The sequence below is a fragment of the Gasterosteus aculeatus genome, chromosome 9 (genome assembly GCF_964276395.1).
Source record: "Gasterosteus aculeatus chromosome 9, fGasAcu3.hap1.1, whole genome shotgun sequence".
Lineage (NCBI taxonomy): Eukaryota > Metazoa > Chordata > Actinopteri > Perciformes > Gasterosteidae > Gasterosteus > Gasterosteus aculeatus.
The window spans coordinates 23,038,477-23,153,274 of record NC_135696.1 but is presented as its reverse complement, the minus strand read 5'-3'; the positions used below and the strand labels follow the sequence as shown (position 1 = coordinate 23,153,274).

At 45.8% G+C, this 114,798-nt stretch overlaps 4 protein-coding genes and 2 long non-coding RNA genes across 13 annotated transcripts; all 6 read right to left on the bottom strand.

Moving 5' to 3' along the window:
- Positions 1-47,735: 47,735 nt before the first annotated feature.
- On the bottom strand, positions 47,736-51,417 carry LOC144383141 (uncharacterized). Its single transcript, XR_013450573.1, has 3 exons — positions 51,283-51,417; positions 50,985-51,052; positions 47,736-47,861 (listed from the first exon to the last, which is right to left on the bottom strand). It is a non-coding gene; the product is annotated as an uncharacterized LOC144383141 (long non-coding RNA).
- Positions 51,418-52,034: 617 nt separating this feature from the next.
- Positions 52,035-55,447, bottom strand: LOC120824668 (uncharacterized). The gene is made up of 9 exons (XR_005713016.2): positions 55,401-55,447; positions 54,496-54,611; positions 54,389-54,410; positions 54,203-54,265; positions 53,595-53,719; positions 53,239-53,348; positions 52,867-52,926; positions 52,733-52,790; positions 52,035-52,650 (listed from the first exon to the last, which is right to left on the bottom strand). It is a non-coding gene; the product is annotated as an uncharacterized LOC120824668 (long non-coding RNA).
- Positions 55,448-56,958: 1,511 nt separating this feature from the next.
- LOC120824615 (equilibrative nucleoside transporter 1) lies at positions 56,959-73,059 on the bottom strand. Of its 2 annotated transcripts, none has more exons than XM_040185536.2 (13): positions 72,721-73,059; positions 68,692-68,755; positions 68,108-68,189; positions 67,290-67,462; positions 66,262-66,401; positions 65,657-65,791; positions 65,242-65,339; positions 64,772-64,850; positions 64,534-64,592; positions 64,182-64,290; positions 60,882-60,967; positions 60,525-60,724; positions 56,959-60,250 (listed from the first exon to the last, which is right to left on the bottom strand). In XM_040185536.2, exons 2-13 carry the CDS (start codon positions 68,715-68,717, stop codon positions 60,139-60,141), a joined length of 1,299 nt encoding a protein of 432 aa, XP_040041470.2. In that variant the 5' UTR covers positions 68,718-68,755; positions 72,721-73,059; the 3' UTR covers positions 56,959-60,138. The 2 variants fall into 2 exon arrangements, with proteins under 2 accessions (XP_040041470.2, XP_040041471.2); XM_040185537.2 differs by having other exon boundaries at positions 72,853-72,990.
- On the bottom strand, positions 72,982-80,096 carry LOC120824643 (reticulon-3-B). Of its 5 annotated transcripts, XM_040185576.2 has the most exons (9): positions 79,904-80,096; positions 77,984-78,134; positions 75,557-75,613; positions 74,868-75,006; positions 74,672-74,741; positions 74,547-74,593; positions 73,959-74,017; positions 73,376-73,469; positions 72,982-73,221 (listed from the first exon to the last, which is right to left on the bottom strand). In XM_040185576.2, exons 1-8 carry the CDS (start codon positions 79,992-79,994, stop codon positions 73,421-73,423), a joined length of 663 nt encoding a protein of 220 aa, XP_040041510.2. In that variant the 5' UTR covers positions 79,995-80,096; the 3' UTR covers positions 72,982-73,221; positions 73,376-73,420. The 5 variants fall into 5 exon arrangements, 3 of the variants coding, with proteins under 3 accessions (XP_040041510.2, XP_077936115.1, XP_040041511.2); XR_005713007.2 differs by lacking the exon at positions 73,959-74,017; XR_013450572.1 differs by lacking the exon at positions 72,982-73,221 and having other exon boundaries at positions 73,328-73,585; positions 73,707-74,017.
- Positions 80,097-80,923: 827 nt separating this feature from the next.
- Positions 80,924-103,428, bottom strand: sos1 (son of sevenless homolog 1 (Drosophila)). The gene is made up of 22 exons (XM_040185457.2): positions 101,745-103,428; positions 101,023-101,148; positions 100,681-100,812; positions 96,903-97,067; positions 96,350-96,559; positions 96,135-96,278; positions 95,112-95,222; positions 94,913-95,011; positions 93,375-93,502; positions 90,076-90,737; positions 89,263-89,344; positions 87,300-87,416; positions 86,576-86,679; positions 86,209-86,431; positions 85,837-85,956; positions 85,552-85,714; positions 85,071-85,188; positions 84,191-84,363; positions 83,988-84,104; positions 83,472-83,745; positions 81,987-82,108; positions 80,924-81,877 (listed from the first exon to the last, which is right to left on the bottom strand). The coding sequence occupies exons 1-22, from the start codon at positions 101,829-101,831 to the stop codon at positions 81,404-81,406; spliced, it is 3,951 nt and encodes a 1,316-aa protein (XP_040041391.2). The 5' UTR covers positions 101,832-103,428; the 3' UTR covers positions 80,924-81,403.
- Positions 103,429-104,326: 898 nt separating this feature from the next.
- soul4 (heme-binding protein soul4) lies at positions 104,327-112,127 on the bottom strand. Of its 3 annotated transcripts, none has more exons than XM_040185570.2 (6): positions 112,022-112,127; positions 110,526-110,714; positions 110,317-110,402; positions 107,612-107,753; positions 105,310-105,493; positions 104,327-105,090 (listed from the first exon to the last, which is right to left on the bottom strand). In XM_040185570.2, exons 2-6 carry the CDS (start codon positions 110,683-110,685, stop codon positions 104,916-104,918), a joined length of 747 nt encoding a protein of 248 aa, XP_040041504.1. In that variant the 5' UTR covers positions 110,686-110,714; positions 112,022-112,127; the 3' UTR covers positions 104,327-104,915. The 3 variants fall into 3 exon arrangements, with proteins under 3 accessions (XP_040041504.1, XP_040041505.1, XP_077936114.1); XM_040185571.2 differs by having other exon boundaries at positions 110,526-111,440; positions 112,022-112,111; XM_078079988.1 differs by having other exon boundaries at positions 110,526-111,480; positions 112,022-112,110.
- Between the last annotated feature and the right edge of the window lie 2,671 nt (positions 112,128-114,798).

Here is a 114,798-nt window from a genome sequence, read left to right as displayed (position 1 = left end):
GACATAAAAGAAGGCATGCAGGCCGTTAAGAATTCATTTCGGAAACACCCCGACAAAAAGCGACCAGAAAAAGAATTATTACAGTTACTGGAGATCAATCTGACCCAAAATGATTTTGAATTTAATGGGGAATTTTTCCTTCAAATCAAGGGTACAGCGATGGGGAAGAAGTTTGCTCCTGCATACGCTAACATTTTTATGGCTGAGTGGGAGGAATCAGTCCTGAAAATATGTCCTAAAAAGCCACTGCATTATTATAGATATTTGGACGACATCTGGGGTGTGTGGCCCCACTCGAGGGAGGATTTTGAAGTGTTTCTGTGCACCCTCAACAATCACAATCAGTCTATTAAAATTAAATCCACCGACAACTTGACTTCTGTTGATTTTCTGGACACCACAACGTTTAAAAGTAACACAATTAAGGAAACCCACACATTGGACATTAAGGTATTTTTTAAGGAGACAGACACACATGCTCTGCTCTTCAAGACCAGCTTCCACCCAAAGCACACATATGCTGGCTTAATCAAATCCCAACTGTTGAGGTTTCACAGAATATGCAGCAGAGAGGAGGATTTCCGTGTTGCAGTCGGGGTGCTCTTTCACGCTTTGTCCACCAGGGGGTACTCTAGGACCTTTCTTAGAAAATGCCAGAGGTCATTTCTAGAGAAGAAGCCTATTACTGTGGGCTCCAGTCTCCCCTTTGTCACCACGTATTCACCTTCCACCATGGCATTGGTCAGAGGATGCAGAAGGAGATTCCTCTCCCACACCACAGGGTCTTCTGTCCTGCAGGACCACAGGATCATCCCGGCCTACAGGAGAAACAAGAATTTACTGGACTATCTGGTAAAGGCCAAATTAAAACCTCTGCACAGCATTAAGGGGAGAGGTCAGAGTGATGCCTTTTATAAACACAGAAAATGGCTGCAAAGCCACAGCACGGGAGACGTTTTCCTGAACTCAGCCAGGGGAAACACCAAGTCTAAGAACTGTGTTTACCTCATCACGTGTGTACAATGTGGATTACAATATGTGGGGGAGACGGGGAACACCATCGCGACCCGCTTCACACAACACAAACACAACATCATTAAAAAGAAAAAAACACTGACGCCACTTGTGGCACATTTTATTTCGCACGGTTGGAAATCTGTGTCTGTGTGTGTGATCCAGATGAACCCCGGATGGAGCGCTCCCCAGAGGAGGAGAGCGGAGAGGGGCTGGATCAATAAATTAAAAACCAGGTATCCTAAGGGCTTAAATGAGGACTAAGAGCTGCGGGCTGTGAGGCAGTGCTGGACAGTGCACAGATGGTCCTGCTCGCAGGTCCATCCAAAACTATTTATTCCCTAACCGGCCCGTGCCGCCTGCTGAGCAGCCTGCGGTCTCTACGGTTCTCTCATACAGCCCACCCTGTTATTTTGTCCTAAACACAACCACTTCATAACCCATGCCTAAACCTAATCCTTTACAGCCTACCCGGTTATTTTATCCTAAACACAACCACTCCATAACCTATGCCTAATCTTAACCCTTCATCATGTGTGGTGGCACTGTAAATATTTCTGCTTATTGAAAAAAATGTGTGTATTATTCATATTCATTACTGTTTCTAATTTTAATAATTCAATGTATGATGTTTGCTGATGTTATTATCATGTTTATGCGTTATTACTAAGTGATTCATGTTTCTGGTTTCGACGATGCTGGTATTTCGGATTGTGAGACGGGTGCATTGAACGTCTCACTGTATGCGATGCACCTAGAGATTCGTAGTTCAGCGCAGCTATTGGTCAGCTACACCGGGGAGGGGAAAGGTCACGGCCGCCATATTGGCGACGCCCTAGCCGGACCGTCATATCACCGAGCTGACCAGAGCGACAACAACAGCGCGCATCTTTAGCTCACACTTTTTACAAGTTTTATAGCCTGAGGAAGGATATTCTTTATATCCGAAACGTTGCTAAACTGTTTAAACTTGTTCCGTTTATTGTTTTATTTTTGTTGCTATTGTTCCAGTTAATAAAAGGTAAAAAGAACAACTTTTCCTTCGCCTTTTTTTCGTGGCTAGTGAACACGAGGCTTCACTAGCTAGCGACATGTACGGGCGTGGCCGGGAGGATGAAGGCGAGTGGACGCTGGTGCAGTACGGCAGACGCGGTAGGCGCCGCAATCAGCACGCTCCGCCACAGGACCAGCGCCGAGCCCCGCAACAGTTCCAGCCGCAACAGCCCCGCTTTCAGCAGAACGCACCGCCACGTTTCCAGCGACAGCAGCCCCGCTATCCACGCGACACCTACGCGAACGCTGTCCGGAGACCCGTGGATCGGGGAGGCGCCCCGCGGTGGCGCTATGATGGCGGCCAGGATGACAGGTACACGGGACGTCCCGCTAACCGCGGTCCCCGTCCAAGACCCGCACAGCCCCGGTCCTTCGACTCCCGCTTTCAACGCCCTCCCTATAGTAATAATAGCAATAACAATAGCAACGTAAATAGCAATAACACACGGTACCAGCGAAACCAGAACCAGAACAATGAGGGCGCTCAGAATAGGCCCAGATCTGACGACCCACTTTTCACTGTTAAATGCCGGATCCTTCATAAGATCATTAAAGCGGCACATCATTTTTCTAACATTGTTATAACACATCCACCGGTCACGATCGCTAGAATGACCCAGCAGTTAGCCGCATTCATTAAGCCGGCTATTCCCAACACGGCCACGCAGATGCTTATTGAAGGCAACGCCAAGAACTGGGAGCACACTGCGTTGGTCATTTTACAGGACCACTATGAGTCTGTGATAATGGAGGAAATCCGGAACCTTCACAGACTCAATAGTCCAGAGTGGAGTGACCCGTTCGAGGTGGCGGCAGCCTGGGCCAAAAGGCAGTTTGGCCGCAGACTCGGCCCGGACACATTAAAAGAGGCCAGAGAGACAATTGTGGACTGGATGGCCGGTCTGGCGGTAGATGAGCCAATACAGGCCCCTGCAGCGGCGGCGCCGGCGACAACAGCAGCACCAGCGGCCCAGACTGACCCGGCGAGTCATCCCCTGAGGCGAGTGAGACCTGTGGCCAGAGCGGAACCGGTAAACGCACCGCCCACACACACTATCGAGGCCCAGAGACGCCCAGACTCACCTCAGCCCGCCGCAGCAGCAGCAGCACCTGTGGCACCTGTCATCACCACGACGGCGGCCCAGGTCCACGCGGGGCCGCATGCTCCAGCGGCGGCGCTGGTGACGCCCTCCTCACCAGTGACGGCAGAACGGCGGCCCAGCACTCCTCCACTGATCCAGAACCTGTTAGACTTCCCGATCGAGGTTAGTTTCAACTCTGACACCCTCTCCCCCGACACGCCACAGTCGGCAGGGGGCTCACAGCAGGTGGTTTCACCCACTCCGTCTTCCCAGCTGCCCCGGCCACAGAGACTGAACTTTCGTAGACCACAGTTCACGATAGAACTTTCACCCAGCTCGTCGTCAGTGGCTTCAGCAGAGGCAGCAGCAGCAGCAGAGACGGAGGCGGAGGAGGCAGCAGCAACAGCGCCATCATCAGCAGCGACATCACCGCCGACACCTCCACCGGCGGCAGCGACGCCCTCAATATCTGCTGTATGGTCCTTCGCACCGCGTAATCCGTGTGTGGCCCCGAACACGGACGAGGTGGAGTTCTCCCAGAGGAACCTGGAGGAGCTGGTGCAGCAGGAGGCGAGAGAGCCGTGGTCCCAGATGCAGAGGGACGTGAGGCACGTTCCCTTAACGCCCATCAGCACCACCAGGTTGAGGACAGCGGTGCAGACCCAGCTGATCCGGCCGGTGGCCACTCCCACTTCCGGCCTGCAGACACCGCAGGGAGCTCAGCGACCATGCAGACACCAGTCCACCGCGCGGAAGGCACAGGATTGGAGTCTCCATGTGACCAGGAAGTGGCTCATCATTGGAGACTCCAATGTGTACAAACTGCCAGCCCACAACATCGAGGATCTGCAGGTGGATGCTTTTCCAGGGGGCACCTTCAGGAACGCAGATCTCCTGATGAACAAGACGACCTCTGAGGTCACGGTGCAGAAGGTCATTTTGGCCTTCGGCATCAACAACCGTGTCCAAAAAACGCAGGAGACGGCCATCAAACAGCTGCAGAGGGCCCTCCGAAGCGTTAGACTGACTTTTCCATCTGCTGACGTTTTTGTGCCACAGGTCAACTTCTCCGGAGATCTTCCCCCGAAGGAGAAACTGCGCCTCACACATCTGAACACTGCTATTGCGAGAATGTGTGAGTACATCCCAGCGCTGCCAGCAGGTCTCTTTCACACAGGTCCGGATCACATCCACTGGACCCGAGCCACAGCTGCCCGCATATTTGACAATTGGGTTCACTACTTAAACTAATTGTCCCCATAAACCTGCCTACTCAGGAGGGGGATAAGTTAGTCATCAACCTCACTAAGAACTTTAAACTCACTGAAGCACAGCGCACTCTCCTTGGCAGGGGGTTAAATTTCATTCCCACAAAGGGAACTAATAAACAGATTGTAGAGCAGAGCCGCTTTGATCTACAGCAGTATCACAGGAGGTTAAAGCTGGCGGCTTATTTTGAAAACTCGAGAGAGTGTGAACGACTCCCGTTCATTTATAAATCGTCCTGGGCTCCTGTACAGGCACAAATACCACACACCATAACTGCTCTAATACAATCAGACATTCGGTATTTTAACACACGCTTCAAAATTCATCACGTGCCGCCTAACCTCAGTAGGGAGGAAGTGCGGGCACTTGATGAACTAGTTAATAACAAACACATAGTTATTAAACCAGCAGATAAGGGCAGCTCTATAGTGATCTTGGACAGGGAGCAATATTTATGGGAAGGCTACAGACAGCTTAATGATCCCAAATACTACACCAAATTGACCCACCCCATTTATCCAAACACTGTCCCGATTGTAAATAAAATCATCCTAACTCTACATGAGAAGAAGTTTATTAATCTGAAACAAAAGCATTATTTAATGGGTGACGCTGTACCTAGAGCCAGATTATTCTATATGCTGCCCAAAATACACAAGGACCCTGCCAAGTGGAGTAAACCACATGAAATCCCTCCCGGCAGGCCCATCGTGTCTGACTGCAGCAGTGAGACTTATCACACTGCAGAGTACCTCGACCACTTTTTGAATCCTCTGTCGACCACACACCCGAGTTACATAAAGGACACGTACCACTTTGTAGAGATAATTAAAAGACTCCGCATTCCGGACAACTCAATTTTATTCACCATAGATATTGATAGTCTCTATACAAACATTGACATAAAAGAAGGCATGCAGGCCGTTAAGAATTCATTTCGGAAACACCCCGACAAAAAGCGACCAGAAAAAGAATTATTACAGTTACTGGAGATCAATCTGACCCAAAATGATTTTGAATTTAATGGGGAATTTTTCCTTCAAATCAAGGGTACAGCGATGGGGAAGAAGTTTGCTCCTGCATACGCTAACATTTTTATGGCTGAGTGGGAGGAATCAGTCCTGAAAATATGTCCTAAAAAGCCACTGCATTATTATAGATATTTGGACGACATCTGGGGTGTGTGGCCCCACTCGAGGGAGGATTTTGAAGTGTTTCTGTGCACCCTCAACAATCACAATCAGTCTATTAAAATTAAATCCACCGACAACTTGACTTCTGTTGATTTTCTGGACACCACAACGTTTAAAAGTAACACAATTAAGGAAACCCACACATTGGACATTAAGGTATTTTTTAAGGAGACAGACACACATGCTCTGCTCTTCAAGACCAGCTTCCACCCAAAGCACACATATGCTGGCTTAATCAAATCCCAACTGTTGAGGTTTCACAGAATATGCAGCAGAGAGGAGGATTTCCGTGTTGCAGTCGGGGTGCTCTTTCACGCTTTGTCCACCAGGGGGTACTCTAGGACCTTTCTTAGAAAATGCCAGAGGTCATTTCTAGAGAAGAAGCCTATTACTGTGGGCTCCAGTCTCCCCTTTGTCACCACGTATTCACCTTCCACCATGGCATTGGTCAGAGGATGCAGAAGGAGATTCCTCTCCCACACCACAGGGTCTTCTGTCCTGCAGGACCACAGGATCATCCCGGCCTACAGGAGAAACAAGAATTTACTGGACTATCTGGTAAAGGCCAAATTAAAACCTCTGCACAGCATTAAGGGGAGAGGTCAGAGTGATGCCTTTTATAAACACAGAAAATGGCTGCAAAGCCACAGCACGGGAGACGTTTTCCTGAACTCAGCCAGGGGAAACACCAAGTCTAAGAACTGTGTTTACCTCATCACGTGTGTACAATGTGGATTACAATATGTGGGGGAGACGGGGAACACCATCGCGACCCGCTTCACACAACACAAACACAACATCATTAAAAAGAAAAAAACACTGACGCCACTTGTGGCACATTTTATTTCGCACGGTTGGAAATCTGTGTCTGTGTGTGTGATCCAGATGAACCCCGGATGGAGCGCTCCCCAGAGGAGGAGAGCGGAGAGGGGCTGGATCAATAAATTAAAAACCAGGTATCCTAAGGGCTTAAATGAGGACTAAGAGCTGCGGGCTGTGAGGCAGTGCTGGACAGTGCACAGATGGTCCTGCTCGCAGGTCCATCCAAAACTATTTATTCCCTAACCGGCCCGTGCCGCCTGCTGAGCAGCCTGCGGTCTCTACGGTTCTCTCATACAGCCCACCCTGTTATTTTGTCCTAAACACAACCACTTCATAACCCATGCCTAAACCTAATCCTTTACAGCCTACCCGGTTATTTTATCCTAAACACAACCACTCCATAACCTATGCCTAATCTTAACCCTTCATCATGTGTGGTGGCACTGTAAATATTTCTGCTTATTGAAAAAAATGTGTGTATTATTCATATTCATTACTGTTTCTAATTTTAATAATTCAATGTATGATGTTTGCTGATGTTATTATCATGTTTATGCGTTATTACTAAGTGATTCATGTTTCTGGTTTCGACGATGCTGGTATTTCGGATTGTGAGACGGGTGCATTGAACGTCTCACTGTATGCGATGCACCTAGAGATTCGTAGTTCAGCGCAGCTATTGGTCAGCTACACCGGGGAGGGGAAAGGTCACGGCCGCCATATTGGCGACGCCCTAGCCGGACCGTCATATCACCGAGCTGACCAGAGCGACAACAACAGCGCGCATCTTTAGCTCACACTTTTTACAAGTTTTATAGCCTGAGGAAGGATATTCTTTATATCCGAAACGTTGCTAAACTGTTTAAACTTGTTCCGTTTATTGTTTTATTTTTGTTGCTATTGTTCCAGTTAATAAAAGGTAAAAAGAACAACTTTTCCTTCGCCTTTTTTTCGTGGCTAGTGAACACGAGGCTTCACTAGCTAGCGACATGTACGGGCGTGGCCGGGAGGATGAAGGCGAGTGGACGCTGGTGCAGTACGGCAGACGCGGTAGGCGCCGCAATCAGCACGCTCCGCCACAGGACCAGCGCCGAGCCCCGCAACAGTTCCAGCCGCAACAGCCCCGCTTTCAGCAGAACGCACCGCCACGTTTCCAGCGACAGCAGCCCCGCTATCCACGCGACACCTACGCGAACGCTGTCCGGAGACCCGTGGATCGGGGAGGCGCCCCGCGGTGGCGCTATGATGGCGGCCAGGATGACAGGTACACGGGACGTCCCGCTAACCGCGGTCCCCGTCCAAGACCCGCACAGCCCCGGTCCTTCGACTCCCGCTTTCAACGCCCTCCCTATAGTAATAATAGCAATAACAATAGCAACGTAAATAGCAATAACACACGGTACCAGCGAAACCAGAACCAGAACAATGAGGGCGCTCAGAATAGGCCCAGATCTGACGACCCACTTTTCACTGTTAAATGCCGGATCCTTCATAAGATCATTAAAGCGGCACATCATTTTTCTAACATTGTTATAACACATCCACCGGTCACGATCGCTAGAATGACCCAGCAGTTAGCCGCATTCATTAAGCCGGCTATTCCCAACACGGCCACGCAGATGCTTATTGAAGGCAACGCCAAGAACTGGGAGCACACTGCGTTGGTCATTTTACAGGACCACTATGAGTCTGTGATAATGGAGGAAATCCGGAACCTTCACAGACTCAATAGTCCAGAGTGGAGTGACCCGTTCGAGGTGGCGGCAGCCTGGGCCAAAAGGCAGTTTGGCCGCAGACTCGGCCCGGACACATTAAAAGAGGCCAGAGAGACAATTGTGGACTGGATGGCCGGTCTGGCGGTAGATGAGCCAATACAGGCCCCTGCAGCGGCGGCGCCGGCGACAACAGCAGCACCAGCGGCCCAGACTGACCCGGCGAGTCATCCCCTGAGGCGAGTGAGACCTGTGGCCAGAGCGGAACCGGTAAACGCACCGCCCACACACACTATCGAGGCCCAGAGACGCCCAGACTCACCTCAGCCCGCCGCAGCAGCAGCAGCACCTGTGGCACCTGTCATCACCACGACGGCGGCCCAGGTCCACGCGGGGCCGCATGCTCCAGCGGCGGCGCTGGTGACGCCCTCCTCACCAGTGACGGCAGAACGGCGGCCCAGCACTCCTCCACTGATCCAGAACCTGTTAGACTTCCCGATCGAGGTTAGTTTCAACTCTGACACCCTCTCCCCCGACACGCCACAGTCGGCAGGGGGCTCACAGCAGGTGGTTTCACCCACTCCGTCTTCCCAGCTGCCCCGGCCACAGAGACTGAACTTTCGTAGACCACAGTTCACGATAGAACTTTCACCCAGCTCGTCGTCAGTGGCTTCAGCAGAGGCAGCAGCAGCAGCAGAGACGGAGGCGGAGGAGGCAGCAGCAACAGCGCCATCATCAGCAGCGACATCACCGCCGACACCTCCACCGGCGGCAGCGACGCCCTCAATATCTGCTGTATGGTCCTTCGCACCGCGTAATCCGTGTGTGGCCCCGAACACGGACGAGGTGGAGTTCTCCCAGAGGAACCTGGAGGAGCTGGTGCAGCAGGAGGCGAGAGAGCCGTGGTCCCAGATGCAGAGGGACGTGAGGCACGTTCCCTTAACGCCCATCAGCACCACCAGGTTGAGGACAGCGGTGCAGACCCAGCTGATCCGGCCGGTGGCCACTCCCACTTCCGGCCTGCAGACACCGCAGGGAGCTCAGCGACCATGCAGACACCAGTCCACCGCGCGGAAGGCACAGGATTGGAGTCTCCATGTGACCAGGAAGTGGCTCATCATTGGAGACTCCAATGTGTACAAACTGCCAGCCCACAACATCGAGGATCTGCAGGTGGATGCTTTTCCAGGGGGCACCTTCAGGAACGCAGATCTCCTGATGAACAAGACGACCTCTGAGGTCACGGTGCAGAAGGTCATTTTGGCCTTCGGCATCAACAACCGTGTCCAAAAAACGCAGGAGACGGCCATCAAACAGCTGCAGAGGGCCCTCCGAAGCGTTAGACTGACTTTTCCATCTGCTGACGTTTTTGTGCCACAGGTCAACTTCTCCGGAGATCTTCCCCCGAAGGAGAAACTGCGCCTCACACATCTGAACACTGCTATTGCGAGAATGTGTGAGTACATCCCAGCGCTGCCAGCAGGTCTCTTTCACACAGGTCCGGATCACATCCACTGGACCCGAGCCACAGCTGCCCGCATATTTGACAATTGGGTTCACTACTTAAACTAATTGTCCCCATAAACCTGCCTACTCAGGAGGGGGATAAGTTAGTCATCAACCTCACTAAGAACTTTAAACTCACTGAAGCACAGCGCACTCTCCTTGGCAGGGGGTTAAATTTCATTCCCACAAAGGGAACTAATAAACAGATTGTAGAGCAGAGCCGCTTTGATCTACAGCAGTATCACAGGAGGTTAAAGCTGGCGGCTTATTTTGAAAACTCGAGAGAGTGTGAACGACTCCCGTTCATTTATAAATCGTCCTGGGCTCCTGTACAGGCACAAATACCACACACCATAACTGCTCTAATACAATCAGACATTCGGTATTTTAACACACGCTTCAAAATTCATCACGTGCCGCCTAACCTCAGTAGGGAGGAAGTGCGGGCACTTGATGAACTAGTTAATAACAAACACATAGTTATTAAACCAGCAGATAAGGGCAGCTCTATAGTGATCTTGGACAGGGAGCAATATTTATGGGAAGGCTACAGACAGCTTAATGATCCCAAATACTACACCAAATTGACCCACCCCATTTATCCAAACACTGTCCCGATTGTAAATAAAATCATCCTAACTCTACATGAGAAGAAGTTTATTAATCTGAAACAAAAGCATTATTTAATGGGTGACGCTGTACCTAGAGCCAGATTATTCTATATGCTGCCCAAAATACACAAGGACCCTGCCAAGTGGAGTAAACCACATGAAATCCCTCCCGGCAGGCCCATCGTGTCTGACTGCAGCAGTGAGACTTATCACACTGCAGAGTACCTCGACCACTTTTTGAATCCTCTGTCGACCACACACCCGAGTTACATAAAGGACACGTACCACTTTGTAGAGATAATTAAAAGACTCCGCATTCCGGACAACTCAATTTTATTCACCATAGATATTGATAGTCTCTATACAAACATTGACATAAAAGAAGGCATGCAGGCCGTTAAGAATTCATTTCGGAAACACCCCGACAAAAAGCGACCAGAAAAAGAATTATTACAGTTACTGGAGATCAATCTGACCCAAAATGATTTTGAATTTAATGGGGAATTTTTCCTTCAAATCAAGGGTACAGCGATGGGGAAGAAGTTTGCTCCTGCATACGCTAACATTTTTATGGCTGAGTGGGAGGAATCAGTCCTGAAAATATGTCCTAAAAAGCCACTGCATTATTATAGATATTTGGACGACATCTGGGGTGTGTGGCCCCACTCGAGGGAGGATTTTGAAGTGTTTCTGTGCACCCTCAACAATCACAATCAGTCTATTAAAATTAAATCCACCGACAACTTGACTTCTGTTGATTTTCTGGACACCACAACGTTTAAAAGTAACACAATTAAGGAAACCCACACATTGGACATTAAGGTATTTTTTAAGGAGACAGACACACATGCTCTGCTCTTCAAGACCAGCTTCCACCCAAAGCACACATATGCTGGCTTAATCAAATCCCAACTGTTGAGGTTTCACAGAATATGCAGCAGAGAGGAGGATTTCCGTGTTGCAGTCGGGGTGCTCTTTCACGCTTTGTCCACCAGGGGGTACTCTAGGACCTTTCTTAGAAAATGCCAGAGGTCATTTCTAGAGAAGAAGCCTATTACTGTGGGCTCCAGTCTCCCCTTTGTCACCACGTATTCACCTTCCACCATGGCATTGGTCAGAGGATGCAGAAGGAGATTCCTCTCCCACACCACAGGGTCTTCTGTCCTGCAGGACCACAGGATCATCCCGGCCTACAGGAGAAACAAGAATTTACTGGACTATCTGGTAAAGGCCAAATTAAAACCTCTGCACAGCATTAAGGGGAGAGGTCAGAGTGATGCCTTTTATAAACACAGAAAATGGCTGCAAAGCCACAGCACGGGAGACGTTTTCCTGAACTCAGCCAGGGGAAACACCAAGTCTAAGAACTGTGTTTACCTCATCACGTGTGTACAATGTGGATTACAATATGTGGGGGAGACGGGGAACACCATCGCGACCCGCTTCACACAACACAAACACAACATCATTAAAAAGAAAAAAACACTGACGCCACTTGTGGCACATTTTATTTCGCACGGTTGGAAATCTGTGTCTGTGTGTGTGATCCAGATGAACCCCGGATGGAGCGCTCCCCAGAGGAGGAGAGCGGAGAGGGGCTGGATCAATAAATTAAAAACCAGGTATCCTAAGGGCTTAAATGAGGACTAAGAGCTGCGGGCTGTGAGGCAGTGCTGGACAGTGCACAGATGGTCCTGCTCGCAGGTCCATCCAAAACTATTTATTCCCTAACCGGCCCGTGCCGCCTGCTGAGCAGCCTGCGGTCTCTACGGTTCTCTCATACAGCCCACCCTGTTATTTTGTCCTAAACACAACCACTTCATAACCCATGCCTAAACCTAATCCTTTACAGCCTACCCGGTTATTTTATCCTAAACACAACCACTCCATAACCTATGCCTAATCTTAACCCTTCATCATGTGTGGTGGCACTGTAAATATTTCTGCTTATTGAAAAAAATGTGTGTATTATTCATATTCATTACTGTTTCTAATTTTAATAATTCAATGTATGATGTTTGCTGATGTTATTATCATGTTTATGCGTTATTACTAAGTGATTCATGTTTCTGGTTTCGACGATGCTGGTATTTCGGATTGTGAGACGGGTGCATTGAACGTCTCACTGTATGCGATGCACCTAGAGATTCGTAGTTCAGCGCAGCTATTGGTCAGCTACACCGGGGAGGGGAAAGGTCACGGCCGCCATATTGGCGACGCCCTAGCCGGACCGTCATATCACCGAGCTGACCAGAGCGACAACAACAGCGCGCATCTTTAGCTCACACTTTTTACAAGTTTTATAGCCTGAGGAAGGATATTCTTTATATCCGAAACGTTGCTAAACTGTTTAAACTTGTTCCGTTTATTGTTTTATTTTTGTTGCTATTGTTCCAGTTAATAAAAGGTAAAAAGAACAACTTTTCCTTCGCCTTTTTTTCGTGGCTAGTGAACACGAGGCTTCACTAGCTAGCGACATGTACGGGCGTGGCCGGGAGGATGAAGGCGAGTGGACGCTGGTGCAGTACGGCAGACGCGGTAGGCGCCGCAATCAGCACGCTCCGCCACAGGACCAGCGCCGAGCCCCGCAACAGTTCCAGCCGCAACAGCCCCGCTTTCAGCAGAACGCACCGCCACGTTTCCAGCGACAGCAGCCCCGCTATCCACGCGACACCTACGCGAACGCTGTCCGGAGACCCGTGGATCGGGGAGGCGCCCCGCGGTGGCGCTATGATGGCGGCCAGGATGACAGGTACACGGGACGTCCCGCTAACCGCGGTCCCCGTCCAAGACCCGCACAGCCCCGGTCCTTCGACTCCCGCTTTCAACGCCCTCCCTATAGTAATAATAGCAATAACAATAGCAACGTAAATAGCAATAACACACGGTACCAGCGAAACCAGAACCAGAACAATGAGGGCGCTCAGAATAGGCCCAGATCTGACGACCCACTTTTCACTGTTAAATGCCGGATCCTTCATAAGATCATTAAAGCGGCACATCATTTTTCTAACATTGTTATAACACATCCACCGGTCACGATCGCTAGAATGACCCAGCAGTTAGCCGCATTCATTAAGCCGGCTATTCCCAACACGGCCACGCAGATGCTTATTGAAGGCAACGCCAAGAACTGGGAGCACACTGCGTTGGTCATTTTACAGGACCACTATGAGTCTGTGATAATGGAGGAAATCCGGAACCTTCACAGACTCAATAGTCCAGAGTGGAGTGACCCGTTCGAGGTGGCGGCAGCCTGGGCCAAAAGGCAGTTTGGCCGCAGACTCGGCCCGGACACATTAAAAGAGGCCAGAGAGACAATTGTGGACTGGATGGCCGGTCTGGCGGTAGATGAGCCAATACAGGCCCCTGCAGCGGCGGCGCCGGCGACAACAGCAGCACCAGCGGCCCAGACTGACCCGGCGAGTCATCCCCTGAGGCGAGTGAGACCTGTGGCCAGAGCGGAACCGGTAAACGCACCGCCCACACACACTATCGAGGCCCAGAGACGCCCAGACTCACCTCAGCCCGCCGCAGCAGCAGCAGCACCTGTGGCACCTGTCATCACCACGACGGCGGCCCAGGTCCACGCGGGGCCGCATGCTCCAGCGGCGGCGCTGGTGACGCCCTCCTCACCAGTGACGGCAGAACGGCGGCCCAGCACTCCTCCACTGATCCAGAACCTGTTAGACTTCCCGATCGAGGTTAGTTTCAACTCTGACACCCTCTCCCCCGACACGCCACAGTCGGCAGGGGGCTCACAGCAGGTGGTTTCACCCACTCCGTCTTCCCAGCTGCCCCGGCCACAGAGACTGAACTTTCGTAGACCACAGTTCACGATAGAACTTTCACCCAGCTCGTCGTCAGTGGCTTCAGCAGAGGCAGCAGCAGCAGCAGAGACGGAGGCGGAGGAGGCAGCAGCAACAGCGCCATCATCAGCAGCGACATCACCGCCGACACCTCCACCGGCGGCAGCGACGCCCTCAATATCTGCTGTATGGTCCTTCGCACCGCGTAATCCGTGTGTGGCCCCGAACACGGACGAGGTGGAGTTCTCCCAGAGGAACCTGGAGGAGCTGGTGCAGCAGGAGGCGAGAGAGCCGTGGTCCCAGATGCAGAGGGACGTGAGGCACGTTCCCTTAACGCCCATCAGCACCACCAGGTTGAGGACAGCGGTGCAGACCCAGCTGATCCGGCCGGTGGCCACTCCCACTTCCGGCCTGCAGACACCGCAGGGAGCTCAGCGACCATGCAGACACCAGTCCACCGCGCGGAAGGCACAGGATTGGAGTCTCCATGTGACCAGGAAGTGGCTCATCATTGGAGACTCCAATGTGTACAAACTGCCAGCCCACAACATCGAGGATCTGCAGGTGGATGCTTTTCCAGGGGGCACCTTCAGGAACGCAGATCTCCTGATGAACAAGACGACCTCTGAGGTCACGGTGCAGAAGGTCATTTTGGCCTTCGGCATCAACAACCGTGTCCAAAAAACGCAGGAGACGGCCATCAAACAGCTGCAGAGGGCCCTCCGAAGCGTTAGACTGACTTTTCCATCTGCTGACGTTTTTGTGCCACAGGTCAACTTCTCCGGAGATCTTCCCCCGAAGGAGAAACTGCGCCTCACACATCTGAACACTGCTATTGCGAGAATGTGTGAGTACATCCCAGCGCTGCCAGCAGGTCTCTTTCACACAGGTCCGGATCACATCCACTGGACCCGAGCCACAGCTGCCCGCATATTTGACAATTGGGTTCACTACTTAAACTAATTGTCCCCATAAACCTGCCTACTCAGGAGGGGGATAAGTTAGTCATCAACCTCACTAAGAACTTTAAACTCACTGAAGCACAGCGCACTCTCCTTGGCAGGGGGTTAAATTTCATTCCCACAAAGGGAACTAATAAACAGATTGTAGAGCAGAGCCGCTTTGATCTACAGCAGTATCACAGGAGGTTAAAGCTGGCGGCTTATTTTGAAAACTCGAGAGAGTGTGAACGACTCCCGTTCATTTATAAATCGTCCTGGGCTCCTGTACAGGCACAAATACCACACACCATAACTGCTCTAATACAATCAGACATTCGGTATTTTAACACACGCTTCAAAATTCATCACGTGCCGCCTAACCTCAGTAGGGAGGAAGTGCGGGCACTTGATGAACTAGTTAATAACAAACACATAGTTATTAAACCAGCAGATAAGGGCAGCTCTATAGTGATCTTGGACAGGGAGCAATATTTATGGGAAGGCTACAGACAGCTTAATGATCCCAAATACTACACCAAATTGACCCACCCCATTTATCCAAACACTGTCCCGATTGTAAATAAAATCATCCTAACTCTACATGAGAAGAAGTTTATTAATCTGAAACAAAAGCATTATTTAATGGGTGACGCTGTACCTAGAGCCAGATTATTCTATATGCTGCCCAAAATACACAAGGACCCTGCCAAGTGGAGTAAACCACATGAAATCCCTCCCGGCAGGCCCATCGTGTCTGACTGCAGCAGTGAGACTTATCACACTGCAGAGTACCTCGACCACTTTTTGAATCCTCTGTCGACCACACACCCGAGTTACATAAAGGACACGTACCACTTTGTAGAGATAATTAAAAGACTCCGCATTCCGGACAACTCAATTTTATTCACCATAGATATTGATAGTCTCTATACAAACATTGACATAAAAGAAGGCATGCAGGCCGTTAAGAATTCATTTCGGAAACACCCCGACAAAAAGCGACCAGAAAAAGAATTATTACAGTTACTGGAGATCAATCTGACCCAAAATGATTTTGAATTTAATGGGGAATTTTTCCTTCAAATCAAGGGTACAGCGATGGGGAAGAAGTTTGCTCCTGCATACGCTAACATTTTTATGGCTGAGTGGGAGGAATCAGTCCTGAAAATATGTCCTAAAAAGCCACTGCATTATTATAGATATTTGGACGACATCTGGGGTGTGTGGCCCCACTCGAGGGAGGATTTTGAAGTGTTTCTGTGCACCCTCAACAATCACAATCAGTCTATTAAAATTAAATCCACCGACAACTTGACTTCTGTTGATTTTCTGGACACCACAACGTTTAAAAGTAACACAATTAAGGAAACCCACACATTGGACATTAAGGTATTTTTTAAGGAGACAGACACACATGCTCTGCTCTTCAAGACCAGCTTCCACCCAAAGCACACATATGCTGGCTTAATCAAATCCCAACTGTTGAGGTTTCACAGAATATGCAGCAGAGAGGAGGATTTCCGTGTTGCAGTCGGGGTGCTCTTTCACGCTTTGTCCACCAGGGGGTACTCTAGGACCTTTCTTAGAAAATGCCAGAGGTCATTTCTAGAGAAGAAGCCTATTACTGTGGGCTCCAGTCTCCCCTTTGTCACCACGTATTCACCTTCCACCATGGCATTGGTCAGAGGATGCAGAAGGAGATTCCTCTCCCACACCACAGGGTCTTCTGTCCTGCAGGACCACAGGATCATCCCGGCCTACAGGAGAAACAAGAATTTACTGGACTATCTGGTAAAGGCCAAATTAAAACCTCTGCACAGCATTAAGGGGAGAGGTCAGAGTGATGCCTTTTATAAACACAGAAAATGGCTGCAAAGCCACAGCACGGGAGACGTTTTCCTGAACTCAGCCAGGGGAAACACCAAGTCTAAGAACTGTGTTTACCTCATCACGTGTGTACAATGTGGATTACAATATGTGGGGGAGACGGGGAACACCATCGCGACCCGCTTCACACAACACAAACACAACATCATTAAAAAGAAAAAAACACTGACGCCACTTGTGGCACATTTTATTTCGCACGGTTGGAAATCTGTGTCTGTGTGTGTGATCCAGATGAACCCCGGATGGAGCGCTCCCCAGAGGAGGAGAGCGGAGAGGGGCTGGATCAATAAATTAAAAACCAGGTATCCTAAGGGCTTAAATGAGGACTAAGAGCTGCGGGCTGTGAGGCAGTGCTGGACAGTGCACAGATGGTCCTGCTCGCAGGTCCATCCAAAACTATTTATTCCCTAACCGGCCCGTGCCGCCTGCTGAGCAGCCTGCGGTCTCTACGGTTCTCTCATACAGCCCACCCTGTTATTTTGTCCTAAACACAACCACTTCATAACCCATGCCTAAACCTAATCCTTTACAGCCTACCCGGTTATTTTATCCTAAACACAACCACTCCATAACCTATGCCTAATCTTAACCCTTCATCATGTGTGGTGGCACTGTAAATATTTCTGCTTATTGAAAAAAATGTGTGTATTATTCATATTCATTACTGTTTCTAATTTTAATAATTCAATGTATGATGTTTGCTGATGTTATTATCATGTTTATGCGTTATTACTAAGTGATTCATGTTTCTGGTTTCGACGATGCTGGTATTTCGGATTGTGAGACGGGTGCATTGAACGTCTCACTGTATGCGATGCACCTAGAGATTCGTAGTTCAGCGCAGCTATTGGTCAGCTACACCGGGGAGGGGAAAGGTCACGGCCGCCATATTGGCGACGCCCTAGCCGGACCGTCATATCACCGAGCTGACCAGAGCGACAACAACAGCGCGCATCTTTAGCTCACACTTTTTACAAGTTTTATAGCCTGAGGAAGGATATTCTTTATATCCGAAACGTTGCTAAACTGTTTAAACTTGTTCCGTTTATTGTTTTATTTTTGTTGCTATTGTTCCAGTTAATAAAAGGTAAAAAGAACAACTTTTCCTTCGCCTTTTTTTCGTGGCTAGTGAACACGAGGCTTCACTAGCTAGCGACATGTACGGGCGTGGCCGGGAGGATGAAGGCGAGTGGACGCTGGTGCAGTACGGCAGACGCGGTAGGCGCCGCAATCAGCACGCTCCGCCACAGGACCAGCGCCGAGCCCCGCAACAGTTCCAGCCGCAACAGCCCCGCTTTCAGCAGAACGCACCGCCACGTTTCCAGCGACAGCAGCCCCGCTATCCACGCGACACCTACGCGAACGCTGTCCGGAGACCCGTGGATCGGGGAGGCGCCCCGCGGTGGCGCTATGATGGCGGCCAGGATGACAGGTACACGGGACGTCCCGCTAACCGCGGTCCCCGTCCAAGACCCGCACAGCCCCGGTCCTTCGACTCCCGCTTTCAACGCCCTCCCTATAGTAATAATAGCAATAACAATAGCAACGTAAATAGCAATAACACACGGTACCAGCGAAACCAGAACCAGAACAATGAGGGCGCTCAGAATAGGCCCAGATCTGACGACCCACTTTTCACTGTTAAATGCCGGATCCTTCATAAGATCATTAAAGCGGCACATCATTTTTCTAACATTGTTATAACACATCCACCGGTCACGATCGCTAGAATGACCCAGCAGTTAGCCGCATTCATTAAGCCGGCTATTCCCAACACGGCCACGCAGATGCTTATTGAAGGCAACGCCAAGAACTGGGAGCACACTGCGTTGGTCATTTTACAGGACCACTATGAGTCTGTGATAATGGAGGAAATCCGGAACCTTCACAGACTCAATAGTCCAGAGTGGAGTGACCCGTTCGAGGTGGCGGCAGCCTGGGCCAAAAGGCAGTTTGGCCGCAGACTCGGCCCGGACACATTAAAAGAGGCCAGAGAGACAATTGTGGACTGGATGGCCGGTCTGGCGGTAGATGAGCCAATACAGGCCCCTGCAGCGGCGGCGCCGGCGACAACAGCAGCACCAGCGGCCCAGACTGACCCGGCGAGTCATCCCCTGAGGCGAGTGAGACCTGTGGCCAGAGCGGAACCGGTAAACGCACCGCCCACACACACTATCGAGGCCCAGAGACGCCCAGACTCACCTCAGCCCGCCGCAGCAGCAGCAGCACCTGTGGCACCTGTCATCACCACGACGGCGGCCCAGGTCCACGCGGGGCCGCATGCTCCAGCGGCGGCGCTGGTGACGCCCTCCTCACCAGTGACGGCAGAACGGCGGCCCAGCACTCCTCCACTGATCCAGAACCTGTTAGACTTCCCGATCGAGGTTAGTTTCAACTCTGACACCCTCTCCCCCGACACGCCACAGTCGGCAGGGGGCTCACAGCAGGTGGTTTCACCCACTCCGTCTTCCCAGCTGCCCCGGCCACAGAGACTGAACTTTCGTAGACCACAGTTCACGATAGAACTTTCACCCAGCTCGTCGTCAGTGGCTTCAGCAGAGGCAGCAGCAGCAGCAGAGACGGAGGCGGAGGAGGCAGCAGCAACAGCGCCATCATCAGCAGCGACATCACCGCCGACACCTCCACCGGCGGCAGCGACGCCCTCAATATCTGCTGTATGGTCCTTCGCACCGCGTAATCCGTGTGTGGCCCCGAACACGGACGAGGTGGAGTTCTCCCAGAGGAACCTGGAGGAGCTGGTGCAGCAGGAGGCGAGAGAGCCGTGGTCCCAGATGCAGAGGGACGTGAGGCACGTTCCCTTAACGCCCATCAGCACCACCAGGTTGAGGACAGCGGTGCAGACCCAGCTGATCCGGCCGGTGGCCACTCCCACTTCCGGCCTGCAGACACCGCAGGGAGCTCAGCGACCATGCAGACACCAGTCCACCGCGCGGAAGGCACAGGATTGGAGTCTCCATGTGACCAGGAAGTGGCTCATCATTGGAGACTCCAATGTGTACAAACTGCCAGCCCACAACATCGAGGATCTGCAGGTGGATGCTTTTCCAGGGGGCACCTTCAGGAACGCAGATCTCCTGATGAACAAGACGACCTCTGAGGTCACGGTGCAGAAGGTCATTTTGGCCTTCGGCATCAACAACCGTGTCCAAAAAACGCAGGAGACGGCCATCAAACAGCTGCAGAGGGCCCTCCGAAGCGTTAGACTGACTTTTCCATCTGCTGACGTTTTTGTGCCACAGGTCAACTTCTCCGGAGATCTTCCCCCGAAGGAGAAACTGCGCCTCACACATCTGAACACTGCTATTGCGAGAATGTGTGAGTACATCCCAGCGCTGCCAGCAGGTCTCTTTCACACAGGTCCGGATCACATCCACTGGACCCGAGCCACAGCTGCCCGCATATTTGACAATTGGGTTCACTACTTAAACTAATTGTCCCCATAAACCTGCCTACTCAGGAGGGGGATAAGTTAGTCATCAACCTCACTAAGAACTTTAAACTCACTGAAGCACAGCGCACTCTCCTTGGCAGGGGGTTAAATTTCATTCCCACAAAGGGAACTAATAAACAGATTGTAGAGCAGAGCCGCTTTGATCTACAGCAGTATCACAGGAGGTTAAAGCTGGCGGCTTATTTTGAAAACTCGAGAGAGTGTGAACGACTCCCGTTCATTTATAAATCGTCCTGGGCTCCTGTACAGGCACAAATACCACACACCATAACTGCTCTAATACAATCAGACATTCGGTATTTTAACACACGCTTCAAAATTCATCACGTGCCGCCTAACCTCAGTAGGGAGGAAGTGCGGGCACTTGATGAACTAGTTAATAACAAACACATAGTTATTAAACCAGCAGATAAGGGCAGCTCTATAGTGATCTTGGACAGGGAGCAATATTTATGGGAAGGCTACAGACAGCTTAATGATCCCAAATACTACACCAAATTGACCCACCCCATTTATCCAAACACTGTCCCGATTGTAAATAAAATCATCCTAACTCTACATGAGAAGAAGTTTATTAATCTGAAACAAAAGCATTATTTAATGGGTGACGCTGTACCTAGAGCCAGATTATTCTATATGCTGCCCAAAATACACAAGGACCCTGCCAAGTGGAGTAAACCACATGAAATCCCTCCCGGCAGGCCCATCGTGTCTGACTGCAGCAGTGAGACTTATCACACTGCAGAGTACCTCGACCACTTTTTGAATCCTCTGTCGACCACACACCCGAGTTACATAAAGGACACGTACCACTTTGTAGAGATAATTAAAAGACTCCGCATTCCGGACAACTCAATTTTATTCACCATAGATATTGATAGTCTCTATACAAACATTGACATAAAAGAAGGCATGCAGGCCGTTAAGAATTCATTTCGGAAACACCCCGACAAAAAGCGACCAGAAAAAGAATTATTACAGTTACTGGAGATCAATCTGACCCAAAATGATTTTGAATTTAATGGGGAATTTTTCCTTCAAATCAAGGGTACAGCGATGGGGAAGAAGTTTGCTCCTGCATACGCTAACATTTTTATGGCTGAGTGGGAGGAATCAGTCCTGAAAATATGTCCTAAAAAGCCACTGCATTATTATAGATATTTGGACGACATCTGGGGTGTGTGGCCCCACTCGAGGGAGGATTTTGAAGTGTTTCTGTGCACCCTCAACAATCACAATCAGTCTATTAAAATTAAATCCACCGACAACTTGACTTCTGTTGATTTTCTGGACACCACAACGTTTAAAAGTAACACAATTAAGGAAACCCACACATTGGACATTAAGGTATTTTTTAAGGAGACAGACACACATGCTCTGCTCTTCAAGACCAGCTTCCACCCAAAGCACACATATGCTGGCTTAATCAAATCCCAACTGTTGAGGTTTCACAGAATATGCAGCAGAGAGGAGGATTTCCGTGTTGCAGTCGGGGTGCTCTTTCACGCTTTGTCCACCAGGGGGTACTCTAGGACCTTTCTTAGAAAATGCCAGAGGTCATTTCTAGAGAAGAAGCCTATTACTGTGGGCTCCAGTCTCCCCTTTGTCACCACGTATTCACCTTCCACCATGGCATTGGTCAGAGGATGCAGAAGGAGATTCCTCTCCCACACCACAGGGTCTTCTGTCCTGCAGGACCACAGGATCATCCCGGCCTACAGGAGAAACAAGAATTTACTGGACTATCTGGTAAAGGCCAAATTAAAACCTCTGCACAGCATTAAGGGGAGAGGTCAGAGTGATGCCTTTTATAAACACAGAAAATGGCTGCAAAGCCACAGCACGGGAGACGTTTTCCTGAACTCAGCCAGGGGAAACACCAAGTCTAAGAACTGTGTTTACCTCATCACGTGTGTACAATGTGGATTACAATATGTGGGGGAGACGGGGAACACCATCGCGACCCGCTTCACACAACACAAACACAACATCATTAAAAAGAAAAAAACACTGACGCCACTTGTGGCACATTTTATTTCGCACGGTTGGAAATCTGTGTCTGTGTGTGTGATCCAGATGAACCCCGGATGGAGCGCTCCCCAGAGGAGGAGAGCGGAGAGGGGCTGGATCAATAAATTAAAAACCAGGTATCCTAAGGGCTTAAATGAGGACTAAGAGCTGCGGGCTGTGAGGCAGTGCTGGACAGTGCACAGATGGTCCTGCTCGCAGGTCCATCCAAAACTATTTATTCCCTAACCGGCCCGTGCCGCCTGCTGAGCAGCCTGCGGTCTCTACGGTTCTCTCATACAGCCCACCCTGTTATTTTGTCCTAAACACAACCACTTCATAACCCATGCCTAAACCTAATCCTTTACAGCCTACCCGGTTATTTTATCCTAAACACAACCACTCCATAACCTATGCCTAATCTTAACCCTTCATCATGTGTGGTGGCACTGTAAATATTTCTGCTTATTGAAAAAAATGTGTGTATTATTCATATTCATTACTGTTTCTAATTTTAATAATTCAATGTATGATGTTTGCTGATGTTATTATCATGTTTATGCGTTATTACTAAGTGATTCATGTTTCTGGTTTCGACGATGCTGGTATTTCGGATTGTGAGACGGGTGCATTGAACGTCTCACTGTATGCGATGCACCTAGAGATTCGTAGTTCAGCGCAGCTATTGGTCAGCTACACCGGGGAGGGGAAAGGTCACGGCCGCCATATTGGCGACGCCCTAGCCGGACCGTCATATCACCGAGCTGACCAGAGCGACAACAACAGCGCGCATCTTTAGCTCACACTTTTTACAAGTTTTATAGCCTGAGGAAGGATATTCTTTATATCCGAAACGTTGCTAAACTGTTTAAACTTGTTCCGTTTATTGTTTTATTTTTGTTGCTATTGTTCCAGTTAATAAAAGGTAAAAAGAACAACTTTTCCTTCGCCTTTTTTTCGTGGCTAGTGAACACGAGGCTTCACTAGCTAGCGACATGTACGGGCGTGGCCGGGAGGATGAAGGCGAGTGGACGCTGGTGCAGTACGGCAGACGCGGTAGGCGCCGCAATCAGCACGCTCCGCCACAGGACCAGCGCCGAGCCCCGCAACAGTTCCAGCCGCAACAGCCCCGCTTTCAGCAGAACGCACCGCCACGTTTCCAGCGACAGCAGCCCCGCTATCCACGCGACACCTACGCGAACGCTGTCCGGAGACCCGTGGATCGGGGAGGCGCCCCGCGGTGGCGCTATGATGGCGGCCAGGATGACAGGTACACGGGACGTCCCGCTAACCGCGGTCCCCGTCCAAGACCCGCACAGCCCCGGTCCTTCGACTCCCGCTTTCAACGCCCTCCCTATAGTAATAATAGCAATAACAATAGCAACGTAAATAGCAATAACACACGGTACCAGCGAAACCAGAACCAGAACAATGAGGGCGCTCAGAATAGGCCCAGATCTGACGACCCACTTTTCACTGTTAAATGCCGGATCCTTCATAAGATCATTAAAGCGGCACATCATTTTTCTAACATTGTTATAACACATCCACCGGTCACGATCGCTAGAATGACCCAGCAGTTAGCCGCATTCATTAAGCCGGCTATTCCCAACACGGCCACGCAGATGCTTATTGAAGGCAACGCCAAGAACTGGGAGCACACTGCGTTGGTCATTTTACAGGACCACTATGAGTCTGTGATAATGGAGGAAATCCGGAACCTTCACAGACTCAATAGTCCAGAGTGGAGTGACCCGTTCGAGGTGGCGGCAGCCTGGGCCAAAAGGCAGTTTGGCCGCAGACTCGGCCCGGACACATTAAAAGAGGCCAGAGAGACAATTGTGGACTGGATGGCCGGTCTGGCGGTAGATGAGCCAATACAGGCCCCTGCAGCGGCGGCGCCGGCGACAACAGCAGCACCAGCGGCCCAGACTGACCCGGCGAGTCATCCCCTGAGGCGAGTGAGACCTGTGGCCAGAGCGGAACCGGTAAACGCACCGCCCACACACACTATCGAGGCCCAGAGACGCCCAGACTCACCTCAGCCCGCCGCAGCAGCAGCAGCACCTGTGGCACCTGTCATCACCACGACGGCGGCCCAGGTCCACGCGGGGCCGCATGCTCCAGCGGCGGCGCTGGTGACGCCCTCCTCACCAGTGACGGCAGAACGGCGGCCCAGCACTCCTCCACTGATCCAGAACCTGTTAGACTTCCCGATCGAGGTTAGTTTCAACTCTGACACCCTCTCCCCCGACACGCCACAGTCGGCAGGGGGCTCACAGCAGGTGGTTTCACCCACTCCGTCTTCCCAGCTGCCCCGGCCACAGAGACTGAACTTTCGTAGACCACAGTTCACGATAGAACTTTCACCCAGCTCGTCGTCAGTGGCTTCAGCAGAGGCAGCAGCAGCAGCAGAGACGGAGGCGGAGGAGGCAGCAGCAACAGCGCCATCATCAGCAGCGACATCACCGCCGACACCTCCACCGGCGGCAGCGACGCCCTCAATATCTGCTGTATGGTCCTTCGCACCGCGTAATCCGTGTGTGGCCCCGAACACGGACGAGGTGGAGTTCTCCCAGAGGAACCTGGAGGAGCTGGTGCAGCAGGAGGCGAGAGAGCCGTGGTCCCAGATGCAGAGGGACGTGAGGCACGTTCCCTTAACGCCCATCAGCACCACCAGGTTGAGGACAGCGGTGCAGACCCAGCTGATCCGGCCGGTGGCCACTCCCACTTCCGGCCTGCAGACACCGCAGGGAGCTCAGCGACCATGCAGACACCAGTCCACCGCGCGGAAGGCACAGGATTGGAGTCTCCATGTGACCAGGAAGTGGCTCATCATTGGAGACTCCAATGTGTACAAACTGCCAGCCCACAACATCGAGGATCTGCAGGTGGATGCTTTTCCAGGGGGCACCTTCAGGAACGCAGATCTCCTGATGAACAAGACGACCTCTGAGGTCACGGTGCAGAAGGTCATTTTGGCCTTCGGCATCAACAACCGTGTCCAAAAAACGCAGGAGACGGCCATCAAACAGCTGCAGAGGGCCCTCCGAAGCGTTAGACTGACTTTTCCATCTGCTGACGTTTTTGTGCCACAGGTCAACTTCTCCGGAGATCTTCCCCCGAAGGAGAAACTGCGCCTCACACATCTGAACACTGCTATTGCGAGAATGTGTGAGTACATCCCAGCGCTGCCAGCAGGTCTCTTTCACACAGGTCCGGATCACATCCACTGGACCCGAGCCACAGCTGCCCGCATATTTGACAATTGGGTTCACTACTTAAACTAATTGTCCCCATAAACCTGCCTACTCAGGAGGGGGATAAGTTAGTCATCAACCTCACTAAGAACTTTAAACTCACTGAAGCACAGCGCACTCTCCTTGGCAGGGGGTTAAATTTCATTCCCACAAAGGGAACTAATAAACAGATTGTAGAGCAGAGCCGCTTTGATCTACAGCAGTATCACAGGAGGTTAAAGCTGGCGGCTTATTTTGAAAACTCGAGAGAGTGTGAACGACTCCCGTTCATTTATAAATCGTCCTGGGCTCCTGTACAGGCACAAATACCACACACCATAACTGCTCTAATACAATCAGACATTCGGTATTTTAACACACGCTTCAAAATTCATCACGTGCCGCCTAACCTCAGTAGGGAGGAAGTGCGGGCACTTGATGAACTAGTTAATAACAAACACATAGTTATTAAACCAGCAGATAAGGGCAGCTCTATAGTGATCTTGGACAGGGAGCAATATTTATGGGAAGGCTACAGACAGCTTAATGATCCCAAATACTACACCAAATTGACCCACCCCATTTATCCAAACACTGTCCCGATTGTAAATAAAATCATCCTAACTCTACATGAGAAGAAGTTTATTAATCTGAAACAAAAGCATTATTTAATGGGTGACGCTGTACCTAGAGCCAGATTATTCTATATGCTGCCCAAAATACACAAGGACCCTGCCAAGTGGAGTAAACCACATGAAATCCCTCCCGGCAGGCCCATCGTGTCTGACTGCAGCAGTGAGACTTATCACACTGCAGAGTACCTCGACCACTTTTTGAATCCTCTGTCGACCACACACCCGAGTTACATAAAGGACACGTACCACTTTGTAGAGATAATTAAAAGACTCCGCATTCCGGACAACTCAATTTTATTCACCATAGATATTGATAGTCTCTATACAAACATTGACATAAAAGAAGGCATGCAGGCCGTTAAGAATTCATTTCGGAAACACCCCGACAAAAAGCGACCAGAAAAAGAATTATTACAGTTACTGGAGATCAATCTGACCCAAAATGATTTTGAATTTAATGGGGAATTTTTCCTTCAAATCAAGGGTACAGCGATGGGGAAGAAGTTTGCTCCTGCATACGCTAACATTTTTATGGCTGAGTGGGAGGAATCAGTCCTGAAAATATGTCCTAAAAAGCCACTGCATTATTATAGATATTTGGACGACATCTGGGGTGTGTGGCCCCACTCGAGGGAGGATTTTGAAGTGTTTCTGTGCACCCTCAACAATCACAATCAGTCTATTAAAATTAAATCCACCGACAACTTGACTTCTGTTGATTTTCTGGACACCACAACGTTTAAAAGTAACACAATTAAGGAAACCCACACATTGGACATTAAGGTATTTTTTAAGGAGACAGACACACATGCTCTGCTCTTCAAGACCAGCTTCCACCCAAAGCACACATATGCTGGCTTAATCAAATCCCAACTGTTGAGGTTTCACAGAATATGCAGCAGAGAGGAGGATTTCCGTGTTGCAGTCGGGGTGCTCTTTCACGCTTTGTCCACCAGGGGGTACTCTAGGACCTTTCTTAGAAAATGCCAGAGGTCATTTCTAGAGAAGAAGCCTATTACTGTGGGCTCCAGTCTCCCCTTTGTCACCACGTATTCACCTTCCACCATGGCATTGGTCAGAGGATGCAGAAGGAGATTCCTCTCCCACACCACAGGGTCTTCTGTCCTGCAGGACCACAGGATCATCCCGGCCTACAGGAGAAACAAGAATTTACTGGACTATCTGGTAAAGGCCAAATTAAAACCTCTGCACAGCATTAAGGGGAGAGGTCAGAGTGATGCCTTTTATAAACACAGAAAATGGCTGCAAAGCCACAGCACGGGAGACGTTTTCCTGAACTCAGCCAGGGGAAACACCAAGTCTAAGAACTGTGTTTACCTCATCACGTGTGTACAATGTGGATTACAATATGTGGGGGAGACGGGGAACACCATCGCGACCCGCTTCACACAACACAAACACAACATCATTAAAAAGAAAAAAACACTGACGCCACTTGTGGCACATTTTATTTCGCACGGTTGGAAATCTGTGTCTGTGTGTGTGATCCAGATGAACCCCGGATGGAGCGCTCCCCAGAGGAGGAGAGCGGAGAGGGGCTGGATCAATAAATTAAAAACCAGGTATCCTAAGGGCTTAAATGAGGACTAAGAGCTGCGGGCTGTGAGGCAGTGCTGGACAGTGCACAGATGGTCCTGCTCGCAGGTCCATCCAAAACTATTTATTCCCTAACCGGCCCGTGCCGCCTGCTGAGCAGCCTGCGGTCTCTACGGTTCTCTCATACAGCCCACCCTGTTATTTTGTCCTAAACACAACCACTTCATAACCCATGCCTAAACCTAATCCTTTACAGCCTACCCGGTTATTTTATCCTAAACACAACCACTCCATAACCTATGCCTAATCTTAACCCTTCATCATGTGTGGTGGCACTGTAAATATTTCTGCTTATTGAAAAAAATGTGTGTATTATTCATATTCATTACTGTTTCTAATTTTAATAATTCAATGTATGATGTTTGCTGATGTTATTATCATGTTTATGCGTTATTACTAAGTGATTCATGTTTCTGGTTTCGACGATGCTGGTATTTCGGATTGTGAGACGGGTGCATTGAACGTCTCACTGTATGCGATGCACCTAGAGATTCGTAGTTCAGCGCAGCTATTGGTCAGCTACACCGGGGAGGGGAAAGGTCACGGCCGCCATATTGGCGACGCCCTAGCCGGACCGTCATATCACCGAGCTGACCAGAGCGACAACAACAGCGCGCATCTTTAGCTCACACTTTTTACAAGTTTTATAGCCTGAGGAAGGATATTCTTTATATCCGAAACGTTGCTAAACTGTTTAAACTTGTTCCGTTTATTGTTTTATTTTTGTTGCTATTGTTCCAGTTAATAAAAGGTAAAAAGAACAACTTTTCCTTCGCCTTTTTTTCGTGGCTAGTGAACACGAGGCTTCACTAGCTAGCGACATGTACGGGCGTGGCCGGGAGGATGAAGGCGAGTGGACGCTGGTGCAGTACGGCAGACGCGGTAGGCGCCGCAATCAGCACGCTCCGCCACAGGACCAGCGCCGAGCCCCGCAACAGTTCCAGCCGCAACAGCCCCGCTTTCAGCAGAACGCACCGCCACGTTTCCAGCGACAGCAGCCCCGCTATCCACGCGACACCTACGCGAACGCTGTCCGGAGACCCGTGGATCGGGGAGGCGCCCCGCGGTGGCGCTATGATGGCGGCCAGGATGACAGGTACACGGGACGTCCCGCTAACCGCGGTCCCCGTCCAAGACCCGCACAGCCCCGGTCCTTCGACTCCCGCTTTCAACGCCCTCCCTATAGTAATAATAGCAATAACAATAGCAACGTAAATAGCAATAACACACGGTACCAGCGAAACCAGAACCAGAACAATGAGGGCGCTCAGAATAGGCCCAGATCTGACGACCCACTTTTCACTGTTAAATGCCGGATCCTTCATAAGATCATTAAAGCGGCACATCATTTTTCTAACATTGTTATAACACATCCACCGGTCACGATCGCTAGAATGACCCAGCAGTTAGCCGCATTCATTAAGCCGGCTATTCCCAACACGGCCACGCAGATGCTTATTGAAGGCAACGCCAAGAACTGGGAGCACACTGCGTTGGTCATTTTACAGGACCACTATGAGTCTGTGATAATGGAGGAAATCCGGAACCTTCACAGACTCAATAGTCCAGAGTGGAGTGACCCGTTCGAGGTGGCGGCAGCCTGGGCCAAAAGGCAGTTTGGCCGCAGACTCGGCCCGGACACATTAAAAGAGGCCAGAGAGACAATTGTGGACTGGATGGCCGGTCTGGCGGTAGATGAGCCAATACAGGCCCCTGCAGCGGCGGCGCCGGCGACAACAGCAGCACCAGCGGCCCAGACTGACCCGGCGAGTCATCCCCTGAGGCGAGTGAGACCTGTGGCCAGAGCGGAACCGGTAAACGCACCGCCCACACACACTATCGAGGCCCAGAGACGCCCAGACTCACCTCAGCCCGCCGCAGCAGCAGCAGCACCTGTGGCACCTGTCATCACCACGACGGCGGCCCAGGTCCACGCGGGGCCGCATGCTCCAGCGGCGGCGCTGGTGACGCCCTCCTCACCAGTGACGGCAGAACGGCGGCCCAGCACTCCTCCACTGATCCAGAACCTGTTAGACTTCCCGATCGAGGTTAGTTTCAACTCTGACACCCTCTCCCCCGACACGCCACAGTCGGCAGGGGGCTCACAGCAGGTGGTTTCACCCACTCCGTCTTCCCAGCTGCCCCGGCCACAGAGACTGAACTTTCGTAGACCACAGTTCACGATAGAACTTTCACCCAGCTCGTCGTCAGTGGCTTCAGCAGAGGCAGCAGCAGCAGCAGAGACGGAGGCGGAGGAGGCAGCAGCAACAGCGCCATCATCAGCAGCGACATCACCGCCGACACCTCCACCGGCGGCAGCGACGCCCTCAATATCTGCTGTATGGTCCTTCGCACCGCGTAATCCGTGTGTGGCCCCGAACACGGACGAGGTGGAGTTCTCCCAGAGGAACCTGGAGGAGCTGGTGCAGCAGGAGGCGAGAGAGCCGTGGTCCCAGATGCAGAGGGACGTGAGGCACGTTCCCTTAACGCCCATCAGCACCACCAGGTTGAGGACAGCGGTGCAGACCCAGCTGATCCGGCCGGTGGCCACTCCCACTTCCGGCCTGCAGACACCGCAGGGAGCTCAGCGACCATGCAGACACCAGTCCACCGCGCGGAAGGCACAGGATTGGAGTCTCCATGTGACCAGGAAGTGGCTCATCATTGGAGACTCCAATGTGTACAAACTGCCAGCCCACAACATCGAGGATCTGCAGGTGGATGCTTTTCCAGGGGGCACCTTCAGGAACGCAGATCTCCTGATGAACAAGACGACCTCTGAGGTCACGGTGCAGAAGGTCATTTTGGCCTTCGGCATCAACAACCGTGTCCAAAAAACGCAGGAGACGGCCATCAAACAGCTGCAGAGGGCCCTCCGAAGCGTTAGACTGACTTTTCCATCTGCTGACGTTTTTGTGCCACAGGTCAACTTCTCCGGAGATCTTCCCCCGAAGGAGAAACTGCGCCTCACACATCTGAACACTGCTATTGCGAGAATGTGTGAGTACATCCCAGCGCTGCCAGCAGGTCTCTTTCACACAGGTCCGGATCACATCCACTGGACCCGAGCCACAGCTGCCCGCATATTTGACAATTGGGTTCACTACTTAAACTAATTGTCCCCATAAACCTGCCTACTCAGGAGGGGGATAAGTTAGTCATCAACCTCACTAAGAACTTTAAACTCACTGAAGCACAGCGCACTCTCCTTGGCAGGGGGTTAAATTTCATTCCCACAAAGGGAACTAATAAACAGATTGTAGAGCAGAGCCGCTTTGATCTACAGCAGTATCACAGGAGGTTAAAGCTGGCGGCTTATTTTGAAAACTCGAGAGAGTGTGAACGACTCCCGTTCATTTATAAATCGTCCTGGGCTCCTGTACAGGCACAAATACCACACACCATAACTGCTCTAATACAATCAGACATTCGGTATTTTAACACACGCTTCAAAATTCATCACGTGCCGCCTAACCTCAGTAGGGAGGAAGTGCGGGCACTTGATGAACTAGTTAATAACAAACACATAGTTATTAAACCAGCAGATAAGGGCAGCTCTATAGTGATCTTGGACAGGGAGCAATATTTATGGGAAGGCTACAGACAGCTTAATGATCCCAAATACTACACCAAATTGACCCACCCCATTTATCCAAACACTGTCCCGATTGTAAATAAAATCATCCTAACTCTACATGAGAAGAAGTTTATTAATCTGAAACAAAAGCATTATTTAATGGGTGACGCTGTACCTAGAGCCAGATTATTCTATATGCTGCCCAAAATACACAAGGACCCTGCCAAGTGGAGTAAACCACATGAAATCCCTCCCGGCAGGCCCATCGTGTCTGACTGCAGCAGTGAGACTTATCACACTGCAGAGTACCTCGACCACTTTTTGAATCCTCTGTCGACCACACACCCGAGTTACATAAAGGACACGTACCACTTTGTAGAGATAATTAAAAGACTCCGCATTCCGGACAACTCAATTTTATTCACCATAGATATTGATAGTCTCTATACAAACATTGACATAAAAGAAGGCATGCAGGCCGTTAAGAATTCATTTCGGAAACACCCCGACAAAAAGCGACCAGAAAAAGAATTATTACAGTTACTGGAGATCAATCTGACCCAAAATGATTTTGAATTTAATGGGGAATTTTTCCTTCAAATCAAGGGTACAGCGATGGGGAAGAAGTTTGCTCCTGCATACGCTAACATTTTTATGGCTGAGTGGGAGGAATCAGTCCTGAAAATATGTCCTAAAAAGCCACTGCATTATTATAGATATTTGGACGACATCTGGGGTGTGTGGCCCCACTCGAGGGAGGATTTTGAAGTGTTTCTGTGCACCCTCAACAATCACAATCAGTCTATTAAAATTAAATCCACCGACAACTTGACTTCTGTTGATTTTCTGGACACCACAACGTTTAAAAGTAACACAATTAAGGAAACCCACACATTGGACATTAAGGTATTTTTTAAGGAGACAGACACACATGCTCTGCTCTTCAAGACCAGCTTCCACCCAAAGCACACATATGCTGGCTTAATCAAATCCCAACTGTTGAGGTTTCACAGAATATGCAGCAGAGAGGAGGATTTCCGTGTTGCAGTCGGGGTGCTCTTTCACGCTTTGTCCACCAGGGGGTACTCTAGGACCTTTCTTAGAAAATGCCAGAGGTCATTTCTAGAGAAGAAGCCTATTACTGTGGGCTCCAGTCTCCCCTTTGTCACCACGTATTCACCTTCCACCATGGCATTGGTCAGAGGATGCAGAAGGAGATTCCTCTCCCACACCACAGGGTCTTCTGTCCTGCAGGACCACAGGATCATCCCGGCCTACAGGAGAAACAAGAATTTACTGGACTATCTGGTAAAGGCCAAATTAAAACCTCTGCACAGCATTAAGGGGAGAGGTCAGAGTGATGCCTTTTATAAACACAGAAAATGGCTGCAAAGCCACAGCACGGGAGACGTTTTCCTGAACTCAGCCAGGGGAAACACCAAGTCTAAGAACTGTGTTTACCTCATCACGTGTGTACAATGTGGATTACAATATGTGGGGGAGACGGGGAACACCATCGCGACCCGCTTCACACAACACAAACACAACATCATTAAAAAGAAAAAAACACTGACGCCACTTGTGGCACATTTTATTTCGCACGGTTGGAAATCTGTGTCTGTGTGTGTGATCCAGATGAACCCCGGATGGAGCGCTCCCCAGAGGAGGAGAGCGGAGAGGGGCTGGATCAATAAATTAAAAACCAGGTATCCTAAGGGCTTAAATGAGGACTAAGAGCTGCGGGCTGTGAGGCAGTGCTGGACAGTGCACAGATGGTCCTGCTCGCAGGTCCATCCAAAACTATTTATTCCCTAACCCTAACCCTAACCCTAACCCTAACCCTAACCCTAACCCTAACCCTAACCCTAACCCTAACCCTAACCCTAACCCTAACCCTAACCCTAACCCTAACCCTAACCCTAACCCTAACCCTAACCCTAACCCTAACCCTAACCCTTTTATTAAACCTGCATGGCCCAACCCAGAGACTGTGACTTTAATTGAAGAGAATGCAAAAAATTGGGCTCACACAACAGTCACCATCCTGTGTAATCACTATGACAGCGCAATAGGGAAGGACGTAGAGGACCTTTCCAAGCTGTCAGATGCAGATTGGCGTCCCCCATTTAAAGTGGCCTCTACCTGGGCCAGGAGAAACCTGGGCCGCAGATTGCTACTGGGGACTCTGACGGAAGCAATGGCGGTTGTCGTCAATGGATTGGAGCGGGCCCGGGGTCTTGCGAACCCAACGGCACCACAACAACCGGTCCGACAGGACGACACATCGGGGGACAGGCCACTGCGCAGACGACCAAACCAGCGCCTCAACACAACTGCAGCAGCGGCCCGGGACACAGCACAACGACAGGCTGCAGCAGAGACTCCTCTCAGAACGGGGCGGAGCGCTCCAGCCTCATCTTCAGTGGTGGCACAGGTGCACGCTACAGCCGCAGGTAACTCCCCAGCACTACTAAGAACACCTGACACACCTCAACGCACCACACAGGAGGAGGAAGAGGAGGATGAGGAGCAGGAAGACGTGGTGGAGATTGAAGAGGAGGAGGAGGAGTTGGAAGAAGTAGAGGAGGAGGAGGAAATGGAAGAAGAAGAGGAGGAGGAGGAAGAGGTGGAGTCGGACGCCTCACCGGAGAGACATAATTGGTCACCGGACGTCGGGATAAACTGGGAAGAGTCCCGGAACGTGGTTCGAGAGCAACCACGGGAGCAGAGAACCCCACAGAGGCGACTTTCCTCGGGCCAGGGCAACACGAGCCAGTCACCTACCACCCGCACAACCCTCCTTGATGAGGAACTCAGGGTGAGCGGTGGCCAACCACGGCGTGAGGGTCCAATCATCCTGACCCCGAGGGCGAACACTAGAGTGGCCCCCTTGTTCTCCGCCTTAACAAAAGGTATTTCTCGACCGACGGGGCATGCCGATACGACCAGAAAACGGGGTTCACTGGACGTCAGAGACGGCTAAGGCCATGTTTGAACACTGGAAGGTTTATTTAAATTAAATGTCCCCAGAAGCCTGCTTACGCAGGAGGGGAATAAATCAGTTATTAATTAAAAGTAAAGCAGCCCAAATTCGGTAGATTTTTTGAACACAACAACGTTTAAGGAAAAGGGTTTTATAAAATCAGTTTTCATCCGTGACATAATATTCACAAAGTGGTGTAAACTCACAACTATTCAGATTCCTCACAACTATTCAGATTCCACCGACAATGCTTCAAACTATGGGATTTTGACAAAACAGTTAAAACGTCATATTACACTTTAGCCACTAGAGGGAGCTCCAGGTCTTTCTATGGGGGGATCCTCAAATCCCTTGTGTTTATTTAATATCCTGTGAGTGGTGGGACATGCAGTGTGTTGGGGAGACTGGGAATGCACTCTCCATCAGATTTACACAACACAAACGCAACATCCTCAACCACAAGAAAACATACACACCATTAATAAAGCATTTTATTGAACACAAGTGGAGGTTATGGTTAATAATTATTGTTGAATCTTGAGCCAGGTGGACCATAATCCAGAGACGAACTGCAGAGAGGAAATGGATCGCGAAGCTTGACACCAAGCAGCCACATGGGCTGAACGAACATTGAGGGTCCTGGAGTTGGGCCTAGCGATGGACAGTACACTGGGAGCGGTGTTGCCCTGGCAACACGGCTGCCCCAAACCCCTTTTCACCCTATCCAGTCCGTGCCTCCTGGGCCTGACTTTGGGGTCCCTTGATGTTTGTTTTCACCCTCACAAATATGTACACAATAATGAGATCATACAGGATAACTGTTTCATATGTTTAAACACGGTACTGTGAGTCTTACTGTGGGCGTCAGTGGGATCTTTGCCTAACCACAACCTGTTGTAAATAGTTGTAAACCTAATCTGGTATTCTTTCCTAAACCTAACAATACTCCTGATATTCTAAATACCAGGATGATCTTTTCCTAACCACAACCTGTTGTAAATATTTGTAAACCTAATCTGGTATTCTTTCCTAAACCTAACAATACTCCTGATATTCTCAATACCAGGATGATCTTTTCCTAACCACAACCTGTTGTAAATATTTGTAAACCTAATCTGGTATTCTTTCCTAAACCTAACAATACTCCTGATATTCTAAATACCAGGATGATCTTTTCCTAACCACAACCTGTTGTAAATATTTGTAAACCTAATCTGGTATTCTTTCCTAAACCTAACAATATTCCTGATGCCCTAAATATCGGGATAATCTTTGCCTAACCACAACCCAGAGTTAACATTTGTATACCAACCCGATAACCCTATTCCTTAACTTAATAATATTATTCTTTTTTATATTTCATTAATAATTGTTTGGAATGTGTTATTAATTGTAAATATGTTCTGTGAATGTATTTTTCAGTGTACTGAATTGAGATGTTTATGAACCTAAGTGTTAGGTCATGTGTAATAACGGTTTTATAATTCATATTCATGTGTTTAAGGACTTTATAATTGCATTGTTCCATGCAGTCCTATTCTTTTTGGATTTGGGAGGTGGAAAAGGAGGACGAATAGATTTGCAGCATACTGTATAGAGTTAAGCTCCTCTGATTGGTTGAGTGACAGGTGACCCCAAGACTATTGTATATCCGGCTTACGGGGCTCCCCCTCTTCCTTTTTCCAACGTGCTGAGATGAAGAGCAGGTTCACCTTAGCGCGCTCCATGTGGTAATTGCATTTATTTTGTTTTATTTCCTGCTTATAGCCTGAAGAAGAGTCAATATAACTCGAAACGTTGCTATCTTTCATTTCGCTATTTTTGTTTTCAACATTTTGTCTTTTTTGCCTTAATAAAAAGTCAAAAGGAGCTAGAGACTCGGAAAACTTTTTTGGGGCGTAAAAAAGCAGTGCACGCTAATTAAACGGATTTAGCATGACGCGGTGGGACCGAGCCGACGACGACGGGTGGGTCTTGGTGTCCAGGGGCAGACGTCGTCGGAGACCGGACCGCAGCCCGGTATGGTACGTCAAACCCACTTCCCCACGGAGAGGTAGGGAAGTTTCCCGAAAGCACCGGAGAAATGAGTCCGACCGCTGGGCGCGCGCACCGGACGACGGCCGGGAAACTAGTTATCCGTCTTGCTGGCACCGCACCCCGTCTTACGACGGGCGCCGTACGTACGCCTCGGTAACCAGGGGCTACCGTACGGACGATGATTATGATGACATCACCCGAGCTAGAACTTTTTACCGGGACCGCGATGCATCGGACCAGCGGCGCGCGCCCGAGTGGGGAATCAGACCCAGAGAGGAGGATGACCGCGCACCTCGGCGCGCCGCACCGCAGCAGCGGGACCAAAGAGGGGAACCGGACGCGGACCACGGTCAGTGTCCTCCAGATCGCCGTGATAACGTGGAGGGGAATAGAAGGCGCGCGCCACAGAGCTTCGCGGAGAGATCGCAGCACCGCGGACGCGCGCCTCCACAACAGCAGCGCGTGGAGCAGCGCAGAGACACACGGCGCGTGGACGACAACAGACCGGGGGACCGCGGACGCGCACCACCGCAACAGAGACCCGTTCCTCAACGTGATGAAAGACGGGGAGAGAATGACGGCGGACAGAGGGGAAGGTTCCAAAACTTCCCGGACAGGACGCGCACTCGACCGGAAGTGAGCGAGGAGCACACCAGACTCAGGTCAGACGACCCTGATTTTGCTCGCAAATGCCACATTTTGCATAGAATTATTAAGTCGGTCCACCACTTCATAAATGTGAGCTCCAACAAAATACCCCTGACTATTCACCGTATGATGAAACAATTAATGACTTTTATTAAACCTGCATGGCCCAACCCAGAGACTGTGACTTTAATTGAAGAGAATGCAAAAAATTGGGCTCACACAACAGTCACCATCCTGTGTAATCACTATGACAGCGCAATAGGGAAGGACGTAGAGGACCTTTCCAAGCTGTCAGATGCAGATTGGCGTCCCCCATTTAAAGTGGCCTCTACCTGGGCCAGGAGAAACCTGGGCCGCAGATTGCTACTGGGGACTCTGACGGAAGCAATGGCGGTTGTCGTCAATGGATTGGAGCGGGCCCGGGGTCTTGCGAACCCAACGGCACCACAACAACCGGTCCGACAGGACGACACATCGGGGGACAGGCCACTGCGCAGACGACCAAACCAGCGCCTCAACACAACTGCAGCAGCGGCCCGGGACACAGCACAACGACAGGCTGCAGCAGAGACTCCTCTCAGAACGGGGCGGAGCGCTCCAGCCTCATCTTCAGTGGTGGCACAGGTGCACGCTACAGCCGCAGGTAACTCCCCAGCACTACTAAGAACACCTGACACACCTCAACGCACCACACAGGAGGAGGAAGAGGAGGATGAGGAGCAGGAAGACGTGGTGGAGATTGAAGAGGAGGAGGAGGAGTTGGAAGAAGTAGAGGAGGAGGAGGAAATGGAAGAAGAAGAGGAGGAGGAGGAAGAGGTGGAGTCGGACGCCTCACCGGAGAGACATAATTGGTCACCGGACGTCGGGATAAACTGGGAAGAGTCCCGGAACGTGGTTCGAGAGCAACCACGGGAGCAGAGAACCCCACAGAGGCGACTTTCCTCGGGCCAGGGCAACACGAGCCAGTCACCTACCACCCGCACAACCCTCCTTGATGAGGAACTCAGGGTGAGCGGTGGCCAACCACGGCGTGAGGGTCCAATCATCCTGACCCCGAGGGCGAACACTAGAGTGGCCCCCTTGTTCTCCGCCTTAACAAAAGGTATTTCTCGACCGACGGGGCATGCCGATACGACCAGAAAACGGGGTTCACTGGACGTCAGAGACGGCTAAGGCCATGTTTGAACACTGGAAGGTTTATTTAAATTAAATGTCCCCAGAAGCCTGCTTACGCAGGAGGGGAATAAATCAGTTATTAATTAAAAGTAAAGCAGCCCAAATTCGGTAGATTTTTTGAACACAACAACGTTTAAGGAAAAGGGTTTTATAAAATCAGTTTTCATCCGTGACATAATATTCACAAAGTGGTGTAAACTCACAACTATTCAGATTCCACCGACAATGCTTCAAACTATGGGATTTTGACAAAACAGTTAAAACGTCATATTACACTTTAGCCACTAGAGGGAGCTCCAGGTCTTTCTATGGGGGGATCCTCAAATCCCTTGTGTTTATTTAATATCCTGTGAGTGGTGGGACATGCAGTGTGTTGGGGAGACTGGGAATGCACTCTCCATCAGATTTACACAACACAAACGCAACATCCTCAACCACAAGAAAACATACACACCATTAATAAAGCATTTTATTGAACACAAGTGGAGGTTATGGTTAATAATTATTGTTGAATCTTGAGCCAGGTGGACCATAATCCAGAGACGAACTGCAGAGAGGAAATGGATCGCGAAGCTTGACACCAAGCAGCCACATGGGCTGAACGAACATTGAGGGTCCTGGAGTTGGGCCTAGCGATGGACAGTACACTGGGAGCGGTGTTGCCCTGGCAACACGGCTGCCCCAAACCCCTTTTCACCCTATCCAGTCCGTGCCTCCTGGGCCTGACTTTGGGGTCCCTTGATGTTTGTTTTCACCCTCACAAATATGTACACAATAATGAGATCATACAGGATAACTGTTTCATATGTTTAAACACGGTACTGTGAGTCTTACTGTGGGCGTCAGTGGGATCTTTGCCTAACCACAACCTGTTGTAAATAGTTGTAAACCTAATCTGGTATTCTTTCCTAAACCTAACAATACTCCTGATATTCTAAATACCAGGATGATCTTTTCCTAACCACAACCTGTTGTAAATATTTGTAAACCTAATCTGGTATTCTTTCCTAAACCTAACAATACTCCTGATATTCTCAATACCAGGATGATCTTTTCCTAACCACAACCTGTTGTAAATATTTGTAAACCTAATCTGGTATTCTTTCCTAAACCTAACAATACTCCTGATATTCTAAATACCAGGATGATCTTTTCCTAACCACAACCTGTTGTAAATATTTGTAAACCTAATCTGGTATTCTTTCCTAAACCTAACAATATTCCTGATGCCCTAAATATCGGGATAATCTTTGCCTAACCACAACCCAGAGTTAACATTTGTATACCAACCCGATAACCCTATTCCTTAACTTAATAATATTATTCTTTTTTATATTTCATTAATAATTGTTTGGAATGTGTTATTAATTGTAAATATGTTCTGTGAATGTATTTTTCAGTGTACTGAATTGAGATGTTTATGAACCTAAGTGTTAGGTCATGTGTAATAACGGTTTTATAATTCATATTCATGTGTTTAAGGACTTTATAATTGCATTGTTCCATGCAGTCCTATTCTTTTTGGATTTGGGAGGTGGAAAAGGAGGACGAATAGATTTGCAGCATACTGTATAGAGTTAAGCTCCTCTGATTGGTTGAGTGACAGGTGACCCCAAGACTATTGTATATCCGGCTTACGGGGCTCCCCCTCTTCCTTTTTCCAACGTGCTGAGATGAAGAGCAGGTTCACCTTAGCGCGCTCCATGTGGTAATTGCATTTATTTTGTTTTATTTCCTGCTTATAGCCTGAAGAAGAGTCAATATAACTCGAAACGTTGCTATCTTTCATTTCGCTATTTTTGTTTTCAACATTTTGTCTTTTTTGCCTTAATAAAAAGTCAAAAGGAGCTAGAGACTCGGAAAACTTTTTTGGGGCGTAAAAAAGCAGTGCACGCTAATTAAACGGATTTAGCATGACGCGGTGGGACCGAGCCGACGACGACGGGTGGGTCTTGGTGTCCAGGGGCAGACGTCGTCGGAGACCGGACCGCAGCCCGGTATGGTACGTCAAACCCACTTCCCCACGGAGAGGTAGGGAAGTTTCCCGAAAGCACCGGAGAAATGAGTCCGACCGCTGGGCGCGCGCACCGGACGACGGCCGGGAAACTAGTTATCCGTCTTGCTGGCACCGCACCCCGTCTTACGACGGGCGCCGTACGTACGCCTCGGTAACCAGGGGCTACCGTACGGACGATGATTATGATGACATCACCCGAGCTAGAACTTTTTACCGGGACCGCGATGCATCGGACCAGCGGCGCGCGCCCGAGTGGGGAATCAGACCCAGAGAGGAGGATGACCGCGCACCTCGGCGCGCCGCACCGCAGCAGCGGGACCAAAGAGGGGAACCGGACGCGGACCACGGTCAGTGTCCTCCAGATCGCCGTGATAACGTGGAGGGGAATAGAAGGCGCGCGCCACAGAGCTTCGCGGAGAGATCGCAGCACCGCGGACGCGCGCCTCCACAACAGCAGCGCGTGGAGCAGCGCAGAGACACACGGCGCGTGGACGACAACAGACCGGGGGACCGCGGACGCGCACCACCGCAACAGAGACCCGTTCCTCAACGTGATGAAAGACGGGGAGAGAATGACGGCGGACAGAGGGGAAGGTTCCAAAACTTCCCGGACAGGACGCGCACTCGACCGGAAGTGAGCGAGGAGCACACCAGACTCAGGTCAGACGACCCTGATTTTGCTCGCAAATGCCACATTTTGCATAGAATTATTAAGTCGGTCCACCACTTCATAAATGTGAGCTCCAACAAAATACCCCTGACTATTCACCGTATGATGAAACAATTAATGACTTTTATTAAACCTGCATGGCCCAACCCAGAGACTGTGACTTTAATTGAAGAGAATGCAAAAAATTGGGCTCACACAACAGTCACCATCCTGTGTAATCACTATGACAGCGCAATAGGGAAGGACGTAGAGGACCTTTCCAAGCTGTCAGATGCAGATTGGCGTCCCCCATTTAAAGTGGCCTCTACCTGGGCCAGGAGAAACCTGGGCCGCAGATTGCTACTGGGGACTCTGACGGAAGCAATGGCGGTTGTCGTCAATGGATTGGAGCGGGCCCGGGGTCTTGCGAACCCAACGGCACCACAACAACCGGTCCGACAGGACGACACATCGGGGGACAGGCCACTGCGCAGACGACCAAACCAGCGCCTCAACACAACTGCAGCAGCGGCCCGGGACACAGCACAACGACAGGCTGCAGCAGAGACTCCTCTCAGAACGGGGCGGAGCGCTCCAGCCTCATCTTCAGTGGTGGCACAGGTGCACGCTACAGCCGCAGGTAACTCCCCAGCACTACTAAGAACACCTGACACACCTCAACGCACCACACAGGAGGAGGAAGAGGAGGATGAGGAGCAGGAAGACGTGGTGGAGATTGAAGAGGAGGAGGAGGAGTTGGAAGAAGTAGAGGAGGAGGAGGAAATGGAAGAAGAAGAGGAGGAGGAGGAAGAGGTGGAGTCGGACGCCTCACCGGAGAGACATAATTGGTCACCGGACGTCGGGATAAACTGGGAAGAGTCCCGGAACGTGGTTCGAGAGCAACCACGGGAGCAGAGAACCCCACAGAGGCGACTTTCCTCGGGCCAGGGCAACACGAGCCAGTCACCTACCACCCGCACAACCCTCCTTGATGAGGAACTCAGGGTGAGCGGTGGCCAACCACGGCGTGAGGGTCCAATCATCCTGACCCCGAGGGCGAACACTAGAGTGGCCCCCTTGTTCTCCGCCTTAACAAAAGGTATTTCTCGACCGACGGGGCATGCCGATACGACCAGAAAACGGGGTTCACTGGACGTCAGAGACGGCTAAGGCCATGTTTGAACACTGGAAGGTTTATTTAAATTAAATGTCCCCAGAAGCCTGCTTACGCAGGAGGGGAATAAATCAGTTATTAATTAAAAGTAAAGCAGCCCAAATTCGGTAGATTTTTTGAACACAACAACGTTTAAGGAAAAGGGTTTTATAAAATCAGTTTTCATCCGTGACATAATATTCACAAAGTGGTGTAAACTCACAACTATTCAGATTCCACCGACAATGCTTCAAACTATGGGATTTTGACAAAACAGTTAAAACGTCATATTACACTTTAGCCACTAGAGGGAGCTCCAGGTCTTTCTATGGGGGGATCCTCAAATCCCTTGTGTTTATTTAATATCCTGTGAGTGGTGGGACATGCAGTGTGTTGGGGAGACTGGGAATGCACTCTCCATCAGATTTACACAACACAAACGCAACATCCTCAACCACAAGAAAACATACACACCATTAATAAAGCATTTTATTGAACACAAGTGGAGGTTATGGTTAATAATTATTGTTGAATCTTGAGCCAGGTGGACCATAATCCAGAGACGAACTGCAGAGAGGAAATGGATCGCGAAGCTTGACACCAAGCAGCCACATGGGCTGAACGAACATTGAGGGTCCTGGAGTTGGGCCTAGCGATGGACAGTACACTGGGAGCGGTGTTGCCCTGGCAACACGGCTGCCCCAAACCCCTTTTCACCCTAACCCTAACCCTAACCCTAACCCTAACCCTAACCCTAACCCTAACCCTAACCCTAACCCCCCTAACCCTAACCCTAACCCTAACCCTAACCCTAACCCTAACCCTAACCCTAACCCCTAACCCTAACCCTAACCCTAACCCTAACCCTAACCCTAACCCCCTAACCCTAACCCTAACCCTAACCCTAACCCTAACCCTAACCCTAACCCTAACCCTAACCCTAACCCTAACCCTAACCCTAACCCTAACCCTATGCCTAAACCCAACCCTTCATCATCCATGATCCTGCCACTGTACCACTTACAGGTTGAAGTTTAAATAAAAGGCCAATTGGCCCTTTAACTGTTGTGTTATTTCACAGTTGGATGTATGAAAAAGGGTTTTATTCACTTGTTTGGGAATGTGGTTACGTTGTAAATATTTCTAATATTTCTGCTTTTTGACAAAAATGTGTGTTTTATTCCATGTTCCATCACTGTTTCTATTTTTAATAATTATACGTGTGATGTTTACTGGTGTTATTATCATGTTTATGCCTTATTACTATGTGATTCATGTTTCTGGTTTTGACGATGCTGGTATTTCGGATTGTGAGACGGGTGCATTGAACGTCTCACTGTATGCGATGCACCCAGAGATTCGTAGTTCAGCGCAGCTATTAGTCAGCTAAACCGGGGAGGGGAAAGGTCACGGCCGCCATATTGGCGACGCCCTAGCCGGACCGTCATTTCACCGAGCTGACCAGAGCGACAACAACAGCGCGCATCTTTAGCTCACACTTTTTTACAAGTTTTATAGCCTGAGGAAGGATATTCTTTATATCCGAAACGTTGCTAATCTGTTTAAACTTGTTCCGTTTATTGCTTTATTTTTGTTGTTATTGTTCCGGTCAATAAAAGGTAAAAAGAACCACTTTTCCTTCGCCTTTTTTTCGTGGCTAGTGAACACGAGGCTTCACTAGCTAGCGACATGTACGGGCGTGGCCGGGAGGATGAAGGCGAGTGGACGCTGGTGCAGTACGGCAGACGCGGTAGGCGCCGCAATCAGCACGCTCCGCCACAGGACCAGCGCCGAGCCCCACAACAGTTCCAGCCGCAACAGCCCCGCTTTCAGCAGAACGCACCGCCACGTTTCCAGCGACAGCAGCCCCGCTATCCACGCGACACCTACGCGAACGCTGTCCGGAGACCCGTGGATCGGGGAGGCGCCCCGCGGTGGCGCTATGATCGCGGCCAGGATGACAGGTACACGGGACGTCCCGCTAACCGCGGTCCCCGTCCAAGACCCGCACAGCCCCGGTCCTTTGACTCCCGCTTTCAACGCCCCCCCTATAATAATAATAGCAATAACAATAGCAACGTAAATAGCAATAACACACGGTACCAGCGAAACCAGAACCAGAACAATGAGGGCGCTCAGAATAGGCCCAGATCTGACGACCCACTTTTCACTGTTAAATGCCGGATCCTCCATAAGATCATTAAAGCGGCACATCATTTTTCCAACATTGTTATAACACATCCACCGGTCACGATCTCTAGAATGACCCAGCAGTTAGCCGCATTCATTAAGCCGGCTATTCCCAACACGGCCACGCAGATGCTTATTGACGGCAACGCTAAGAACTGGGAGCACACTGCGTTGGTCATTTTACAGGACCACTATGAGTCTGTGATAAAGGAGGAAATCCGGAACCTTCACAGACTCAATAGTCCAGAGTGGAGTGACCCGTTCGAGGTGGCGGCAGCCTGGGCCAAAAGGCAGTTTGGCCGCAGACTCGGCCCGGACACATTAAAAGAGGCCAGAGAGACAATTGTGGACTGGATGGCCGGTCTGGCGGTAGATGAGCCAATACAGGCCCCTGCAGCGGCGGCGCCGGCGACAACAGCAGCACCAGCGGCCCAGACCGACCCGGCGAGTCATCCCCTGAGGCGAGTGAGACCTGTGACCAGAGCGGAACCGGTAAACGCACCGCCCACACACACTATCGAGGCCCAGAGACGCCCAGACTCACCTCAGCCCGCCGCAGCAGCAGCAGCACCTGTGGCACCTGTCATCACCACGACGGCGGCCCAGGTCCACGCGGGACCGCATGCTCCAGCGGCGGCGCTGGTGACGCCCTCCTCACCAGTGACGGCAGAACGGCGGCCCAGCACTCCTCCACTGATCCAGAACCTCTTAGACTTCCCGATCGAGGTTAGTTTCAACTCTGACACCCTCTCCCCCGACACGCCACAGTCGGCAGGGGGCTCACAGCAGGTGGTTTCACCCACTCCGTCTTCCCAGCTGCCCCGGCCACAGAGACTGAACTTTCGTAGACCACAGTTCACGATAGAACTTTCACCCAGCTCGTCGTCAGTGGCTTCAGCAGAGGCAGCAGCAGCAGCAGAGACGGAGGCGGAGGAGGCAGCAGCAGCAGCAGAGACGGAGGCGGAGGAGGCAGCAGCAACAGCGCCATCATCAGCAGCGACATCACCGCCGACACCTCCACCGGCGGCAGCGACGCCCTCAATATCTGCTGTATGGTCCTTCGCACCGCGTAATCCGTGTGTGGCCCCGAACACGGACGAGGTGGAGTTCTCCCAGAGGAACCTGGAGGAGCTGGTGCAGCAGGAGGCGAGAGAGCCGTGGTCCCGGATGCAGAGGGACGTGAGGCACGTTCCCTTAACGCCCATCAGCACCACCAGGTTGAGGACAGCGGTGCAGACCCAGCTGATCCGGCCGGTGGCCACTCCCACTTCCGGCCTGCAGACACCGCAGGGAGCTCAGCGACCATGCAGACACCAGTCCACCGCGCGGAAGGCACAGGATTGGAGTCTCCATGTGACCAGGAAGTGGCTCATCATTGGAGACTCCAATGTGTACAAACTGCCAGCCCACAACATCGAGGATCTGCAGGTGGATGCTTTTCCAGGGGGCACCTTCAGGAACGCAGATCTCCTGATGAACAAGACGACCTCTGAGGTCACGGTGCAGAAGGTCATTTTGGCCTTCGGCATTAACAACCGTGTCCAAAAAACGCAGGAGACGGCCATCAAACAGCTGCAGAGGGCCCTCCGAAGCGTTAGACTGACTTTTCCATCTGCTGACGTTTTTGTGCCACAGGTCAACTTCTCCGGAGATCTTCCCCCGAAGGAGAAACTGCGCCTCACACATCTGAACACTGCTATTGCGAGAATGTGTGAGTACATCCCAGCGCTGCCAGCAGGTCTCTTTCACACAGGTCCGGATCACATCCACTGGACCCGAGCCACAGCTGCCCGCATATTTGACAATTGGGTTCACTACTTAAACTAATTGTCCCCATAAACCTGCCTACTCAGGAGGGGGATAAGTTAGTCATCAACCTCACTAAGAACTTTAAACTCACTGAAGCACAGCGCACTCTCCTTGGCAGGGGGTTAAATTTCATTCCCACTAAGGGAACTAATAAACAGATTGTAGAGCAGAGCCGCTTTGATCTACAGCAGTATCACAGGAGGTTAAAGCTGGCGGCTTATTTTGAAAACTCGAGAGAGTGTGAACGACTCCCGTTCATTTATAAATCGTCCTGGGCTCCTGTACAGGCACAAATACCACACACCATAACTGCTCTAATACAATCAGACATTCGGTATTTTAACACACGCTTCAAAATTCATCACGTGCCTCCTAACCTCAGTAGGGAGGAAGTGCGGGCACTTGATGAACTAGTTAATAACAAACACATAGTTATTAAACCAGCAGATAAGGGCAGCTCTATAGTGATCTTGGACAGGGAGCAATATTTATGGGAAGGCTACAGACAGCTTAATGATCCCAAATACTACACCAAATTGACCCACCCCATTTATCCAAACACTGTCCCGATTGTAAATAAAATCATCCTAACTCTACATGAGAAGAAGTTTATTAATCTGAAACAAAAGCATTATTTAATGGGTGACGCTGTACCTAGAGCCAGATTATTCTATATGCTGCCCAAAATACACAAGGACCCTGCCAAGTGGAGTAAACCACATGAAATCCCTCCCGGCAGGCCCATCGTGTCTGACTGCAGCAGTGAGACTTATCACACTGCAGAGTACCTCGACCACTTTTTGAATCCTCTGTCGACCACACACCCGAGTTACATAAAGGACACGTACCACTTTGTAGAGATAATTAAAAGACTCCGCATTCCGGACAACTCAATTTTATTCACCATAGATATTGATAGTCTCTATACAAACATTGACATTAAAGAAGGCATGCAGGCCGTTAAGAATTCATTTCGGAAACACCCCGACAAAAAGCGACCAGAAAAAGAATTATTACAGTTACTGGAGATCAATCTGACCCAAAATGATTTTGAATTTAATGGGGAATTTTTCCTTCAAATCAAGGGTACAGCGATGGGGAAGAAGTTTGCTCCTGCATACGCTAACATTTTTATGGCTGAGTGGGAGGAATCAGTCCTGAAAATATGTCCTAAAAAGCCACTGCATTATTATAGATATTTGGACGACATCTGGGGTGTGTGGCCCCACTCGAGGGAGGATTTTGAAGTGTTTCTGTGCACCCTCAACAATCACAATCAGTCTATTAAAATTAAATCCACCGACAATTTGACTTCTGTTGACTTTCTGGACACCACAACGTTTAAAAGTAACACATTTAAGGAAACCCACACATTGGACATTAAGGTATTTTTTAAGGAGACAGACACACATGCTCTGCTCTTCAAGACCAGCTTCCACCCAAAGCACACATATGCTGGCTTAATCAAATCCCAACTGTTGAGGTTTCACAGAATATGCAGCAGAGAGGAGGATTTCCGTGTTGCAGTCGGGGTGCTCTTTCACGCTTTGTCCACCAGGGGGTACTCTAGGACCTTTCTTAGAAAATGCCAGAGGTCATTTCTAGAGAAGAAGCCTATTACTGTGGGCTCCAGTCTCCCCTTTGTCACCACATATTCACCTTCTACTATGGCATTGGTCAGAGGATGCAGAAGGAGATTCCTCTCCCACACCACAGGGTCTTCTGTCCTGCAGGACCACAGGATCATCCCGGCCTACAGGAGAAACAAGAATCTACTGGATTATCTGGTAAAGGCCAAATTAAAACCTCTGCACAGCACTAAGGGGAGAGGTCAGAGTGATGTCTTTTTTAAACACAGAAAATGGCTGCAAAGCCACAGCACGGGAGACGTTTTCCTGAACTCAGCCAGGGGAAACACCAAGTCTAAGAACTGTGTTTACCTCATCACGTGTGCACAATGTGGATTACAATATGTGGGGGAGACGGGGAACACCATCGCGACCCGCTTCACACAACACAAACACAACATCATTAAAAAGAAAAAAACACTGACGCCACTTGTGGCACATTTTATTTCGCACAGTTGGAAATCTGTTTCTGTGTGTGTGATCCAGATGAACCCCGGATGGAGCGCTCCCCAGAGGAGGAGAGCGGAGAGGGGCTGGATCAATAAATTAAACACCAGGTTCCCTAAGGGCTTAAATGAGGACTAAGAGCTGCGGGCTGTGAGGCAGTGCTGGACAGTGCACAGATGGTCCTGCTCGCAGGTCCATCCAAAACTATTTATTCCCTAACCCTAACCCCTAACCCAACCCCTAACACTTAGCGCAACCCCTAACACTTAGCGCAACACTTAGCGCAACCCCTAACACTTAGCGCAACACTTAGCGCAACCCCTAACACTTAGCGCAACCCCTAACACTTAGCGCAACCCCTAACACTTAGCGCAACCCCTAACACTTAGCGCAACCCCTAACACTTAGCGCAACCCCTAACACTTAGCGCAACCCCTAACACTTAGCGCAACCCCTAACACTTAGCGCAACCCCTAACACTTAGCGCAACCCCTAACACTTAGCGCAACCCCTAACACTTAGCGCAACCCCTAACACTTAGCGCAACCCCTAACACTTAGCGCAACCCCTAACACTTAGCGCAACCCCTAACACTTAGCGCAACCCCTAACACTTAGCGCAACCCCTAACACTTAGCGCAACCCCTAACACTTAGCGCAACCCCTAACACTTAGCGCAACCCCTAACACTTAGCGCAACCCCTAACACTTAGCGCAACCCCTAACACTTAGCGCAACCCCTAACACTTAGCGCAACCCCTAACACTTAGCGCAACCCCTAACACTTAGCGCAACCCCTAACACTTAGCGCAACCCCTAACACTTAGCGCAACCCCTAACACTTAGCGCAACCCCTAACACTTAGCGCAACCCCTAACACTTAGCGCAACCCCTAACACTTAGCGCAACCCCTAACACTTAGCGCAACCCCTAACACTTAGCGCAACCCCTAACACTTAGCGCAACCCCTAACACTTAGCGCAACCCCTAACACTTAGCGCAACCCCTAACACTTAGCGCAACCCCTAACACTTAGCGCAACCCCTAACACTTAGCGCAACCCCTAACACTTAGCGCAACCCCTAACACTTAGCGCAACCCCTAACACTTAGCGCAACCCCTAACACTTAGCGCAACCCCTAACACTTAGCGCAACCCCTAACACTTAGCGCAACCCCTAACACTTAGCGCAACCCCTAACACTTAGCGCAACCCCTAACACTTAGCGCAACCCCTAACACTTAGCGCAACCCCTAACACTTAGCGCAACCCCTAACACTTAGCGCAACCCCTAACACTTAGCGCAACCCCTAACACTTAGCGCAACCCCTAACACTTAGCGCAACCCCTAACACTTAGCGCAACCCCTAACACTTAGCGCAACCCCTAACACTTAGCGCAACCCCTAACACTTAGCGCAACCCCTAACACTTAGCGCAACCCCTAACACTTAGCGCAACCCCTAACACTTAGCGCAACCCCTAACACTTAGCGCAACCCCTAACACTTAGCGCAACCCCTAACACTTAGCGCAACCCCTAACACTTAGCGCAACCCCTAACACTTAGCGCAACCCCTAACACTTAGCGCAACCCCTAACACTTAGCGCAACCCCTAACACTTAGCGCAACCCCTAACACTTAGCGCAACCCCTAACACTTAGCGCAACCCCTAACACTTAGCGCAACCCCTAACACTTAGCGCAACCCCTAACACTTAGCGCAACCCCTAACACTTAGCGCAACCCCTAACACTTAGCGCAACCCCTAACACTTAGCGCAACCCCTAACACTTAGCGCAACCCCTAACACTTAGCGCAACCCCTAACACTTAGCGCAACCCCTAACACTTAGCGCAACCCCTAACACTTAGCGCAACCCCTAACACTTAGCGCAACCCCTAACACTTAGCGCAACCCCTAACACTTAGCGCAACCCCTAACACTTAGCGCAACCCCTAACACTTAGCGCAACCCCTAACACTTAGCGCAACCCCTAACACTTAGCGCAACCCCTAACACTTAGCGCAACCCCTAACACTTAGCGCAACCCCTAACACTTAGCGCAACCCCTAACACTTAGCGCAACCCCTAACACTTAGCGCAACCCCTAACACTTAGCGCAACCCCTAACACTTAGCGCAACCCCTAACACTTAGCGCAACCCCTAACACTTAGCGCAACCCCTAACACTTAGCGCAACCCCTAACACTTAGCGCAACCCCTAACACTTAGCGCAACCCCTAACACTTAGCGCAACCCCTAACACTTAGCGCAACCCCTAACACTTAGCGCAACCCCTAACACTTAGCGCAACCCCTAACACTTAGCGCAACCCCTAACACTTAGCGCAACCCCTAACACTTAGCGCAACCCCTAACACTTAGCGCAACCCCTAACACTTAGCGCAACCCCTAACACTTAGCGCAACCCCTAACACTTAGCGCAACCCCTAACACTTAGCGCAACCCCTAACACTTAGCGCAACCCCTAACACTTAGCGCAACCCCTAACACTTAGCGCAACCCCTAACACTTAGCGCAACCCCTAACACTTAGCGCAACCCCTAACACTTAGCGCAACCCCTAACACTTAGCGCAACCCCTAACACTTAGCGCAACCCCTAACACTTAGCGCAACCCCTAACACTTAGCGCAACCCCTAACACTTAGCGCAACCCCTAACACTTAGCGCAACCCCTAACACTTAGCGCAACCCCTAACACTTAGCGCAACCCCTAACACTTAGCGCAACCCCTAACACTTAGCGCAACCCCTAACACTTAGCGCAACCCCTGGTCTTACCTTCCGCCAAATCCTGTCAGCTGTCCATTATGTCAGGAAAGTCTTGAACCAGTTGGCTTCCACTTTCCCTAAAGAAAGAACATTACTCAAATCATCCCGAAAAGTCTAACAAGACATCTTGCACCTACAGGTTTACATTTAGCAATACAAACAGTCCTAAAATATTGGCCAGTGGAAAATAGTTAAGGACATACAAACCAAGATAAGCAAAGCAACATTCTGCAACAGTCAATTTTAAACAACATTTTCTAGACCTGTCACACAGCCCGCATAACCAATACTGGGGAAAAAAGCTCACCTGTTGCTCGAATCGCTAAGTTGGCAGGAGAATTTCACAGGAGGGGTAAAGCTGCTTGACCACTTTTTGGAAGACTTGAGGCAGGAGCCAATTGTGTTCCGAATTTTTCTGCGTAGTAGTACAACAGTACTTTAGCCAACCAGAAATAGTTACACACACACACACACACACACACTTAGTTCAGTAGATATTTATAAGCAGATGCATAAGCAAAACAGTCAGGCCTTCTAAACAGTATTAGACCCGTCACACAGCCTGCATGACATAACAAAATCAGTACTGGAGAAAAGGTCTTACCTCTCACTCAAATCCATAAGTCAGCTGGCAATTTTCACAGCATACTGAAGTTGCTGGGCCACTTCTAAAACTACTTTACCCAACGCAACCGGAATTTTTCCCGAACAATGATGGCAGCTTTTTGCACATACAGGGAAATTGCAAATATTAAATGAAGCAGCTAAAGAGGGCGGCATATTTCAGGACATACAACATATTAGAAGCAGATTCATTTAATACATTATGCACCAGTCAGGCTCTTGACAGTTAGGTCTAATAACATGTTCTGTTTTTCCTGTCACACAGCCTGCATGACAAGCATTATGTGGCGAGTGGAACTCTTTTGGTGTGGAGCGCCTTTTTGGCCCGCTCAACACTGATGACACTGGCAACGCCACCCGGGGAATTTCACCCCGAGAATAGGATTTTACTAAAGCACACAGATTTGATTCATGCATGAAGCCAGAGACATAGTTCCGTTACAACAATGATTTTATTTAATACAATTACTAAAACAAATATAAAATACCATTTAAAATACCAGACCTACTAAATAGGGAAAGTAAGTGCTGAGGTCTTACCGGTGGAGGGACAGGGTCAATGGGGTCTCAGAGAAGGATCACCCCAATCACACTGCAGCAAACGACTCAAATTAAACCAAACGGGGAAAACACAGCACACTGGAGAGAGACACCACCACCTTCGGCACCACTAGAGCCTACCAACTAAAATAACCAAAACAGATAATAGAATTCCAACCAAAATTAGTCTTATCGAAACTTAGAAATATAAACCAACATCACTTAAATCATAATTTGACAAATAAACCCCAATCTCCATACACATAGTAGCAAGCACGGGCAAACCAAAAAAAGGCAAACTATCAACCGGGTTGCAATCAGACAGCCCTGTCACTTTAAGCAACAGATCCGGGCGCTGTGAGGCGCTCAACGCCTGGAGGAAGATACAGTTGTGTAGCTGCAACCCGTTGAACGTAGTTTAAACCCAAAGTCAGCGGCGACAAAACAGCAGCGTGGCAGGGAAGGGAGGGGCTGGTGCAGATACCAGCGCACGCGAAGCAATTTTACAACCCTGGCGTGCACAAACAAACCAAATTCAATGACGGTTTATGATTTAAGAACATACACGCGATGCCACTGATATACATACATACCCGTCAGGGAGCTTCGCACCAATACACCTGCAGTGCCGATCGTACAGCTACACAGAGCCTACAATAAAACGGCAGATTACTTAACCACTCATTCATTAAAATATTCACAGAGGAGAAAGATTTGTCCAACCTACCAGCAGCAACACTCAACCCGATTCCGTTAAAGGAAAGATCGGGTTTGTAACAGGGAGACACTGCAAAAGACAATACACGCTGTAATGGCCATCCCAACACAACCAAGGCCTTTAGGTAACAAACACTTAAGCACACTACATTACCCGTTGCACAACCGTGACTGCGGCACGAACGCGAGAGGACCCAGAGCGGAAATGTACCTCCAGCAACAAAGTAACGGGGTCAAGATGTCAACCCCCCCGCCTATATAGCATGCAGTTACTTCCTGATTGGTCCAGAGAGTGAAGTGATTGAAACCACCTGCGACAAGTCAACCTGCTACAATCACATATCAAAAACCACTGGGGGGGGAAATAAAAATAAAGTCTTACCGTTCACTCAAATCACTCAAGACTGCTGGTAATTTCCACTCTCACAAGAGGCTGAAACTGCTTGACCACTTCTGGCGATCAAGGCAGGAGCCTGTTTTCTCTGGACAGTCCTGCGTGGAATCACAACTCTGTCTGAAAAATCTTTGAAACACTGACAAGATGGCATCTTCTTGCACACACAGGCTAACGTTATTTAGCAATACCAACACATTGGCCAACAGCAAATAGTTAAACAGCAGATTAAGGATCCAAATTGTTCGTCAGGACAGGCCACAACCCTCAGGCATTCTTTACAGTTAGAAAGACATTTTATCAGAGCCATTACACAGCCTGCATGACAAGCATTACATTAATACCTTGATTAAGAGCTCAGGCCTCGCCCATCTTCTCCCCAAGATCCATGAGCCTCCTTTGACCTGGACAGGTCTGTCAGTTTAGGTCGACCGCCCATAATCAGCAATTGCAGTTGTGTCCTACAAGACTAGAATACATTGACATTTTATTAATCCACTGTCAAAATTACATTCCAGGTAAACATAAGGTCTTAACCTACAGTGTTGGGTGTTGCAATGAATTTTGTTACATTGAGGTTTACTTACAGTTCTATTTTTTATGTCCAGCAAACAGTTTAAAACGTTTTTGCAGGAGAAATATATAAGCAACTATTTCAAATAAACATTTAGAAAACTCCCATTTGTAATGTATTGTACAAAAAAAAACTCACTTTCAGTTAATGATAGTTTTAATTAGTCAGAAATGTGTATTTACAGTGCATTGTTACAGGGTATTAATTACTGTCAGAAATGTGCATTTACAGTGCATTGTTACAGGGTACACATACAAGTCACTTACACTATAGAACATCACAATCACCAAGCAATTCAAACATTTAAAACATTGTGAAAAATGTTTTCAGTTAAACTTATGAGCGGTCTCTGTGGTACTGTAGTTAAGTCAGTCATACCTTTTTTGTATTCATGGCACTACGGTCTCCACCAGGTTTCTTGCCCATCGCATATTGAACCAACTGAAATTAGTAAATGACAATACAATGAAAAACAAATTAAATTATCTGCAACAAGTGATAAGTTACTCAATTTCTCACGGGCATTCCACAAAGGGAGGTCAAACATTTTACACATCAACTAACCTGTTTGGCCTCCTACTTGTCCCTGAAATTCAGTGGTAGAATTTAGATTAAATAAGTAATTGGCAAAATCTTGATCCATGTATTGAAGTCAGAGGTTGCCCTTTAACCTAAAGGTTGTCTTCATCTTGCAGTGAAGATATCTAGAGACTCTGGCAAGCATTTGGAAGTGTTAGTTTTTCAATGTTAATCTGGATTCTGCAGGTGTGGAACCAGCCATAGCAGTCTGAGAAGAGATCACAAGCAATTAGTAATGTTCATCATGAGAGTAAATCCCCTCTAGGGGGTACCATTGGTCAATTTTTATTTGGGCTGTCTACTTCGCTGATAGAAGAGAATGAGGGAGAGAGTTGTCGGGCGGTTGTATTAGAATGCATTAGCTGATGCATAGTGTGTAGATCAAATCACGAGAAGTTGAGCAACTGGAAGAAAGACATTGGGAACCACTGGTAGCACAGGGTTAAGTAGTGCCTCATAAATAATTTAACAACGGATCTACAGATCACTGAAGTCAGAGTGAGGCAATAAAATTCCCCTGATTTCAACATTTACTTAAAATATAGTGTTCATACAAAACAATTAAATTTCCATCAGCTGTAGGAATAACCAAATGCGCCTCTACAAACAAATTGAGTGCTACTGGTGACAGATGGTGACTAGGCCGCAGCGGGTAACGGGGGGGGGCATGCCCCTCACCGGCTGTAATGCGCCACACACACACACAATTACTGAAGATATACGTAAGAAAAAAAAAAACAACAGAGAATATGAGGAGCAGGTGAGAGGCCCAGCCACCACCATCTGTGAAGCCACACTGTTGAGCCTCAAGCACCCAAAAAAGAACCAAAGAATCAAATCGAACAAAAAGTAACCTTCTGGATACTAAAGGTAATTAATACTACCAAAATAAAGAAAGACAAAATAAAGAAAACAGTGGTGGCTTCCAATCCCAGCCTTTGGACTCCAAGCCTCCTCTACCTGGGTCTACCGAAGAACTGAGAATAAAAACACCTACCAGCTCACTAGATTGTCCAACCAGACTCCAACACAGAAAGGGACAAGCATACTGACAGCTGCTTCATAATGTGCAGCTTTTATACCCTGTCAAACCACAAAGTAGGAGGTACCGAGGCCTGCCTGAGCCTACAGTAGCTCAGGAGGGACATTTCCTCACTGGTTACACAATGAAAAAGAATATTTATTATTCAAATCATTCATTTCTAATTTTACAGGCTGAGCTTCTACACAATGAAGATGAACTTGTCTTGCAGTATCACCATTTATATGATTTTATCAAACTGGCCGTGTATCCAGTAAGCCATTGATCAAAATCATCACACATCTATAGTTTAGTCCATTATACGCCACACTTTTGGCCAAGCTGGCGGTGTCCTCAGTTGAATTCAGAGAATTTGAGATATCCTTGTTAGGAACATCAATGTAAAGAGTGGAAATATTTATTATGTCCAATAGAGGTCTGCTGAAGCCACATGCGTGTCAATGATTTGCAATCTGTAAGAAAGGGGAAGAAGCACGTTTGCAGAATGCTGAATTCGAAGCAAATACTTTAACATTCAAATATATTGGAATGCCATACGGGCAGCACGGTGGTGTCATGGTTAGCACTGTGGCCTCACAGCAAGAAGGTCCTGGGTTCGACTTCTCCCTGTGGCCTTTCTGTGTGCGGTCTGCATATTCTCCCCCTGTCTGCGTGGGTTCTCTCCGGGTCCTCTGGCTTCCTCCCACAGTCTAAAGACATGCTCTGGGGATCAGGTTAATTGGTGGCTCTAAATTGCCCGTAGGTGTGTGGATGTGAGTTTGAATGTTAGTTTGTCTCTGTGTTAGTCCTGCAATTGGCTGGCAACCAATCCAAGGTGTGCCCTGTCTCTCGCCCAAAATTGGCTGGGATTGACTGCAGCCCCCCACAACCCTGTCTGCACGATAAGTGTTTTAATGATGGATGGATGGAATTACTTACTATTCTTTTGGTGGAGTATATATTCTACTGGTTCCACTACATTAAAGTGGGCCCTCCAAGCACTGGAAAGTCTAACATTGTATTAGACACAAGAAAGATTTTCTTATTTAAGCAGAACGAAAGCAATTTTAGCCTCAACATCCTTCCAACATCCCAAGTTTTGAGAACTCCTGTTGTAATAAAAAAAAATTAAATAACATTGATCGCTATACTTTCCCCATCTGAAATAGTACTGGCAACATTGGCATAAGATCATGTATCTCAGGCTTAAAGATTTTTCCTGTTTTCTATAGTTCTCATAGATTTTGGTTTACTATTCAAAATTTTGGACCACACATGTTATCTTATTATCTACTCTTTTTTTTTAATGGTGAAGGATGAGTTGATTATGACCACAAGTATTGCAGTTGAACATGGATATGCTTGGTGTGGGATTTCGGCGGTCCAACAAACATTTTATTGATGGGAAAATACACAGGTGTCATGAATGGACCGGGTTAACGTAGTACATGAGTCGGTGCGACCTCAGCAGGCCAAGTGATGTCACAATCACGCCTCATATCGAGGGGAGAAAAGGAACAAGTGTCTCACATGATGGTGATAAAAATATGAATTCAAATTTATTTCACATAAAAGGCATAGATACATCATATGATGAGAACAACAATGATCCCAATTATAATTATATTTCTTCAATAATAATAAATAACTAATTGTTGACCTTGCCCTGTAAAAGCCTTCATTTCTGTGAGGAAACTGAAAAAAAAATTAATATCTACAGACTCACAATAAATGAGAGCAAAAGATATTCATTACTCGACACCAAGATCAAAGTTCTATGTTCATCACCTGTCCACTGATGAGGAAGTTTGTTGATGATTCAGATAACATATTATGATAATATTATTAAAAATAATAATAATAATAGTTTATGTTACTGGAATTCAAAAAGTGATATTTTCATTACAATTGTAAACATTTTGCTAACGCACTGACATGTTCTGTGAGCGAGGTTTCACATTTACTGAGTTTATAAGGTCAGTGAATGGCTCACGAGGGGATATAAATCATCTTAGTGCAGCCTATGGGAATGTGCTGTTGTGATGTTTAGGGGTGAGTTGGAGTAACGGAACGCGGGAGCATGGTTGGAATTCTGGTGATTAAAACTGATGGTCTGCTTTTCAGCGCAGGCTACGGCCCACAGTAGCTTGTTTTCCTGGTTCATAATAAAACCCTAAGAAGAACGCGTGTCCAGAGCTTCATTAGCGAGAGTCCAATATAATGGACTATTTCCACTGTATTGCACTTCTAGTTGAACGCAGTTGTGAAAACTGTCAACATAATTCAGGCACGAAGGCTTTACCACAGAAAGTTCCTCTCTGATGTGGAGGCTGAATACGGGGAGCTAGTCTACATTCTGAGGTGCGCTGGCTCAGTCGCAGCTCCGTGCTGCAGCGGTACTATTCCCTGGGATCAAATATCAACACGTTTTTGAATGAAAAGGGTAGACCTCTCCGTGAGATCACTGACCTTTTATGGTTGGCTTTTTTAGTTGATCTCACTGACCATCTCAACACCCTCAATAAGAGACTACAAGGCAAAAAGGAGCTGGTACTGCAGCTGTATGCGCACATGAAAGCATTGTGTGCGTGGCGCTGTCTCTTCCGAGTCACACCTGCGAAACTTCAATGTAGCGCACTTCCCCACACTGACCACAATACAATGCGTGATTCCAAATGCCCAGCTCTCTGATAAAATGGGAGAAAATGTGTCTGCGATCACATCTCTCATGAAAGAATTCTGTCAGCGCTTCCGAGATTGAACAAAAGCAGACCGAGAAGCACAATGACCGACAGCTTCTCCGTGACGTTCTCCGCATCTCAACCACCAAACTTACTCCTGACCTGCCAGCTTTCCTTTGGACCAAAGCGCAGCATCACTGCTTCCACTGAGCGCAACAGTCAGTCCATTACAGGGGATTTAAAAATATACGCAGTGGTCATTTGTCATAAGCCCAATTACTTATAAATTCAGTCAATTAAAGTTTATGACAATTTTTAAGCAAACGTTATTTGCTGTGTTAACAATCCCAATAATTTGTGTAATAAGCTAAAAATATCCTGTAATGAAGAGGGATCAGCACCCTAAGAACCAATCTCACTCACTGAGAGAATGACCTGCCAACCTTTTTGTAAAAAATAAAATGAAAATCTACTAATGGAGAGCTATGATGGAGGCTTTTTTTCATCAAACATGTTCAATTATCAAACATAATTTACCTGCATTTGATTGCAATATTCCAATATTAGAGGATTAGTGGCCCAGTCCTTTATGTATTTTTCTGTATGTGGACCTCGAGAAAGAAAGTTTGGACACTCCTGCCTTACATTGAAATGCTCCTGGGTTCGGCTCCACCCAACGGCCTCTGTGTTGAGTTAACTCAATGCTGGCTGGGATTTCCTCCACTGATGGCATCTTCTGTCTGTGACCTCCAACTCTCACTGGAACGGTGCGCAGCAGAGCGTGAAGCGGTTGAGATGTGGATAAGCACCTCTAAATCCGAGGCCATGGCTCTCAGCAGGAAACCAATGGAGTACCTTGGGGTCTTGTTCACGAGTTAGGGTAAGATGGAGTGTGAGTTTGGCCGGAGAATCGGACCAGCGGGGCGGTATTGCACTCGCTTTACTGCACCGTTTCAAGAAAAAGAGAGCAGAGCCAGAAGGCAATGCTCCCCTGCTGGACCTTTTGCCCCTAACCCTAACCCTTTGCCCCTAACTGGAAAGCCTCGGCCTGGATCTGGACCCAGAAGGTGGCCCGTCCAGACATGGACGTAAAGCTTAAACAGACGGTTGTGATTTAAAACCTGACGGGGCACTTCTATTTCAAACGTCGCAGCTTTGGTTGTCTTTACAGTAGTGACCAACTGCATAACTGCCTTCTGCCTGAGTTAAGCCATCCCAAGGCGTACAAATCGACCAATTGAGCCTGTGCATTCCCGGCAGGATGATATCTGCTCTACAGTGCAGACATTATTGCAATGCTGGATGAAAAAGACCGGTAGCTCTGAATCTTTTTATAATATACTTTGCGTTGACGATAGAAATCCGCGCCGACGATTTTTCATAATCAACATTGTCGATTACGGCGACTAATCGTTGCAGCTCTAGTTTATATGCCTTGGGGTATATTGACTGACATGCCTGGCCTTAGCTCTCTATCCAACCTACAACCTAAATCGTTGCACAACACGAGGAGATCTATGGGATTACGTTCCAAACCTAACCCTCCGACCCTAACCCACAAAATGTAAACCACACTGGTTTTTCAATTTTTCCTCTTTACTTTTTTAATTTCATGAGAATTTTTAATCTTTAATAATCTAAATCTTCTTTAATCTAAAGAAGGAAAAATTGAGAGAATGTGACAAAGAAAAGAAAGAGATATACATCCCCTCCCATCACAGCCTCATTTCAGTCTTTCCCGGGACAGAACTTTATTGTGAAAGATCAGGTTCCCAAAGAAGTTCCTGTAGCTCCACCTTCACCCTGTTAACTTTGGTCTGATGAGGAGTGTGAAACTAGCGTTGAACTTGTTCTATTTCAAATCTGTTCTTAAACTTTGTTGGTAGTTTTTCGTATGAAGATGGAAATACTAATGTTTGAATGAAAAGATTTGCTCAGTCAGACCCCAAAAAAACGGTTGCTGTTCCTCTGAGTTAATCCAGTGGTAAACTGGTGGTTTTATGGTAATCCAGTAAGAAGTAACTGGTTTCAAGTTAAACCAGTGCTCTTAGGAGAAAGGAGAGAGCAGCACCTAAGGCCAAACCCAGTGAGAGAAAGAAAGCCATGATGGACCCAGCTGTTTCTGCTTCATGAGGTAGAACATTTCTGAAACAACAAGTAATATGTATTAGTTGGTCACTCCAGTGCAAAACACACTTTACAACTCCACTATTTCTGACTTGATTCTTTGAATGAAAAGTATCAAATTAAGTTGACATGTATAAGAACACATAATTTACTGAGGAAGGTATGGTAATGTAAGAGTTTCTTTTGGGTTTAATGGCATGGCACCATTGCTGGTTAATGTTATTAAAGAAAGCACTCAACATGTGGTCATGGAACTAGTGTTAAACTTCTGAAACCATTCCTTTTTACTTACTTTGGACCATAGCACATGCAGAGGCTGGCTAGGTATCCATTACTGAACGCAAAGAAGATCATGAAGAATATGAACCAGCCATCGTGATGGAAGAAGATGGGCAGGTGAAGACGAGGCTGAACGTTGCACAGCATGAAAAGAGGGATGAAGATGAGACGACACACAATGGAAACTGGAAGAACTACGCTGTCCTTCCTCGGCTGAAAACAGAGATAAAAAATTGTTAGATTCATCAGACGTTAAAACATTTATACACAGCATTAAACAATACAGAAAGAGGTCCCTGTACGAACAGGATGTATGAGCCGGGTGGAGACAGAAGACATGTGGGGGTTTAATGCTTGATATGAAACTCACCCACATCCAGACTGCGGTTAAGCTGCGCCCAGCCCAGTCACACATGTTAAAGAGCAGGAAACAGCTGACTGGGATAAAAAACTGTTCTGTGAAAAAAAGAAAGAAAGAAAGACTCAAACACCAAGTTAATCTGTAAAGTGATACATCACTAATATATATATACAACTGTCACTAGGACTGCAACAACGAATCGATGAAATCGATAAAATTTGATTATTAAAAGCGTTGCCAACGGATTTCATCATCAATTTGTTGTGTCGATTTATACGTCACTCAATGTTTGAGTTGAGATGCGCGGAGCAAAAATAAAAATAAAAGCGCTGAGCCGACGTAGAGGAAAGAGCTGCCAGCTGCGCCGGCAGTTGTTGTGAGTCACATGACGCAGGGACGTCTGTTCGACTAGTCGTCCAATGTGTGCGAGCATTGGGGGTGACACGGTACGGGAGCACCACGTTGTCCTGTTTTGACGTGAGGAACGTAATGAGCCTCCTGTTCACTCGTCATCCGAGAGAGGGCTAGCGCAAATCGTGGCACCGGCAACTCGCTGAGGCAGTTTCCGTTAATTTTAGTATTCATATGTATGCAACGTGACAGTATAATACAGTTTAAGTACGACTGTTATCTGTGGGTTGAGTTGCCGTGGCGAGTCGTGGCAGCGGCCACAACTTCACGACAGCTGCCTCGACTTTGCGGCAATGATGCCTCGACTGTTGCAGTTTTCTTTTCATTTCTTTTTGACAAAATGGGACAATACTATCCTGTACTCTGTCCTTAAGAGTACGAGTGTTGTTGGTTGTAATTGGTTTAGTCATAAAACGCCGATAAGTGATGCAATAGCTTCCCGTTTAAGTTCAGCTAAGCCAATATGGGCTAACACCACTCGTTGCCTTGGTTACAATAACCACCATGGTTACGCACATTTATTTCTGCATTAAAAAACAAAGCAGAGATTATTTTATTTCACCCACTAGTAATATTATATATTTTTGTTAAGAGTACTAGGCTTAAAACAAAAGTGTTAATTTTTTACGGACTTATCTACTCAAACGCAACACTTGATGGCAGATATCATTCAGCGTATTCACAAAAGAACAGAACTTGATTTATGCATTGCATTCATGCACAGTAAAAACAATGGACGTGAAAAAACACCATATAGATGAATCTAGTGATTCTTTAATAAAATACTTTTTAAGAAATACATGTTTGTCTCCCTAGTAAACAATAAAAGACTTGTTCTCCGCCAGAGCATTACCTGTGCACCCGACGTACCTGAGCTCGCTGTCCTGTATCGCCTGCCTTGTTGTGTCCTGACGGTTCGTGCTCAACAATTTTTGTCCCGTTGCTAACCTCTGCTTTACCCAGCCTCCTGTTTGACGTGAGCTGCCTGCTGTCTGGTGCGCTCTCCCTCGGCCTGGACCATGTTCTGTTCACTGGGATTCACTGTTGCCGGCCAAACGCCCGTATTCTTCTGTTTGTCTTTGTGTTCATTAAAACACTTTACGTTCCCTTGCGTTTGGGTGGTCGCTTCTTCACAAGCACAACAGATATAGTCAAAAGGAAATAAATATAATTTAAAGAATGTCATTTTTCCTTTTACGTAACATCCATCATGAAGGTACTGTCTGTTGCCTGATCATGAAAAAATATAGAATAAGGTTAATACTTTAATCCAGCAGCTTTTGTGCAATCACTGGATATCTAAAAACAGTCATGCACACAATCAAGCTCAGGCAAAGTCTTTTGTCAACAATTGTAGTCAACATTAATTTAAATGAACATACTGGTAACTCCTATTATATACTGACATTCAATTTTAGACACGTCTTGATGGCACCCACCCAGTGTTATCGTTTGTTCATATAATGACATACCCATTGATTAGTTCTAGAAATAGAGATTATAACCAGGGCGGCAAGTGATCTTAGTCCATATTCGTTTAGCTGCACTAAAATGGGAAGCCGTTGTATCACTTATTGGCTTTTTATTACTAAAATAATAACTACCAACACTAGTACTTTTAAAGGCAGTATTGTATTGTCACATATTGGCAAATTATAAAACAAACATATCATGTCTCGACTTCGTGGCAACTGCCTCGTGAAATCGTGGCAACTGCCTCGTGAAATCGTGGCAACTGCCTCTAAGTCGTGGCAACTGTCTCGTCGAAGTCGTGGCAACTGCCTCGTGAAATCGTGGCAACTGTCTCGACACTGCGGCATTCGCCGCGGCACCCCAACCTGCAACAGGAAGTGCCTCGGCGGGTTGCCTGTGCCACAATTTGCGCTAGCTCCTACTGGGTCATCCAGCTGATCAAGGGTTAGCGTTAGCTCGCTAATAACAGCAGTAAAGCAGTTTGCAAGACTAAGACACATTTTTATTTACATGCCTCTTTTGGACCATTCATCTTTCAATCTGTTGTCTTGTATATATTTCATGCTTTGTCCCATATCGGTTATTGTTGACAAATACATTTGTGTGTGTTGTACTTCTTAATGCTGTCATGTACGGTAGTCCAGTGCGTGTGCGCATATACTGTGGGTTATACGGTAGTTGATGTTATGCCTGTAAAGGGAGACACACTGTGATCCATTAAATCAACTAAGAAGCCGCTAATTTATTTACAAATGCCATTTTAAATTCATCTCATAGCACTTGGTTGTTTTTTAGCTCTATGCATTTACTTAACTTGCATTACAAGGATGGTAATAGTTTAATGAATACGCTTCAAGTGAACATGGGGGTGTGTTTGTGAGTGTGAGCGTTTGTGTGTAGTCTAGTTCTGACGTTAAAACCAATCCTGTTACATTTTCTGATTTGTATTTTTCTTTTTTAGAAATTATTATGTTCAAGGAGCAACCTGTACTTTCTGAAGTATTTTTGCAATGTGAATTTGCAGTTCTGTTTTAGGAATCAGGAGGAAACATTTAGAATAAAGAATTGGAAATTAAAGCTTTTAATGCCGTTTTTTTAATCCAATTCATCGATTAATCGAATAAATAATAGACTGATTAATCAATTATCAAAATAATCGTTAGTTGCAGCCCTAACTGTTACAAACACACACATACTGTATAGGTTAAATAGATGTAAGAAATCCTTTTTCTTCTCCACTCTAATCCCTTCCATGTTTTGATCTATTGTAACCTATGTAACTACTGATCCTGCAAATGGTCAAAATGCTAATAAATATAGATAAAAACAACACACGCCAACTGAACACCAAAAGGACCTGTCCAGTCAGGAACTCCTTCAAATGAGCTCTTTATATCGTTATCACTACAGAAGAACAAACTTTACCCCAAGAGCCTCCGTCGGCAATAGTGGATTTGGTGTCAACAGTGATGGCAGGAAAGGTTCCGATGGTGACGGTGAAGGTGAAACACACCAACAGAGCAAGCTGCCAGATCTGAAGGGTGATGGTCAAACATATGAAATAAATTTACTAAGTAAAAACAATATTGTATTATGGTAAAAGGATCCTGTTAAACCCATCTGCTTCTTCAAATATATTGTCGTTGACTTTTAATTAACTACACTCACCGAAAAACTAACCATCAATTACGAGCTGAAGTCAGTCAATTAAATTCAAAAAAACTTCAACGATCCAAATGATGATCCATGAAAATTTTGAGCTCCTTTTTTCTCTCACCTTCTTAAAGATGTTTATCATGGAGATGTTCTGTTTCATGTCCTGGTCAGCAGCTTTACCTTTACTCAGAAAAGAGGGAGGGAGAGAAAGAAAAAACAAAGCGAGAACAGGGAGAAGAAGGAGATGAAGAAAAAGAAGAACAGGGAGAAGAGGGAAAAAAAAACAAGACGAGCTTGCCAAACATAACTCAGCTTATAGTACAAGTATATCAATTTGTGTTAACGTGTTTATTTGTTACCTCTGTTCATAAGATTTACTGAGTTCTCCTCCTCTGGTTCCTGGGTCCTGTCTCTCTCCTGATAAAACTGAAAAAAACTCTGAAAACACAGAAACATCCTAACATTAACGCATTAATTAACGCAAGCAATTCCATTAACAAAAGGAAAGAGTGCTGTTATAAAGCATCATGTGTTTGAAGTGTTTGCAGAAATGAAAAAGTAATGTATTGCACACATTACTTTTGAAGTCATCAGCTTTGTGTTTTACATTGAGGCTGTGTCTGTATACGTGTGTGTGTGTGTGTGTGTGTGTAGTTTGATAGTTTGATTGTCTTTGTAGTTAATGGTCATGTAATTTTTCTCTCTGCAGACTCCAAAGCTGCAGAGTGATGACTATTTGTGTCTGGTGATTTACAGACCTGAACTGTATAAATCATTTATTACAGTAGAGTCGTGTTTGTGTCGGTGTGTCTGTGTGCATGTCACCTACCAGTTTAGGCAGCAGAATGTATGAGAGAACAGATAGAAAAACAACAAAACAGGCTGTGATGAAATAACCAAATGCTGCATCTTCAAGCTTTGCGCCACCTACAGGGAGAGAAGAAGATGAAACGAAGGAAGAGGAGAAGGAGAGAAGGGAGGAGAAGGAGCGAAGGGGAGAACGAGATAAGAAGATGAAAAGAAGGAGAAGAAGAAAAGGGGGAAGAGGAGGAAAGAAGAACAGAAGGAGAGGACAAGGTGTACTTACTGAATGGATTCTACTGAAAATAATTTTTACCTCATCAATAAATATAAAGATATAGAATAGATGTCATTTTGAAATAAAAATAAAATTGAATGTTGTATAGGTTACTTATAGTTGAAATATATCTTTTATTCATTTGTTAACAAATTATTGATCATACTTGCAATGGCACAAATCATTGCAAAGGCTGCAAAGGTTCCAGCGAGTCCTTGGCCGCTCATGATTGGAGTTGTATAGGAAGCCGGCAGCAGTGCAGCCATCCCGAACAGACTCCCTTGAAGCACCGCTCCGAATGCTGAAAAAAACACGGATCATCCTCTGGTTCAAAGTTAAATCACTCCAAACAAGGAATAGTACAAAGAACCAAGATCTGAGGATCAAATGAGGTTTCCAACCCAGCAGGATGAAGATCAACTGATAAAATCAACCTCATCTCTCACGGCAGAAAGACAGAGATCAATCACAAACCAATGGTACAATTTGTCATATTAATATTAATAATATTCAGGTAATGTTTCAGACATTGTAGACTGGTTCTGGTTGTTGACCTTTGTATTGAGCCCTTTGGAAGTTAATGAGTCAATTATAAAAAGCTAAACTAGATAAACAAGCTTTTAAAAAGATTTAATAAGAGCAGTCCTAAAATAATCCAAAATTTCAAATTCCAAAAAAGTTACATTATTAACATAAAATGTGGTAACAAGCTGTATTGAAGACCCCCCACCAAAATAAAAGAAATGCGATTAACAAACAAGCAAGACTCACAGTTGATGACGATGATCTTCACCATGGTAACAGAGAAAAAGGGCAGTGGCTCCAAAGGAAGTTTAACAAGGAGAGCGGTGGCGATGAAGACAAACATGATGATGAGTAGAGACCCCATCACACGCAGACGCTGAGGAATACTGACACAGAGAGGAGGTGCTCAAAGGGTAATCTGAGAGCTCAGAGAGTTGTATCAAAGAGTCTGGGAAACTGAATAAGGGCTGACGAATTGAACATAGAAATGGAAACTGTAACGAGTCAACAAGTTCAGAGACCTTGTGGAGGATAAAACCAAAAACATGTTTCCAAGACTACAACAACAAATGTCTTAAATTCCCCCATAGTCAGGATGGATAGAAGTACAACACGACGGCTAAGACAACTTTCCTCAAGACTGGACTACTGTAATTCCGTTTTAACTGGAATCACTGGCAAAAATATCCCGAAACTACAATACACGCAAAACAGCGCTGCCAGGATCCTGATGAAAGTTCAGAAATACGAACACATAACACCCATCCTACACTCACTACACCGGCTCCCTGTCTCATTCCGGATTGACTACGAAATTCGACTACTCACAAATGCATATATGGACATGCACCTCCCTGTCTGCAAAAACGGCTCACTCCCCAAACCTACACCCGCACCCTCAGATTTGCAAGCAGCTCGCCTCTCAAGATCCACAAAACAAAGCTCCGCGCCATAGCCGATGGCCTGAAAAACTTTTTATTCAAGAAGGCATTTTTTTACTCTAGGGTTGTTTTCTTCCCCTATGTTTTTACTAGCTTTTAATTTATTTTTAACCATGTTTTGACTTCTGTCGCACTCTGACTCATCTGCTGATGAAGTTATGAATAAAATGTATTATTGTTATAGTGTTAGAACAACATTCTAAAAAGTTCTAAAAAAAAGTGCACCAGCACATAATAGCAGAAGTAATAACATAAGAAATGATGGCATAGGGCCTAGTCACTTTCAGTATTTTGTAGAACTTTTCATTGGTATTGTAATGTTCTACTACTCACAGTGAGTGCAGGAAGGAGTTGAGGCAGGTGCAGAGAAGCAGTGGCAGCATGGAACACAGCGTCATCACATTGTTGAATTTAGCCTCTAGAAGACTTCGACGTTCACTTGATGCTTCTGTCTGATTGGCTGAAGAATCAACCAATGAGGAGTCTTTTAGACGACTCGTAAAGTACTGGAAAAAACAGAACTGTTTTGAGTCTGCATTTAATGAAACATAATAGTCCACAAACATGTTGGTCGATGTCAATACTGTGGCTCTCAGTTGTAATCCCCTTTGCTCCACCCTTAGACATTGAATGTATAAACACAAATATAAAGCTTTATTAGAAACTTTAAATGACAGCCTGTAACTCTTTGCACCGCCACCTGCTGGCAACGCACAGTAAAACATGCAAGAAAACACAACTCCTGTGGGCATTTAGCTTTTAGTAGCTCTCAGTATCGATTTAAAAACAAAATCTGCATTATGTGTTAAACTACAAACATGGCGAAAATATTGTACATCAGTCAGATTTGAACAATTATAGTGTACTGTTTTTACAGTTAAACAGTTAGACTGCTGTGAACAGCACCAATGAAGTACTTCATTAAAAGCCCAAAAAGTAAAACGTTATACTTTTTGCCTTGATGCACACCTAATATAAATTGTTTTCCATGAGATATTAATATCTTAATTAATTACATATATGCAAAGAAAACTTCTATCCAAATTTTCACATAACCCTTTAGGGTTTCACTCAATATGTGAGAGTGTTTAAATTCTCTATCAAGTTAAAATAACATCAAAGCTTCAAAGCTGAAGATGGTGATGTTATACCATGGTAGCAGTCATGAAGAAGTTCCAGGGCAGCAGCGTCCCCAAACCGAGCATGAAGAAGATCAACCAGACGCCAAAATACCTGTAGGTATAATGTTTTCAAAATAAAATAATTTGTCATGAAACTGACACTAAAAGTATTGTTCTTTGGTAACCCATAATGTATTATGACTTTTGTAGCTGCAAGCCATCAGCTTTACTCTGCTGAAGGTGATCTTTGGTAGAGGTGGACCCCCTGAATTACACTCCACTCAAGGTGATGGTTGCTAGAGGTGAACCTCCTGGATCTCACACAGAACCCGATAGGTGAATCGTCCTCTTCAGCTACTAGTCCACACTGGCTCTGTCTTTGTGGACTAGAAGCTGCTACACTCCAATTTCCAAACGAAATTCTTAGCACAAGTACTGAGTCACCTCCCGACAGAACATCAATAACTCTGGTTCAGATTTGAGGTTCTGTGTTACTCGTCAATTAAACAGAATTAAAACAAAAATAATCAGAACGAATGTACAATACAATCTGTACAATCCTGTAGTTTTTCTTATTTTTCAATGATCCTGAAAGTAAAGGTTATTTGACTCACTTGTCTCTCGGTAAGATGACAGCCATTATTTTCCGAGGATCTGATCAACTGAAAAGCTGCTGAACTGAAACCAAAAAAGAAATACTCATAAAAACAAAAAAGGTACATGGAGAAAACCCTTTAATACAGTGGTTGACAAACGTTTCCTATAACATCCCATCAATTCTTGTCCTTTGGGATTCCAGCTTGTTTCGGAAATCCCAGCGTGACGTGCAATTTAAAACAACTCCCCGAAACAGAGAAATTAGTCTCAATATCCGCCACCTGCTGATTGCAGTAATGTTAACTACAACGTAAGCTCGCCTGAACTTGAGCTGAACTTAAGGGTGGATCAGTGATGTTGTCTTTTAGGTGACGAGAACCTTCTCTGACTTTTGCTCTGCTTCTCTTTTTTCCCATTGATCTTTATGTTAACCTCTTGTCTGAATCTGAGTCTCTGGAAGGAGAGAGAGAGAGAGAGAGAGAGAGAGAGAGCAACTGAGCCTGAAAAGGTTTCTTTAAAGGGCCCATTTTTAACCAACTCTCCTCTTATCTCCACCGTAACAACCTCCTTGACCCCCACCAGTCAGGCTTCAAGGCAGGCCATTCAGGCTAGAGCCGCTGTCCTCATCCTTCTGGACCTCTCTGCTGCATTTGACACGGTCAAACACCAGATCCTTATTTCCTCCCTTCAGGAACTTGGTGTCTCAGGCTCTGCTCTCTCCCTTCTCTCGTCCTACCTCGACGGCCGCACCTACCGGTTAACCTGGAGAGGATCTGTGTCGGAACCTTGTCCTCTTACTACTGGAGTTTCTCAGGGTTCCTTCCTGGGTCCCCTCCTCTTCTCGCTCTACACCAACTCTCTCGCCGCTGTCATTCGCTCGCATGGCTTCTCCTACCACAGCTATGCCAATGACACCCAACTAATTCTCTCCTTCCCTCACTCGGATCTCTGCCTGTCTGACTGACATCTCTCAGTTGATGTCCGCTCACCATCTGAAAATCAACCCTGACAAGACTGAACTACTTCTCTGGGAAAAGATTCTCCTACCCAGGACTTGACGGTTAACTTTGGCAACTCTGTGTTAACACCCACTTTGACTGCCGGAACCTCGTGGTGACACTCGACAGCCGACTCTCCCTGACTCCCAACATAACTGCGACAACACGATTCTGTAGATACACGCTCTACACCATCAGGAGAATACGTTGTCTTCTCACTCAGAAGGCAGCGCAGGTCCTCACGTACCATGCTGTGGATCAGGTCCAGTCTACATAAAGGACATGGTCAAACCCGACATCCCGACCCGCACTCTCTGCAAAACTGCTTGTTCCTCCTCACTCAGAGCAAAACACTCGACTAAATCACATCTTCCGCAAACTAGACACAACTCTTCAGACTCTCAACTGAAAGACTAACAAATTGTAGCACTTAAATTGTACTTTTAATGCCACTTATCTATAGCAAATTGTAAATTGGCTTATTTGAGGAAATTCCACTTTCTTGTTTTTTTGCTCTTCTGAGTTTGTATCCATATGGTTGAATGCACTTATTGTAAGTCGTTTTGGATAAAAGCGTCAGCTACATGACATGAAATGTAATGTAATGCGTCGTCGTGGCGCAGGGGTAGAGAGGGTGCGCTGGGAACCACAAGGTTGGTGGTTTGAGTCCTGGCTGCCCCCTGTCCCATGTCGAAGTGTCCCTGAGCAAGACACCTAACCCCTAATTGCTCCCCAAGCAATGTAAAAAGCCATGAGTTAAAATTTAATGTGAGTCGCTTTGGATAAAAGTGTCAGCTAAATGACCTGTAATGTAATGTAATCTTCCGCCGCAAACTAAAGACAGACTCTTCCTGACTCCAGACTCTACCTTGACTAACAAATTGTAGCACATTGTACTTATAATGGCAACGGGGTGGCACAAGCAGGACCCGGATCCAGACTTTAACTAACAACATATTTTATTGAAGCTCAAATCAAAAATACCTAGGAGGAAAACACAGAATGGGAACACACCAACATGGAAAACAACGTAATGACTCAACCAGGGCCCTGTTTCTCGTACGTGGTTCAACTAAGTCCATCAAATGGACCATTATCTAGCTCAAATTACCGAGATGATTGACATCAGGCTATATCGGTTCCTCAAAGGCGGATCGGCGCTCAAACAGTCTTGTTAGTTTGAACCAGATGTCAGTCATCAGGAGTCAATCACTGAAACCAAGATTTTCTAACAGTATCACGGCAAATAAACTTAAAGGAAGATTGTCTTTTTTCTCCGCTGACGAGCAGGAGATGATCATGAATGCTTATAAGGAGATAATATGTGTATTTGAATCATTTCTGTCGGATGAATTGAGCGTATAGTACATCTTTTACGTTGTTCATTCTGTACGTCGATCGCAGTCTGTCCATCCCGGGGGAGGATCCTACTCTGTCTCTCTAAAGGTTTCGTCCCTTTATTCTGCCCATTGAAGACTTTTTCATTGTTTAGGGAGTTTTTCCTGTGCTAATGTGATGTTTTCTGGACAGAGGATGTCACATGTGTACAGACTGTAAAGACACATGAGGCAAAAACTGACAGCGCCCCCCTGCGAGGCTACAAGCCCGACAAAGTATCGCAGACAAGTGAACTTTAAATGCGTGTTGGTAAAATGTATAAGCAAATTTTAAGTGCCTCGTCATTCTAATCAATCAGATTACATTTATTTAAATATGTTTGCTTGCAGGAGGCTTCATGGACGCATCTTCATCCAATGAGAATAATGATCTCAACTCTTTCACAGTATGTAGATGAAAACAAGCCCAAAGAATCTAATTGATACGAATGAATAGGATCTATGTACCGTATCAGCTTATGTATCATATGTATGTGTAGATGACGTTATAGAACAAATACCTTTATTATGTGTTTGTGATTGTGTATGGGAGAATCATTATCCCGTTCTCTGCATCGCAACACCGTACAGACATGGACAGTGTGAGAGACAGTGTGTCAGAGAGTGTGTGAGACATGAGAGAGTGTGTGAGACATGAGAGAGTGTGTGACACAGTATGTGAGAGAGTATGAGAGATAGTCAGTGGGACAGTGTGTGAGACCGTCTAGAGACAGTCCATGGGACAGTATGTGAGACAGTCTGTGGGACAGTGGATGCTCAGCTGCAGCGTGAGGTGTTCATCACGTGACGTTTCGGCTCGGGAAATGATTCCTTGTCTTTAGCCTCAATGGCACTCATGCAGGACGTCATCGTGATGTCATAACGGGTCTTTGTGATCTTGGAGAAGTGTCTCCCTATAAAACGTTAATCTAACTGATATCGCTCCTTCATCAATGAGGTAGTGAGCTGTCTTTTTTTTCGGGTTGAGTGATGAACTAATCCAGCTGGTTCAAATGAAGCTGCGCCGGAGCAGGTTCAAGTTTTTCGATGTGTTGCTATGGTGATTTAGCCAAACCTGCTTTGGGGAATCCAAAAGCCTGATCTACGTCATCTCATCCTGATAATGATCCGGCTAACTCAGTTAGCCACGTACGAGGAACAGGGCCCAGGAGATACACATGGCTGAAATACACAGGGAAGGTGCTGGTGATTGGACACAGGTGGAAACCATCAGGGACACGACAGACAGTCACAAGCGATGACAGGGCAGGGCGGAAAGTGAAGCTAACCCAGGGACACAAGAGGCAGCAAACTACAAAATACAACAGGACACAAACCCACACCGTGACAATCACACCTCCAACACTTCCACACGTTCATTTAAGTAGTTAATTTCCACCAAACCATAATGAAATTATGTCGTTGATGGTCCTTAACACAAACTCATTACATTGTATTGACTGTAGCTCTGTGAGACTGTGGTTCTTCTGTAAATATAAATATATACAGTATATCATATGAATGCATATACATACATACCATTTGTTTGAATTGGTTTTCTTTGGAAAATAATCTCCAGAACATGTACAAATTGAACTGCCATATACTAATAAATATATTACCAGAATTAACTTGAACTTTGAGTCTCAGTAAAGAAAATTGCAGGCTTTACCTTCAGTGTTTCCTCACAGTGGCAGCTGGCTCCACGCCCAGATATGCTAGTTGAACCTCAGCAACGAGCAACTCCTGTCTCTTTTTTGAAAAAAGTAGTAGTGGTTTTTATGGCGCTAAAGTTGTGCGTTACCTGAAATTGTGGCAGGAAAAGGAAAGTTCCCGGAAGTGACTTTATTTGATCCAGTTACTCTGGTGAAGCTTCAGTTCAGTCTCCTTTAGTCCAGTTGAGAAACTTTCTTTCCGTATCGGTCACGTTTCCTTTTGTTCCTCTTACAGAGGTCTTCCTCCTCTCATTTGTCTCTTGTCTTTCTGCAGTTTCAGCAGATTCAGTTCTTCTGTCGGCAGTGACCTTTAACCCCTGATAGCAGTTAGTTCAGTGTACTTTGTCTCTGTGCAAATGCTGATTATGTCATAACAGTAAACTGGATGACAACTGGGAAGGTGCACTAAGTGGAGTGCAGTGGATCTCGCTTGGTCTGTGTGTCTGCAACATCTGGTTCTGCATTGTGTAATTAAAAGAACACAACCCACCACTGGTTACGTTTTTATCTGAGGATCTTCCTGAAGTACAATAAATAATAACAAGAATAAAACAAACAATGAGGTTGTGAGTCAGAATTGTATTGGAGCAGGAGAATCAGTGATAAACCAACCAATCAGAGAAGAAATGACATTAGCGTATGAAGTAGTGTGATTGGTCATTCAGCCTTGGTTCTTCCCACAGCTCCAGGTAACCTATATTTCATCCTGAGGACACACAAGCAGTATTACAGTACTGATACACATAGAAAGTACTGATAGTGAGTATAAATACACACACACAATCTGTTTGTCCCTTTAGCTACTAATACACACAGTAAGTACTGATGCCGATGGTGGGTTTCGGGGCAGAGGATGTCGTATGTGTACAGACTGTAAAGCCCTCTGAGGCAAATTTGTAATTTGCGATTCTGGGCTATACAAAATAAAATGACTTGACTTGACTTGATACCGAGTGTTAATACACACATAATAAACTGATACTTGTGTGTATTACCACACATCATTTACTAGTAAGTACTAATGCACACACAACCACAAACAGGGTTAATCAACTATTGATATAGAGTATTAATACACAGACAGTATACTGATACTAAGTATATACACATCATGTACTAATACAAAGACGGTACTAAATCACAGTATAAATACCCATGGATGGATATTAGATATATACTTGAGATGTGAACTCACTTCTGCCGCATCTCCTCCACCCGGGACTTTATCAACTCAATGTACCGATCAATCTGTTCCTAAACACACACGGTTTACTGATCAACATATATAAATAATCTGATGAGGAGGAAACACAGACAGGTGGACAGCCCAGAGGATACACAGATCTGCGGAGACTCTCAGCGGCTTCAAATTAAGACCGAAGACTTTTCTGTCTGCTCGCTTTAATTAACCAGATCCAAGGATGCCTAATCTGTTTATTTCATTAAATGTACTGCACATTTTATTTTATTTAGGGTCTGTTTTAACTTAATTAATGTAAAATGTCCTTTTCCTCCTGGTTTTAATGGGTTTTATGTAAAGCACTTTGAATTTCCTTGTTGTTGAAATGTGCTATCAAAATAAATGTGTCTTGCCCTGCCTTAACTATGTGTGTTCATAGCATAGCAAAGAAGGTGGAAGTTGAAATAAATGATTGATCTGGAAGTGGAAACAAATTATTGATCTGAGACATTGGTTGAGTTATCTAATGTTTTTCTTGTGTTTATGCAGCTTCTGTTGAACCAAGCCATGAAAAACCATGAAAACCAAAACAAACATTTTTACCTTTTTCTTCTGGTAGATGAGAGGAGTGCTGAAGAACATGATGTCAGCTGGATAAGGAAGAAAATTCAGTTTGTTAGTTTTTTTCAACTGATCTAAATCAACGAGTCAGTAGGATGAGTACTCACCGAGGATGAGGATGGTGACTACATTAAAGATGGCTCCAACATACGTCATCATCCACATGACAGCAGCCAGCTTAACAAGGCAAATAAAAACAAAGTCCAAACCCATAATGTACAAAGAATATAAGGAGGAGAGACATTTAAAAACGTGAACACAAGCTAGCATTTAAAACCATCCCAGATTCTGTCTGAATCTGACCTTCAATGAGTCAACCAGGTCTTCGACCAGAAGCAGCCTCCTGGTTTGACAGGTTAACCAGTTCAGATGAACCAGAGACCGGTCAGTTAGCATCCGGGCAGACTCCAAGGATACAGACATGTCCGTCTCCAACAGAGACCTGTTTGCATGCAGGTGACAGGATGCAAAGACTGGCGACAAACCCAAACCCAAAACCCTCCAAACAGACACAGCATTTTTCTTGAGTACAAGTGTTGGTGCATCTCCGGTCTCTCGTTGTTCCTCCTGCATCGCTTTTTTCCGTGTTTTCATGTAGTGCCAGTTTCTATCTGTTGTGTTAGCAGGCGTGCTCTACCCAGCATGTAGTTTGGTGGGGTACTTTTATGAACGTCCAATAATTAGTGCTGTGTGTCACAAGCTGTTGTGTCGTGGTGTTTTACCCTGTTAAAGAGCGTTTGTTGTGGGTTATTAATTGATGTATAATGTTATAACCATGACACAATCTCAATACACATAAGTCAAGTAGCCCAAACCACAACAATCTCGGCTGTGATGTGTAAAAATTAATTCTGATGTCTGACGAAGAGCAACATCAGTTATTAGGGCTATACGCCAGTATTTGTACATAAAAATTACACCGTAATGAAATCTGACAACTCTATATGGCTCAGCGCTAGGTAGCACTGTGGTACCAACACCAATGACCTTACCTGAATGGGTGACCTTCATCTGATTTCTTGACGGCCTGGATAACAGATTTATAGACCCTACAAAAAGGAAGATACACCACACCAACTTTACCTTCATTCAGACAAATACATGTTTCAGTCCAGCCTTAATCAATTCACACATAAAAATGAGTACAGTAGAAATGAACAACAGTGGAGTTAGAGATGACAAAGTACAAATGCATGTAACGATAACTATTAAAAACTGCAAGACTGAAGGTTTGGAGCATTCTGATTGACCTGTTGGGCCCTCATCTAAGAGTTAGGGTTAGGCCCTTAACCGTGGGTTAGGAGACAAAGGAATAGACAGTAAACACATGCATGTTTGACCAGGTGAGACTGTAATGACATTAATTTAAAATGTCCTTTTCCTCCTGGTTTTATGTAAAGCACTTTGAATTTCCTTGTTGTTGAAATGTGCTATCAAAATAAATGTGTCTTGCCCTGCCTTAACTATGTGTGTTCATAGCATAGCAAAGAAGGTGGAAGTGGAAATAAATGATTGATCTGGAAGTGGAAATAAATGATTGATCTTAGACATTGGTAGAGTATTTCTCTCAGCAGCAGGTGATAACTTGCGTTTTCTTCCTGATCGTGGCAGTGACCAAACAGTGCCATGCACTTTATACTTACAAACAATTGTTTGCACTGTTGCTCTTGGGACCTGCAGCTGCTTTGAAATGGCTCCAAGTGACTTTCCTGACTTGTTCAAGTCAATGATTTGCTTTTTTAGATCCATGCTGCGCTCCTTTGACTTTCCCGTTGTAGCGTTTGTATCCCATGAGCCGTATTTAAATGGCCTCAGAGTTACCAGCTGTAGTCACTCATAATCACTCACAAGGAGTTAAGAGGCCATGCTATGAAGCTCATTTCATTGACACAACTTTCTAAGTCACCAAAATTGCTAATTCATGTTAGTTTGTATGTATGTAGATTTTTGTCCCAGCAGATTTGGTCACTTTTTCTGTTAACCCATAATAAAGTCATAAAAGAACCAAGCTTCATGAATGTTTTTTGTGACAAAGAAGTATCTGTTTAATCACTCTATCAGAGAAAAATCACAGTTGTACATTACATTTAGCTGACGCTTTTATCCAAAGCGACTTACATTACATTTGGTACCCATGGCTTTTCACCTTTTGCCCGGGGAGCAATTAGGGGTTAGGTGTCTTGCTCAGGGACACTTCGACTTGGGGCAGATGGGACTCGAACCACCAACCTTGTGGTTCCCGTATGCTATTATTACGCCGTTATTTTTAAAACAAGTATGGCTGGACCATATTAATATATTTTAGTTATAGTGTGAAATAACTAGCCTGGACATAAACATTTAATTATATCTATGGTGTGATCCAAAATGTGAAATTAATATCAATTTATTTTTTACACTATAGGAAATCTTAATTGAGGTCATTATTTTAATTATTGATCTTCTTTTGTTGCAGCGGATTTTATAACTCTTCGGAATATGGCTGTTACTTAGAACTTCTGTGAAGGCTTTACCAATTGTTTTTCTGTGATATGAATATTAGGAACTGCAATTATTGATCTGCTGGACTTTGAATATCATTTTTTCCGCATCGTTAAAGCTCCAATAGAGATTTGATGAGAGTTGGATTTGTAGATATTTTTTATAATGGTGTATCACAAACTAGTTTCATCAGAATAACTTTCTCATAAGTGTTTCGTCTTTTACCAGTTGGCTCACAAAAATTCTGCTGGAACACAGCGTAAGAGATGGGATATGGCAGTCTTTGTCATCAGGGAGGATGAGGACGTCCTCTCACCACCACTTAACATTGGATTTGATATTGATGGTGTGGAAGTCCTTAATGGTTTGCATTTGCTACGTCATTTGGGCTAATTCAAACTCTATTTAGGTGAGCTGTAACACACTTTTGATGCGAGATAAAAAATAATCATGGAGATGGAAACAAAGAAGATGACATAAAGAGTGTGCAGTCTTGAGTGCCAAGCTCTAAATGAAACCCATGAAAGACATTTGTATAAGGCATGTTTTTTGTTCTTTTCATAATGTTCAAATACGCTTCAGGTTTATGTATTTATTTTAGCTATTTATTCTGCACTTTAAAATGATAAATTATTAAAGTTTCAAGTTGGGAAAAAGCACCAACATTAGTATTGTATTTATCTACATTAAGTAAGATTTTTAAGTTAAATATATAATTAATGTGTAATTAAAATAGCAGTATGTGTTAACAGAGACATTTTACTTATTTTTTGTGAATGATATAATATTGGTCTCCTTCAACGGGTATAATAAGAATTATATTTAATCAAAATGTCAGGTTCAACCTAAATATAACTTGAGAAGAACAAAATAAATAAGGTGTGACAAATTTCAAGTAATTGCTTTGTAAGTTAGTTCATAGCAGGTGATGCCCTCACCTGAAGGTGATGGTGACACAGAGGCAGGTCAGCAGCAGGTACGACACCACACTGATGACAGAAAGCGTTGCCACCGAGACGAGAACCAGCAGCGACAATCCGAACGCCACCAGCGACTTCTTTGGTTCCTTCCAGTGGAAAAGCTGCAAAGCTGCAGAGCAAGGGTGAGAGAGTGAGTCAAAGAAAGTGAAAAAAGAGTTAGTCAGTGAGAGTGAGAAGTGGAGTCTCAGAGAGGGAGTCAGAGAGAACTAAAATAACCAAAGTTTGCTTTTCTTTGCCTTCCCCATGTCATAATAAAAGAACCCTTCAGATAAAGTAATCGTTCAGATAAAAGAACCCTTCAGATAAAGTAATCGTTCAGATAAAAGAACCCTTCAGATAAAGTAATCGTTCAGATAAAAGAACCCTTGAGATAAAATAACCCTTATGATAAAATAACCCCTTTGATAAAAGAACCCTTCTGGTAAAGGAACGTTTCTCAAAGTCACAAATGCCTGAAGACGACAAAAGGAAGCACTAAACATATTCCGTATATCAAAGTTGAATTAGAGCTGGTATTCGGTTTCTAATAGACATTAGTGTACCAGACACCCTAAACCCCCATAACCTATTCTATGTAGTTTGATAATCAATTTAGAGAAAGTCAATAACTTAATAATCATCCCTCAGGGTTGAAAAAAATAAAATAACCCTCTGAGACAAAATGACAAACAGCAGTGAACAGCTGTCAGCAGAACAGCTGTTCACTGCGCAAACCAGCTGATGTAGTTATTATAATTATAGTTAATATCTAATCTCACTGATCTTTGAGGAAAAGTGACACACAATATCAATCCAAGAAGATACATGTTAGTGTTTAAACAAGTACCTCCCTACAATGTGTACTCCAGTCCAGTAAGTGAGCAGCATGTGTGAATAATAGTGTTCAGCTGAGCAGATCAGCTGACTGAACAACAGAACAATAGAACTTTGTAACAGCGACTTAACAACTTACCATGATCATATGATCTGTTGACGACCCACAGCCAGTTACCAGCTTTTACAATTATGTCTGTTCTCACAGTTATTATTATTACTTTTGTGATCAATGTTTTAATTTTGTATTTATTGATTTAGAAGATAAAAAAGTAAACCATAAGTACATTAGAGTATACATATAGGCATATATTGTATTTTGTACAAACAGATGTGTATATGTACATATACAGACATATATACTCACATACATGCACATACATATATCTACATACATACTCACATATTCATGCCTCTAACCCTATACATCCTCAAAATAATATATGGAATGCATTACATAATTACAATTAGTTACATACATTTTTGTCCACAATCCAGGATGCGATCGTGTCCCCTTTGTCATTGTGGACCGTGGCTTCCATGTTTATGATAACTACATAAGTAGCTGACCACAGGGACTTTATGAGAATATGTGGGGATTCCAACGTGATGGCAGCATTTTGTTTGCAGCTGTGTGCACTTTTGTTGCCGTGATAGTTTTAGCAAGGATGGGTCATGTAAGAGCAGTACAGTCGGGCTACATGGGATTGCATAGCTAAAGGTTTTTTTCCAGAAAGGAACATACAAGTATCTAAAAAATCACAACATCTTTACATTACCAAAACATGTGTATAAAAGAGCCAACATGTCCTTCTGTGCAGAGGACATAATGGTACGGAACATGTTCAATTTCTAAGAGGATATAGAAAGGACTGACTACAGTGTAAACACTAGTTCCTTATTTTTTTTTTTTGTATCACTATCATTGGTAAAGTAATTCAATAGTATTTACTATACATTATTACTATAAGGAGCTGACAGCCAATCAGCTGTTCAATCTGTCATAGTGATCAATCATATCAGTGAAAGGTCATCACTGGATGATGTTGAATTATTGAGCCTTACCTGAATGTGTGAAGTCTCTGAAGGAGGAAGAAGAGGAGTTGTTGGATGAAGATGAAGCGTCGGAGTGACTGCTGCAGGTGGAGTCGGCCATTTTCTTCTTCTTCTTCTCCTTTGTGTGTGGAGGTGAAGGTTCTCTGAAGGTTTAAACCCCTAATATCACGCTGAGCAGCGGCTGAAAGACAGATTGATGATGTCATCACCAGGGGCAGGGCTTATAACTGGGGGAGTCTCCACAGGTCAGCTGTCAGATGTTGAAACTTTGAACATTTGGAGGAATGAAAACTGGAAAACTGAAAACTGAGCTTCCATGGAAATAATACAAGTTTGAATTAGTATGAAAATGAATGTTAAACTGTTAAAATTGTCCCCAAAGGAAAACTTTGACATATTCTATCTAATAAAAAAAGGTTTGCTTACATAGTCTGCTCATCTCCGGTTCTCTTCTCGTCTCCCTTTCCTTCCTTGTTACACCCCCCCCCCCCCCCCCCCCCCTCCAGCTAAATAAGTCAAGATGTTTTATTTAAACATGGACGGCACATTTATAATTTTTTCTTTCTTTGATACCTCAATTTTTGTTTTGACCAACTTCCTACCAATCACGCTGACCCGGGACCTCTGCTGACCTCACCAGAAAACACAGCACCATCTGGACTGGAGAACATTACATTACAGGTCATTTAGCTGACGCTTTTACCCAAAGCGACTTACATTGCATTTTGGGTTTTTAACCCATGGCTTTTTACATTTTTGCCTGGGGAGCAATTAGGGGTTAGGTGTCTTGCTCAGCAACACTTTCACATGGGACATGGGGCAGCCGGGACTCGAACCACCAACCTTGCGGTTTCCAGCGCACCCTCTGTACCCCTGCGCCACGACGACCAAAATTATTTGAATATTTTAGGACCAAAAGTTTATAATTTATATGACAAAAAATGGACACTTGACTTGTATCGTGTATCAATACAATATGGTGTTCGTTCTGTACTTTGGGGTAAACAAGAAAGACAGCGAAGCGGTTAGTGTAGTCCTTCCAGCTTAGTTCACAAACACGTTTATTCCCTTGTATTAAAGAATAGACATCAGCAATTAGATATAAACAACATTAGATCCACCAGAACCAACACAGTTCCTCTTTGGTTCTGGTCCAGTACCTGAAGGCTGCTGAAGCACCAACACCTCAGACCCAGCGTCCACATCAGTCCGTGGAGAACTATGTTACCCACAATCCTCTTTCTTCATCAGGTCTGATAATCAGACAAAAGTTCTACAGCTGGACGATACAATCAGTTTTTCAGAATAAGGGCACATGATTAGTTTGTTTTTCAGAATAAGGGCGCATGATCTTTATAGATTGATCAATCAGATGTTTCTTTTGTCTTAAAATCCATTGTTTTATTTGTTCTCATTCAATCAGCTGCACAGTCAGCTTATCAAGCCCCACCTCCTCAGCAAGCTGTTGAAACAGCTGTTTTGCTGCCTCAGGAGGTCCAAGTTGTCCAATCACAGTTCTGGGGGGGTGTCTAACAGGGGGGCGGGGGTCTGAGGTTCCCTCTTGTAGGTTTTGGGAGGAAGTTTGGGGACAGTGTGCCGGGGAGGGACGGGGGGGCCGCCAAGGGCGAGGTGCGGGAGGGTCGGGGAGGGAAGGGGCATCTTCCTGGAGCCAGGGGTGGGAACGGGGGTGACAGGGGTGAGAGGAGGGAGGGGGGGTGGGGAGGAGGAGGCAATGGGGACGGAGCTGATGGAGGGTGAGGAGGAAGCGGTGGAAGGGAAGAAGGCCTGCAGGTCACAACGAGGGCGGCCCTGAGGAGGGGGGAGAAGGTGTAGAGGAGAGCTGAGAGGCTCCCGAGGGGGCAAGGAGGGGGGGCTGTCAGGGGGAGACGATGATGAGAGAGACGATGAGTAACGAGGTGGGAGCAGCTTACAGGTGGGCTGACGAGGGGGGACAGCAGGGGGACTGTCCAATGTCAACATCATCTGAACAGAAAGGGGGGGAGGAACAAAGATAAGAGGGAGAAACTGTGTAACGAACTTCCACTTTGAAATCCAGTCTGAGATCTGACTCCTACTTGTACATATCAGATACCTTTAAGGGGGACGAGTCAGTTGGGGCCGAGTCTGGACGTCTGCGAGGAGGAACGGGAGGAGGAACAGGGACCTCCTCAGAACCACGACTGAAACTCACCATGGAGGAGACAGAGGAGGACCCTTAGATGAGAGAAACCATGTGATGTAATCAGACCTGTACATGTATTACACACGTCACATATAAGGCTCTCCGTAACACAAGAGCATCTTATTACTCATCATTAATAGAGACAAATAAAAACAACTCCAGGTTTCTCTTCAGCACTGTAGCCAGACTGACAGAGAGTCACAGCTCTGTCGAGCCGTGTATTCCTTTGGACCTCACTAGTAACGACTTCATGAACTTCTTCAATGATAAGATTCTGACTATCAAAGAGAAAATTGATGGTCTCCTGCCTTCAACCAGTGCCGACCTGTCCTCCGATGTAGGAACCTTGGATGCAGCAGTGGGCCCTGATGCCTGTTTGGATGCCTTCTCTTCCATCAACCTTGATCAACTGACTGACTTATTTTCAAAGTCTAAATCTTCTACTTGTCTCTTGGATCCGATTCCGACTAAACTGCTTAAGGAAGTTTTTCCTTTAGTTAGCACATCCTTATTAGATATTATGAATCTGTCTTTGTTGACAGGACATGTACCACAGTCCTTCAAGGTAGCTGTAATTAAACCTCTTCTTAAGAAACCTACTCTTGCTCCAGAGGTGTTGGCTAACTACAGACCTCTCTCTAATCTTCCTCTCTAAGATCCTTGAGAAATCCGTCGCAAATCAATTATGTGACTTTCTACAAAACAATGCTTTGTTCCAGGATTTCCAGTCAGGATTTCGAGCGCATCATAGTACAGAAACAGCACTGGTGAAAATTACGAATGATCTTCTACTTGCATTGGACAATGTTTCTCTGGATGGAATTGTTGTGGTATCCAGTAGGACTGTAAAGAATTTTGAGTTCTCTTGGACCAGGATATGTCCTTTAACTCTCATATAAAGAAGACTTCAAGGACCGTCTTTTTTCTACGTAATCTACGTAATAAATCCAAAATCAGGAACTTCCTGTCTCAAAGTGATGCAGAAAAATGTGTTTGTTACTTCTAGACTGGATTACTGTAATTCGTTGTTATCAGGCTGCTCTTGTAAATCTCTTAAGCCTCTCCAGTTGATTCAGAATGCTGCAGCACGTGTATTAACAAGAACTAAGAAAAGGGATCATATCACTCCTGTGTTAGCTTCTCTGCACAAATAAATCACTTATATTTATGTGTATATACATTTATATGTGGTGTATTAGCTTCTCTACTATTACACACACAGTGTTACATAGATCACACAAACCGTTACACACATCACTCACATACACCGTTACACTCACACAGGTCTCACACACACGCCACACAAACACGCCGTTACACATGTCACACATCCACACCATTACACAGCGCGCACACTGTTACTATAGCATTGTTGTGAAGGTGTGGTGGACTTACTGGAGTGAACAGGGCTCCTGGGACCTTGTGGCGAGTCAAACACACTGCCAACGTCTGTGGAGCTGGAGGTTGTTGAGGCAGGGGGCGGAGTCAGAGGAGTGCGGGGGGAATTGGGAGCTGAGACAACACCCCCTTCCGCCTCGCTGTCAGGGATGCGGCTGTAACTGATCTTCCTAGGCTCGTTTTGCAGCGGTGTCGGGTGCCGCATGGTCCCGGGCCTTGCTGAGGTTGGACGGATTCCTGGAGACTTCAGAGGACAGGTGTACTTCTTCATCTGCAGCGCAGGGAGGGAATATTTAGACGTATTTATCATCACACTCACTGCTGTTATTATTATTAGTAATTTATCCATCATTAAGCTGCTAACTCATCTCAATATTAAAATCCTCTATGTTATATGCATTGAACGTATTCTACATATTTCATGTCATTGGGTTATAGATGTACACATGACATCCATAACCCAAATTCTCTCTACTGGGAGAGGATAACCTGTGTTGCCATGGCAATACTTACAAATCGAGGCAATGATCGGGCATTTCGGGGTTCTATCTCCAGGGATTTGTTGAATAGATGATCAGCGAAGTCTTTTTCGGACAGGTCCTCCATTGGGTTTAGGTTCTCAAAAAACCTCTGCTCCATGAAGAGAGAACACAGTCACACCTCTGACACCACACAAAATCATTGTGAAAAGGGAGTGACATCTTTGTCACACTGACCCTGATGTCGCTCTCCACTCTCAAACAGTACGGTTGGTTCTGGTACTGTTGGATTTCTCCTGTGATTTCAGCCACCTTTCTCCTCTTGCTGAAGTTGATCAGATCTTTGCCATGTCTGCGCAGGAAGTCGGGGTTACCCTCCTCAGTCTTCAGGATGTTGGTCAGGTAGATTCCTGACAAACGGAGAAAATGACTCATCATTTAACTTGTCATCTTTACAGTAGGGCTGTCAATAAAAAAACTAAAACAAATTAAAGCTGCGAGCAGCGTTGGACGAGTCCTCACTACTCCGCACGTCGGGGCACTGGCCAGACGGCTAGAAACGCAGCCAAGAACTTTTGCGGCCGTCGGCCAAAGTATCCAGGAGTCAGTTGTCGTTAACCATAAGAATCGACGGCAGGAATGCTGCTTTGCAAACTTCGTCTTTAACATCCAATTTCCTTCAAATTCTCCATCACGAAGCCACATGTGGTCAATTTCAGGTTGGAATTAAAAGGAAAAAATCAATAGTTACACAGTATTTTCACTTCGGGCCGAGAGTACACATCCCCAAGGTGTCACTCGTGATAACCAGGACATTCGGATGTACCAATTTAGAAATTAAAGCATCTCGAAATGCCACCTTTGTTTTTTGTCCCAACTCTGTTTTACTTCCAATGCAAAAAGCTTTGCGTCTAACTGACAGCAGCTAGCCGCCGTTTCGTTTCCGCAGTCAACTCAGTGGTCAACTTTACTTCCGTTTAGACCTCAAGTAAACAATGTTATAATATTTTGTCGCATTAATCTCGGCCACATTAATTGCATAGAAAAACGGTTTTATGTTGACACCCCTAGTTTAAAGGCTTTATAAAAAGACAGATGCAAGTGTGTCGGAGCATACCAAAGAAGGGGACACAGGGGGGGTTGATGGAGCGCAGTTTGGCTAAATACTTCTTGTAATGATCTTCACTCAGCTCATGAGCTTCCTCCAGGATTTTTCTCTGTCGACTGGGAATTTGCTGGAAACCAAAAACAAAGTTTATATAAGGATCACAACATTTGTAAACCAGCCACTGAACATTTGCACTGTTATTGCATATCCATTTCTTACTGTTCAAATTGCATAACTATTTCTTACTGTACATATCTATTTATTCACTTATTATACTTTACATATGCACATACTCTGCACTTTTTGCTATTTTGCACTTCTGGTTGGATGTTAAACTGCATTTTGTTGCCTCAGTACTTGTACCCTGTGCAATGACAATAAAGTTGAATCTAATCTAATCTAAACCTTTCAGAAGATTCAGTCTGAACCTGAGCATCAAGGAGTTAGGGTCTTTTCTTACCCCAAAGTGAGCGTTAGGGTGTGTCCTTACCTCAAACGTGTGGTCCAGCCTGTAGACCGGGGACGAGTTCATCGCACTGACCACCTCAAGAACCCCGTTAAAATTGTTGAGTTCCTGAAAGACTTGCAAGATCTCGATGATCCGAGAAACGACGGCGACTCGTTCCTCCAGGTTCTCGGTTTCTACCATACATCTGCATGTGAGATGGGCAAGGTAACAGAGTGGAGCTTGTGTGTTTACAGGTGAGTATTGTTGGTGCTCCCTCTGTATCGGGGGCTGAGGTCCCCTGATTAGGGTGTTTTGGGCTACTCGTACTTTTCAAACCAGAGCGTGAGGTTGGTTGTGTGTCGTATCATCCTCAGCAGGTTAGGGGAGTGAATCTCTTTGTCTTCTTTGGTCCACACGCTGCCGACTAACTCTGACGGCTGCACAGCCCTGCAGAAAGTCAAAGGTACCACAGGTGAGACCTGCTTTAAAGGATTTCTATACAAACCTGAATCGTAAAACATGTGTTTCCCCAACCCTTACCATTATATTGGGGGGGCAGGGCACCCCCGAGAAAGTATCAAAGTTCATTTTTATAATACTCCACTACTCCCTTCACCCCGCCACCTATATGACTATTAATATTGTTTTTTAATTCTAATGGTTTCCGGTTAGATGGACTACGATTACAGGCTCCCTTACCTGTAGAAGTCTGATTCCAGCAAGGTGAGCTGCCGGCCAATCTCGATGGGATGAAGAGTCATGAGGTCGAACTGCTCGGTGTTCCCTGGTTTACAGGTGTGCCACTCGATGGGAGGAGGAGAGCTCTGGAAGGTAATGCTGTGACTCTGCATGCTCACCTGAACCTGCTTCTTCCTCTGGATGATCTTAGTTATTGACTCCACCCATTTCCTCATTGCCTTACCTGCAACACATGATTTATTTCTATCAGTAAGCTCTACGCGGTTTTTCAATTCTCACAAGTAGGTACTTAGGACTAATGACTAAGAGGTGCTCTCACAGGTAGGTACTTCTAACTGATGGCTGACTGGTGTTCACAGGTACGTACCTCTGACTGAGGCGATGAACTCCTCCAGTCGTCTCAGCAAGTAAGCGTCTCTCTCAAAGTCGTAAAAGTGATGCTCCACCCAGTGACGACACACATTTAAGACTCTGCGGGAAGAAGTGGAGGAAGCATGAGGAACAACATAATGTGACATCACACTCATTATATCATCACTTTCATGCATCTCTGTGCCTCTTCTACCTGGGCTGTGTTTAGTCAATATTATTGCAGTGTTGTTAAGGTAAGGTCGAAGAACTAATTAAACTATGAACTATGAATAATACCATAATAATAAGTTCAGTCCTTTTCTTAAACAAAGGATGCTAAGTGAGTGAAAGAGCCATAAAAAGGCCAGTGCTTCCTATCTGGTCTCATTTAGCATAGAAATCTGAACATTAGGCATATAGGGATTGTGTTAAATAAAAAGATGTTCAAAAGGTGACACTATGTGAGCATCTAGGGTTCTTTTATTGTTAAAATCCTGTGAGGTGCATTTGTGATTTGTGATATTCATTAAATTAAACGTAGCCAAATCATTTTTACTAGTTCAAATCCACCTGTATCTGTTTAAGTCCTTCTGACTTCTCCTCATCTGCCCTTGATATAGAGGTCCAGGGGAAATTATGAGGAAGATGTGTTTTTGACTCCGCCCCCAGCGTTGGATTCCTGCTCTGGACTCCGCTTCCCGTGCAAAGCCTGTGAGCATCCAGGAAATATCAGTGTCTACCTGAGTTGGACTGGCTGGACAAACTCTTTACGGAACCGTTTGAGTTCGGCGCTCAGCGGCTGTTCTCCTCCGTCCATAGGATCCAAATCGCTGAGCCTCGGCTCTGGGATTTCAAACCTGAAACCACCACACATCTGAGATCAGATCTCAAACCTGAAACTTCCACACACCGGAGATCAGGGCTGGATTTTAAAAGTCAAAACGCGCATTTTAATCCTCGATGCGTTGTATATTATAAAAAGAGTAAGAGCTACCGGCCTTTTTTATTTTATATTGCAATACACTACAGAAGGTGCTGGAGCCACCAAGTTTTAGTTAACTAAAGTAACGTTAGCCTTGTTAACTTATCATAAGGTTTACACTTACATGTTGGAGAACAGAACCTCTCAGGGTGAATACTTGCTGACGCTGTTTCAGTTCTGGTAAATGCAGTGTAGTAAATCAGTGAATTATCCCAGTAGCCCGTCTTTTCGTTCGTTCTTAAACGTTAACCTCCTACACTTTTCAAACTAAATTTTTTTCACATCAACACAATTACGAGAGATCTACTCTAGCATAATAAAAACTATGATACTATAACCTACAATGTGATAATGAAAGCTCGGTGTGTTTTTCTCTTTCTCTTTTAGTACTAGCCGACCCCTCTCACCCCAGACAAAACCTGTTTGTGCCCCTTCCATCTGGCAGGAGGCTGAGGTCCATCAGGACTAAGACCTCCCGCCACACCAACAGTTTCTTCCCGTCGGCAGTCGGGCTCATCAACAGAGCCGGTCCCCCACTGACTGACTATAACATTCCACCGGTCACTCCCCCTCATACTGCACATGTCACTTTAACTGCAATTTTTCACTTTGTCGTCACTCGTCACTTTGTTACTTGTTGGCTAGTGCACTTTATGCTTAATATTTTTTAACTTTTTTAATATTTAAAATGTTTAACTCTAACTTGATTCTCTTGTTTTATACTAACCCATTGCTTTATTCTACTAACCCATTGCATTACCATTTCATTTTACTTTATTACTTGTGCACTTCTGTCTTGTTGTCTATTGTCACACTGTCTACTGTCACGCACCAACCGCCAAGACAAATCCCTTGTATGTTTGACATATTTTGGCAATAAATGTTTTCTGATTCCGGATTCTTAAGCAGCGTGCACCAGTTTGTCCTTCAGAGAGGCTTGTGTATCCTCAGATGAAGGAGTCTGAACTGAGAGCATCCTCAACATGCTCGTCACTTGCAGAGACTTTATTGCTATTTTCAGTTACTTTTAAAACTTTATTTGCACTTTCTCTTTACCTTTAAATGCATATTTGCACATTTTGTAATACCTTGTTACTCAAATACATTTGAAGTTCCAACTTCAACACTTTTGAGTCATCGTTTTAATTTGCTATTGTAGGAGACTAAAAGGACCAAATTCCCTTCAAGAGAAAGGGACGTAACCCTGGTCACACAGGGGTTAAAAGGGAGCAGAAAGTGAATGTGTGAGATATGTTATTGGATTGAAATAAACGGCCACACTTTGTAGCCAAAAGGAATACTTGCCTCTTTGTTTCCACTATGGTAAATGGTCGTTAGAATAGTCGACTAATCAAAAAAAGTCAATAGATTAATCGATTATGAAAATAATCGTTAGTTGCAGCCCTAGGTTTAGTGTAAGCGGCCGCCATCATCATCATCATCACCTCTGTGGAAGACGTCAGGGAATAGTGGTCAGTAATAGACACTAGGAGATCATTTTATACAAATCCAGCCAGATCTCAAACCTGAAACATCAAAGAAGGTCCCTCAAGTGGTGAAAGGGTTGTGATTGGCCCCTGGTGTGTAGAAAGTATTATGATTGGTCCCTGACGTGTAGAAAGTCTTTTGATTGGTGCGTGAATTGTGGAAGGTGTTGGGATTGGTTCCGTAAAGTGGAGAAAGTGTTGGGATTGGTCCCTGTGGAGTTGGCAGAGGCTCACCTCTCCATGAGTAGGTTGAGCAGGTCCTGAGGTTTACAGAAAGATCTGTAGGTGGTCAGAAATGTCCGGACAAAGTTTGGATCTGAAGGAGGAGACAAAAGAAAACAACAGAATAATCAGTTGAGTGCCAGTAGAGACATCTGGTTCATACAATGTTTGCCCTGGCTTTACACCTTCGGGATGCCGACTGACGGGCTGGTGGAGGAGTGGTGCAGACGAAATGGCCGTCGGGGAAGAGGTGGTGTGGTGCAGACAGACACCGACATTTTCATTTTCTGGTGCATGCCCTTTGTTCGCTAGTGGGAGTGTGTTTACCTGTGTGTGCGCATATGTCAGTGTGCCCATCGGAGCGGAACAAAGCCACGTGGAGAATTCTAAACGTAAAAAAAAAGAAATCTTGGGGGGCAGAAGTGCCGCTTGGGGGTTGTGTGCCTGCCTGCCTCCACCCATACAATGGTAGGGGAAACACTGCCATATCCTGTTGTTTCAACAATCTATTTACTTTACATCTGACATAATACAACAATCAAATTAATGAATGAGATGAGCAAATATTCTTCAAACAATATATATTCTCTATCTGCAGGTTTAACAGGTTGCATCCCCCCCCAAAAAATGTCATATTTACCTAGTAATCAAAGCCAGGTTATCATGAGCTGACGCCTCATTTCTCAAATTATGATTCATTAATGTGATCTTATGCTTAAACAACCGTTGAAGAACAGAAAAGGGTTTGTTTTTCTGTCAATCAATGTGAGACATCACGTCTCACCTGATGCTGTCTTTAAACACCTGTGGGACATTACGTCTCACCTGCGTACATGTGAAAGGTGAGCCTCTCAATCAGTTTCAGGACCGTGCCCGCTTTGACGATGGGAATCCCGGACTTGGACTGGACATTTTCCTCAAACACCACATTCTCCTCTGAGTCCGGCTTAGCAAAGCGGTACACCTCGGCTGCCGGTAACCTCATCTGCTCCTCCTTCTCCTCCTGCATCATGGCGGAGTCCAGCATGCGCTCTAGCGTGCTGCGGTATTGCAGCGAGATCAGCGCCGCCATCCAGCCGTTCTTTTCCTCTGCGGACTTGGCTGCAAACACTACGCTGTTCCCGTCCTTCAGGATGATTTCGAAGGCGTGCCGGTACTCGCCCTCCTTGTCGTCTTTGTCATTGATCTGGACTTTGCGCATGAAGAACTTTTCTTTCAGCCGGTACTCTGCGGTGGAGCCGGCGCCTGGCAGCCGAGGCGGCCCGTGGTTGGACTTGCAGCAGATCATCAAGCCATCAAAGAGGAAGATGTGGCGCTCGTGTTTGGCACCCACGCGGGTCAGCGTGCCCTCCATGATGAACTCGTTGCAGCACTGGCCGATATCCTTCCCCTCCCAGCCGTCAATGTTTTTCTGGATTTCATTCATCTTCTTGATGGCAAGGTGCTTTCCCTTCATCTGATGGCTGTAGAAACGACACGCTGACTCGCTGCGACCACAGAAGAAGAAAAAGTAGTCAGGGAGGATCTGACTTCAGGTCAGATCTCAGTAAAGAGAGAGATGGACCTGGTCTCACCTGGAACTCAACTTTGAGAAACAATTCAGGATGTTTAAAAGAGTCCTCAACCGAGTCCAGATGTTCTTCACCAGTGATAAATCAGGCCAGACTAAAAAGTTTTTTTTTTGTTGTGCTGGACCACTTTAGCTCCCTAACAGGGACCCATTAGGCTGAGGAAATGCTGCATTATGCATCATGTAACAGAATGATATAAGACATATGTTTCTTCTGGTACCTGTTCAGAAAATCTATATCTATCTATTATTGCACTCTTTTTATGTATTAAACGTGTATTATTGAATTTTGCGCATAATGCGATTAATCGCTGTTAATCACAGAACAATCATGTGATTAATCAAGTTAAATGTTTTGATCTTGGCCCAGCACTAATGTATATAAACACAGTACCATAAACACACAGCTTTATTATAGTACTGTCAGTGTACACTACACAGATCAAATCTTGATCCACAATACCATAGATACATCCCTGATTATTACATTCTTTAGACACACAGACCGAGCCGTAAGGACCGCTGTTATTGTATCACAATAAAAGCCTTCCACAAGATGCATTAATTGAGAAACAGTTGTTTCTTTCTATAAGAACTGAAGAAAAACAAGACCAACAGCGAAAAAGTGCTGTCTGTTAAATGTTAGGTTCAGAAGCTTGATAATCAGTTTAAGCTTAAACCCCTGAAGTATGTGAGCAGGGTTTCACAATACACTGCTCCACCAACACAGTCAGCCTGCACCCGCAGTGTCAGCCCACATCTACATCGTCAGCATATAGCTAGACCGTCAGCCACTATCTAAACCGTCAGCTTCCACATGCACCATCAGCCAACATTTGGACCATCATGACTTGCACTGATTGGAGTCAGCCAAGGTTGCTTTTGAATGAAATGTGTCCATTAGTAATCAAGGATCGTTAATGAGCAGTATCAAGTTTACCGTATGGTGTAGCACCATCAGTCCCCACCTGAACGGTGAGCCTACACCCTCAACGTCAGCCCCTATCTAAACCGTCAACTTACATGTATAGCGTAAGGCAACATCTATTCCATCAGCCTACACTGTCAGCCTCAATATGCAGTGCATAACATCTTACTATCTAAATATCCACCACATCAGGGAACCTTTATACCATCACCCTTGATATGTAACATCAATCAAAAGGCTACACCGTCAGCCTCTATATACACACTCAGCCAACAAGCTGCACCGTCCGCCTTCACCAATTCTGTCAGCCTCCACCTACACCGTCGAGCAACATCTACAGTCTGCATACATCTAAACCATGAGCATCCATCCCCAACGTCACCCTCCATCCAAACCATCTACACAATAAAGCTACATCTGCACAATCAGCCTATATCTACAGTGTAAGCCCTCACCTATACCCATTAGCCAACATTCAAACTGTCAGCAGGCATCTACGACAATAGCCTCCCCATATAAGAATATAAGAAATGGAAGTCACCTACGTCCTCATAGCCACCTGCCAATCATCCAACCATCTCCACCGTTTCTTCTTCTCCTCTTCTTTTTGTTATGTAGGAATAATAAAGTTGGAACTTTATAAAACCAAACAACAGTAGAAGTTTCCCACTGTGTTCTTTTCTCTCTAACACATAATGAACAACAAGCAGCAGACCAGCACCGCCCAGATCCTGACGAAACTTCCTTTAAAACACACACACACACACACACACACACACACACACACACACACACACACAGTCTATTTATGTCAGGGGAAACAGGGAGGATGGGAGGAGCCCACCAGAATGAGTCCACGTGTGTTTAGCTCTTATTCCTGAACACACTCATGTCACTGAACATTAGTTCATATTTGGTCCTTTGTTCTTAACATATTCAAAAATAATTTCCGTATCCATAAGAAGAGACGAACATATATCATTAACCGGAGAACCCCACAAAGAACAGCTACAACTCATAAAAGATAACTAGAATCCCACAAATAATCACTAGAACCCTATAAACAACCAGGACCACTAGAACCAATTCAAGACCACTAGACTCACAAAACCCCACAAAGGACCACCCTAACCTCATAATGGACGAGTATAACTTAAGCAAAGACCTCCACAACCTGAAAAAAGGAAATGGTAGGGAAGGAATGATAAAAACCTGATAAAGGACTATCCGAGCCTCGTAAAAGAACATTAGAACCTTACACCAATACATCCTAATCGACAATTAGAACCCCTTCAAGACCGGAATACCTCAAACAGAATATATGATCGACCATCAGAGTGTGACAAAGAACAACGAGAACACCTCAAGCGACCAAGAGAACCCATTGACAGACCACTACAACCTCATAAAGGACCAAAAGAAATAATTAAGAATAACTAGGACCTCGTGAAGGACCTTAAGACTTCCATCCTATATATGTATATAGTATATAGGTGTGTGCTTGTGTGTTCAGGTGTATACAGGTGTGTTCAGATGAGGGGTGTGCAGGTGACGTAGAGGTGTGTTCGAGTGAGGTACAGGTGTGTGCTAGTGTGTCAAGGTGTATACAGGTGTATGTCCAGGTACCTGAGCCTCCTCTTGGCTAGGCTCCTGGAGCAAGTCCTCTCCATGCTACTCTGCAGGTTCAGCAGAGCAGTGATGGCCTGTTTCAGACACTCTTTATCCTCCTCTTCTTCACTCTTCTCTTCCAGTTGCTAAAAGAAACAAAATAAACGCATGTGGACAAAAGAGTCAGTCACACCTGAGAGGTGACACTACACAGAAAAAGGTTGCAGGATTCCTCTGAAGACCAGGACATGATGTTAGGGGTATTGATCCGAACTGACTATAAAATCAGCTATTACAAAACAGATCTCATTCTTTCACCTGCTGGAGTAAAAAGAATAAGAAGACTCTGGACCACAGAGTTTGTCTAAAGCGAACCATGTCAGAAACAGACTGAACCGGAAGCACGATGGTCAAGCGAAAAGACCGGCACCACGTCCAACCCAGACCTCCGTGCAGGTCCGGGAGCAGCAGCATGTCAACAGTGAGCTCATCTGTTCTGTTCCTTCAGGGTCCCGGGTCAGAACCAGATCAGCAAAAAGCTTCGGCCCCTTTCTTTCCCCCTTCAGCCATGAAATAATCTGCTGAACATGACTAGAGGTATTTCAGAGATTTAACCTCAATTGGGCCAAAGCAGCTTACAGTTGCGCAGTTGAAAGTCCCAGACTAGGACTTGATCCACAGGGTACTTGGTGTGACTGGGAGCCTTCAGCTGACATCATCATATACCTAAAGTCTTTAAATCTTCTTTAAATTTGTGACTGTACGGTCTGTAAGGTGTTAGTTAAGGATATTTTAATGTGTGCAAGGTTAAAGGATGGAAGCCCTGCTCATCTACTGGCCTCCCAGGGAGCCTCCTTACCAGATGCCCAAACCACCTCAACTGGCTCCTTTCAACGCAAAGGAGCAGCGACTCTTCTCCGAGCTCCTCACGGATGGCTGAGCTTCTCACCCCAACACTAAGGGAGACACCAGCCACTCTCCTAAGGAAACCGATTACGACCGCTTGTACCCGTTACCGGCAAAAATGAGGTTACATTATACTAGCACATCGCCAACATTGTGCTAGTCTTAAGGTCCCATGCTAGCAAGATGCAAAGTCAGCAACAATCAGTGAAAATGACAAAAGGCCCATGTCTATATAGATAATGTTTTGTTTCCTATTCATTTGATTTATCTGTTTCATGCAAATAACCCCAATAAATTACCTAAATGTAAGAGGAAGGATTTAATGATATTAAATATATTTGTTAATTTGCTACAATATAAATATTAACATTAAATAGACAAATTTACAAATATGAATATATTTGTTACTATAATATTATCTTTATATGATTAAGTATTTAATTACATGAATATCATTTATTCAAGTATTTATATAAAGTCATATACTTAAATATGTTCACTTTTGGCATTTAAAACCCAACATTGTTGTGGTACAGATGTGGCAGAAGTTTGCCGCAGGTATGGCACCGCTGTTGTACAGGTGTGGTTCAGGAGTCAAACATGTGTGTTAAAGGTATGGTACAGGTATTGCACAGGTGAAGCCATCCTACCTTGAGGATCTCAAACAGGTGTAGACAGTGGTAAACAGGAGTGAGCAGCAGTCTGGGCAGAACGTACTGAACAGCTTCTTTAAAACCTTCACAGATGGACTGAAGACAGACAGGACTTATTGCATCATCATCACATCATCATCGGAGGTGAGCTGGAGCCTACAGGTGTCTTATGTCCAAGACCAGGAACAGGATTTACCTGGAGGTGGAAGGCTGCCCCTGGCTTGGACACTTGACTCAGGAAGTGTTCATGGAAACCGGAGCGCAAAATTTCCTGAGCGTACGTCTCATAGGGGTCAAAGGCCAGCTCCTATCAATCAATCATAAACAAGAGCTATTCAGTCATCACTCAAATTATAACATTGATCAACAGAGATGTGAATAGACATAAAACAGAATAAACCAACTAAAACATCTTGTTACTATACATATTTTTATTAAATATATTTATGTATGGGCGTCCCAACAAGCACCCTGCCCCCCCGAAAAAGAGTCTGATTTACATTTACAATTAACCACTGATCTCTGCACACGGGGGGACTTCCACCCTGGTACGTACTTCCTCCTAACCCTAACACAGAGACATACAATCACACACTCACATTCACACATCTACGGGCAATTTAAAGTCTCCAATTAACCTGATCCCCAGAGCATGTCTTTGGTCTGTGGGAGGAAGCCGGAGAACCCGGAGAGAACCCACGCAAACACGGGGAGAACATGCAAACTCCACACAGAAAGGCCACTGGGCGGAATCGAACCCAGGACCTTCTTGCTGTGAGGCAAAAGTGCTAACCACCACGCCACCGTGCCACCCTGTATATATACACATATATACATACGTATATACATACACATATATACATATATATACACACACACGTGTACATATGTATATACATACATATATACACATACGTATATATACATACCTACATATATATATATACACATACGTATATACATACCTACATATATATATATACACATACGTACATGCATAAATATATATATACACATACGTACATGCATACATACATACATACATGCATACATACATACGTACGTACATACATACATACATACATACATACATACATACATACATACATACATACATACATACATACATACATACATACATACATACATACATACATGTATATAGACACACATATATGTGTGTGTCTGTCTATATATGTATATGTGATATCCAACAGACCTCCGCCAGGTCCTCGAAGCAGCTCCCCACCAGAGGATGAGGACTTCCTTCATCGGTCATCTCCACCGTATCCTCAATGAGACCCAGTAGCTTCACCGTGACCTCATGGACATCAAGGATCCGACTAAAGATGCTGTCTACGTCCTGGGGGACACACACCGGATCAATCACAGCAAACGAAAGAGCACCCAGGGGATGTTCAAGTGAGTACCTACGTGCAGGGAGAAGAGCATGGGACTGGAAGTGAAGGGCTCCCTGAACACCTTGATCAGCAGGTTGAGGGTCCTCAGGAACTGACGACCATCAGACATGAAGCTTCTCACCAGCTCGTAGTAGCTCTGCTCCTCATTGGCTGAAGGCTCCTCGTCCATCAGAGGGAAGCCACTGATGTCCTCCTCGTCCTGGTGGAACATGTCCATGAGCACCTGAGAGACGGACAGATAGACAGGTGATGGAGGTAGACAAGCAGAAATACATGTAGACAGGTGAGGGAGGGAGACAGGTAGACAGAAAAATAGGACATTTATAAAGAAGCTCCCAACTACTGTCTCTAGAGAGCACCATTGACAGTCTGCCTGCCTGTCTGTCTGTCCCTCTCTCTGTCCGTCCGTCCCTCTCTCCATCTGTCCGTCCGTCACTCTATCTGTCTATCCGTACTGCCCTCTCTCTCTCTCTCTCTCTCTCTCTGTCCGTGCATCCCTCACTCGCTCTGTCTGGCCATCTGTCCATCGCTTCTGTCTGTCTGTCCACCCGACGGTCTGTCCGTACCTTGTCAGCACACATGGCCACAGTGATGTCCTGCTGGGAGATCTCATAGTGTCGGATGTTCCTGACGTAGTTCCCTGCCAGCTTCAGGATGTCAGCAGAGATGTACTCCAAGACCGCCACCATATAGACCGACACCTGGTGGTCTATCTTGTACCCCAGCACCTCCTGAAGACATAAGGCATCGTGGGAAAACCAAGATATGTGTGGAGGATGGCTCATGATGTAGAATCAGAATCGGATTCTGATCTGATTAAGAAATCTGTAGACATCGTCGATCTGTGATAATATTCAGTGTGGAAAAGTTTGAATTTTTATGACTCTGAATGAGGCATCAAAGTGGACCATGCCAGACAGCAGTCGACTCCGGGGCGGACCCGCCCTCAGTCAGACTCTGTTTTGGCTGCGCGCTGCGGTGCTCAGCACCACCTGCTCCACCACCTCGCACCTCGTGCTGCTTGGACTATTTCCACACAGGACATTGGAAAAAAGAACACCAGGATGCAGTGTGCTACCACTCCTTCCTCCCTAGGTAATTTAGGATATCAAAAACTATTAATCCACTTGCTTGTTATGTAATCAATAAAGAAATGCATATTGTGAAACACTAGTGTACAGTTGAATTTCTGAAGGATTTATGTAATCAATAAAGAAATGAAAACGATGTAATGGCAATGTATAACTGTAATTGTAAGACAAATCAATTGAGTAACAATGCTTAAATATAATTGTATTAAATGTAACGTGATCAGCTAATGCATGCATGAAATACGTAAAAATACCGAGAGGCATTAAAAGCCCAAGTTACATTGAACACAACATTCAGTGTGATACCACATTGCACCACTTCAAATAACTACTCACCATTGAACGCACCAGAAGACGTCATGTGCTCAGAGGCGTGGACACTGCCTACCGCAACAAACTTTAACGCAATCATCATAGAAGGACTCTCTAAACCAATAGGATAGTTAGCACACCTTTTTCGATTTCTATATATTTAGGTGCATGTCCCTTCGTTCGGGATGCGTGGGTGAAACTGGTAGACAGTTAACTACTTGTAGTCAAAGGAGTCTCTGTCGCCTGTGGATTGGGGAAGCCTGGGAATCCTCGATTGAGGTGTTTTTACCTTTTTATTAAATTCTTTTTATTAAACTTTTTTGATCCGCGATATCCTTTGTTCGTCCGGGGTTTCTTCATTTTGAACACAACAGTAACACTTTTAAAAATTGTGTTCAGTTCCTGTTGGAGCCATATTTCCTGTTTTGTTACAAATCATTTATTTGTTTTGTTGGTAGGAATTATGTGTATTCACTTAATGTATTTTAAGTTCATATTTGAAATATCTTTCTTTATGATTTATTAGATAAGAGAGAGAGGGGCTGGGGCCGAGTCACGGGGCTTCCTTTTGTATTTGACGGGACATCATCACAGTCTTTAGAGCTTACGTTGTCCACAATGTTAATCATGTTCAAATTAAACAACCAAATGTAAATATACGGCATAAATGAGAACACAAATTCTTTATGAGTTTTCTATGTTTTCTATGGGAGCGATAACGTGTGAGTCAGGAAGCGGAGTCCCGGGCACCGAAACAAGGAAGTGCAAAAGCAGGCCACCGCAGTTCCCTAAAAATGTAGTTCCAGAATTTGTCTTCTTTGGAGATTGTTGACAATGTGTTCACTGTTCCAATTGTATTTAACAGTTATTAAAGTATTTCAAATGTTTTTTTGTTGTTGAATATGTTTGCATTTGTCCAATTTTATGTTTTATTTGTAGTTCTCAATAATGTGATTACTGTTAAGTGTGTTTGACACAGCTTCAACTTTAATAAAAGTATATTATTGAAATGATCTCTTTTTATGTTAGCAATTCTAAGGGGTTTTATTCTGAAATGTAACACTTTAAAATAATGATGTTATAAGAGTCATACTGTAAATATACATTCTACAGTACTGTATTACTGTTTACCGTAATTAGCATCATGGTAGGAACAGTAAAATAACGGTAATGCTGTTTCTATACAACACTGTACTTTTTTTTACAGTATTATACGGTTGTTGTAATTTACAGTAGGTATGCTGTAGAATTACAGTAGAATACAGGAAATGTGTCTGCCAGTAGATCATTGTAAATTAACAGGGACATTTGTTACAGTGTATATCCATGTGTTTTAATGGCGAGAGAAACCACTCTGGGATGAAGTATTTGGTTCAATGGGGGGACTCGGGCTCGGGTCATGAGACCAACTGCTGACGGGCAAAAATGGTTTCTGTGATCCACAAACTTAAGGAGCTTGATGGAGGGGCAGCTGTTAGTGTACAGAGAGAAGAGCTGATGGGAAAGAATGCAGTCGGTGCTGATGGTTCAAGAGGCTGAGACATGTTTTCCCAACCTCTCGTGCTTCTTCCTGCCGGACAGAAAGTCTGTGATCCACTTGCAGGTGGAGTCGGGCACGTGCAGCTGGCCGAGTTCGTCCAGCAGCAGAGACGGGATGATGGTGTCAAAAGCAGAGCTGAAGTCCACAAACAGGATCCTGGCGAATAGTTCCTCAGGAGTGCAGTCCGGGGTTGGTAAAGGTTTTCAGGTGGGACAGGACAAGGTGTTCAAAAAACGTCACAACTACAGAGGTCAGGGCGACAAGCCTGTAATCATTAAGTCCGGTGAGCCCTGTTTTTTGGGGGACGGAGATGATGGAGGAGGCGTTGAAGCAGGCTGGTACATGGCAGGTCTCCAGTGAGGTGTTGAAGATGTTGGTAAACACAATGCTTCAGGATGAGGTGGAGGCAGAGTCTGAGCCGGTTGCTTTGTGGGGGTTCTGTGATTTAAATATCCTATTGAAGTCCCTCTTCGGAATAGAGAGAGGCGTCAATGTGATGAGGATGAGGAGGTTGTTGGGGGGTCCCTATTGTGCTGGGAGGGAGAGACTGGGGGTATGAAGGGGGGGGGATGAATTCAGGACTGCTCCTTTGTCTGTCAAAGCAGAAGTAGAAATCGCTTAGCTCGTTAGCCAGGCGGAGGACGTGCATGAAGTGGGGGGGCTCTGGGCATGTAGTTGGGAATGATTCTGAGGCCCCTCCAGACTGATGTAAAATCGTTAGCAGAGAACTGCTGTTGGAGCCTCTCTGAGTACAGCCATGTACTGGCATCTCTGACGGCCTTGCCAAACCTGTATTTTAACTCTTTAAACAAGTCCCTTTCCCCACTTGTAAACGCCTGATCCTTTTGTACCCATAGCCGTCTGAGTTCAGCTGTAAACCAGGGTTTGTCATCGTTGTAACTCACCCTGGTAGGACACAGCTGTCTTCACAGAAGCGGATGTAAGCCGTCACAGCCTGTACATACTCATCCACTACTGGAAGCAGTCCTGAAAACATCCCAGTCCGTACAGTCCAGACACGCCTGGAGTTCCTCCTTAGCCTTACTGGTCCACTGCCTTCATTTCCGGACAACAGTCATACAGACACTTTCTGCCTGTATGCAGGAATCAGATGGATTAAAGCGTGGTCAGTGTCCCAGTGCAGCATGAGGGACAGCGTGATAGGTCCTGCTTATAGTGGAGTAGCAGTGGTCCAGAGTGTTCTCCTCTCTGTTGGAGTATTTAACTAATTGTTTGTATTTGGGGAGTTCATATGTTAAAGTCTCCAATGACCATAACTAAGCAGTCCGGGTTGGTCCGCTGCACACACAGTATCTGGTCGGCGAGCCTCCGTTGTGCGTCCTGCACATTGGCATGTGGAGGAATGTAAACACAGACCAGGACAGGTGGAGACAGTCTTACCTTCAGCAGTGGGTGAATCTTATCCACAGGCAGAGCCAGAGGATTCCTCCTCTTCCTCTTCTCAATGGCAGCTTGAGCATCAGCTATCGCCCACTTATCTATGGGGTGAGGGAAGCTTCTCTGGACCCGCTCCTGGTGGGAGGGGGCGGGGAGACAGGCATTAAGAATCTAGACTCTCGTCATAACACCAAACATCTGTGGTCCAAACATCTGGTGTTATCATCTGGACCTTAAACCCATCCCTGTGTGAGAAGTACTGTGTCTGCTGTCTGGGTTTAACTTATTATTACTTTTAGCAAATAATCACATGGTCATAAACACATATGTGCATGAGTGTATTACCTCCACATCCTGCACAGTTCTGGGTTGAGCCTGACACAGCATGCTGAGCAGCAGGAGGATCAGCTCCTCAATGTACTGAAGCGCCTCCTGCTGGGAGACCAGGTTAGGATGCACCTGATTGAGAACCTGCAACACACACAGTCACAAAGCGTTTTGGCATACACAGATGAGACCAGTGGATATCGGGGACCTAATTTATCTTAGTCTGCAGGTATGGGGCTGCCACCAGGTGTAGCAAAGCAGGTGTTACAGACTCACCTGTAGAACCGGGTTGTATGCAGAAGAGACTGAATGTTAGACTCACATTCATCAGTTGACACAAACACAATCACCCAGTTTCTCTGTTTCATGCTGCTGCTTCACAATAAAAGTCTTTCTGCACTTATCTTAATGTGGCGGTGTGTCTCCCTGAACAACTTATTTGGTAAGGGACAGTAAAAGAGATGATCACCTGTCACATAACACAGTTTATACGGTTTACCAGACAACCCGACCTGTGTGCGTGCCTGTGATTGTGAGTGTATTTCTACACACCAACCTGAATGTGTCTGTTTGGCCGAAAACAACAAACTGACTTCAACGAGCTAGTCACAGTGATTAAGGTAACAGGTCACAAACTCGTCATGCCTCACCGAAGTACTTAGTCATCATGAATAAATTAATCATCTATATATATATATATATGTGTGTACACACACCCATATGTGTGTGTGTGTGTGTACCTTCTCCAGAGAAGACACCAACAGGCCTCTCCACTTCGGTCCGTTCTCCTCGTTGAAGAAGTCGTACTGCAGCGGTGCCGCCTGCATTTCTGCTGCTCGGTTCACCCGTTTACATGGACGTTACCGGGATGAACCTGAGTCCGGGAGGGGGGCAGGAGGAGAGGGTGAAGCCGTGAGAACATCCAGCGGGGACAGGCCGTTCCTCCAGAACAGCTGTTGTCTCTGAGACCATCGTCTGCCACTCCAGATGTTACGGCTAACGGTTAGCTCCGTGGCTAGTAGCTAGCTATTAGCACACTGAGCAGTCACCACTCCATTCGAACGCTTACTGCGACGGGCACTTTATGCTGCTGTTAGCATGTAGCCTGTGTAGCTATCGGTCCACGAGCAGTAGGTTAGTGAGCCGACAGGTGAGCAGCTGTTGGTCCAGGTGAGTGTCCAGGGATTGCGGATACACAGTGTGGGTTCTTTGGGTTATTCAGAGGGCTGCTCAACGTTCTCCGCTCCTTTACTAACATGTTATCCCGTCCGGCGGAATGCTCCGTTACATTAAACCGCTCCTCCAGTTCTCTCACCGGGACTCACACCGGAGCCTGACAGGCGGACAGTCACCGAGCTGACGGCCGGTGCCCGTGAATGCTTGTTGGTTGTTGTGACCGGTGCACTGTAGGGCAGACTGTTGCGCGCATGCGCAGTGGACATGTTATGACGTACATCGTTTGTGCTTCATCGAGGTCGGCGCGTGGCAGCGATAAGGCAACATACTAACACATGTACACGTATACATCTACAGACATGGACAAGAATACACAGGGAGACACATACACACATGCAAATACACATCGATAGAGACATTACCATGATTATGTCTCTCCACGAGTTAACTAACTATACACATAACACCATCATACGGTAAAACATCACGTCATCATACACGAGGCATCATGTCAACATGACGTCATCATACAGGAAACATAATATAAACATGATCTCATCGTGCGTGACACATGGTGTAAACACGAAGGTGGATATCTGAGTTTTCAGGATAAGATGATTACATTACAATAGTTAGAGTAACGTTTTACAGGGAGAGAGTTCTTCCAGATCACAACGATCCGTTTCAACATCACGATGACGTCCTGTATGAGTGCTATGGATGAATGACGGGCGACGGTCACTCATGGAGGAACTTGGGAGCACCTAAACCCCTAATTACTAAACCATGGGTTAAGAATGCAATGTAAGTCGCTTTGGATAAAAGCGCCAGCTAAATGACCTGTAATGTGATGTAATGAATGCTGTTGACAAGACATTCTGGAGCCATACATGGTGTTCACCACACGCCACTGCCGAGCATTCACTGTCTCACAGGCCGTCTCACAGACTGTCCATGTTTGTACAGTGTCGGCGATGCAGGGAAAGCCGCTGCATGCCGTGAAAGACAGAAGAGGATCCCTCTATCAGGATGGACAGCCTGCAATGGGTGGCATGTAGACAGAATGAACAATGTAAAATATGTACAATACATTCAATTCATACCACAGAAATTATTCAAATATACTTCAATTCATTTTATTTTGTATAGCCCAAAATCACAAATTAGCCTCAGAGGGCTTTACAGTCTGTACACATGCGACATCCTCTGTCCTGAAACCCTCATGTCGGCACAGGAAAAACTCCCCAACAAATGAAAAAAAAAGGAAAAAAGGGAAGAAACCTTAGTGAGAATGTCAGCAGGCGGGATAATTGTGAGTAGCAAGCCAGGCACACGACAGCACCACTGCAGGGGGAACCACCATCAGATAGAACCACCATCCATCTACTTGAACTCCTCATATGCGTTCATCTCATCATCTCCTGCTCGTCTTCCTTTGACTTTATTTACCGTTGTACTGTTAGAAAATCCTGGTTTCGGCGATCCATGCTTCCCCCTTTTGGAGTGTGATGCACACGACCGATTATCCTGATGACGGAGGTCTGCTTTAAAATACTGAGACTGTTTAAGAGCGGATCAGCCTTAAACATGATGTAAACACGACATCATAATATTACATTACATGTCAATTAGCTGACGCTTTTATCCAAAGCGATTTACAATAAGTGCATTCAACCATAAGGAAACAAACTCAGAAGAACAAGAAACAAGAAAGTGCATAAAATTTATAAAATAAGCCATAAATAAGAGCCATTATAAGTCCAATGTAAGTGCTACAGTTAGTTAGTGTGTTAGTGGAGGTAGAGTCTGAAGAGGTGTGTCTTTAGTCTGAAGATGTGAAGGCTCTCTGTGGTCCTGATGTCTTCAGAGACCTCCTTCCACCATTTAGGAGCAGGACAGCAAAGAGTGGAGATCTAGTGGAGTGTTTTGCTCTCAGTGAGGAGGAACAAGCAGTTTATCACATGCAGAGCGTAGAGGTCAGAGGTCGGGATGTCGGGTTGGACCATGAGCCTGAATCAGTACCTGCGCTGCCTTCTGAGTGAGAAGAGGACGTGTTCTCCTGATGTTGTAGAGCTTGTATCTACAGGACCGTGTTGTCGCAGTGATGTTGGGAGTCATATATATATTCACAAATCAAACAATCAGGTTTTTTTAGACACATGACATAGTTTTACTGTGAAAGGTAACAGGAGGTAAATACAACTAATAACAGCACACTGTTTGTTAAAATAGTTTCACAATAAGTTCTGAGAAAATAAAATCAGAAAAGATTAAACCACAGAAGTAATTTACACTCAGACACGATGAAGAACAAAAACACAATATTTAATATTTAATCCTCAAATAACAACCACTTTCCAGTTTCTCCTTTACAAAAATATTCACTTTCTTTCTTTCCTCACTTGAAACTGAAACCTCAAAGAACATATATTGTAGAGCCGGATCGTACCAGGACCAGGCAGACCTCGACCTGAACAACAACCAACGGGAGTTTATTTAAGTGTTGAACGGACTCTTGGGTATCTGTTCAAGCCAGAGCCAATCAGAGATTGATATGACATAAGATCACATGAATGTATGAGCCAATGGGGTGTCAGTTAGTTGGAAAGACCTTCTAATTGGACTTGATAGGTGGGACTTAATGACAAATAAAACTTGCACTGATTGGTCACTGATGTAAAAAATGAAACAGAGTGGGGTAGGAGATAAAGGAGAAGTGGATGATGGGAACGTGTCTACAGGTTCCGTTTGAGGAACCAGATCTCGTTCCTGCGTCTGGGGACGCCAGGGTTCTCGTACGAGGCGACCATGTACCAGTCTCTGCAGATGTTGTCGGTGACACCCAGTATCCCCCACAGCAGGCGGATCTCACCGGCCACGGTCTCCTCTGTTGTCATCCCGAAGAACGTCCTGACAGACAATCAGAGACCAGAACATCAGCAACAGTTAAATCAGAGACGACTTGAACTCACCACAAACAAATTAGAATATGATTCTTCATTCAGGGACAGTCTGTGAATTCAAAGCTGCATTTTGAGCGAATAATAAAGATGTCAATACAGCGATCAATATGATCCTTTATTTTTTTAGTGTTTCAATGAAGCACCATGATGATAATGATGACCTCACCTGGCAATGACTCTGATTGGCTCTCTGTACACAATGGTGATGTCAGTGTCCAAGGGTTGGGGGGGATTGGTCTGAAACTCTGCGGGCAGGAAGTAGGCCGTCTGGACGTCTTTCTTCAGCGCATTTCCATCCTCCATCATGTGGATGTTTGTGACCACCGGCACCGTAATGCCCAGATATCTGCCTGTAGACAATCAATGCAGAGACTTTATCATTACTTATCAATACTGACACGTGAACTAAAACACTGGCATGGTGCACTACTGTGTGTATACTATGGCTGCAAGAACCAATCGATCAAATCAATAAAAATCAATTAATGAAAGTGTTGGCAACAAATTTGTTGTGTTGCGTAAATTATTAGGCCACCCAATCGTCACGGGGATGAGCGTGGAGCCAAAAAGAAGAGCCAAGCCGAAGTAAAGGAAAGAGCAGCGACAGTTGTTGGGAATCACATGGAGGAGGCAGAGAAGAACAGTTGTGTAGAGTATGGTAATCTGTTTGCTAGTGCACTTTTATTTTTTACTTTTTATTGTTAATTTGATTTCCTTATTCCCTTATTTTTAAATTTGTAAATTGAACATACCATTTTTCTTTTCTTGCCATGTAATTTGTTTTGTTGTCCATTGTCTCATTGTCTTACTGTCCGATGTTATGCACCAACCGCCATGTCAAATTCCTCGTATGTTTAACATATTTTGGCACTAAATGTTCCTGATAAACAAAGTGTATCGATTGCAAAATATTCAAAATCAACATGAGCACCATGGTGATGATTCAGAGTCCTTGATGAACAGCAGTCTAAGTCCCTACTGTAAATATTAATACGCATAATGCGTTTCTTCCACGGAGTATTTGTCCTTTCTCGACTCACAGGTTTTCATGGATCATGGTTCTATCTGTACCCTGTTCCTGTCTCCTGCCGTGGCCCTGCTGCGGTTATAATCAATCATTATTTTAAATATTAATCATATTACTGTCATCATAAACCAACATGATCCTCTCCTAAAGTCTCTGTGCTGTCCCTCCCCACAGGCTTCTGTGGATGGTGGTTCTATCTGATGGAGGTTCTATGTGATCTGATGGTGGGTGTCCCTGCAGTGGTCCTGCCGTACATCTGCTTACTACTCACAACATTTTAATAATTTCTGTTATAGGAATTGAATGTATTATACATCTTTTACATTGTTCATTTTGTTATTGTCCATCGTAGTCTGTCCATCAGGAGACGGATCCTCCTCTGACGTTCTCACTGAGCTTTCTTCCCTTTTTTCCCCATGAAGGGTTTTTCCTGTGCCGATGTGAAGGTTTTGGAACAGAGGATGTCGCATGTGTACTGACTGTAAAGCCCTCTCATAATTTGCGATAAAATAAATGTAATTGTTTATTGTTCATTGTTGAAAGGATCCCCATTAGCTGTCACCAAAGTGGGACGAGCTAATCTTCCTGGGGTCCAACAAAAAGAAAAATCACTTAACAATGATAAACTAAAAGCAGTAAAACATTGTATCATTATAAACATCATCAGAAATATTTCAGAATAAGTTATTACAGTATTACATTCATTATTTCATTCATAATTCATTCGTTCATTATTTCATTCATAATAATGACCTCAACGCCTTACACCCGCTTCGAGTCTTCATGTCTATTTTATATCTATTTTCATTTAATGTATGTCTGTGTCTTCTTGTCTTAATGTTTTTATACATTATTTTGGGACTGTTGTTATGATGAGTCGCCAACTTAATTTTGTTGTATATTTTTACAATGACAACATTGTTATGGTGTGTTCTGCTCTGAACAAAGGGAGTGAGAGTGAGTGAGTTAGTGTGTACAGTATCTGTGTGTGTGTCGGAGTGTGAGAGTTTGTGCACGTGCATCTGAGTGTGAGAGTGTAGTGTAGTACACGTGCGTGCATTAATGGACATTTGCGCTCACTTGCACCAGCGGGTAGAGAGCGCACATTATGGCCAAACTATGTACACATGTATGTATGTAATGTCGTCATGGCGCAGGGGTCGAGAGGGTAACCGCAAGGTTGGTGGTTCGAGCCCCGGCTGCCCCATGTCGCTCCCTGAGCAAGACACCTAACCCCCTAACCTAACCTAACCTAATCCCTCCCAAAGTCGCTTTGGATAAAAGCGTCTGCTAAATGACCTGTAATGTTCTTACAGGTCATTTACAGTCATACAGATGCATATGATCTTTAATGGCACGTTATGAAGGTCTTAGGAAAGACTGGTGGGCGGGGTTAGTGGGAGTGGATGGGCGGGGTTAGTGGGAGTGGGGTGAGTCTGACCTGCAGAGTTTTCTTTACAGATGAAGCGCATCAGTTTCATGAAGCTCACAGAGATGCTCTGTTCATACAGATCTTCTCCTTTCGTCACACAGGCCCAGTGACCAGCTGGATACAGACGTTCTTCATACAAAACCTCCCCCATCTGTGGAGGAAAGATGACAGGTTCGATTGGGTTAACCAGGCTAACCAAGGCCCTATTCCTCGTACGTGGTTCAACTAAGTCGATCAAATGTCCAATTAACCAGCTCAAACTAATGAGATGATTGATGTCAGGACCCTGCGCATCTCTTAGCATATTATTTCGACTTTATATCATGATTTCGATTTTCCAACCCCTTATTTCTTTAGTGCGGAAAGGGGCTTCTATAGTTCTGTGAATGCATAACTCCGGCCAATCCAAAGACGAGGTTTGGAACCAATTAGATACCAGTGACTGGGTCCAACAGCGAGCGGGCAAAAAACACCTTCGAGCACGCGCAGATTCAGGTTTTGCGAGCGCGCAAGTAGCTTGCGCGTGAAGGACTTGAGGGTTGCGAATGTTTGATCTCTGCACGTGTGCAAGTCCTGTATGGACCTGATTTGCGCTCTCGTATTTTGACATTGATTGGCCTTCATAATCTCGGATTAGCGGATCAGCCTTTGAGGAACCGTCTCATTAATTTGAATCAGCTGTCATCAGGATATTCGCGCGTGCGCGTCCTACATTAGCAGGCGCAAGAGTCGATCAAATATAAAATTAATTCAAATAATCAAGGCAAAAACTGACACTGACACCACCCCCCTGCGAGGGCTACAAGCCCGACAAAGGAACGCAGATCCTATTGTGAGTGGTGGTCAAATGTATAGGCTCATTTTAGGTGCCTCACCACTCTAATCAGATTATATCTCTTCATGGAATGAATCAGCAGCCAATGAGAATAATGATCTCAACAATTTCAAAATAAGTGTCTAATTGATACAGTACATATATCCTCATAACTATTCATTTGTATCAGTTCATGTGTAGATGAGCATATAGAACTATGAGTTTTATTATGTGTGTGTGTGTGTGTGTGTGAATCTGTGTATGGGTGGATCAGTATTTATTACTCATAATCAGAAATTGAATCAATTGAAGCAGTACATGAACAGTGTGTGAGACAGTCTGCGGGACCGTCGATGCTCGGCTGTAATGTCTGGTGTTCACGTTACGGCTCCAGAAGGTAGGGTAAGGCTCGTACAGGACATAACAGATCTTTCTGATCTCTGAGAATTCTCTCTCAATAAAACTTTATTCTAACTTCATCAATGAGGAAGAGAGCGGCCATTTTTTTCCGGGGGAGTGATGAACTAATCCAGCAGCTCAAATGAATCTGCACCAGAGCAGGTTCAGGTTTTTGGATGTGTTGCTATGGTGATTTAGCCAAACTAGCTTCGAGGAACCAAAAAGCCTGATCTACGTCTTCTTATCCTGAAAATTATCCGGCTAACTCAGTTACCAATTGGACCAATCAGGCGCTGTCTACTTTCATCTAGAGGTACAGGTGACTATAATGAAGTAATGAACATTAACTCAGGAGTAAAGCTTAGTTACAAAGTGGTATCGCTCATTCCTCACCAACCGCACCCAGCAGGTCACGGTGAACGGGACCTTTTCTGAACCCTTGGCCATCATTACATCACACGTCATTTATCTGACGCTTTCTTTCAAAGCGACTTACAATAAGTGCATTTAACCGTAAGGATACACAGGAGAACAAGAAACAAGAAAGTGCAATTTCATCAAATAAGCCAAGTTACAACTAGATAGATAGATAGTTATAGAGCCATTATAAGTACAACTAAAGTGCTACAATTTGTTAATCTTTTTAGTCAAGGTAAAGTCTGAAGCCTGAACTGCTAAAGTTAATGAGTGACATATAATTTCAGAGTCTTAAAATACAATACATTTTACCATCATTGTAGCGCAAGTTAAGTAGATGTATACACCACTAAATACAGCTAAAAAATAAATAATAAGTGCTATGAGATGAATTTACAATGGCATTTGTAAATACATTTATTAGAGGTTTCTTAGTTAGCCGCACTGGTTTAATGGCAGGCTGCAGCGTGTCATCCGCTCTGCAGAGAGGGTGATCGGCTGCAATCTGCCGTCCGCGTTCGCTTCCAGGTCTCTGAAGCAGCTAAAAGATGGTAGCCGACCCCTCTCACCTCGGACAAAACCTGTTTGTGCCCCTTTCATCTGGCAGGAGGCTGAGGTCCATCAGGACTAAGACCTCCCGCCACACCAACAGTTTCTTCCCGTCGGCAGTCGGGCTCCTCAACAGAGCCGGTCCCCCACTGACTGACTATAACACTCCACCGGTCACTCCCCTTCATACTGCACATGTCACTTTCACATGTCACTTTTTGTTCGCTGCTGCACTTTATCTTGAATTTTGAAATATTTTTAACTTTAACTCCTTTATTTTTAAACTAACCCAAAGCATTATATTTTATTTTATTCCTTGTCTGCTGTTACGCACCAACCGCCAAGTCCTTGTATGTCTGACATATTATGGCAGTGAATGTTTCCTGATATATATATAAAAATAACATTATATATTTATATATATTGATTAATATACTAAATTTTTGAATAAGATGTCCTTATTATGTTGAACTGTTGGAAGTTTGAAAGCGGTATCCCGGGTAGCCCTGATCTCTGGTGGTTGGAGGTTCTTTACCTTCTCGTGGCAGGAGACTGGTGTGAAGGGCAACGTCTCCCTCTGCTGGTTGTTATGGGTCATTTCCTGTATGGGTCCAGTCATCTCTGTAACAAAACACAGGAAGGTGTGTTGATAGTACAAACAGGAGAGTCAGCGGACAAACTTTTCATTGATGACAATACAATCTAAAAGTTCAGAAAAAAAAGCAGTCGGCGCCATTCCCTCACCTGGAGCCACAGACACATGGTGGGTACTGGCCACCGCCCGCCAGTGTGTCAGCAGGCGCTCTCTCTCGTCTTCATCCATTGGTTCTCGGTTGTCAGTGATGTCATTGTCCAGCTGATCGTCGTCCAATGCGTCAAGGTCTTCCAGAGAGATCAGAGCCATCGCCGTATGAGGACGAGACAACCTTTGACCTGAAGGAACGATGGATTCTGCATTATTTATGCCACTGTAACAGAAAGCGTTACACAAGCACACAATTGCTAACAGTTAAAGTCTTCTGGTCTAGTGTGATGGTATATAAAGTTCATACATTTAACATTTATCATTTAGCTTTTATACAAAGTGACAAAGTGATTAAAAGTGCATTCAATCAAGGGGAAACTCTTCAAGAAGGCCAAACTTTGAAAGTGCTATAAGTAAGTCCCTTCCTAAATGCTAATAAAGTGTTAACGAGTCCAGGTATAGTCGGTAGAGCCCAAGCGTTCTGCTGTCCTGATGTCATCGGGGAGCTCATTCCAGAACAGCAGTTGGGATGTTGTAGAGGGTTTAGCTGTCGGTGAGGGAGCAACAAGCAGATTGATGCAGAGCGGAGAGAGAGGGCAGGGACGTGAGGTTCGACTACGTTCTGGAAAAAGACTGGACCTGATCGTTTCGCCGCACGGTACGCAAATACCAATACCAACGGTTTGAAACAGATGTGGGGAGAGCACTAGTAACGGGAGTGAAGGGAGCGGAGTAGTGCAGGTTAATTTAGGTTGGACCAGCTGAGCCGGAGGTCGGATGGCGCTGGCAGGTGAGATGACCAGAGCCTGCAGAGTGTTCTCCTGATGTTCTTCAGCATCTATCTACATGAAGATGTTGTTGCTGTGATGTTGGCAGTGAGGGAATGTTGTTTGTCGAGTATCACATCGAGGTTCCTAGCAGTCAGGGTGAAAGACAACAGTCAAGAGTCTTTCCCTGGAAGGAAAAGAAGTTCAGTCTTGTAAAGGTTCATCTCCAGGTGGGGTGCGGCCATCCACTGAGAGATGTCAGTCAGGCAGGCAGAGATTCTGCTGCTACTTGTGTCTCAGATTGGGGAAAAGAGTGGATTAGTAAAATACATGACAAAGTGGCTTCGCTGAAGGGTGGAGGGAGGCGGGGAGGGTCAAGGAGGTTGGAAAATATGGAGAAGAGTAAGAAAAATGAGGCTGGTTTGAATCACAGGTCATTTTGAATTTGATAAACCTTGAGATATATATATATATATATATATATATATATAATGTTATTTCATATATATCTTAGTGAAAAGGCCGTGAAGCGGTTCCGTTCTGGTTCGGGAGAACCGTTAGATCAACGCGAGGACCCGGTTCTGACCCACAAGGAAATAGACAGGCTTCAGTTAGCACGCTGAGGTTAGCATAGTTAGCATTGGAGCTATCTGCTGCAACTAGCCTGATCAATATCGTTAGCATCGTTAGCCCATGTTACAAACTGGATCAGAACATGTGTATCTCACCTGGTTCTGCTCAGCCTTCTATCGCTTTAATACTTCCTCAATCACAACAAAAACACGGCCCTTCTTCTTCTACTACTTCCGGTATAATCAACGTTCCTAACATTTCAAAATAAAAGTCTGAAAATCCTGTTGGAATTTTACATGACCTTACAGGTCATTTAGCAGACGCTTTTATCCAAAGCGACTTACATTACACTTTAAACCCATGGCTTTTACACATTTTTGCCCGGGGAGCAATTAGGGGTTAGGTGTCTTGCTCAGGGACACTGGAAACGAACCACCAACCTTGTGCTTCCCAGCACACCTTCTCTAACCCCTGCGCCACAACAACCCCGACGACCTTTACAATAAAAATGTCAAGATTCAGATTCATGAATATTATTGTTTTTCTTGTTACGGCCAGATGGCAACTATCTATGTTAAAGGTATAGCCTATATTCTCCTCGTTTTATGAAATTATGTATTCATCAATTATTCACTGTAAAGATCCTACTGAAGTTTCATCGTTAATTAAGAAATATCTTACAGAACTGGTTTTTAAACTGTGTGGTAGAACTGTAACATTGCAAATGAAAATCCACTCATTCCCATTGAGATTAAGTTTCTCTCAATATTCAGAATAAATATTCACATTTTTGACAAAGTAAATGTTCCTCTAACATTATATAGGGGGCGATCCGCCTGTCGGCCCCTTCTCTGCAGCTCCAAAGGGTCTGAAGGTCTGAAGTTCTTGTTCAGATCTGTTCTGGTTGTCCAACTTGTCCTCCACTCCTCTGGCGGCATTCCCAGTCAAATTCTTTGTTCCTCCTACTTTTTTTACTCTGGTTCCAGCTGTCAATCATCCAGCTGTCGATTATCTTTGCGTCTGACTCACCAACCAAGCTGATGAATGATAAGTGTTATTAATGTGATGAGTGTAACAGTGTGTAACCGTGTCTCTTTAAGGTGAATCTGTGCATAGTTAGTTCCGAACTTATGTCTAGTTTAGATTAGTTAGTTATTTCTGCAAGGTCAGAGGGCAAAAGCAGAAAGTGCCAACCGGGCATACAGAGTTCTGATAAGGATGAGAGTTAGAGACACACCATACTTACGACTCACGCTTTGTTCGTTACGTTTACATTATTCTTAGGAGACCACATATTGTAAATGCAGCAGAGAGGTCCAGAAGGACGAGGACAGAGGACAGAGAGGAGCTCTAGCAGTGTGGAGCTGCTCTGAGACAGCGAGGAGAGCAGTCTCTGTGGAACGGCCTTGAAGCCTGACTGGTGGAGGTCCAGGAGGTTGTTACGGTGGAGAGTTGGAGGAGAGTTGGTTAAAGGTTCAGGGGTTTTGGACAAAAAGGGAAGAAGAGAGACCGGTCTGTAGTTGTTTTCTTCAGAAGGGTTGAGGGTAGGTTTCTTCAGGAGAGGGTTAACTCTTCTCCTTCAGAGAATTGGGGAAACATCCAGATAACAGAGCGTTGTTGATGAGACAGGTGAGGAAAGGAAGAAGGTCAGGAGCGATAGATTGTAGAAGATGTGATGGAATGGGGTCAAGAGGGCAGGGGGTCGAGCAGGCAGAGGTTTGGCGTCTTCTGTGCGGTCTGCGACGAGCCTTTTCACTTTTAAAACTCGCCTTAAGACTCACTTGTTCACGTTGGCCTTTGGCTGAGTTAAGTCAGCTGCATTGGATCTTTTATTTGTTTGCCTTTTACTGTTTTACTGTTTTTTGCTTGTTTGTTTGTTTTACGTTTGCTCATATTGCTTTATTGATGCTGATTGTTTTTTATCCTGTGAAGCACTTTGGCTGGCCACTGGCCTTTAAAAGTGCTACATAAATAAAAGTGACATTGAAATAGGGGATTCAAGGAGGTTTGAGAAGATCGAAAAGAGTTTTTTGGCCTCGACAGAAACTCCTCAAAATGCAAAACACCGATTGCTTGACACTCTAATCAGTGAACAATCACCATGTGGCGTTTTGACAAACTGAGAGTTTAAGGATTCAAGCCTTATTTGATTCAGAAGTGAAGGCAAAACAGACTTAGATCAGGTGAAACCCAGCAGAGTTAGGAGGGCACACTGGTAGTTAACTTAATAGTACAGTCTAGAGCACCAACTGGCACTAAAAAAGTGAAAGAGTTTAAACAAACTAAGAGCCAAGATAACCTCAAACAGAGAGAACTGGCAGTAAAACGGCAAGAACTAAAGCAAATCATTACTCAAATGAACTTAAGACACTAGAATCGACAACAAATTTAGCAGACTAGCTTGGTTTAAAGAAAAAGATACTTAGTCCGATTTCAGGTCGCCTGGATGTCTGGTGGCCTTGTAGAAGAGATGCACGCTCTCTGAAGACACCAGGACCGCAGAGAGCCTTCACATCTTCCGCCGCAAACTAGACACACACACCTCTTCAGACTCTACCTCCACTAAAAGACTAACAAATTGTAGCACTTAAATTGTACTTATAACGCCACTCATCTATAGCAAATTGTATATTGGCTTATTTGAGGAAATTGCACTTTCTTGTTCTTCTGAGTTTGTACCCTATGGTTGAATGAACTTATTGTCAGTCGCTTTGGATAAAAGCGTCAGATAAATGACATGTAATGTAATGTAATGTAATGATTTGATAATGTATTGCGGCGGGAGAACCTGCTCCTCCTCAACGCCAGTTTAGGGCCAATAGAAATATCTTCTTCTATATCTACAACAAATACAGTTGTACTGAGTTGTTCTTCCGGCCTGCGGGCCGACAGAAAGGCTCCTGCCTTTGCAAACGCAGCGCTGATACTTGAC

Coding starts and splice junctions, on each gene's coding strand:
- LOC120824615 (XM_040185536.2), bottom strand. CDS start 68,717: ATGGCTGTCATCTTACCGAGAGACAA. Junction 68,190..68,691: donor GTCATCTTACCGAGAGACAA/GTGAGTCAAATA, acceptor TTATACCTACAG/GTATTTTGGCGTCTGGTTGA. Junction 67,463..68,107: donor TCTTCATGACTGCTACCATG/GTATAACATCAC, acceptor TGTTTTTTCCAG/TACTTTACGAGTCGTCTAAA.
- LOC120824643 (XM_040185576.2), bottom strand. CDS start 79,994: ATGGCCGACTCCACCTGCAGCAGTCACTCCGACGCTTCATCTTCATCC. Junction 74,742..74,867: donor ACCTGGTTGACTCATTGAAG/GTCAGATTCAGA, acceptor TGCCTTGTTAAG/CTGGCTGCTGTCATGTGGAT. Junction 74,018..74,546: donor TCATCTACCAGAAGAAAAAG/GTAAAAATGTTT, acceptor GTGTGTGTTTAG/GAACAGATTGATCGGTACAT.
- sos1 (XM_040185457.2), bottom strand. CDS start 101,831: ATGCAGGCGGCACCGCTGCAGTACGACTTCTTCAACGAGGAGAACGGA. Junction 100,813..101,022: donor GAACTGTGCAGGATGTGGAG/GTAATACACTCA, acceptor CCCTCCCACCAG/GAGCGGGTCCAGAGAAGCTT. Junction 90,738..93,374: donor CTAGCCAAGAGGAGGCTCAG/GTACCTGGACAT, acceptor CTGTGGTCGCAG/CGAGTCAGCGTGTCGTTTCT.
- soul4 (XM_040185570.2), bottom strand. CDS start 110,685: ATGGCTCTGATCTCTCTGGAAGACCTTGACGCATTGGACGACGATCAG. Junction 110,403..110,525: donor CCATGTGTCTGTGGCTCCAG/GTGAGGGAATGG, acceptor GTTTTGTTACAG/AGATGACTGGACCCATACAG. Junction 107,754..110,316: donor CAGTCTCCTGCCACGAGAAG/GTAAAGAACCTC, acceptor TTTCCTCCACAG/ATGGGGGAGGTTTTGTATGA.